General features: G+C 40.4%; 1 protein-coding gene across 1 annotated transcript; it reads right to left on the reverse strand.

Annotated features, from left to right (window-relative positions):
- Positions 1–9789: 9789 nt before the first annotated feature.
- On the reverse strand, positions 9790–105495 carry RASA3 (RAS p21 protein activator 3). The gene is made up of 23 exons (XM_054381381.1): positions 105404–105495; positions 94113–94216; positions 82279–82373; positions 69600–69676; positions 43557–43637; positions 40766–40838; positions 36249–36328; positions 31049–31153; positions 30388–30544; positions 29325–29473; positions 27294–27408; positions 26461–26535; positions 25860–25983; positions 24621–24727; positions 23923–24000; positions 22908–22985; positions 22375–22448; positions 18443–18549; positions 17399–17481; positions 13404–13615; positions 12557–12660; positions 10515–10698; positions 9790–9945 (listed from the first exon to the last, which is right to left on the reverse strand). Exons 1-23 carry the CDS (start codon positions 105478–105480, stop codon positions 9870–9872), a joined length of 2415 nt encoding a protein of 804 aa, XP_054237356.1. The 5' UTR covers positions 105481–105495; the 3' UTR covers positions 9790–9869.
- Between the last annotated feature and the right edge of the window lie 38684 nt (positions 105496–144179).

Raw genomic sequence — 144179 nt, forward strand, 5'->3', positions numbered from 1 at the left:
CTCAGTTGAGGTCCAAGCAGTTCCTGAAAACATGGCTGCCTGTTAGCATCTCTCCTTTTCTTTTCTGCTTTGTCCAGCCTGGGAGGCAGCCTACCTCCCTTGGGGACTAGATGCCAGGGAAGAGGCAGAGGTGGTTTGCCAGTAGCCAGTGCTAACGACCCTGCACTGCTGATTACCCCATCTGACCCCTGCAAAAGAAAGAGAACACACACAGCATGCTTATTCCATCCTAAGGAAGTACTTGAGAGTTGTTCTTGGTCAGACAGCTGAGGGGATCTGAAGAAGCCTTCACCTGACTGTATTTCACATGACTGATCAAATATTTTTTAGAAATCCTTTATCAGACCTGTTTTCAGACCACAAGTCTAAAGTGGATGGATGGTTGCTGTATCGAGGCCATAGGACCTGCAGCCTTGGGTTTTCTTCCCGGCCATCCAGAAATGAGCATGGGGCCACCTCGAGGTGTGCAGTTCCCAAGCCACAGGATCTTTGGGCTGCATCTGACACACCACAGGAATCGCGTGTGACACTGGAGAGTTAAACCTACAGTTGTTCCTAGTATGAGCTCAACAGTCAGGATGTACAGCCCACCCAGTCAAGCAGGTTTCCCTTCCCATGCTGGAAAAGAGGACAGCAAGGGCTGATCAGGGGGAGCAGAGAGTCTTAAAATAAGATCAGTATCACACCCATGCAATGCAACCACTATGGAGACACCACACAAGGCTTGAACCCATCTGTTCAGACTTACTGAGCCAGTTTGAGCTTGTTTGGGAGTGGGCACTTTGTTCTCACAGCTTTCATCAGGTGCTCATGCATCAGGTGCTCTCAGAGCAGCCCCAGCTTTGTCCCTGACCAAGGATGGCCCCACCCTGCCAGGGCAGGCAGAAGAAAAGAAAGGAAGTTGAAGCCTACGGTGAGCTCAGCGAGAACCCGCGGTACACTCACACCCAGCCTGGGTCAGTCGTCACTCACACCAGCTGAGCGTGCAAGGCACTGAGCCAGTGCTGGTGCTCATGGACTTCTGCTTGGGATCATGGCAAAACAGCACGCCGAGCGGGGCCGTGGGGTTGTGGGACGGATCCTGCGTGACAGCACCCCCATCTAGTGGCCTCAGCCGTCCCGGTGGCACCTGTGGCAGAAGGAAAAAAACCCTGTGAGGAGAACTAGGGCTTGCAAGAAATTCCCTGCTGCATGTACAGCAGGGGTGAAGAGTGCCAGCACACAACACAGCAGCCAGGCTTCTATCTCCATGAGTGGGGCTCATCTCGCCAGCCTTAGATATCTTTACTGCAAGTGATCATGCTAGGTTTGGTACGGCCCATGGAAGGAAACTGGATTTTTGGGGGGGTTGATTAATATTGTGCTAAGGTAGACATCTAAAATTGTGAGCCACACTGTAGAGGGACCTCTCCCTTTCCCCTGACTATTAGAGTGACCAACTGAAATGTGAGAATCTACATGGTGGACATCTACATTTGGAGAGACAGATTCCATGTGCTTTGTCTTGTGGTTGGTACTGAATTAATTTGGAAAACATATCTTGCCTTCCATGGGTATAAATAAGACATCAGAAATTGTCTAGTTCAGTAACACTCCAAGAGTGCTGTCACAGGTGTATATGAACATATTCAGCAGAACATCATTCCCTGTTGTGTGCAAAAGAAACCCTGCTTCTGATTAATGCACTTTCAAAGCCCCTGAGCTCTGGTTTTGAAGACTCAGCCCCTGTGTGCTATGTACAAATGCTCAGATGAATGATATTTTACAGACAAAGATGCTGGCATAGTTGCCTGTGGCATGGAAGTGCTTCTCCTGGCACCCCATTAGCTCCAAGCTGCACTGAGTTTATTTTATTTCCAAGGGAATTTAAAATAAAAACCCTCCACAAGAGAGTTCACCAGATTCCTTCCTCCTCCACTGCAATGTTGTATCACTGCTCAAGTGGCCTCCCTGGCAGAGTGAAGACAGTGACGCTGCTTCAGAGAGTATCAGGTGTGGCCAAAAGATATTTCTGATCTGAGAGGGAGATGGGCTGAGGTGAACCATAGAGGTTCCTTTCACATTAAGTCTTTTGGTGATTCTCCAACTAGTGGTGGCAACCAGGACTAGGGCAGTGGTGAGCAATGGGTCTAAGACATGGGAAGGGGCAACAGGCTGGGCCTGACACTTGGGAAAAGAGGAAGGTGCTGGGAAGCAGAAGCTGTCCATTTCTTTTTCTCCCCAGGCACTAGGTGGGGAGAAGAGATGGGACAGTTTCGGAAAGGCAGGGCCAACCTGGTACATTTAGAGGAAGACAGGAAGGATTGGCACAAGTAGTTGTGCCAGGGCAGTGCAACATTGCCTGCAGAGACTGGAGGGACTTTGAGCAGCCCAGTCCTGCAGCACCCACCTGCAGGAAGCCAGAGAAGTGCCTCACTCTTCTCCTTGCTGGCCCCAGGTAGGCAGGCAGCCACTTCAGCTGCAGGTGATGCATGCAGATGCAGCTGTGTGGTGGCTCACAGGGTTCTCACACAGGTGTTGCTCTGAGAAACACAACGGAAACCAGCAGCACTCCCTCACAGCAGGAAATGCTTAGGCAGGAGAAACGGACAGAGAAAAAAGAATACTGAACAGCTTGATTGAGGAAGCATTGTTCAGCTTCAGGAACCCGGTGGGTAAAACCAGCTCTAATTCTTCTGCTTGCGCCTGCCCAAGGCCTCTTGGCTCTTGCTTTGCATTGACTGTGTCAGGCCCCATACCTGACAAGCCACCTCAGAAGGCTTTGCCACCTGAGTGAATGCATCTCCCAGCTAGGCTCAAAATCTATTTGCTTCCAGCACTGTCCTACTTATGCCACCTGTGATATGACCTTCTAAACCCAGTACTGCCTGTGTATATACCCCCTCCCCCCCAAACACAGTCTTATTTAAGTAGCCCCCATACTAGTCTTCATCTTTTGTGTTGTCTACTTGTGCAGTGCCTGGTGGCTGCTGGTTACTCCGACTGTTCTGCTAACATGACAACCATGCAAAACCAGAGAGAAATTCAGCTCCAAGACCTGGCTCGTCCTGCTGGCAGAGTAGCGTGTTCTCTCAGGGATTTCCAAGGAGCTGGACCTGTGATAGTGGCTCCCTCCCCACCAGCCCTTTGCTGCATTAAATTCCCCTAGTGAAGACTGGCACAGGCTCAAAGGCAGGTTTCCTACTGGAGAGCTGGGCCTGAACCTTATTTGTCTGGAAAAATGTCATCCCTTTTCACTCCAGAGAAGTCTCGCTGGCATTTCTTTTGTGGGTGCCAGGAAGGGGAAACAGTAAGCAAAAGGCCCCCTTTCAGAGCCACTCAGCAGAGAGAGCCTTCTGAGAGAGCAATGATTCTCAGCAGAGGGTAGCTGGTGCCCAAGTTATTTTGCTGTCAGAAGGAGATTACCAATGCTTTCACTTTACTTGGAAGCTGTGAATGCAGAAGAGAGGGCATAAAGAAAAGTGTCAGGCATGGGCAGGTATCAGCCTTGGGCAGGTGAGTATCAGCCAGTCATGTTAAGAGGAGGCAAGCATGGAAATCCTTGCGGAGCCCTTCCTGGGCTGGAAGGGGCAAAGTGCCCTTGTGTTTGAATCCAAGTATTTGCGAGACCATTAGGTAGGTGGCTCAGGTTTCCCCCAAATCTTCTTCTAACAAATCCCAAATATTTCATTCAATTGCATCAGTGCTATTAATGGGATGCTGAACCACAGCCATGGTGGGAGAGCAGGAATTTTCTTCAAGGGGGCTTTACCACAAGAGAAAACATACCATAGGGTTGTCCTCACACCACCATGGCTCAGTGGGAGGTGAAGCATTTGCATCTCCAGACATCACAGATGAGCCTGTCTATTTTTAATGTTGCTTTTCTCAGCTGTGAGCCTCTCCATTTCTAGCACAGGCATAGGATGTCATGGCTGCCAGAGAATGGCTTCTGGAGAAGATGATAAGTAGGAATTATAGCTGAGCTGTAGCACAGAGAAACTTTCTAAAGAAAGCAAAACACAAGGTGTTTCAGGGTGGCCTTTTCTGTGCACAGTTTGTTTTCATCCCCGATAATTCATAACATTCACTTGGAATTTTATTGGAAGGATTCCTGTCAGCAGATTTCTCTACATCAACGTGATGACTACGTTTTTAGTTCTTCCCCCACCCCAACAGAAATTCATGGCTACACTTACTTACCCAAAGTGCCTTTCTTAACTAAATACATTTGTTTAGTCACACCTCTGGTACCTGATGGCAACCCCATGCATCACATGCACCTCTATCAAGACTGGCTTGTTCTCACCCAGGAGCCCACATCCAGGCAGTACATTTGTTGTGGCCTCAAGTGAGTAAGAAAAAACATGCTTCCTTTTGACAGCTTTGGTGCAGACCAAACTGCAACACTGCAGCTGCAACAGAGGTTAAAGATGTTGAGTGAATTTAAAGTTAATCAGACACCTTACAGGCCCCACAATTAACAGAGAAAATTTGCCCTCAACATAAACCACAACTGTCTGCATCTGGGCTCTCTAAGTGTGAATCTGGGCTAAGATTCAGCATAGCAACGTTTTCAAACTAGTAAAAAGCCAGTTTCCCTTTTTATCATTTAAACATCCTTTACATTCAGCCCAGGCTGCTGGGGAGCCTTTCATTCAATCAACATATCCACATTCACTTTGCTGGCAAACCTACTAATAGCAGGCAACTCTGTGGCTAAAGGTAATAGATCTGTGCAAAGATGATCAGCCCAAAGACTGAACTTTTCAGCTAAATCAGTGACTCAAATGAAGCAGAAAGGCATATGCATTTTGTTCAGGAGTTAGGAAGGCTGGTTTCAATCCTCAGGATGAATCTCCAGGGTTTTATTTTGGTTTAGGTTATTTTAGGAACCTAGAAAAATTATTTTCTCTGTGGTGGCTTTTTCAAGTTTTTCGTATGCAGCCCAGCCCCACAGAACCAGAATACAGCACTTCTGCCTTAAAATCTTGTCTTTTCCTGGTGCCTACTTGAGCTCTGGAATAATTTTCTGCTTATTTGCTGTTTAATGACAGTAGCTTACAGCCAGAAAGAAATGCCTTCTCCAGTCAGTCTGCTAGCTTTTGTCTCCAGCTGTAATGAATACAGAAGGTGCGTTGTGAGAAGATGCTGTCCTTTGTCTCCAGGAACCACCCAGCACCTGATCCAGCCTCCAGGACTATGACATAGTCATCCTGGCAGCATCCATGTCCTGGAGCTAGTAATGGGGACCATCAGGATTCACACATTGTCCTACTGTTCAGACTGGGTTCTCATGCATGTAACTGCCCTGGCAGGCACCAGAGACAAAGGGCCGAGGCTTGCTAGAAGCTGATGAAGCTCAGCTTGACCCCTTGCAAACATTAATTAACTGGTGCCTTGGGGCTCAGAAGTTCCAATCTTGCTTTTCTGTTGCTTGGAGAGACTGACCACAGTGCACCCTCACCAGTCTTCTCCCCACAATGGAGGGTGCTGATCTCCATGCAGCAAGGGGCCTGGCAGTCAGACTTTCTACCTGTAGCCTGGGACCTCATCTAAGGAGTCCTCACCCCTCTTTGGTGAGTGAAGGCATTTTGGGTACCCCTGGGGAGATTTCCCCTTTCTGAGCAAGTGCATGCTTTGGTTCATCTCTCTCTAGTTAGCGTAGCTGGTGGTGCAGCAGCATATTCCCAACTGACATCCGAACCTGGGATTCTATTGTGTCAGAAGAAGAGCAGGTTAATTGCAATAAATCCAGAGTTGCCAGGTGGCTGCGGCTGGCTGTTTTGTGAGCACTTCCATGACAGGGCAGTTCTTCATGAGCATGCTTACAAGTTCAAATCACTCCTTTGAAGCTGTGTGGAGAATTGCAGAGAAGGGATGGAGACAGGAATCAAATTAGCATTCAAGTGTCTCAGACAGCTGCATTGCACAGGCAGCAGCTTTAGCCCCTAAAATCAGCTTCTCACATTGACAGAAGTTCTGATTTCTAACAGCTTCTCAGATAGGACTCACTGACTACTATGAGCCTTGCATGAGTGTGGTAGGCCCTGGGTGCTCTTCGTATTAACTGTACCCATCCATGCCCATGGCACATTGTTCTTTTCCTTTTTTCCATTTGGTAATTTCTATATGGAAACATTTCCAGACAAGAACTACGTTCTTCAACCTTCTCATCAATACAGACTTCATTAAAATCTTACTGAAAGAAGAACCAAGAGCTACAGGTGCCAACACAGCTTTGAAATATCCCTGGCACATGCAACATCTGTCACTCCTGCAGTCCAACCAACTGCATCCCAGCACAGCTTCAGACACCACTGCCACAGCATGAGAAAGCCCCAAGTTATTCGTCGTCACTGCAGCAGTTGCTCTCCATCTCTACCACATGCACGTGGTTTCTAGGTGGGCAAGTAACAAGAATTCATCTGTCACCTAAAGTCCCTTCTATTGCCTTAAGAAACTAACAGAAATTTTGTCTCTGTGGGTGTGCAGTTCCACAGCCCAATCTCCCATTCTGAACTCTTTACTTCTGAAACACATGAAGCCATTTGGCTGGCCAAAGACACCACCTGCTTCAAACGGGAACGTACCCAGGCCAGGGTCATTTGGGTCCTGTTGCCAGGTCAGCTGTGCCTTAGTGCACTGGTTCAGCAAGGGAGATGGTGTGGCATCAGGAGTCTTGCATTTCAGGCTGGGAGACAGGAGAAAAGGAAGGAAAACTGACTTGACATGGACACGCATGCTTATAGTTATGCTATTTTAATATATTTTTAAAATGTTTTTTATTGTTGTTGTTCTGGGGTTGTTTTGTTTCCCCCCCCCAACTCCAGACAGAACAGCATCCTTTGTAAGTGTCCCTTTCAAGTCATCTGTCTTGTGGGCAGGATTTCCTGAGTATTTCTGAAGATAACATCAGAAACATATGCTGCAGCCAGACAGGAGATGGAGGCTAAGCAAGTACTGGAAGCGCAGTTTTAACACAACCCCCTCACCAGCCCTGTTAATTAAGTTATGCTCTAAGAAAAGCAGCTTTTAAAGATTTCCTATTGACTTAAGCCAAGACATGTTATCAGGAAAGCATGGTGATTGTACACTCTGAATGAGATTGAGTGTAAAAGAGACAGACCTGGGAGTAGTATTACAGTAATTTTGCATTTAACTCTGCTCATTTATTACAAATCCTGTATCAGTTTACTACCTCATCTTATTTAAAATCTTGCTTGTTTTTAAAATAAGGTTCTCAAATTCCTCAGCAAAAACACACACTTGTGTGATTGTGGTCAAGTTCACATCACCAGTATCTTGGTGAAGGTGTCTTTCACCATTGGTTTGGTTTTCTTTCCTCACTGTGGTCTACTTGTTAAATCACTACTGTCACTCTGCTAGAGTGTCCCTACAGACGATCTGCTCCAGAATTTTCTCAGCAATACAGGCCTGTGTTCTGGTGACAGAGACACATGGCACAGCAGTGGGATTTGCCTTGATCACAAACTAGAGTAGCACACATGAAATGAGCCAGTCAGCAGCTTTCTACTCCAAAAGGGCTGCTGCCCAGCCTTCCTGCATACTCTGCCTGACAGAACCAGTGAGTGCAGCTTGTCACACAACACCTCAGATCCAAAGCTTAATTCACATGAGTATCCAGAGAGGACTGGTAAGCTCCAGAAGACTGACTTATGAAACCTCATCATGCCCAAGGTTTTGACACAGAATAGGTCCTATTCAAAAAGGTAGTGGTTCCATAGGTTCATCAGCCAATATGCACGTGCTGTGCTCTCAACTCCTTTTCTTCTGTTCTTTCAACACAGTCTTATCCCTCCCTCCCTCTGAGGGGCAACAGGTGTGTAGTAACACAAGGAATCAGTTCAAGATGCTTATCTAGCTGAACGATAACTGCTTGCTTTGCTAGAATAGTTCATGGCTGTCTCAGGTGCCCACTCTGTTCTACTGCAGAGCCCTGCAGGTGCAATGCTTACCCAAGGAAAGGTGTGGGGATGGGAGAAGGAGCAATGAGGGCACTCAACACCCCCAAGAAATTTGCTTACATTCACAAGGATCTCCATCCATTGTCCAACTCTGAACAGCGGATGCTGTGCCAACAGGCAGCCTGGTAGCCACCATGAATCTAAACAGACCCCAAATGTGCACACAGTTTTCAGAAATAAAACATTTCTTTTAATTGGCAAGTAGAACACACATTACAGGTCATTAGTATTTTATAAACAATATTAAGTTACAAATACATGTTAAAAATTGCAGTTCATGGCAGCTAAAAGCTTGGAGTTCAAAATGCATCTCGGCAGTGCTTCATTACTTCCCTTTCCCCGGTCTGCTGGATGAAGATGAATAAAAGATCATTTATCATCTACTAGGTGGTCTACTCTATACTCGAAAAGAAAACCTCATTTCTAAGAGCATCACTTAACAGACAGAGGCATTCAAAGTACTTCACCCATCTTAAATCATGTCAGATGCAATGAGGACACAGTTAATCTGTAATACTTGAAGCAAAGATACAGAAATCTTCACATTAAACTGACAGTTCAATGCTTTCTGTTCCAATTCAGTTTAAAACCAAACACTAGCTTCTACCCCACAGAAGCTTGAAGTCCATCATGCAGGTTTCTGTTGCTATCAAAGCTAGGTGTTTCTAAATTGGACAAAGGAAAGTTAGGGTGTACAACTAAACAGCATACATAAATATGTATCTTACATTTAGCAGATCTTTATTCCCTTCCTCAACAACTTTTGTTGGTATTAGTGACACACACAGCATATTCCATTTTCACTACACTCAGAATATTAACAAGTTATCATTATGCATGTTAATATACTAAATCTCTTTTAACAAAGTCTCTTTAAAAAAGTATTTAAAAACACTTTTGGAAATGTAGAAATCTATTTTCCAGAAAAGCAAGTGGTACTAGAATAGCTTGGACTCCAGTGCTTAAGCATCCTTTCTGAGAAAACCCATCTTGATGGCTTTTGTGCCTGGGAACCAATGTTTCAGCTGCCAGACTTGAATTCTACTCATCCTTCTCGGTGATGTGGCACAAGGTCATCAAAATCAGCTTATCTTGCCTTTCAATTGGCAGACTTTCAAAGATTACCATGCGCTGGACTGCATAACAGACATGTAGCTTTGACATGGATTTGTTTCTTCTTACTTGTGAGAGTCAGTTTGATTATACCACCGAGGCTGCATCTTCAAAACCAAAGTCTGCTGAATGCGTCTGGAGAAACAACTTTGTATCTCAAAAACATCATGAGTACCATTCAGATCTGAATTACTATTAAAAACTGTGCACATGTAGCAAAACCTCTGCTGCTGTAAAAACAAAAGGCCTGCTCAGAATACAAGCTACAACGCAAGGGACTACACCAGAGCGTTTTTTCTCTGCTTTTCTAAATGCAGGCATTAGAAGTGTTACGAAGCTTTTCCTAAGAAAACACGCAGGGCTGTGGCATAATATACATTAATCAGGAACAAAAAACAGTAACAAACAACCATTCTAGAAAATGCTGCACAGTAGCAGCACGCTTGGTTTCTGAAACAGAAGGAATTGCATGGGAGTTGTCAAGATGAAGTCCACACACCTTGATCATTGAACTGATCACTAGATTGCAAGAAACCAAAGCAAATTTAAAAATACACATGACAACAACTGCCTAGAAGGCAGAGTTTTATCATCTGTGAATAACCAGATGAATAAAGTGCATAGCAACTATTACAAGTTTCTTGAAAAGAGAATACATTTAGCAAGTCTCAAAGTTTGTAAGCTTGACACTTATCCATACATTTTGCTACATGTGTGGCTTCCCTTTTGTTTTGCTATTTAGCTTCACTGATCGACTCTTCAGCACTGTCCTGTGAATTCCGTTGCACCTCATATGGAATGTGCCGAGATCTCTGACTGCTGCCTAATGTATGTCTGGAAGCTCTTGTCACCAATGGGATGCTCTCTAAAATAAAAGGTAAAAAAGGAAAAAGTATTATACATAGAGTTTCCTGTCAACACATCAAGATGTCAGATCTGAAAGTGAACAGATAAATCCTTTTCCCTATGGTTGATTTTTAAAGTTGTAACTGTAATGGTAGTACTTCATCTTGCTCCAACTGGAAGAACAGACTGATTGAACTGATCCTCTGCTTTGTAAGCCAGATGCAGAATACTCCTTTATTTATGAGGACACAAAATACAGTCATGTGGCTCTACCAGCCACTCTTCTCCATCTTTAAACCAGCACTCTAAAAGAAGCTAGCACATACATGCCGTCTTCTGGATGCACTCCATGAGCAGAGCTTCAAAATTGAAACAAACCAACCAACCAAATCACCCAAACAAAACAATGCCCCTCAACAAACAACCGCCCCCGCAAAGAAACAAAATCTCAAACCCCATCTAATTTATTTTTATGAATTAATCTGAATTTAAAAGAAAAAAAAAAACATTAATGAACGCCAGAACATAAGCAAGGGAAATACCATTTCCCAGGACTGCTACCCTGTTTGGACAACCCATTACACTTACTGGCTTCCATATTTTGTCTTCTTGAATTTATCTCTCTTATACTGAGCATGCTCCTGCTCTAAAGTTCCAACACCTTCAATAATCAGCTTTAGTGTTTTATATGTCTCCTTCGGGTCATCGATGATGAATGTGGAATATTCTTCCTCTTCAGGTCCATCATACACAGACTTGCTGCCACAGGCCTCTAGGAAAAAAAACATAAGTACAGGAATAGCTATTAGATAGGCAGGGGAAAAAAGGCAAGACATGTAGACTAAAAATACCTAGTCTGGGCTTCATATAGTTCCTTGGTTTGCTTATGCATGACCACCTCAGAACTGTTCCCTGTCCTTCTGCTGGGCTGTTGGTAAGCCCATGCCCATTCCCTCCCCCTCCTCATCTTGTAAGGAAAGGGCAGCAAGGCTGGCAGCTGCTCCTGGCTTGGTGCAAACTTGCCCTTTGCTGCACAGGCAATACTTTCATCTCAGTTACCACTAGCAGTACCTGTGCACACGCTTTGGGAACTCTGACAGACCTAACTGCCACTGTGCTGTAGGGTTGGCCTGCACAAAGTCAAGAATTCACTTGTCAGAAGGACAGGTTGCATCTCAAAGCAGCAGATGAACAGCAAGTACAGCACTGGACAACAGACTGACTTCAAAATAATTGCAGGTTGAAGTGGTCACCGAAAATGTTTTACTATGCTACCTCTAAAAGATTCACACAAGAAGCAAAAGCAGAACAGGCCACAATTATTTCCTGGCTGCCTGTTTAAGGATAGATCATAAGAAGGGGCAAGTCATACTCCCTCCTTAGGCTACCAGGCAGCCTTCCTGGCTAAGACATCAGGACACTGATTATTGATCACTTCAACAGTGAGGTTGTGGAGTCTCCTTTATTGGAGATATTCAAAACTTGCTTGGACCTGATCTTGTGCAACCTGCTCCAGGTGAACTTACTTTAAACAGTGGTGTTGGACTAGATGGTCTCCAGAGGTCCCTTCCAACACCTACCATTCTGTGATTGTAGTTGAGCATATTAGAAGAGGAAAGAGATTATTTTACTTTGTCTCTATTTTCCCCTAGCTTTACTGCTGCCTCATTCTGAGCTTTTGAGTTACCTTCCCCTTGCTGCACTGTGTCAGACCTGCATCCTTTTCCCCAACACTGCAACTTGATGCTGGCTCTGGCAGTGAGGATTCGGAACAGGGGAAAGCTGGGACTTGGCTCAGACAGCTCGGAAGTGGTGAGGATCTTAAGTTTGCAATTGCATGGCGGCCAAGAATGGATTAAAGTGCTTTCCAATCTGTGTGCTTGACACCATTGGCTTATCTCATATTATAAAATAAAGTCCTATTTAAAGACAAGTGCCACAGTGAAGGCTTCCCTGCCACTCCCTGTGCTAAATTGGGATTTCAAGTCTGGCACTGTGTACACCGGATACTTTTCTTGGCATGTCTACCAGTACTAACTTCCTCTGCTGTCTCTTCTTTAATCCTTCATGTCACATCTCTGCTCCTCTCAGCTCCTTAGTTTCCTAGCACAAACTTCAGTTTTCAACATTTTGTAGACAGCCACAGGTCATCTTTTGCTAATAATTCTGAAAAAGCCTTCCCAGAGAAACCATTTTTGTCCAGCCTGCTCTTGGGATCTGAATCAGGGAATGTGCACATGACTTCTGGTAATACAAAACCATGTTCCACTGAAACCTCAACTTTGCTGCAGCTTCTTTTCAGGATCAGTAAACTTCTGGTTTAGTGCACACTCTGATTTGTCAATTCAGAGCATCCAAGCAATGCACTGTGCTTATGCTATTTTAGGATGCTGTGCTCAAGACCGTATTTCGAACAACCATTTATTACACAAAGAACTTTGTACAGACTATGAGACTGCACAGTGCACTAAAAATAATTCACACAACTGCCTCAAGACATCACAAGGGGAAACAAGTTAAATATTGGCCACTGTATTCTAGGATGTGATTCACAAGGCTAGCCTAGCTAGAACATACAAATTTTTTTCATTGCTAAGTGTATTGGAGATGCAATGATCTTTCATCCTCACCTTGCATTTTCTCCAATTTTGGCATATACAAGTTGAAAAGAGAGTAGATGCGCTCAGTTTCTCTATCTCCATCTATATCCAGTTGTATATTTGCTGGAAGGCCTCTGTAAGGCATCAGGAAGAAAGGTAGAAGTTATATGCTAAACAGTATGTTGTGGCACAAAACACACTTAAGGATGACAGTAAAGTGAGTACTCATGAATGCCAACAGATACCGTGAAACAGAATTCAAAACTTCCTATTTTTTTCCAAATGAAAAGGTAGACAAGTTCAAACTTCTTTATGACTAGATTTATCCTGTATGCTTTCTTTCTGACTTGAGAGGACTGTCTAAGTATCCTGACATTCTGGTGAATTAGTCTGCTCTAACCAGATGGAGGAGCCAAAGCACTGAACTCCCAGCTGTCCAGGACTTGTACTCTGAGACGAACACTACAGGCTTTTAGACGAAAATTGTTTCCTATGAAGCAGACAGCACACCTCTTCATTTAACAGAGAGCAGGAGTGGTTCCCTCAGAAAAAGGTCAGCTTACAATTAGATCTAGAAGCAGATGATTGTTTCAGGACTTTACAAACAGGACATTGAAGTTACTAATGACAGATGATCAGAACCAAAGAACCTTATCCCACAGTCAACACCTATTAATGTCTTGAACTTTCAACACTTTGACAGAGATACGCAGATACTGACACTATCAGAAATAACAACAAAAAATGGCCTTCTTAAACACCACAGCATTTGTGCACTTGGCAGATCTTCTTGGTAATCACACACCTGCAAGCCATGCTGCAGAGATGCACATAACCCTGGCAATACCTAGACCAACAGCGTGTTACCAAGCCTTACCCTGTGCAGGGTGTGCAGCCAGGAGTATTATCTGCAGTAGCTTTACAGCAAAGCCAGTGGCCATTAAGATAGGCAGAGGGATGGTAAACCGTGAGGCGCTTCTTGTTGCATTGGCTGACTTTGGTAAGGATATCAATCCAGTCCTTGGCCTCCACACAGTTATTTGCTTGGATATACAGGACTCTTCTTTCAGGCTGGATCACCTGGAACATCTGCAAATAAGGAAATAAATCACAAAATGAACAACGAGAATGAGTCAGTGAACCTAAGACTGGGCCCTGACTGATGATTTATTAAAGAAAAAAACAGCAATTTAAAAGAATGCTCCAATAAATACATTTCAACATAAAACCGAGCAGCAAATCTGCCCTTAAAACAACAAGACCTTTCACCTGGTACAAGGAGTAAGATACTGTTCCTGTAGGGGATGATTTACAAACAATATCAACTTGCTGGTTGGCCCTCAACCAGATTTGTTGTCAGCCTCAGGGATGCAATTTTAGTAATGCTGCAGCTCCAAGTTTTGGAAGGCTGACAGAGAAACCTAAGGCAGGGTTGAAAGGAAATACTAAGTCAGCAGGGGGCAGAAAAAAGTGAGAGTAGACCCAGTCTTATCCATGGCTTTGCTTTAATATGCTTTTTAACACACCTTTTTAACACCTACTTCAGCATGATTCCTTCCTTTCAATAACTTCCATGTTTCTGCATCTAACTATAGCTGCTGTAAGCAAATCACAGCAATACAGTTTCTCTTTAATCATCAATGTTCAAACAATTACACATTAATTCTGCATTATGGCTTGGGTGCTGAAAACATAAATTAGAGCTTTCCTATTTGTTGAAAACAGCTTGCAACCTAAAGGTGGTACAATCACATTCATTCTCCTCTTGAAGGAGTTTCATATTGTTTGGTTATACTGATCACACACTGATGATAACTAAGCTCGAGTTTGTGATCTTAACTGAAAATTTTGGACAGGCAAAGGTCAACCGTCCTCATTTCCTCTAGCTTCTGCAAATACTTAATTTTAATGGGCTTTCTTCTCTCTCAGGTATTCCTAAATTATCCTTCCCCTCTCTACTTCTCAGTTTGATTATTCAAATCATTAGATGTTACACAGAATCAGAGAACTGTCAGGGTTGGAAGGGACCTCAAAGATCAGTCAGCTCCAACCCCCCTGGCCATGGGCAGGGACACCTCACACTAGATCAGGTTGCTCAGAGCCCCATCCAGCCTGGCCTTAAAAACTTCCAGGAATGGGGCTTCTACCACCTCCCTGGGCAACCTGCTCCAGTGTCTCACCACCCTCACGGTGAAGAACAATGTCCATATCATGTGCAATATTATTTTCCAAACAGCTGGTTTCTCTGTGATACTTTAAAGAGAAAAAACAAAAAGACACAAAAAGCCCCCCAAATGCCTCACACGAACTCCCCCCCCGCCCAACAAATAAAAAAAATGCCAAACAAACACAAAACACAAATCCCAACAAATCAAAAACCTCACCAAAACTGAAACTCACTTTTGCCTATTGCAAAGACCTGAAACACTGGCCTGATTTTTACACCTAGTTGGACAGGAAAACGTTGCAGACTGGCACCAGGGCCAATCTCCTCTTCTCCTGTGACATTTACATATACTAATTTGTGAATGAACAGGTTTTTTTAATTACAGTGCCTCTTCTAAGAGGAAAGAGAAAGCTCCAGCAGTCATTTCCCTTGATTTAGTATCATTACAGATGTCAGACAATAATTAGAAAGGTGAAGCACAACAGCAGTATAGGAGCTGCCAGTGCAATCAGTCCAGCACTGCCAAAATGCACACCGTAGAGAATCTTTCTTTTCAGGACAAGTGGAAATTTGAGTCTAGGGAATAGGGAAGGTAAAAACAAGCAAGGCAGAAGCATGCTGCTCAACCCTCAGTTAACACAGAGCTAAAGGGAAAAGAATTTTAATGTTCTGATGGGGTAAATGGAGCCTTCTGCATTACAACAAAGGAACAGATTTGAAGAGTATGGCTTTGTGTAAGGCGATACCAACCTAAGTGAACTAACATATGGTAACAGTTACTGAGAAGCCTATAACTAAGCCAAGAATTTCAAGTGGTTGCAAGACCTTTACACTACACCAAACCCACCAGTTGCTTCTCAAACAACACAGAAAACCTGAACACTACTTACAGCCACCCCCACAAACCCCCAGATTGTGCTTAAGTTAAGATGAAGGCTACTGGCCTCACTGACAGGCAGACATGCAGATTTATGAGGAGTGAGGAAGACACTTGGTGCACTTCAGAGTACAGATACATGGACAATATTTAGACAAAATGTGGACCTTTAATCACACTTAGCACCCATGATAGAATATCCACTGCAAATACATCTGCTGTGGTGCTCTGAGAGTTCTGTTCTGGATGCACTATATTTATGTATGGCAAGATAAATGATTCTGTATTAGCACAGGACAGTGATAATGGTATTTTCTACTGCTTATGGAAAGATTCTGAATATTACTTTCAGGATTGGACACAGTCACCTTCATTTCTTTGGGTAGTACTAAATTTAAGCAACCAAAATAGCACACAGTTTCTGATGTTAACAAAAAAAAAAATCCCTATAATAAATCTTCACAATTAAGAATTCTTTTAGATGCATTCTAGCCCAGTCAATTCAACTTAAGTTAAAAGACTGCTATCACTGAAGAGTTGACCAGTATTACAGATCAACTTCTCCCCACATACAGTGAGATCACATGGCTACTTCTAGTTCAGTCAAGTTATTTTGTAGGGTACAGTTGGCAACAGTCCATCACATTACAGATGCCTTCTGATAACTTGAGAATTGTTTTGCAGTTTGATTGCTTTTGCCTACATTATTAACATGAGTTATAAACACCAGAGCCAGCTACGGTACAATGAAGATGTGCCCTAGAAGCTGTCAGGTTGGTCAAACATGATTTCCACCTGGAAAAATCATGTTGACTGCTAATGGCCCTTTTATCCTTGATATGCCTTGAGATGGCACCAAGGATAAATTGTTCCATCACCTTCCCAGGGATGGAGGTGAGGCTGACCAGTCCAGGTCCTCCTTATTGCCCTTTTTGAGGGCTGGAGTGACATTTCCTTTCCTCCAGTCCTCAGGCAGCTCTGCTGTTGCCCACAACTTACCAAAGATGATCGAGAGTGGCCTAGCAATAACTTCCATCAGCTCCCTCAGAAGCCAAGCACTGTATTTCACTTTCATAATGTGCTGCCTGAGGAAAGTAGTACCTAGGGCAGTTTTGAACACCACTGTGCCTGGTGTTCACAAGCAGTATAAATAACAGGAGAGATTTAAATGCAGGAAAGCTAACTCATAAAGGACTCTACTCAGCTTTACAAACAGAAGAGTATGAAAAAGGTTTTCAACGTCACCTAAAACGATCATGTCTAAGAGCTGTTCTTATACAATGGATGGTTTATCTCACATACAGAAGTTGGCAGAAGTGTTCCATGCATGATCTGTGTTTTATTCCCTAGTGTGGCCATCAAAATGTTGTTTCAGAGCATGACTTAACTCAAATATATATATATATATATATATATATATATGCATGCACTTCCATTAGCCAATAAAGAAGCCTTGATAGCTATGAAAAAAGATGTGTTCTTTCCTAATTATAAGCAGCCAGTTCCTTCCCAACAGAGAGGTCCGACAGAAAGGGCAGGGACTTGATCATCTTACCTGTGTCTGACATTATGGAGCCCAGACAGCTGATCAGCAGTGGTCAGTACTGAGTGTGCTGCAGATCATGAAATCCAAAGACTGCTGACTGGGCTGTTAAGAATCTGAATGGGCTGTACTTTTGGAAACTCCTGCTACTATATACAGAACGAGCAGCTGCGGTTGTACATCTTTCAATAGAAACCCAATCCAGGTTACAGAAGGGAAAAAGGCGATTAGGCTGGTGGATGTAGACCAGCCTAACAAGTACATTAATGAAGATGACCTACTTACATTTTTCATTTTAAAAGATTCCTCCTCCAGCCGTTCCACTGCCAGAATGTTTTCAATTGGAATGCTGCACAGAGGGTGATCGCCTGCAGAATACACACAGAGAGATACTGAGCAGCTTATTCACAACTCAACTTTGCCCTCTGTCCTTATTCTAAGGGCGGCTCCAGTACTTTTGAAGATAATTTTGACTGCATAATAAAAAAAATCTTTCACTTGGCAGGGATTTACTAGCATGGTCCTTAAGCATTATCTTCAGCTCATTTCTGTTTGCAGCTGCACTATGCTGTGCTAGCAAACCTCTTAGAAACTGACTACTGCAGCAGGATGCACTGTATTTATTTCCTGAGAAGGTGTCAATGAAAGAAATCATTCCTGTCAGCTTAACTGAACTAGGTTGATGGTGATGATGTAAGATCTCAAAGCTGAGTGTGAAATGATGACTGGCATGCATGATCTGAACGTATTTCATTATCTTTTTCACTCCCTATGTATTTACATAATGGAAGAAAGTGGTATTTGTTGTATGCTACTGAACAGACAGGAAAAATTTGTGAAGAACAAAATCCTTGGTATTAAGCAACATTATGTGAACACATTTTTGCACATTTAGAACCTGCAAAACCTGCCTACTGCAGACAGTTGTGCCAATGCTACAGAATTTACGGGAACCAGCTTAGATGCATCTGAGAATGTTTACTTAATAAACCCCTAATCTGAATGTAAGGTATTTGCATCCTGAGTTTTGTTTCCTTTGACAATTTACTAGGTAACTGTGAAACCCAACGATGATGTTGATGACTGATATTAGACAAGTATTACCAAATATTCTGCTAATTTATAGGGTTACTCTGCTATCCAAGAAGTTTCTCTAACAGAAATTACATACATAATAAAAACAGGGCAAGAACATACAGGATGACAGACTTGCCTGAGCAGTGCCTTCTATAGTTACAGACCTGTATCTCAGACTTTTGTTCCTACACAACCCTTACATTAAATCTTTGCTTTAATGCATGAAAAACAGACTGTCGAGACCTTTGTTACCTTTGCTTTTCTGGTAGGTAAACTCATGGTTTGTCAGGCGAAACCATCTCTTCTTGAAGTTTTTCATACCAAATCGTTTTCTTCCTTGTGCTCTCTTGATCATGAACCTGGTAAACAGGACAACAGCTATTACAATACATCAGAGTTTGCGTATCTATGCATATAAATATATGCATGCATATAAAATATGCATTTATGTATATAGATACATACATATATGCATATATACACATACATACATGATGGTACTTGCAAAGCTTTAGGAGGGGACACACAGTGTTCTCTAATTACTGAGGCCTTGTCATGATAAGGAAAGAAAAGTTGCATTTGGATAGGTTTAGTGCATTTGTTAGTCAAGCTGTCCTCCTTCCAGATCTAGGTAAGAGGGGCAAGACATGTAACTTGACTTGTAGTCTACATAGGTGTTCTAGTTAGTTAGCTGAACTGCAGTTTGTGCCCTTTCCTCAGGTACCAGTCCAGCTAAATGGTTACCTACAACAGCAGTAAAAGGGCAGAACATGGTTAGTACTGCTCTGCTAAGCTTGACCTTCAATTTTTCTTTTTTAAACTGTGAGAAAGCCCAAAGGGTTTATAGTATGTTTAATAATTAAAAGGCAGGTGTAAGTCATCTGGGACTGTACCCTTACATGCTTTAGTCACTCCCAAGCTCTAGAAACAAAATCAGGATATCCACAGCTCCATTTGCCATTGCATATCGATGCTGCAGTTGAAAATGCATTTTCAGTAACATACAAAGCAATCTGACTGCTCAAAGCTAGAGCCCTTCATCCTCCTGTCTTGGCAGAGGAGGGGCATTCATTGAGTGAGTTGTCAGTTTCAATTAGTTTCAAACCTGAATTAGCTTACAAGAAAACGTGATGCATCCACCACCCTCCTAACCACTAAATCAATCCAAAAGCTTCAAGGTGACTTTAGAAAGCCTAGCGACTTCATACTGCTCAGCATCATTTTTGTGGAAAAAAATGTGTATGCATATGCAGTAGAGAGTTGGTAATAGCTACTCTACACATTACACCAGCTACTGTGTCAAATACAGAGAACTGTAGAATGGAGCGAGTAAAAACTACATACTACAGAGTAGTTTTTATCAAGTAGGAAGGCACTATACAGCACAAAGAGCACACAGAGAACAGTGAGTGCTTTGGTTGAATATTCTCAATCGCAGAGCTAAAATGCTTGGAACAGCTAACAGTGTTTCTCTCCTCTGGTATCTTCAGTCAGAAACAACTATATTGCATCTGACTCAACTGTGGATCTGTTTAAAGCTCAGAGAGAAACCCAAGTTCTTTCACTCTCCTAACTGTTTTGCAACCAGCTGGGCTGGTGCCTGCTATCCATTCCAAGCTGTGTGGCTGAAAGCTAACAAGGACTGTATACAGCAACAGATTTTTCTTAAAACCTCCTATAGTTACACACCTCTCACATTCTTAACATGGTCAGACGGTTACTGTCTCAGTCCTTAATCTTGGATTACTTGAGAAATACTGAATAGGACCATATGATTCAGGTCATCACCAGGCTCACTGGCAGTAGTCATCGTATTTTGAGGTTAAGGTAAATTTCAAAGGATGATATGATCATCAAGTTAGTTTCTCTTCCTTCTCATACCAGAATTTAAAAGGTGACTTAAAACTGTTAACTCCTACAGACCCTCCCTCTGAAAAATGCCACCTCCATACTGCAGAGCTAAGAGCATACTTCTAATTACGTTCTTCACAGATGACATAGCCAATAGAAGATTGTGCTTTTATTTCCCACAGATAGGTGACAAGCATTCAAAGCCACAGATGTTATAAAGGTCAACTTACAGGATTTCTTTGTTTCTAACATTCACAGAATGTGTGAAAAGTCAGAACAAATGGTCAGAAGCACAAAGCAAAAAAAAAAAAAAAAAAAAGTCTAAGTTGAACCCCATTTCAGTGATGGAAACCCTGCTGCTTCTCATGTTTACAGTAGACCTGAGTTTGGATCTGCCTTGGCCTTGCCTGGAAACATCATCATGCTCCTTTCTCCTACAAGAAGGCCAGAGCTAGTTCTCCTTTTAATCCTCTTCCTCTTGGAAAGAATCAGGCAGACAGCTGTTAAGCAGCGATGGCATAATGAATGCCAACAATCTCAAGTGCCAGTGACTAATCTTTGGTACTGTACCTTCATTCAAAAGCACTTTATGCAATAGGTTTCCATCTAGATACACTTAATAGGAGCAAAGAGATAAAAAACACCCAAACAAACATTGCAGACAGAAACCTGATGAACCAGCCAATCAATCTGGAGAAGAATCAAATCAAAGGCTGTGAAAATTCCCACCCACTCCCCAAGACAGAACATGGCAGTAATACAAAATGCCAGGAAAAACAGACAGCTGAAGGCCACCGCTCAACCTTGAGAACAATTTACATGAATGCTGCGTAAGAAGTGCCTAGAAAATGTAAAGCCATTTCTTAATTACTTCCAGAGAGCTCACTGGGAATATTGCATACACTGAATGTTAAGCAAATTTTAATACTTCTTGAAGCCTCTGCCCAAACATAAAAGTCCTTTATTCTCTATTTACATCATGTTTAAGGAAGGGAAATAATTAAGTAAGCAAGTAAATAAATAAGAGTTGGTCAATATCAAGAAACAGGTAACAAAATGTTCTCTGTTGGATTTACACAGGCGTTTCAGGATTGTTAAACAGTGTATTTCCTCCCCTAAGTTAAGTCAGACAAGTCTATTGCTGTGAAGGAAGGACATGCTGTCAGCCTTGCTTGGAAGCCTTCGCTACAGCAAAGCACCAACTGCCCCTACCATCTTACCTGCATGAACTATTACCATCAACTTTCTTTACTGTTAGTTTAAGAGTCCTTACAACAGCAGCCACAGGCCGAGCAAGAAAAGACAGAAAAAAATCAGACAGGAGCAAAAGAAAGACAGAGGCAGAAAAAAATAACGTTTCAGAATTACAGGGAAAATGTTACAAACAGTAAGTTGATTTTCAAAACCAAAAGAATGATACAGCTACAGAATTAAATTAGACAAGCTCGCTTCTAGGGGCAGATGCTTACTAGAGAAGTGAATTGAATTGCATAGGTTAACTGAAAGGGGTAGTCATGTTCTCACCAAAACCCTAATTTTTGCATGACTTGGAGCTACCATAAAAGCTTACTTTCAATCACTAGTTCAATTTATTAAGCTCTGACAGTAAGAATCTGGATTTTTTACTTTCTACCTCCCAGCTCAAAGAAGTTGTTTCCAAGTGCACTTCAATATCACAAGTCAGGTAAGTAACACAAAAAATGGCAACAACTGGTATCTAAAACTAATATGGCATATGGAACATGCTTCCAAACAAAGTAAAGCACTAAAACTGTTCAAGTACATCACAAATTCCCCTCCAAATGGGCATGACAATCATAGAATCATAGAAAAATTTGGGTTAGAAGGGACCTTAAATATCACCTAGTTCCAATAATAATGATTAGCATATGGATCTTACAAGGGCAGCAAAAGCAAATTCCATTCACAGGCTTTGCCCTCACCAAGATATTCAGTATGTGCCTTCACAATAGAATTTTAGAGCTTTTATTCACTGCAGTTCAGAGAAGAAAAAAAAAAAAAACAAACAAAGAAAGCAGCTTGATTTTAACATCATTCTGATTTAACTTATTTTGCCTTAGCTATGTTAATTAAGTCCCACAGGCTTCTTTTTCCTCCACTTATTTAAAAACATACTGAAATTAAGACGTTCAAACCAAATGAAAAGATGGCAAAATCAGTTATAGTAGCCAGAGAGCAGAAATAGCAACGCAAGAATTTTTCTATACTCTTTGCTGAATGCATGGATGCAATAGGGGGGAGGGGCGGAAAAAGATCACTGCCTTAGAATAGTAGCAAACACACAAGTGGTTTTGTTGCACATGCATGCTTACCCTTCTTTAAGCAATATAGGCTGCTCTATGCTCTTGTGATCCTTCCTTCCTGAGGACGAAATTAAATCTAGAAACTAAACGATGAACAACAAGTAGAGATAAAAATGGCAGGATTGCACTACCCAAACTAAAATCTTCAACATTTGTATGGCATAGAGCTGTACAAGAAAATATTATAAATGTAGTTAAACAGAACTTAATGGCAGAAGCTTGAGGAATTTGGGGGTGGGGGGGAGGTCCTGGGTTGTAAATTAAAAAATGGCACAAAAGATCTTAAGCAGAAAAACTGCAGACGAGCAACATTTCTTATGCTTTTCCTTTGTTATACGTATCTTTCACTTCCTTTTAGGTTAAACAATATTCATTACAGATCTGCAGCATCCTATAAAGCATGCACGTCATGCTCTCAACAGCAGTTTGTTAATCCAATCTAATCAAGTAGAAGTAGATCCAAAAAGATTCAACTGCTGACATGCACATAATTGGGTAGGTTTATTGAATATTAGCTCAGAACATCCACGTGCCTTACTTACATTTTTTACTGCATCTGCGTATTTCTGCTCATTGAAATAGTCATAAAAACTAGCCATGTAGGATTCCTTGAAATTGGCCTGAAATACAAAGCCAAAACCATAGTTATCATAATACAGTTTATTCAGAAAATACTATTGTTAACAGCAGTAGACCGTGAGGCAAGCCATCAGAGATAAGAGTGGGGCTTTTTTCTGGCCAGAGGTAAAATAAGCAAAGCACTGCTTTCATATTGTACAGCACACATTCAGTAGTACCACATTTTTATTTCAATAAGGTAGCAGAATGCATTTCAAATATTAATTTTCTACAGTTAATAACACAATCTTCAAAAGCATCAAACTTCTGCCTTGGCTTCTAATTTTGGAACTGAAAGATGCTGCCAAAAGACGTGGGAGAATGAATTCTACTGTCCTAAAGGATTCATAATCAAGGCACAGATTCATCTACAGTTGCCTCTGTGAATCCTAACTAGATCATCAGTGACCCCAAACAGTAGTGTGGTGCCTTAGGAACACAAGTTTTACTTGAATCAAATACCTAGGAGCATGGGTGTCTAGATTTAATTTCTCCACTGACTGGCAGAAAACCCAACTGGTATGGAAAGAAAAGCACAGCCCTCACCCTTACTGGGTGATTCTCCTCAGCTAAGCTTTAAAACACTGAAACAATCAGCCCTGTAGAGCTATTATCGTGTACCAGAGGCAAGTAGAGAACTTACAGGTTTTACTGATCACTATCTTCCATAAGGAAGGAATGAAGAGCCTTGGAATAGATTTCTAGGTTGATTACACAATTTTGCTTTACTGGAACTGAGTTCAGATTAAGACAGATTTAATTTTCCTGTGAGCATGAGAGGCTTTATAATCAAGGCAAACATAAACAGTTTTGTATAAGCCTAGCGCAACTCAAGCATTTTAAAGGCTTAATTACAATGAGTGATAAAATATTATTTAAAAAAAAAAAAAGAAAATCACTTTTCTAAATTAAGCCTTTAAATGAAAACAGCATACTTACAGACTTAGATTTTGATAGGCTGCCTAATGTTTGAATGGTTTTAGAGATAAGCGTCAAAGTTCGAGAAGTCTGAGGGTCCTAGGAAAGAGAACAATATTATATGGACTGGCTATTTAAAATATGGAATAGAAGGTAAACTACATTTCTTATTTCACTTTCAGACGAATAACATAAAATTAGAAAAGACCCAGTAAAACACCACAGCAAAAAAAGAGAAAAAGGGTTTGACTCAAGTTATTATGATTCATGGCTACCTTACTGCTCTTCAGAGACCAAAAGGCAATCACTTGCAAAATAAAAAAAGGAGATTTGTGTCTTTAAGACCGTCTAGATCCTCTCCACTCCCAGTAAGAACAGCTACTAAAATTCTTGGATGAACAGTTTAACATCCAAAACGTTTCTCATGTTGCTGACAATCAATCCAGTATTAATGTAATGCAACAAAAATGAAGCCAGTGATAATCTTTCCCACAGCATCTTAGACCACCTACCTTGTTTGTCTGTTCCTCCCATATCTCCCAAGTTCTCACATACATAGTCATTTAATATATGCTTCATATCCAAGACAGGTACAGCAGATCAAACTAATAAAGGTACTTCTTCTAAAGACTATTAAAGAACTGAAGAAATAATCTTTATAGACAGACTATGGTGACAGAACCACGTACATTGCCAGAAAAAAAAAATACAGTACTTACTGGATGGTGTGGTGTAAGCTGAAAAAGGTTTGGAGAAAGAATGGCAGGAGCAAAGAATCGCAGGAAGATAAAGCTGCTGACAGCTGTATACCTCACATCTAGGTCACCTATTAAAAAAAGACCTCTACTCAGCATTTCAATAATCCTTCCTTAAAACCTTCTGAAATGATCAGAATGCCTTCAGAAAGCTCTCTCAAGCAAGTGCTGGAAATGTACGTATTTGCAAGTTACAGGATTAATGGATGCTGGAGAATTCGGATCCAGAGATCAGCTAGCATAAACCAAAGAAACGTCAATGGCAGATCTTCAAAAGAAGCAAGTTCGTAACACAGGCTACAAGGAAAACACCATTCACTTTTCTGTCACACAGGGAATTTCATTCAAACATCTGCTATTCCCTTTATGCTACTAAAGCAGGATGAATAATTTCCACAGTTTATGAATTGTTCAGCACTGAGGCCAACTCTCAGTTATCTCAATATAGCCCTGAGGACAAGTGCTGCACAGACTCTTAATGTACCTATTCTGGTTGGTAGTTACAGAAAATATGGGTTTGTTTATTTATTTTTATATAAAGAGCATAACAGCAGAGTCAGTGGCTTTCTGCTTGAGCTTCTCTACTATGAAGTGACTGTTTAAACGCTGAACTCTTACTACTCTTTGAAACTCCCTTATCATAATCTGCTTCCCTTCATGGAAATACATAGGTTGGTTGTTTTGCACAATTCATTTTATATTGCCAGCTCCTTCCCACAGTCAAAGCAACAAGAAATTGGCTGAAAGAATTCTCCTGACAGCCAGAAAAATCTTTGTAGCGCATGGGCCCTGTAGGGCAGTGAGCTTGTAGTAACTCCTGTAATTTATAGGTTAGTCTTACTTACAGATTGACCTAAGACCAGAAAATATGCCAGCTGCATGGAGTCTGCAGAATGAGCCATTACAAAAACGTGAACATTTGAAAACTGAGCATACATTGCAAATATTGAAACCATAAATAATGCTCTTTTAAAATGCTTTTCTTTGAATGATGTTAAAAGCAAACTCTTACAATCATTAAAATCTGTGTTCTTTGTGTAAAACAATCAAGGGAGGGGAGAAAACATTAATACACACTCCAAATGGTATTTTGGATAAGCTATTGTTCAACCACAAAATCCATCAAGGATCATGCAGACTGCCTGCCTGTCTACACTTAGAAGTTACTAGTGATGTGAAATAAAACAGCATCTAGAAACTCACCTTGAAAACGTTTGGCAGCTGATTCTCTCAATGAAAAGAAAATATCACACATCACTGTAGGACAGCTTACACCAGATTTTGTAATTACAGTAAAAATTCGATCAACATATTGCCTCAGGTTTTCCTGAAAAATGCAATAACCATGACAGTAATTAGTATCACTTTATGCTGTGGAAAGTGGCACTATTCCTCGTTTTATGCATAACGGCATCATTAAAAGACTCTCACTTTCAGCATTATATACTTGCAAAATAAATCTCACGCTCTATGATACTTTCCCTGGTAAATGCACATATTCTGTTCCTATCAAAACCAAACAGGAAGTGATATGGCTGTATGGCACATGGTTAATTTTCATAGCACCATGTTCTATGCCACCAGCAGAGGCATGGGCTGGTAGCTTTGTCCTCAAGGGCAGGAGAGGAAGCGATTAACATTCTAAAGATATTGTATTCATGGCATAATGTAAACCCACTGTAAAATAATTGTAACAGTTTCCAGTGTTAAGCTTCCAAAATTATTTGCAATACCAAACATCTGAGGATCTCAGTTAAACTTGATAGTGTAAACAGAGATTAGATCTTCAAAATATCATGCATACCCTGTTATTTTCCAAGTTTTCACCATCTTTCAGTTTCACAGGATCGATTTCACAGGTTTTGTGGACTTGGCAGATCTAGGGAAAAAAAAATAAAGTGCACAATTAACATACCAGCTTAGTTTCAAATAGAAAAAGTTTTGTAAGAAGCATAATCTGTTAGTTTTTTGAGGTACAAAGCAAACACCAACTTTATAAATCGCATTTTTTCTCTTTCAAGGCATTGAAAGCAAATTGCATGTGATTTTTTTTTTAATATATATTCTTCAAAAGCTTAACATTTTCTGATGAAACATTAAAATAATAGTTGAAGAAATTGCCAAATCATTTAAAGGAAGTCTGTGGTTTCAAACTATTGCCCAATTACTGCACTAAAATACCCACATCCACCATTCTGGACTGGATAGATAATAAACCACTGTTATAATACATGCATCATACACTGTTATCTAAGAATAATTGTATTTCTTTATACCCACTGGATTAACTCTATTACTTACAGCTTCCCAGAAGCTCTCAGATGAAAATATTCTTTATTTGTCTAAGTTATTACTTTATTAATTTCTCAGAAAGAATATAAATGTTAGATTTGATAAACCAGAGTACTTTAGTTAAATAAATAGAAACTTTCTTCTTCCTTCAGAGCAATCCAACATTTCTGAATTGAGTGACTCAGCTGTGGCTAAACTAGAACACAGGATTTTAACACAGAAGCAGGCTCTTAAGCATTATTCCTACAAACTCATCTCCAGACAGGAAGGAATAAACAGTATCTGCTCTGTGAAGGCCTTTTACAAGTGACATTCTATCAAATAAACAGTCTAAACTGCTCTTACCTCATCTATAATTGGCTTCAGTGTAACTTGCAGATAATGCATCCCTGCCAGTTTCATTGTCTCATCAATGCACTTGGAAGTTAATGAGTTTCCTCTGAAAATGGTGTTTGGATCTCTGGAAGTGAACAATTTTCTGTAATTTAGTCTCTCTGTAATAAATTGCTAATACAGAGAAATAAAAAAAGTGGTGAAAGGTGATGGCAGGCTAGGTTCAAATGCACAGCAAAAGCTCCCTTTGACACCAGCCTGCCATTAAATGCAGACACATAGCATTTAGTGTACTTCCAAGTAACCGAGAAACAGTAATCATGGCAAGCCTGGAGGGATGACAGATTTTCTTCTTTGTATGAGCATACTGTGGTCACTGCACCATCCAAACACATGGCAACAGGCAGGCCCAAATCAAAGGGGTTTACAATGTAGATGAGGGAAAACCTCGTGCAAGAGAAGAACAGTGTAAACTTGAGTAGACTCACAAGAACACTGGACTTCACACATGACCTACTACTTTCTCCCACAAAAGAAGTACTATTTGTAAGATGGGAAGGAGATGAAAGCACCATTCCAGTGAGATAGCCATCTAAGTGACTTACAACACAATCCTAAGATAACACTATTAAGCACAGAGCAGATTCCAGTTCTGCCTTGAGAACTATGTGGACAGCTGATGCCATGCAGACTTGTTTTTCTGAAAAGCCACTTGCATAGAATTATTATTCTACTAGATGTATGACCAACTGCAATTCATTAAGCCTTGGCTAGCTGCACTGCGAGGTGTACTTTTTTTTAGTATTACTTGCATTTTGAGAATGCAAGTAATTTCATATTAATTTTGTACTTGCAATTCCTTGTGTAGTAATTTCTGTTACACAGGTATATAATCAATGCTCTCATCTACAACCCAACAACCCATAGGATCAAAGATCTGTGCCTACTGACAACAGACTTGGATATGAAGTTATTTCCTTGTTATTGCACATACACCAATGCATTTTCTCTTGTTTCTAGCTTAGCACAGTTGTACCCATTTACAACCAGTGACTAACAGGATGAATTCATTTGCTTGATACATTGTTTTGTTTCATATAAAAGTAAGCTCACTGTCTGTTCCCAATGCCAGAAAGCCCTGAGAACAAACCCTGTCTTTACTTCATTATCACAGGAACGTGTCTGACTAGCAGCAAATTTCCTCACACTGCAGCAACCAAGCTGATTCAGCCAACCTGCAGCAAGAATAAAACACACCTACCTAAAGGAAGGAAAACACTCTATCACCCAGACACACTGAAAAAAGCCAACCCACACAAAGACTTTAACAGCTTCCTCAGCACAAAATAAAGTCAGTATCTGTCATTCTTGAAATCCAATTGTCCCTTCTACTGTCAGTCAAGAGCATGACAACACAGGCATGAGGCTTGTGGCAACAAATGTTCTTTAGGACCTGCCTGGTGTGAATACTAGATCTTACACTACTAAAGTGTCAGCTGACCAGTAAGTCTAACAAGACTTATAAGAAGTGACCAGAAAAAAATGTTTTATTTTCTGCTATCCACTGCCAGATCCAATCCTATCTGGGTTCTTCAGCCCTCTAATTGGAAAGATTAGACACACAGATTGCCTTAAATATTCATGATTAGGAAGAAACTTTGTTTTGAACAAATTCTACACACACTTTTAATCAGCACTAGATGATTTATTAGCACCCTATAAAGCTGCAATGATTTCATATGAACAGCTGAAGGTACTGTAGAATTTCACAGTTATCATCAAATATAATTAAGACTGTGAAGATTGAAAATCCCTGGTTTCAGACTTTATAACAGTCTTGCAAGTAGATTTTGCAAAACATGACGAGAATTCCTCCTAAGATCAGGATAACCAGATCTCTGGAGCAGTGAATGCATTTACAAATGCATTCTGCCAGTCAACTGGGAGGAAATTACATGCAATTCTACAACCTCGGTAGAGGATCTTAACCTTAGCCTGTACAGAGTAGGTATGTTTGATAGTAATTTGGGTTTTGGTACTTACTGAGTTCTCTTCACTTCAGCATTTGCAATGGCACTTATGAAAGGCACAATTCTGCCATAGTGTAAGAAAAGCCTGACAAGAGGTATGGCTGCTTCTTGTTTTTCTCTGCAAACTTCACCCAAAATGTGTGCAGCTGATGCTGAAACAGGCTGAAGAGTGGAAAGAAAGAAAAACTTTCAGAGATCTTTCCAGAACAAGCACCCTTTCTTTATCCCTTAGCTCCTTTAGTGGTGAACCCCACACAACAGTTGCACCAGCCAGTCACCCAAACATGCCTGTACATACCATGGGTGGGCACTATGTTATTTTTTGTTGGCTCTAAGATCTGATCACAAGAGGGCAGCAATTTAAAAACCATTATAGTACAGTCTCTTTTTCCTCCCCCATTTTTAATAGGTGTCTTTTCACTGAATGTCACTGTTGCCTTGGAAGCAAGTAGAGAACTCTAACCCTTCTCCATTTCAAGTCAGTGTAGGTACAGAAGCTAGTTCACGTACTGAAAAAAGAAACGCACTGTTACAACTGCTAAAAGTATACATAATGGCATACATGGTCCAGCCTTCTGACATTTCAGGATTACGTCTTGGTTTGGGTTTGTTGGGGTTTGGGGTTTTTGTGTGGGTTCTGGGTTGGGTTTTGTTTGTTTGTTTTGGGGGTTTGCTGTTGTTTGTTTTTTTGGGTTTTGGGGGGGGGTTGGTTTTTTTTTGAAGGTGGGTTCTAGTTGTTGTTTTGGGCCTCTGTTTGTTGATCAGACTAAAGTTTACTTTGCATTTTCGCATCTAAAATTAGAAAACCACGGAGAATATGCTGCTGCTGAAACTATTGGTGTTCCTGGGTGTGCCTTCACCCACCATACTGCATGCAGATAAGAGATCTTCTCTGCAAAGACTGAAAACATGTATCAGAGGTATGCAGAGCTTAACAAGGCCATCAGGTCTAAAGAGGAAGAAGCAGAAGTCTCTGGTATTTACACAGAAAAGGTACCATCAAGAGAATGACAAATAGTCAGACACCCCCGTGAGGACAACCTGCAGGTAAACAACAAGCAGTGCAAGCAAATTACCTCAACATCTGCAGATTTTAGCAGGAGATCTCTAAGTGGACTGTAATAGTCTGAGGAAAAAACATGGTCCTCAGTGTAAACCACATTTAACCTTAAGGAACCGAGGTCATCAGGTTTCAATGATTTGTTACCATTGTCTCTGGGCTGCAGGAAATACCTGTTACACAAAAAATAAGACAAAAACTTTGTGCTGAAACACAAAATTATCCTAGGCTACACACAAACATTTATAAAAGGTACAAATCCACACAATACTTATACATGTATCAAATTCTTGAGAGATCTGAATCAGACTTCTTAATTAAGTTTGCCAGCCTATTTTGCACCAACTGCAACATGGAAAGTTCCGATCTTAAAGATTTATGTAGATATAACTAAAAACCCCCACACTAAAACTATGACATTGCTGATGAACTGCAGTAAATGACATCATAAAGCCAACATACGAAACTCCCACATACCATACAGAGTCAGACTGAGATCTCTAATCATGTTATCAAAACTTCTCGTTCTTACGTTTACTAAGATTACTTTGGCTTGCTTACAAAAAAAAGATACAAATTTAATCCATTTAAACTTTATCACATAACAGCAATTACTTTAAAGTCTCCATAGAAAACATATGTTTCAACTTATTCTCCAAAAGAAAAATGTCAAATACCATGCTTCATAAGAACTAGACTGGCGGAGAAATTTCAAAGGGAGTCTCAGTTCTCCTAGAAACTCGTCTCCAAACTTCAGGTTACTGGCATTCCAAAGATCAACTCTGTAATAAAAATAAGTAATTTTTAAAAGATTCATAATATATTAAAAAAAAATAGAAGAAAAAGGAAGATAAATCCCCCTCAAGCCTATGAGGCAGAAAGTCTCAAAACTGTACAACAATCTTTTCCAAACAGTAAAGAGACAATCATACCTTAGATTTCTGGAGTCTTTCAATTCACCTCCATGAAACATTAGTGAGAAAAAATAATCCAAACTACCCTTTTCACATCTGTACTGTTTCCACTATCCATACTGATCAAGACTCAGAGGGGACTGTTTGACTATCTCAGACAATGGAAAAATACAGGTAAAAATAGACACTAGAGGAAAAGAAGTGCAGAGACATTTAAGGACTCCATACTGTCAATCCTGGTCTAATTTGGGATTACTAGACCCTAAGCAGCATCTTTACAGAACTTGGTTTAATGTCTGCACAGTCATAGAATGGTCTGGGTTGGGAGGGTCCTCTGCAGGTCATCTAGTCCAACCCCCAGTAACCAGGGGCATCCTCAACTTGATCAGGTTGCCCAGAGCCCTGTCAAGCCTCACTTTGGGGCCCCAACCAACTCCCCAGGCAATCTGTTCCAGTGTTCCACCTACCCTCATGGTAAAGAGCCTGTTCCTAACATCCAGTCTAAATTTGCTCTTCTCTAGTTTGAAGCCATTGCCCCTTGCCCTGTCATCACAGGCCTTTGTAAACAGTCTCTCTCCATCCTTCTCATAGGCCCCTTTCAGGTACTGGAAGGCTGCTATTAGGTGTCCCCAGAGCCTTCTCTTCTCCACGCTGAACAATCCCAGCTCCCTCAGCCTGTCTTCATAGCAGAGATGCTCCAACCCCCAATCACTTTCATGGTGGTCCTCTGGACCCACTCCACCAGGTCCACGTCCTTCCTATATCAAGAGCTCCAGACTTGCACACAGGTAAGGTCTCACTAGAGCAGAGTAAAGTGGCAGAATCACCTCACTCAATCTGCTGGCCATACATCTTTTTGATGCAACCCAGGATAAGATTTGCCTTCTGGGCTGCAAGCACACACTGCCTGCTCATGTTCAGCTTCTTGTCCATCAGCACATCCAAGTCCTTTGCCACAGGGCTGCTTTCTATCAACTCATCCCCCAGTCTGTATTGATAGCAAGGATTGTTCCGGCCCAGGTGCAGAACCCTACACTTGCTCTTGTTGAGCCTCATGAGGTTCACCTGGGACCACCTCTCCAGCTTGTCCAGGTCCCTCTGGATGACATCCTGTCCCTCTGATGTATCAACAACACCACTCAGCTTGATGTCATCTGCAAACTTGCTGATGGTGCACTCGATCCCACTGTCTATATCATTGATGAAAATATTAAACAGCACAAGCACCAGTATGGACCCCTGAGGGACACCACTTGTCACTGCTCTCCATTTGGACTTCAAGCCACTGAGCATCACCCTCTGGATGCAACCATCCAGTCAGTTCCTAATCTACTGAACAGTCCACCCATCAAATCCATATCTCTCCAACTTGGCAAGTAGGATGTTGTGGGGGACCACATCAAAGGCCTTACAGTAGCCCAGATAGATCACATCCATAGGTCATCCCTTATCTACTGACATAGTCACTCTATCACAGAAAGCCACAAGGTTAGTCAGGCAGGATTTGCCCCCAGTAAAGCCATGCTGGCTGTCTTGAATCACTTCCCTGTCCTCCATGTGCCTTAGCATGGCATCTAGGAGGATCTGTTCCATGATATTCCCAGGCACGGCGGTGAGGCTGACAGGTCGGTAGATCCCAGGGTCCTCCTTTCTACCCTTTTTAAAAATGGGTGGGACATTTCCTTTCTTCCAGTCACCAGGGACTTCACCTGACTGCCAGTGCTCTAGCTTTAAGGAAGATTCACTGTGTTAAGCTTATAAATTTGTTGTACCTAAACTAGTTCTGTAGAGATACTCAAAACCTGAAGGCAGTTCTACTGCCTCATATAACCTGTGCATTTACTGAAGGCTACACAGTTTTTTGGTACACAGTCCCTCATGTTTGGGAAGTTCTGGTATGTATCTCTAGATGATACTACTTCCCCTTCATGTGCTTTTTAACATTAGGATGTAAAACAACTGCACTAAGATCCAAAGTAGAAGTACTGGTGTGTAACCTGGCATTTGCAGATAAATGCTGCAGTATCCAGCAAGGGCTTCAAACTCCAGGGCAATTGTTTCTGTACATATTTTAAAGTTTCCTTTGAGAGGCATTTTTATTTTAAAACAAGCACAGCTGAGAATTTTGCAGCTATGTTGCAATGTGCCTTAAACTTCAGGGGAAAACCAGATATATAAAGAAAGGCATAGCGTTCCAAATACTGAAGATTTGTAGAAGAGCAACTTTAATCTGGATAAAGTGCAAAGTCATCTAGTTATGGACATATTTACACAACTTTCCCAGTCTTAGGTGAGTCACAGTTGGCTTGTCAAGGAATGGCTAATGACAGTCCTGCTAAAGGTTTATCCTGCCTAACGCAATTGCAGAGGATGTCACTTTTAAATCCTCTGAGTCTTGTATCTCTCAACAGTATCTCATGCATCAAGTTTCATACACCAAACATACCATTGGCTCACACTGCATGCCTGCTGGGTAAAGTTCTTCAAACTCTGATATTTTGACAGTATTTCTGCAGGGCAAGAATCCCCAAAAGGAAAAAAAAAACCAAAACAAACCACCTTTGAAAGGTCAGTCTCCTCTCCCTTTTCTCCTTATCTGGCTGGTTAATACCTTGCCAACTAATTCAGACAGCTAAAAGCTGCTTCAGAAGGAGAGGAATCTTCTGAGAAGTTTATTTACTCATTGTCAAACTTAAAATTTATTTACATATTAACAGGCTACTAGTTTCTAGTTTGTCCAAATTTTCAAATTTTCCAATTAGACTTTTGAAACACAGGCAGCCAAAGGGTGTTCCCCCACAGCAAATTACAGATAAAAATCTGTGCAAATGATCTGTAGGAGAGGAACTAACGACTCAAGGTAGACCTCACGCTGCACAATAAGCAAAGCAAGCATGCAAATTCTGACATCATTTTGTGTGCTTGGAATACAAAGCATAAACAGCATTTTAAAAACCGTAATTCACAGATCTCTGAGTCTACAAGATTACTGCTTCCTGAGCTTTGTGAAAAACAATTATAACAAGTAGTATTCTGAAACTAGTCAGACCATAGTCATAGAAAGACAGAAACAGTAGAGGGGGAGGAGAAACAATGAATTCACCAGAACATCTGGTCTCTAAGTGTTGATATGCCCTGACTGCAATTTCCTACACCCACTCAAAAAGAAAAATTTTCATAGCTTTAGAGAGAAATCATGAGAGACTAAGTCTCCTCTTTACCCTGTGGAATGGTAATTTTTCTCAGGAGAAAAAAAAAGAAAACAAATCCCCAAACCCATAAATTGTATGATCTTGTCCAGAGGGCACAGGGGCAATCTAACTCTGACTAAACAGACCGGAGGAAGTGAGTGGGGGTGGAAGAGGAACCTGAGATGGAAACAAAAACACTCTTGTTCTGTAAGGACAAAACCTCTGAGCAAAGAGTTTGCCCAACCAAACTAACACTTAAATCTGCTTCTGCCTTTTTTTGTAAATGCTTAATCTTTTCCCAACTATTTTGCAAGCCTCTTCACAAAACAGTTATCTTTACCACACTGTAATATATTGGTTTTAAGGAATGAAATACTTCTTCTGAAGCTCAGCCCCACACACATTATTACTGCAGTCATTTGTCCAGAAAATATACCAACTAAACCAACTGTATAATTCCGTTTAGACCAATAGGTCAAAATAAGAATCAACTGAAATACTAAGCCGTGTGTAAACCAATGTCCAGGGTCCCCTTCCAGTCACAAAACTATTAGAGAATCTAGATTTTATGTAAAATCAATGCATGGTTGGGCATCTTAATTACAAAGACTAAACTGGGGCTCCCAAGGCACTGCTCAGTTGTCCATTTCATCACATACATCCCATGGGATATGGGACACATTACTTTACACCTGGCTACAGCATGCAAAACTTTGAAGAAATATGGTCTGGTACTAGGACTAAGCCATTTGCTGTGCTGCACCACTAATACCATCAAAGCAGCATGGCACTGAATGGTATTGTTCCCCATTGCAGGTCTCCCTTCCTTTCCTTACATCCAATTGTGCATCTGAAGGTACTAGGGAATGTTTTGGGAGGTAAGCAGTCACTGCCTCTCTTGTGGGAATACCTGTGGAAGAAGGTGCCACCATTCTCCCTCAACCTTTCCTTCTCTGAATCCTAGCATAAAGGAGAGGGTTATTTCTTACCACCTGACGCAGGTAAGTTTTCAGCTACACTACATCCAGGTTACCAGACAGCTTAAGTCTGTAAGTTTCAATGTATGTGACTGCATGATGCACATGATACCTTTAGGTTTAGCACCTGCTATTGTTTCTTCCCCACTCTTTCTATTCACCTGCCCCATAGACAGGTCTGATGGGCCTACGCAGGTTTTAAAATAGTACTAAGTCCATGGCAGCTGCTGGGGCTGTTTTGTTTTTGAAATCAGAGTACCTTCTTTCCTGTGCAATAGATTTTACATGTATAATACCCAGCCTTACAAGAAAGTCTGACAGGCAAAAAAGAAGAGAAATTGTCTCTGCCCCAGAGAAACACTGAGTCGTTACCTCCGAGGAAAAAGGGCCTTACATGGGTTGCAAAAATTAAAGTGATAAAAGAAAACACTCTTTAACAGAGAATGTCACAGAGCTTCTGGGCTCTCTTGGGAAACTGAAAGGGGAGAAAGGGAGGAAGGAAGGAAAGCAGAACTCAGACATAAAAGGCTGTGCTTAATGACAACCACACATTAGTATACACACACAGTGTATATAGGATACCAAGGAAAATAACAAGGATCTCTCCCATAGCAAAACATCAAACATACTCAGATGAGATCTACAGAACAACAGAGGTAAATGAACATACAAATACAGCAAAGATGACTCATCCTAGTTTATCAGCAGTAAACTTGTCACTTTAAAAACTGAGTCTGCTATGAAACTGCACAACTTTGACAGACAGCCTTATTAGTATAAAATGTTTTATATTACCTAATCTCCATTTTGTCAACTTCATCAACATCTTCAATATCAAAATGGGATTTCTTGTTGTAGCTACTGGGTCTCGTAACCTAATAAAAAGGAGGAAGCTTTAAGAACTTGATCTGATACAAAAGCATTCTGATGTTATTTGCACAAAGCTCTGGAAGATTGCAGCCTTTTTATAATTAGCAGTGACTTCAGTCACTGATTCTGAAAACATTCATGCATGTGAGTAAACATGTTGACTACACAGATTCCTGACTACACAAAAGTAGTGGTTACACAATCACATCTGAGGGTAACTAGATACTCCATACTTCCTTTACAGAGGCAACTTTAATATTACTAGTGTACTTTGAGTTTACATTGAGAAAAGAAAAAAAAAACATGGAAAGGAGTACTACTTTTATAATTCACCTGGGGAATGAAATTGGGTTTTGAATAAGCTGTACAACAGAGGCACTCAAGAGGAGGGAAAAAAAAACCCCAAACCCAGATTTAAAAACATTTTACAATGAATCCAATTAAAATCGGGAATGCTGCCTGTCCTGATATCCTGGAAGCCAGTACCATGCCCGTACAAAAAATACCAAGCAGATCCATTGTCCAAGAGGTGCTACCCTGTGTTATGCATATTAGAATATAGAAGCAGGTGCACAGTTCACCAACCATATTTGCAGACTGATAAAGAGCAAAGCATGAGCAGAAAACGGGGAAGACAGCTGTAAGCATGTAGAGCATTAGAAAAGTTTTTGCACAAACATTTCTTCAGATGTGTTTTCTAGTGTGATTTTAAAGAGACCTTGATGGTTGTATTTTTGTAGAGTGTTTCAGAAACTTGAGAAAAAAGCTACCCCACCCAGATGAAACCACAGCAGGAACTGATCAAACGTGTCTATGATACATGAGTTCAGCTCTTGGTTGCACATAGAAGCTGAACTTTATTGTAGGTTTAAATATGCTTGTGGCTTAATACTTCCCACTCAAAAACCGTTGGGTTTTTTTTTTTTTTTACTGTAAACTTGACTTCTTGGTTTTAATTGTACTTCAAATGCAGATGGTACAAACAAGGAAGTCAAAGATAGAGCTGCACAAGTGGAGAGGAATCTGTGTATGTATGAGGTAAGCATCACTTTTGAGGCAACACATAAAAACTAAAAGGTACTAGGTAGCACTGGAGACCAAATCCTCCAAGACTGATGGAAGCAAATGCACCTTTAAGCCCAAGAACAAGGAGGATTTAAATGCAGCCTACAACTTCAGCAGCTCAGCACAAATTTTCTCACCCTATCCTTGCAACTGTCTTCTCTGTGGCTTCAAGAAATTATCTTACATAACTGTAAATGACATTTTCTACTATTGTGAAGCTAATGGTGCAATTTTCAGTAAGAAAGCAAACTTAAATCTTTTATTACCTGTAACATGAGTTGTAAAAGAAAAAATAAAAATAAAAAAATTTATAGCATAGGTGCACCTTAGAGCATGTTAAATAAACACTTTTCTGGTAAGTTTTGTTGGAGTCAACCTGTATGTGGTCTCACTGTTCATCTGTATGACTACTCAGTGTGCAGATTAATATAGCTCAAGAATGGTATTCTGAAAAAGATAGCTGTATGAAGTTTGTCTGTTCCAAGGGTGGAACTGGAGATGAAGGAACTCCCAGTCCACAATGCTGAATTAGCTGCCTTGTACCATTATACAAAAAGAGGGGAACAAGTCTGCTGTGCTGGTCCCTTCTTTTAAGCAAAGCTGGCAAGCCATTTATCAGCTGATCTTTTTTGTTTACTGTTATTATTCAGCACATGCAGGTTTGCAAACAGGTCCCCATCATGACCTTCTTCAGTTTCTACAAGAGGGCCCTTTTGCTGTAGCTGCATATAGAACTCTGAGCCCTCAGACAGTGCTGCAGCTGAAGCAGTGGTGAAAATGGCTCCTAACCATCAGGTGCAAGTTTCGGTCATAGCACCCCTTAAACAAGCCCTTTGTTTCCCAAACCAATGGTAAGCTATTTGCCATATAGGAAACTTAATCTGTATGACTTTTTGGGTGTAGAAATGAAAGCACCTCTTCACTGCCTTTTACAGATCAGCTTCTTTGGAGGAATAGCCAATAACTGTGCTAGCAGACTGCAGGAAAGCTGATGAAGCTGTTTGGAAGCAGTAAGAGACACTAGTGTCAATGGTATGGACCTGTGCAGCTCCAAGGAATCAGAACACTCCATTAGCTTGCAACAGCCACAGGTCTGCCCACATCTCCATCACTGTGCTAGCAAACTGCAGGAAAGCTGATGAAGCTGTTTGGAAGCAGTGACACTGCTGTCAACAGCATGGATCTGTGCAGCTCCACAGGAATCAGAGCACTCTGGTAGCATGGGCCAGACACAGGTCTGCCAATGTCTCATTAGTGAATTTATTTCCCAGTCATAGCAGTTCTACTGAACCTTGTTCCTTGAAGACATTTAGCCTGATACGTGCTAACTACTCTCAAAATGCTATAAATCCATGATGGCTTTGTCTGCACTAAGGGTATGTTTATGTTTCAGAGTTCTGGCTGATTCAGACATTTCCCAAGCTCTGCTTTTACCCACACAGAAAATATTTTGCTCTGAGTTAGCAGAACAACTGGGGCATGAGCTTGACTTCAGGTTTTGCTTCTGCTGATACTTGCATGCAATCCAGCTCTCAGCATAAAGTCAAGCTAAGTAAGTCTCCAGCCCCCTCCACAACTCCAGCTTTAAGATGCTTTCTGTTTCTCTCCTTCCTCTCCCAGTATGGCATCATCTGCCAAGTTCAGTGTTTAATACCAAATATTCACTGATTCTGCAGCTCACAGAAGGCTGAGGAGTCAGAAAAGTTAGAAGTATTGTGGTTTACAGTCTGAATTCCTGGGTTACACTCTCATTGAAAAGCTCTCACTGACACATGGCTCCAGAACTACCTATGGTAAGTAACTAAGGTTAGTTTATTTACACATAACATCACTCCTCTGTCATTGTCAAGGGCCACACCTCTGGATAAAGTGACAGACTGAGACCCTGGACAGCCTAGAGTAAATGCACAAGCACCTCAGTGCAGTCTCAGTGCTCAGTACCATGGCATCTCTCCCTCACCAACCGTGCCCATTCTACACCTCCACACAGACTCATGAAGTCAAGCAAACAGGCACAAAGGCTCACTGCTAGTGGAAGTTAAGTCTGTAGGGAAGTTATATCCTAGGAAGAGACTTGTTGGGTTAGCAAAGGAAAAACTACCTTAGATAGCTTTCCTGGCCAATCCTCAGGTTGGGATGTACAAAAGTGCTCCTGCCAATAAAGAACTTGCTGTGTCTGTTCCTCAGTTCCAAATCCATTACATTAATAAGAGCACTTTTCTGCTGGTGTGACAGACCTTAGGTTAGGCAGTACAACTGTCAGCTTCTGGGCTTGTTTGGAGGAGGAAGACAGCAATAAGCCCCTCACTGGCACTGCCAAGAATGACATGTGCACTTCAGCTCTGCACACTGCAACCACGCTTGTATGGCTCCACTCCCTCTAGCTCTTCTTCCTGATGTGGCTGCCTGTGCCCCTAAACTGATTTAAGAAACCATATCCCTAGGTGCCATCCCTATGTCAGCAACAATTTCTAATGCAGATGTGACCTGAATGATGCAAGCTGTATGGGCAGAAAAGGCTTTTGAATTGTATACCAACTGCACTGCACTACTCTGGCTTTCCATCAGCTTCATCATACCAGATATGTTCTTGGGGTATCTACCAAAATAGAACAGTTAAGCACAGACAAAGACTAAGATGTCCAAGAGGAAAAGAAAATAGAAAGATACACATACTTTAGAAGACATTATGAAAAGTTTCAAGAGGCATCCAAATTATAAACACATGCACATATATATGTATGGACACACCACAATTACAGCTACTCCTGCCAGAATCAAAATGAGCACTTCTATGAAAGTTCCTTCATCTTAACTGGACTTCTTGAAAATGCTCCATATTAAATAAAGCTGTGGAGGTTTCACCCACTTGGAGGAAAGGCACTGGTATTGCAGTAGACTGGTAGACAGCCAGAACATCCAGTTCAAGTGCATTTTCCTCTACAGTTTTCAGTACTCCTAGGAGATAGCCTTCCTCCCACTGACTGGGAAAGACAGGGTGGAGCAGCTATTAAAATATAGGCTAAAGGAAAAAAAAAATCTAAAAAAAACCCCAAAACCCCAAACAAAAAACCCCAAACCTCCCATTTTTAACTATCCTTTTCCAAAACACTTCTGAGGTGAGTTGCAATGGAGTGTAAAGCCTGCTGCTCAGAAGTGCCCACCTTGAAGTTTTTCCTACAGAACACCTAAGCTGAATCATTCAATATACTGCTTCCTTGGCAGATGCTGGTCTGTTCCTGGGTACTTCTCTCCCTTGCACCATGCTTTCAAACAGTCTACAAAGAAGGCAGCTGGCACAACATGGAGCAGGATACTGTGCCAACCATCTACAGGATAGTATTTCAGCTTATCACCCATTCCTTTGAAATACCAACCTCAAAATAAAACACTTCATCAAAATGTGGATTGTTGGTCTTCTTTTTAACTTTAGTCTTTTTGGCTTCTGATCTGAATTAAGGAAAGAAAAAACAAAAATGGAGTAAGAAACAACATTAGCAGAAGCATGATCCTAGAACAGAGCCACTGAGGAACAGTCATCCACTTGATTTATCTGATAAAACTGGAATGCCAAGTGGCTCCAGCACAGCAAGGCATAAACACTCTCACACATTTAAGAGAGGGATTCATTCCATGCCTATTTCTCTGAAGTGTCAGCAATCACAGTTTGTTATCCTCTCTTAAACACAAGTCCTTGAACCCCAGTTCTGTCACTTGCTTGATCCAGTCAAATCTTACATCTGTACAAAGCAACTGGAAAAAACAGGGCTCTGAGTAGCAAAATTTGGGGGATGGTGTCAGTCTTGATGAAATTCAAAAATTCCTCATATTCTAAAAGTACAGGAGACAGGAAGGCTGACAGAGCTGTTGCTGTGTTTTATATTTCATAATCCTGGCCTCAGGAATCAAATAATGCTTTTCAATGACATTAAATAATCAAAAAACCCCAGAATTACTTCCTCAGTAAGAATAGTTTTATTGATACAATACCACTCTTTTCCCTGCAGCCCCAATAGCAATTAGTTAATGGTACTTTGTTGAATTATTATGAGCAGTGCTGAGCAGAAGTCTCTCAATTTCTACTGCTCCGTAGGAACAAGGCATGGCAGACCTCCTTCAAACCACTCATTGGGCAACAGGCCTGACAAAGCTCAGTACTGCCCATTCATTCTCTATGGGTAGTGCCACCTGCCTTTTAGAATACAGACATCTAACTGCTTTGCACTAAGCTAGAGCCAGCCAATGCATTTCTGACAGGCCAGCCAGCAGCTGTTTGATGATTTCCGAATGTTATGAAGATATGCTTGATTTGCTCTTGTTACATACAAGTGAAAAGCTCTGTGTTGTCCTGTGTCACCAATCTTCCCCTACAGCTCTGCAGGCACAGATAAAACAGACAGATGGAGAGGCGCATCTGGAAAACTGACCTACTAATCATTTCATCCCAGAATCTATCCCTCATTTCTCATGCAGCAAAGCAGCTTAGATAGCCAGTAACTGCTTATATTAACCACACAATTCTGTGTATTCTTTTACAGAGGTCACATAAAGCTGGGTCTAATTCCCAGTGTTGCTACAGGCTTCCTGTGTGACTGAAAGGGGCCAGTCCACACGATAGAATGTTTCTCCATCTCTAATACATGCATAGAGACAGGAAGGTTTGGTCCGGAAGTCTGATGGCTCAAAGTACAAATTGCACAATGAACAGCAGCACGTTTGTTGAACTGTAGCACAATAAAGCAGCTTTCCTACTTTAAAAGGAGAGACGCTGAAAAATCCAGAGAGGAGAATGATGTACAGATTAAGAATATCCCACTATTCCTAGGAGGAGCTGAGAGATAAGAGACACTAATCTCCTCCAGGACATCGGGCAGATTGCCTATCCCATCTCATCAGTCACACTTGCCAATCAACCTCTTTACCGATAAGCCCATCTGGGAGGGGAGTGGGAAGCAGGATGTAGAACGGGAGGCGATTAAGGCAAGCACAATTATTGGGCAATTACAAAGCAGTGGATGGGAACAAGCTGCATGCTGCTTGTTAGAGATAGGAAGCAAGTCTTCTCCCCCCACCAAAAGAACACATAGGAATAGGATGAGGCTATACTCCTTACTCTGATGAGAAATATGTTATCAGTTGTCATACATTATTTGGACTGGGGGACTGAGGGAAGCAGGCAAAGGTGTCCTTGAATGTCCAAACTTACAAGAGTTAGTCAAAAATCTCTTTACAGTTCCACTAACAGTCACCCATTACCATCTGAAACAAGTTTTAGTCTTAAAACAACAAAGTGTAAAACTCAAATACACAGCTCACCAAGGCATAACACACCTAGAGAGAGATGAAGAACACACACCAGTCTCAAAGATTCCTCTGCATGCAAGCTAAATATTTGTCAGGAATGCATGTTACTGATAGTATTTTCAGTAAATTGTTGTGAATCATTACAAATAACCCAAGCTACCGAATCTGATTCTTTATGTTCACAACACAGCTGTTTTTTTCTAACATGACACAGACATAAAAGATGATTTTAGATAAGCAAAAACAAAACAGTCATATCCAACAGCATGGGAATATTTTTTTTTATAATGGAACATGAAAAATTTAATCCCAAATTTAAACTGAGGAGTATTATGCAGAATCTCACTACTACAATCTCATTCCAAATGTTACCCATGCTATTCTGTCCACATATATCAAATTACAGGATTGGGTCACCTAGGGCTTCCAATTTACAAATTAATTCGCTACTTCTTGAAAGTGAAAATATTCACATACAAATGTGCATACTATGCAAGGCGTTGATGTATTCAGCTTTTTCTTCTGCCTCTGCTCAAAATTAGGTACGAAATTTGCTCATAAACTGGCCCCCAACTGTGAGGTGAAAAGATGCACAAATTAAGCCTAACCACAAATTACATACTCCAGGATATTCAAATGGTTCAAAGATTATTCAGACCTTTACATAAATCAAAGCTGAAACAAGCCTCAAATTACTTACTCTAGTATAACTCTCTAAGTTCATACATGCAATCACCAACACTTAACATATTCTTGTGGTGTCTAAATATTCCCTTCTGTCCATCTAGGAATGCAAATTTCTAACAGACAAAGGAAACAGAAATCATCCTTATAAAATGGAAGCCTTATAAGTGCAGTACTTGCCTGGAGGGTCCTGCTAAGGTAACGGTGGCATACGGATCACATTGTCCGTTCACAATAGGCAGCCCTTGGCACTCTAAAACTCTAGAAAATAAGAAAACGCAGACAAATCAATTAAATGGGAAAAGACTGGAGTGAAAATAAAAGCAGTGCATTTTTCATTTTGTTCCCTTTTCACAATACTGTACACAAGGGAATTGAACTGTCACTAAGCACAAGCCTTTAATTTATACCTAAACATGAAAACACATTTCGGTCTTAAATACTAACTTTAATGAGGTAAAAAATGCTGTTAAATTACAGCAACTTTAACTCAAAGGATTCATATTATTCAAGTACAACAACTTAAGGCTCATTAAATACAAGTCTGCTGTCAAGATGGGAGCTGTCAGCACTTCAAAATTTTGTGACAGCTTATTCACCAAGAAACATAACCAGAATTCCCTCTGTAACAAAAGACTCAAAAACCTACAAAGACAGACCCCAGCAGCAGTCAAGTAATTTATCAGACTCATATTCATGAAGGCCCCAGTGCTTCTGATAAGGTTATTCGTAAAGGTGAGTTAACTACAGACTAGGAGACATTATGACAGCCATGTTTCTCTATACAACTTTTAAATAGCAAAATTGAAGAAACACATTCAGCAGCTCTGCACTGAAGAAGTCAAAGAGACAGTGGAGGGACAAAATAGAACAAATTGGGTTTTGCTGAAAGCCACTGTGAGAAATCTGCACTTCCACACTCTTATTTCAACATTTCTTTATTATCCAACACAATCCCCAGAAACAGTGAAAAAAACCCCAACATTTCATGTTTCACAACTTAAAACCTACTGAGGAATGCAGCACCAATTGGCAACAAAGGCAGACAAGCCAGTTGCCAGGACTCTCCCTGCTGAAACAAGCTCTGCTTCCAACAGAAAGCCTGTTTGGCTGATGCATTTACACAATTACAGCTGGAAAATTTCAGTGAAGACAAACTCCTGATGCTATTTGAGCAGGTGAATAGTACTATACTTGCAGTGTCGATTATCTTGCACATTTCTAGGTGGTATATAAATCAGCAAAAATACTAAGATCCATTTTACTGCTTTGAGTGCCAGCAGCTTTGATACACACAGAAAACGAGCAAACAAAACCAAGGAAAAATTCAGTAACAGTTACATAATTTTATCCACACAGCAAGTAATTTGCTAAAATATGATGTGGACTTCAGATACAGCTTAACTACAGACCTACTATTTTTACTTTGCGTCAATACATGATTTTTTTTTTTTAATACCCAAGGAGGTACAATCTAGGTATGTTCACACACTACTAGAAGCAAACGAAGATTGAAGATCACACTAAGGGGACACACAGAGCCAGCTGAAGTGATACATTACATTCATAGCTGGATTCTCACACCTATGATCCAGCAGAATAAATGCTAGAAAATGTGCTTAATGCAGCCACCATTAATGCACTCACAAGCTCCTCATTTGCATAAACTCTATATGCATTTAGTTATTAACCTAGATGTAGGAAGAACTATGTGAAATTTAATCAGAGAAAGCATGTTCAGAGAGAGTATGGTTCCTGTTTTAACAAAAGCAGTCTTTTCAAGGATATTCACACAATGAAACGTGATCCCAGACACTATGATCTATACTGCAGAGCTTATAAACCACTACACAATAACATGGCAGATTAATCTGAATGAAGGGAAGTGTAAGTCACCAACACACAAAAATCTGCATACCCTAACTATACACTGTATACAATGATTGGATCTCTTCTGGTATTGCCAGACAGAAGAATTTTTAACATTTTCTGTTGACAGCTCTCTGTCATTATCATATCAGAAACGGTTAAAGACGACAAAGAGTATCATTAGGTGGTTGGAGAGAACACAGCAACATAAATGATTGGGCACTTGCATCTTAAATTGTGTGTGCTCTACAAAACGTATGAAGAATAGGACGACTTACAATGGTTTGTGGCTCTCCCAAGTTTTGTACTCTGCAGCTTGGAAAACAAGTTATCCATTCATTAATGGCTTACAAAATCATGAACGGCGTGAAGAACACTTCCTCACAAAACAAGAATTAAGCAGCACATAATGAAGTTACCAGACAGCAGGTTTAAAATAAACAAAAGTAAGTACTTTTCCCACACAATGTTTAATGAAATTGCAAAACTTACTGCCATGGGATGTTGTGGAGGCCAAAAGAATACATGGATTCAAACCAGGACTAGACAAACTCATGGATTGTAGGGTTGTAGAGAGCTATAAAATGGTCCAAAAACCTCCCCCAGCTGAGAAAAGTTCTAATTGCTGATTGAGAAGGGTGTAACATTAGAGCAATCATACCATATTTGAAATATTACTCACCAGCAAATATTACAAATGTTAATAGCTAGACTAGAGGGGCCTTTAACACAATAGGATAGGTTTTACGTACTTTGGAGGAAAAAAACCCCAGCAAAACCCACAACAGAATGCACAGATGTTCTCATACAGTCATGATGACTTATAAGTAAGACATTCCTTTGTGTGCAATTGGAATAAGAAAAGCAAAAACAACCTTGAAAGAAACAAAATGTGGGAAAACAGGAAACAGATGCTGATGTAAACAGTATCCTAAGCCTTTCAGGTAATTTAAAAGTAGCTATTGTTTAAGGATGTTGGAGAAAGCAGGCAAAAGACTGAAGACTTAGGATTTTGGGAAAGGAAGGCTATGTCTGGAGAGAACATCATTATGCTTCTTACATCCTACCAAGCATTCCAGAGAGAAACAATAAAATTCAACAAGGCACAGGTCTGGTCCACTCATATTAGTACACCCTCATTAGCTGCAGGAAACTAATCTTAGAGCTGCTGTAGTTAATGGCCATTTTCTTCTGTCATACGGAAGTTGCTAGGTAAATTAACATCCCTTCTCTCTCAAACTGGTACCAAAATACTGGCTTTAATTGGCAAGCAAGAGAGCTAGAACAAAAATGACAGCTACTGAGAGACATGATACAATGGAGCCTCAATTCTGCCACATGCGTATCACAGTATTAAGACTGAGTCTGTATCTGGATTAGATACAAGAACATACAAAAATAAATGCATAATAAAATCATAATTGGGGAGGGGACACACAGCACACTGGAAAGCAGTGAATAAAACCAGTAGAAATTAAATGCCTTTGCTCTAATAATCTGTAGAATTTATTTAACATATGTGTACTAGATACCAAAAAAAACCCCTTAGCAATCAAGATCATTCAAGAATAACAAGGCCCCAGAGGAAAAATGTCTGGTGGCTGCTAGAATTTTTCTGCCCAACTAGTAGTTTCTGATCACTAGTTGTCTCAAGCCCAGTGGAGGAAAATTGAGCCATCCCTTGGCTGGTCTGGGTTAAGGTTAGTGCTGGGTCATATAGGGAAACTCTTAATGCAGCTGCCTCGCTATATTTTGGTTGTGGTTTATAGAATGAACAGGTTTCGAGGAACAAGACATTTCAGTTTTCAATGTGGTTCATGACCAAACCTTCACAAGAGTAAATAAGCTACGGAAAATTGCCAGAGGGTAAAAGAAAACCTCAAGCCCAAACACAGCATGAACATGCCCTCTTGCCTTTAAATTACATGATTATAGAAGCTGAAAGGGAAATGGGGGAGAAGAGGTGTTTTTTTTAGCAGGGGAAGAAAATATTTTTTAACAAAGACTAAGCAGCTTGCCTCTGACAGTACAGGCATTCCCTCTGCCTCTAGAGCTGCAGGCTGTAATCTCCGAGACACCCCCTACACAATCATACTCAAAACCAGGCTTAATCCAGGCAAATAACATGAGAATGATTCAAGCTTGTGGGCGTTCCACACCCCTTCCTTGGAGTTACAAAAAATATTTAAAAAATTAAATGTTTTCTGACTAGTTCAGGATGCACATGTGTCATCAACATCCTCGTGCATCAAAATGGACAACCAACCCAAAAAGGAACACAGGGAAAAGAAACCAGAAGGGATCTAATTGTTCTTAAAATACGTATCCATATTCGCTGTTATTGCAGATTACATCACTTCCAGTGCACCTTGTCAGGCTCAGTTCTTCCCCCATTTTCAGCCTAAGACAGGGAACAGTCTATCGCTCCCATTCTCTTTTCTCAAGACCATGTTTTCACTGTGATTCCTTAAAAGAAAATAAATATATCTTTTTGTACATAATCTTTCTTTGCATCACTGTACATAATCCATGTATTTTAATTGCTTTCACATACATACTGGGTTCCTGGATTCAATTTTAACACTTGGCAAGTTTACTGACACAGCTTATTAATGTTTTATTTCCAGTGTTGTTCCACCACCTCATATGTGTATTTTTTGGCTGTATTCAGGCTCTTCTCTATGTCATTTCAAAGACAATAGACTTCCTCCCCACTGCTTACTCCAATCACCTAATTATCTCTTGAACACTCAGTACTTTGTGTGATAAGCCTGACCAGACAGAGGAAGATCATCTTAAAAGCAAACTTCGTGGCAGATTTGTCAGAACTGTCATCAAAACAATGTATTTTTGGTTTATATTAAGTACTTGTTTGGTAAGTGCTAGGGGGTGTGACTTACTTTAAATCTCTCAGAATCTTTTCTCACCACCCCCCACCATTTTTAATGCCATTGAGATAGGGTCATCTTGTAACATGTACTGTGCTGTCTTGTCTTCTAGGGGCAATGGAGTACCTCTGAATAGGTTCCTTTCATGAACAGGCTTCTCAGGAAACAAAATAATGCTATTAATCTTTAACTTCATAACAGAGTAGTCCAGTCTTTTTTTCTAATTTGACAGTAAAGTGGTGTTTCTCCTTTCTTTGCCACATTCAGTTCATTCTTAAATATCTTTTTCTTTCAGTGCAGCCTTGCATCACTATCTTGAGTTCCTTACTCATTCTCTGTGGTTTAAGAGAAACTTTGGGGTAATGCTGCATGATGGATTTCCATGTGCATCTTGGTCAACCTTGCATTTGTAGCTGGCACATGGCAGCTACTCTCAGACCACTGAACTGACTTGCTGTTTTCCACTGCAAGAAAGTTCCCAGACCTCCTTCTTACTCCCTTGATCTGCACATGGCTAATACCTTGACAAACCAGTCATATTCATCTGTTTTAGGGGGGGTTTGCATCAATATATGTGTGTCCAACACTAATAAGCAGAATGGCACTACATTTAGCTCAGAAATTCCTTGAATCATAAGGTTCTGGAGGCCAAGACAGTGTATCACCATATGACTACTCTCATAATTTTTTGTCTCCTACCAGACATACTCTGAGACAGTGTCTGACAAATGTTACTTTTGAACTACTGTTAGTGAACCTTCAGAAAAATCTTGCGTGTTCTCTTCACTTACTCAAAGTAAACTGCTGGATCTTCATTCAGAACTTAACATAAACATGACCCTTTTTTTTTTTTTTCCCCAAATAAGATGATCAAGTGGTCTGTTTCTTCTGGAAAAAGGTAAAACTTTTCTAAATTTACTCAGTCCTGGTTTCAGTTACACTCTGATTCCATCAATGAAAATACCAAGATATAATTTGTCGCAGTCTCCTCAAAATTTCTTTACCAATCCATACTCTGGCTCTGCCTTGCTCCTATCCCCAGGGAACAAGAAGACCAGGAGACTATATCCATGTACCAAGTCAAGCCTTCGTCCTACAGATAAACTTTTGAAGCTCAGGATCATGCCCACTCCCAGTAAGTGGACTCTAGTAAAAGATTTCAGAAGTACCTATTCCTTGACAAATGATCTACTTATATAAAACAAAATTTCCCATTATTCTTCTGACCTGCATGCTTTTTGTACTTGGAACAGAGCAGCTTCCTCTGAAAGTGGTTCTAACCTATTGGAAATTTCTCACAGTAATGTGGCCTGCTTCACCTTCATTTTTATGTCCCACTCAGATACAAAATGTTACAGCACTGTGTAGTGTCTGGTGCCCACAGACCACTTCTGGTAAGAACAGATTAGGGAAAGGAAAGGATGGATATTCAAGCAGATATAGTCATAATGAACAATATATGCTCTGGCTTTATCATCTCAATTTTTCAAAGTATTTCTCTAGTACCGTTTTTTCAATTTCTTCAGGAAACCTGAAATGAGAGTCTTTATCCAAACCTCAGGTCACTGCTCCTCTCTGATCCACCCTTCCATTTCTTTTACCTGTCCCCTCCCCCCCCCCCCCCCCCCCCCCGGAAAACCACTCTCCTTTAGGAACTCCAGCAGTATCCTGTCTTCTTTGGATGATATCCTCATCCTTTTTCTTTACTTTTTTTTTTTTTTTGGGGGGGGGGGGGGGGCATTGCAGGGTGGGAGTGAACAAGCATATTCTTCTTTATGAAAAGAAAACCCTTCCCATTCCCTTAAACTTCTGAGAATCACAGAATGTTAGGAGTTGTAAGGGACCTCCAAAGATCATCCAGTCCAAGCCCCTTGCCAGAGCAGGATCACCTAGAGTAGATCACACAGGAACGCATCCAGGTGGGTCTTGAGTATCTCCAGAGAAGGAGACTCTGCAATACCCCTGGGCAGCCTGTTCCAGTGTTCTTTCATCCCCACAGTAAAAAAATTTTTCCTCATGTTTCCATGGAACTTCCTATGCCTCAACTTCCACCCACTGCCCCTTGTCTTGTCACTGGGCATCAGTGAAAAGAGCCTAACTCCATCCTCTTGGCACTCACCCTTTACATATTTATAAACGTTAATGAGGGCACCCCTCAGTCTCCTTCTCTCCAAGCTAAAGATACCCAGCTCCCTCAGTCTCTCCTCATAATCATTTTTGTGGCTCTGCACTGGACTCTTTCAAGCAGTTCCTTGTCCCTCTTGAACTGAGAGCCCCAGAACTGGACACAATATTCCAGAAGCAGCCTCACCAGGGCAGAGTAGAGGAGAGAGAGAACCTCTCTCGACCTACTAAACCACACCCCTTCTAATACACCCCAGAATGGCATTGGCTTTCTTGGGCACAAGAGCACATTGCTGGCTCATGAAGATGAATGCTTAACTGAGGCTGCTTTCCTCCCCTTCAAATCACAATTCACTTTGCCACAAAAATCTGTGGCTTTAAAGGAAATCCTGCCCCATTCAAACAAATGGCACAACTTCACCTGGGTCAAGCATTTTGTTCACTGTTTATTCCCTTACAATAAAGGCTGTACAGTATCTGATGTGCTGGCTTTGAAAGATTTACATACACTCCAAGCCATTCCCATTTCAGCTTCTGAAAGCTGGGCAGAACTTACGTAGACCAGGGAAACAGGCTGTGCAGAATAGTATTTTGATTTTTCTCTTTATAATAGCCTCTGAAACTGAGAGATTATAGTAGCAACCCCACTCTTTCCTATTCCCAGTTAAATTCAGAATAGTTGCAGTCCAGCAAAGCATTTAAACATGTTCTTAAGCTTGTGTTGTCCTGAACGTGTGTCCTCCCTGAGGTGACCTACAACAGCTCTGGCCAGCCTGATCTAATGTGAGGTGTCCCTGCCCATGGCAGGGGGGGTCGGAACTAGATGATCCTTGTGGTCCCTTCCAACCCTGAGTGATTCTATGATTCTATGAGTTTTTGCAGCTTCATGCAGCACCCGAATTAGCTTTTTGTTCTTAACTGGAAAGCTCTGTATATGCAACATTTCTGTCACACATACACTTTTTGTTAACACAAGGGTGTTAAGGGTGATTTCCCTGAACCATAGCAGAGGAAAAGGAATTGACTGTTAATGTCTGAGCAACAGTTTCTCCCCCAGGTATTCAATGAAGAAATATAGCCAAATAGGAGGAAATATTCATAAAAAGGCAAGCAACACACACAGAAAGAAAATGCAAGGTAAGCACCACAACCTCTGCTTCCCTAGTCAAAACCAAATAACATTAAAGGTATTACAGTAAAACTACAGACAACACAAAAACCTGATTCATTAAATATAAGAAATACTGCCAATATACACACATCCCTAAAACCACTAACACTTCAAATAAACTGCAACATTTTCTCATGCCAGTAGACATCTAAACATTTCTTAATTTATTTAAAAATCGCATGGACTTTTTTCTGCTATTAATGTGGGAGCTGTCCTCCGTGATACAGCTCGCAACATCCAATTTGTTTCTTAACATCAACTCCAGAAAGATTTTTAAACCCACACGTTTTCAGAGTACCATCTGTACTCTGTACTAAATAAAGAGAAGAGACTAAAAAGTGGGTGTCAGCCATCATGTTCTCACAGGACAAGGAGTTAATCCATTAACAGTTAAGCCAGTTTATGAGTCAATTACAGAAGAGCTGCAATCTTCCTAAAAGGCCATTTCAGAGAAGTTTTTAGTTAGGTTAATATAAAAAAACTGCTTAAATTATCTTCTGTGACAGTGCCCTGAGGCCTTGAACAAAGACACAAGCTTGATGAAATTTTGAACTTACTGATTTAGTGACTATTACTGGCACTGACATCATCATTTCCTCCTGCCTTGGTCTCAGACTTGCAAACCTCTGGTATTAACAGAGAGCAATAGCTGAACAATGGGACAGTAAAGAGAAAGGGTAAGTAAAGAGAAGGAGTTATTATTTTGAGCACACACTGATTTTCAGAGGAGACAGGAAATCCAAACACAAGGTGTGACAAAGCAAAAAGCATGTAAAAATTGTGAGAGAATAGCAACACACACAAAAAAGGTAGAATCATAGAATGAGTCAGGGTTGGAAGGGACCACAAGGATCATCTCGTTCCAACCCCCCTGCCATGGGCAGGGACACCTCACACTAGATCAGGGTGACTAGAGCCTCATGCAGCCTGGCCTTAAACGCCTCCAGGGATGGGGCCTCAACCACCTCCCTGGGCAACCCAGGTAGAATCAGGAAAGAATAAATCTACTTAATGGCAGTAGTATATTGGTTCTTGTAGGGATAGTGAAGAAATTTGAATTTGTTGTAGTATGGCAGGAAATCCAGGAATGGGTCCAGACACCATACCAGCTACAGAAGTATTTGTGCTAAAGCATAATGGTGAGGAATGCCAGAGGAGTGAAGCACAAAACAACAATTACAACATGCAGTAAATAGTTAGAGCCTAGTCAACAGCTTTAGCTGAGATGACTGTTTCCATTCAATATTGCCGTAGGCCACAATGAGATACCATCTGTACAGACGGATAAGGAAGAAAGAAGACCAAAACGCAGCATGAGAGTCAGACACAGAAAGATTTCTATACAATGAAACCAGCCAGTGACAAAAATCTCCCATGTTTTTTCTTTGCTTGGAAATACAGGTTGGTCTCAAGAAGAGACACAGTGTGCTATACAGGATATTCAGGGTTTATGCACAGCAAACTGCAATGATCTCTGACTATCCAATCTCAAGGCCTGTCCAAATTTAACTTGCTCCCAGGAAGATGCTGCTGGCACACAGCACAATCCCTCCTTTCAGGCAGTGCCTGCATTTCATTGTATACACGGCTTGAGCACATCAGGGCACAGAACTACTGGAGACGGTCCGACAGAGTGCCATGACTGTGACCTAGGGGACTGGAGCATCTCTTGTACTGGGAGAGGCTGAGAGACCTGGGGCTCTTCAGCTTAGAAAAGAGAAGATTGAGAGGAGAATCTTATAACTGCATATAAATATCTAAAGGGGGGCAGTCATGAGGATGGGGTTTGGCTCTTTTCAATGGCAACAAGAGGCAGGACATGGGGCAATGGGTACAGACTAGAACACCAGAGGTTTCATTTAAACTTAAGAAGAAACTTCTTTAAAGTGAGGGTGACAGACTGGAACAGGCTGCCCAGGGAGGTTGTGGAGTCTCCTTCTCTGGAGATTTTCAAAACCCACTTGGAGATGGTCCTGTGCAACCTGACTGAAGCACAACTGTATTAGCAGGGGGGTCGGACTAGATGATCTCCAAAGGTCCTTTCCATTCTATGAGAAGCAAACAAAACAATCTGCATAAGCATGTCCTGGCTTTTCCCCTCTCCCAGCCAGTGGAGCCACAAATATGTACAACTACGACATGGATTGATAACCATATGACAAGAAGGAAGACAAAATGAAGATGCTAGCTTTACAATGACTGAATTAATCCCAAATACAGTGTGTGATACTTGGCAGGGCAAAAGTTACCAGGAAATCACCAAGAGGTCAGACAAAGAAAAAACTGAGTCTACTGGCAGGGATCTGGTTATGAAGTAAGCAAAAAGGTAAGAGACAAAGAGACTAACGCTAGAAGCTTTAAAGAACTTATGACAGAGAAGGAAATAAGGCACCCCAGGGGAATGTGCATGGGTACTCATCTATAATAAATGGAACATCAAAAGAGAAGCAGCATGTTCTTAGCTTACCTAGGGGGTTCCTACCTAGCTGGTGAGTAAGGTTTTCTCTGAAGTGCTGAGCATAGCCCAACTAAACAACTGTCCCAGGCTGGACATATATAGTAGTAATTTAACTACAAATTTGGACATGTTGGTGAGTGACCTGAACAGGTAACACATCTGTAACAACCAGGAGAGCGTGAAATACACCAGACTAGAGGAAAGCATCTAAATCTTATGTCATAACACACTTGAACTACAGGGCACAATAACCCAAAACTCTTAGGCCAAGAGTATCCATCAGTCAAGAATATGGCTCAAATCTCAATAACTTTTAGGTGACAAGAGGTACAGACAGCAAAGGAGGGCAAGTGAATGAGGTGGTTTAACAAGGGCTGGATTTCCATCCTGTTGGTGCCACAGCTAGCTTCTTCTCATTCCTACCCAGTTCGAGTATAATGATGATTTCTCTAAACTCCTCAGACTCTTTCATGTAGATTCTCGTAGCACATATTTAAACTAAATGTATTATACTAGCAAATACACCTTTCTAAATTAAAAACAAAACCAAAAAGAATAGATCAGTTAAAAAAATAAATTATTTATGCACCTAAGAAAGAACCAAAGGTGCTTTCAAACACTGCATGGAGGCTACAACCTTCTGCACTGGGCATGCCTTGGCACACCCAAGGGAGGTAGAAATGTTAATGCTTTAAAAACACAACTTGAAACAACTCACAACAACTTTGGGCTTAAATTTATGTGGATAATCAGACAATCTGGGATCATGATTAACAATACTTATTATTAAAGGGCAGAGATCTTCCTACATATGCAATATTTTCATCAAGGAATTTAAATTAAGCTGACTCATCACTACTACTGAAACCTGCTGGCAACTAAGTTGCCAACTGAGTTCCAAAGTAATGCTGATGCATTGGATTCATTTTGGTAAGAGAATTGGACTAAGGATATACAAATTGTCACAGTTACAAAAATGCTCTGCAACTGGAATTCAAGAAATAGTATTAATAACTTGATGCTTTCTAGATTTAAGTAACTAAATAGTCTTTAACATATTTAATTGTGATTACAGACAATGCAGTAAACCATCAGGGGAGTAAACCACACCAACCAAATAAAAAAATAAATCAAAATGCATCAGGTACTTAATGAAAATCAAGGCTTTTAATTCTCAAAAACTATGTTTTACTAAAAAACAAGTACAGAAATGTTCAATCCAAATCAGCATTCAGATAAACCATTCAGATACACCGATACACTGTGTACACATGTGAAAGGCATGAAGCAGAATTCTGGAGTCTTCTTTAGTTATCCAAACAGCAAGAGAGATATCAGATTGTTTACCTAATTTTTTTTTTTTTACAGTGATATCTCTGCAATACCCCAACTGCAAAGCACAGGACTCCTTAAGGCTCTCCACTATTTTTAAGGCGTTAGGAAAAGACTCGCCCGTAATGACCCTGCCTCATACTTTCTCCTCTATAAACACACACAAGTACTGTCTTAAAGGTAGTGTTCCAGAAAAAACAACATTGAATGATGGCCTCCTTCTAAGTCATCAACAGAGCGATACTCAGAAGGTGTCTGGAGAGGAAGGCATGGACTTCTAATGGAAGACAAAATGCCTTGGCCAATCGCATAGGATGAAGCACCAGGTGAGATTTCCGCACAATGAGAGCACATCAGAATGGCAAACCCGATACCCTGCCAGGAAAAAAGCATGACACACATTGCAAACAATTTCTGCTAGCACATTACCCCATTTTACTTTCTACCCTGAAAGATCAGTCATGTCCTAGACTCAGCTAAAACCTGTGATACCCAAAGGCGGCTCTGCTTCACCAAGCGGTGGCTAGACTATTGTTTGTACAGCATTAAGGTCCCTGGTGTTAATAAAACAGTGCTCTTTAAAAACTTTTTTAGTGTCTTGTGATTTTAGATCTTCTCAAGGGAAAACAAGATGCAAATTAGAGCATGGTCAGGTAGACATTCTGGAATAACTAGATGTAATTACTAGCCTGTATCCATTTGTTGCACAAACAGATCATACCTGCATTATGGGTATTTTGGGACTAAAAGGAATCATCAGTATCACGTAGTCTGGCCTTTTTTAAAGACAGTGATGAAAGATCTCACTTAATCAAGTTATGCAACAAGTTCATGATGTTTACTGCATACTCACAGCACCTTAGCAAAAGAAATCAACATTTAAACTCAAAGGACTCGCACAGACCATGATATTCTTACAGTGTTCTACAGGAAACCGTTCACTGATTAATTATCATGACTCAAAAGAAAAAAAAAAGGACAAAAAAGTCTTCTACTACTGTTTCTCCACTAGATTATCTTCCCATTAAATTCAGCTTCCAAACTCTGGGTACCACTGTGGTAAGAATAAGCAACCATACTGTCAGAAGGACGCTCCTCTGAGTATCCTGCATGCTGTATTTTCATCACTTTGAAGTTATTCCTGTGTAATTCAAAAGTTCACACATGAGAGATATTTACCATGTCTTCAACTCTTGTTGTAGCTTTTCTATGAACCCCTGAGTTTAACAGCATACTCAGCCTGGTCTCCTAAAGATATAGGCTCATGAGAAAATGCTTTGTCTACACTTGGCCATCAGTCTCCCACTGACGACTTTTTCAGAACCACAGAACCGTCAAAGGTGAAAGAGACCCTCAAGATCATCAAGTAAAGCTGCTCACCTAGAGCTTGCAATCCCACCACCAGTGCCAAGCCACTACCACTAAACCATGTCCAACGCACCACATCCACATGTCTTATAATACCTCCAGGGATGGTAACTTCACTTCCCTGGGCAGCCTGTTCCAATGTTTGATAACCCTTTCTGTGAAGAAATTTTACTTAATATCCAACCTGAACCTCCCCTTGGAACAACTTGAGGCCATTTCCTCTTGTCCTGTCACTTGTTGCACGTGAGAAGAGACTGACCCTCACTCTTCCCACAACCTCTTTCAGGACAGTTGTAGAGGGCAGGACAGTTGTAGAGGGCTTCCTCTTCTGAAGACTAAACAACCTAACTTCTCTCATCCATTCCTCAGAAGACTTGTTCGCCAGACCTTTCACCAGATTCGTTGCTCTTCTTTGGACATGCTACAGTACCTCAATGTCTTTCTTCTAGCCAGGGGCCCAAAACTGAACACACTACTTGAGGCTTGGCCTCACCACTGCTGAGTAGAGGGGGATAATCACATCCCTAGACCTGTCAGCCACACTACTCCTGATACAAGACAGGATTCTATTGGCCTCCTTGGTCACCTCAGCACAACTTATTCAGACAGCTCTCAACCAACACCCCCAGGTCCTTCTCTGCCAGGCAGCTCCCCAGCCACTCTTCCCGCAAGGCTTTTGAATTGGTTGGTGATTTCCATAAAAACTGCAAGAGCGGTAGTGATTTCAAAAGACACTCCAGTTCTATGAGTTTTGTTAAATCCAGTGGTTGTGTGGAGCGACAAAGACACCCCCAAATGTAGCCTGGGACTCAACAGCACACAATGAGAGTCAGCCATTGCACTGTGCCACCTTTTACCAACATATACAGACAAGCAGGGCAGGAAGCTGGACGGTAAGCCAGTGACTGTCAAACAACAAAAAGGCTAACAACATGTGCAGTCAGTACATCTGCAGCTACAGAAAGTCTAACTGAATTCTTGCTTCTGTTTGAAGCTGGTATGAAGTTATTACAAAGCCATCAGCTTGGAAGCAAGTCAACTGTAAAATGAGTTAAAATTAACTGCAGACACTACTGCCTCGAAAAGCACAGCCTTCTTGCCAATTTCTGTGCTTGTCAGAATGGTATCTTGCATTTTCTTCCAAAATATTTCCCTTTTCTCTTTTTGTTTGGGAGAACAAAATGATTAAAAGAAGGAAGTAGCAAATTACTCTGTACAGTGGGAAAGAAAAAGAATGGGACAGTGAAAATGACTGATCTCAAAGTACTATTAAAAATGTATATTAAAAGACTTCTAATCTTTCCCACTCAAGTGCTTTGTATATTACAAACACATAGCTAGCAACACCAATGAAATATTTCACAATCAGCTCTTACTGAGGACACAGAAAATGGCATCCAAGTAAAAGGTTTACACCAAGAAGCAGGGCAGAACACTATAGATGTGAGGTGATTTTAGCACTGTGCACTATGGAAAGAACTTGGGACACAGTACATAACCAGTTGCACTCCCTGTACAATAATGTACCCAAGTAACATGGACATGATCTCTACTTCATGCAGATGAGTGGGAAAGGAACTCTTTCTCATTATTGCCACATAGCCTGTCAAACTTCTTGCAATAACTTCCTCTGAACAAATAGTGCTGTGAACAGCAAAGGACACTTCCTATGCATTGTGCACCATGCCTTTATTCTCCTCATATCTGCAAAAAAAAAAAAACCCAAAACAAAAACAGCAACAAAAAACCCTAACACCTACCTTCCACACCTGGGGCACCCTGCAGCTTCCTTTTTACCCTCTGGCTTCCTCTGTTCCTATCATACCTTGATGTCTCAAGTTCCCCGTTGTGCTACCTAAATATCACCCTGGCAAGTGCTGCTTTTGGAGTAACAGATAAAGAATTTGCAGAGAAGAGTGATTTTTAAGTTGTGTCCCATCATATTGCTCCTTCAGAAGCTCCATCAGCATTGGTTTTGGCTGGTGCCTGTCACAGAAGCAGTAGGAATTTCCACAGCCATTCAGAACGAAACATCATATAAGCGTACCTTTGTTATGCTAAATACCATTTACTTCAAAGAGCCTTTTGATACAGGTCACACTGCAAGACAGCTAACCAATTTTTGCTAAGGCCCTACCTCAAACATAATTGAAGTGCTCCTGCCAAACACCATTAAAGGACATCAGTGACATAGAAACTTCAGATGTTGGGGGTACTGTCAGCATATCCAACGTGCTGACAATTCACAGCCATAAAATTGTCTTGGTCGGAAAAGACCTCTAAGGATCAGAGAGTCCTACAGTCAACAAAACATCTCCATGGCCACTAAAATATGTCACCAAGTTTTTGAACACCTACAGGGATGGTGACTCCATCACTTCCCCGGGCAGTCTCTGCCAATGCCTGACCACCCTTTCTGTGAAGAAATTTTTCCTAATATCCAACCTAAACCTCCCCAGGTGCAACTTGAGGTAGTTTCCTCTTGTCCTAACACTTGATACTAGGAAGAAGAGACCAACTGCTACCTCACCACAACCTTATTTCAAGTAGTTGTAGAGAGCAATTAGGTCTTCCCTCAGTCTTCTCCAGGCTAAACACTCCCAGTTCCCTCAGCTGCTCCTCATAGGACTTGGCTCTCCACACCCTTCACCAGCTCATACTCCAGCACCTCTATGTCCTTCTAGTGAGGGGCCCAAAGCCAAACACAGTACTTGATATGCAGCCTCACGAGTGCTGAGTACAGGGGCACGATCACATCCCTAACTCTTGCTGGCTACACTATTCCTGATACAGATCAGGATGCTCTTCGCCTTCTTGGACACCTGAGCATACTGCTGGCTCTTGTTCAGCTGGCTCTCAACCTGCACCAACAGGTCCTTTTCTCTACTGGGCAGCTTTCCAGCCACTCTGCCCCAAGCCAGTAGCATTGCATGGGATTGTTGTTACCCAAGTGCAGGACCTTAACACTTGGCCTTGTTCAGCCTCATACAACTGACCTCAGCCCATTGATCCAGCCTGTCCAGATCCCTTTGCAAAGCCTTTCTACCTTTGAGCAGATGAACACTCCCACCTAATTTGGTGTCATCTGCAAACTTACTGAGTGTGCACTCAATCTCCTCATCCAGATCACTGATAAAGATGTTAAACAAGACTGGCCCCAAAACCAAGTCCTGGGGAACACCACTTGTGACTGGCCGCCCACTGGATTTAACTCCATTCACCACCACTCTTTGGGCCTGGCCATCCAGCCAGTTTTTAATCCAGTGAAGCATCGACCCATCCAAGCCATAAGCAGCCAGTTTCTCCAGGAGGATGCTGTGGGAGACAGTGCCAGAGGCTTTATTGAAGTCCAGATAAACATCCACAGCCTTTCCTCATCCATTAAGCTGGTCACCTTCCTGTGGAAGGAGATCAGATTCATCAAGTAGGGCCTGCCCTTCATGAACCTATGCTGACTGGGCCAGATCATATGGTTGCTCTGCATGTACAGCACTCAAGATGATCTACCTGCTCCATGACCTTCCCTGGCACCAAGGTGAGACTGACAGTCTGTAGTTTCCTGGGTCCTCCTTCTGGCCCTTCTTGTAGGTGGGTGTCACATTTGCCAATCTCCAGTCGGATGGCACCTTTCCAGTTAGCCAGGACTGTTGGTGAATGATGGAAAGTGGCTTGGTGAACACTTCTGCCAGGTCTCTCAGTGCCCTTGGGCACATGCCATCCAGCCCCATAGACTTCTGTATGTCTAAGTGGTGCAGCAGGTCACTAACCATTTCCTCTTGGATTACAGGTGCTTCATTCTGCTTCCCATCCCTACCTTCCAGCTCAAAGGGCTGAGTATCCAGTGAACAACTGGTCTTACTACTAAAGACTGAAACAAAGAAGATAGAGTACCTCAGACAACTTTTCATCCTTTACCACTATATTCCCTCCTGCATCCAACAAAGGACAGAGATTCTCCATACTCCTCCTTTTGTTGCTAATTTATTTGTAAAAGGATTTCCTGTTCTCTTCAACATCTGAAGCCAAATTAATTACCAGTTGTGCTTTGGCCCTTCTAATTTTCTCCCTCCATAGCCTTGAATCAACTTTATAGTTCTCCCAAGTGGCCTGCACTTCCTTCCAATGACCAGAGACTCTCCTATTCTCTTTAAGCTGCAACCAAATATCTCTATTCAGTCTGGCTAGCCTTCTCTCCCACCATGGGGATGGCCTGGGACCGCACCTTTAAGAATTCCCTCCTTGGCCCTTCAGGACTGCCCTCCAAAGGACTCTGTCCATCAGTCCCTGAAACAGGCCAATATCTGCCCACCAGAAGTTCAAGGCACCAGTTCTGCTGACCCCACTCTTCTCTAACAACTGACAACTCTATCATTTCATGATCACTATGCCCCAGACAGTCCCCAGCTGTTACATCACCCACGAGTCCAGCAGGGTGCCTTCTCTAGTTGGCTCCATCACAAGCTGTGTCAGGAAGTTATCCTCCACATACTCTAGGAACCTCCTGGACTGCTCCCTCTCTGCTGTGTCATATTTCCAGCAGACATCAGGGATGTTGAAATCCCCCACAAAAACAAGGGCTAGTGATCTTGAGGCTTCTATCCTCACCATCATTAACCTCAATACAGTCAAAGCACTGACACACAGGACCATGCCACCACCTCTCCTTCCTTGTCTTTCCCTTGTGAAGAGGACTATCCATACATCTTTTACAAATACAGTGAGGAATGCTCTCTAATGCCCGAAACCACCTTAACACAGTGACTTGGACCACATTTCAAAATTAAAAGTAATTTATTAAAAGGATTTCTGCTTGAATAATTTGCCTCCATTTATAATCCAAGGCTATATTTACTTTGTGTAAAAGAGGAAATACACTCATGGTATTTAAACAGTGGCACTTACTGTTGAAGCAGGCTGATTTAGAAGAGTTACATTCCAGTCCTGAATTCCAAATTCAGTTTTATACATATTCCAGAGACTCACATGACGACGATTCAGTCTCAAAATGGTGAGCACTTTAAAACATGTTCTGCTGCAGGCTGACAACTGCCAAAGGGTCTAATCAAAGAAGCTGCTCTTAATTAGGATTAGAGATAAGATCATACCTGTTTGTGAACTGAGCAAACAGACTTTCATGAACAGGGAAGAAATGTTGAATACAGAACAAATGAAGAGTGAAACTGAGATTTCGTTTAGTGGGAAACCTGACAACAGGAAGAGATGGTATTTATATATATTGGGAGGTTTGATGGAGAATGAGCAATTTAAACCTGATTTAGGCTACAAAACAGGACAAGTTTTGGTGGGGATAGAGAAGCAAGGCAGAGAGAACCACTTAGATGGCAGGCAGTGTAATCTCAAAGCTACCTGAGCTAGGAGGAAAGGAAAAAAAAATTGATGTTTTCTGCTAAAGCCTTGGACAGAGATATTTCCCTTCTTTCTCACTTTTCCACCCTATTCCTCAAAACCCACAGTATTGCAGCACTACATGATAAAAATACCAGATACTATGTGATTTAATCTCTGAACAATTTTTCCCCACCAGTTTGTTGTGAAACACATACAAGATTAAAAACATTACCAAGATGCAATCCTGCAGGAAAAGGCACAGCTTGTTGCAGAGTATGCTCCTCAGAGAGAAGATCATGACACATTTTAATAGATGCATGAGTTTATTGAACACAAAGCCTTGAAGCCTCTTTATACTCTCATTAACGTTCCCTGCCAGCAGCAATCACAAGTTGAAAGTTTTCAGACTACTGTGAGGTGACATGATTGATGCATACATTAAACTGCCCTGGTTGCAGTTTATTTATTTATTTTCCTGCTTAACTGATGCAGTTCATATTTCAGGCAGGAAAATAAGCTTCACTTGACCCTGAAGTGAGTTAAAGGATGTCTCTGCAATGGAGTAGGAACTTCTTGATCATAAACATATGTTCTCAGCCTGTAAGCAGCAAACCAAAGAGGCAGAATAGCTCAGGGATGTATTTTAAATGTAGTCAAAGAGGGCTGAGAGCTGCAACAGCACAAGAAGAGCACCTACTACCAGGTCTAACCTCAGACTACTTCCAGACTCAATAAGAGGTACAGCCTTGTACCAGACCAACATACCACAAAGAGCTCAAGACTGAGCACTGCTGCCTCACATAGTAACATCAGCAGCAGCACACTGCCCTGGTTCCTCTTGACTTTTTTGCAGGGCACCACCTCTAAACTGGAAAAGGAAACCAGCATGGCAGGTCATGCATGTCTCACAAAGAACAAACCCTCCCCTACAACACTGACAAGTAACCAGAGTCCACCCATGCTACCACCTTCTATCAAAGAAAACTGGAGTACATTAAGATTAAAGAAATTGCATCAAGCTAATGGGCCCCAAGCATTATCTCCATTAAAAAGGAGTTTATTAAAAAAAAACACAAAAAAAATCACAACATGGCACAGAAAAGCATTATTTAAAACTTTGCTGGCTATCCTTCCTGCACTCCTGCTTTCTATTCTTATCAGCATCAGAGAAAGAGCCATGATAGAAAGCCAACAAAATTTGGTCTTTGGCATCATAGATACAACACAGTTGTGCATTTCCAAGTTTTCTCTTGAATCATTCCCTTTAGACAGTTTCTTTACCTATTCCTGGGATCTGATGAAGATAGTTATCTACAGGCAAGTAAACTAGCTCCAATATAGACAAGAAAAGCAGGAAACAAGCTAGTTAGTAAAGGAAAATTCTCAGACGGATCAAAGATGATGCCTGTATGTTTTAATTTTATATAGAAGCATTTAAATAGATTCTATGATTCAAGGACTAGCTGGACTCCTGTGTTTTGTCAAGGTGACTCCAAACACAATCATAGGTGACAACAGCAAACCTTCACCAGATAAGATGGAATCGTGTTTCCTTCTTACTCTTAGATTAGGATGCAGGTTGCTGATCCACAAGCAGGAATGGCCATTACCTCAGCCCTTCCAACTAGACTTGATACATGTGGCTTTGTCCCTCAGGAGCTGTGACCAGCAGAACAGACGCTGACCCTCTAAAATTTTCCAAATGGAGCATCATTTACCTTAACCATAGAAACATCACACTGTGTAAGATAATTTTAAACAGTTACATAATTTAGACTGATTTAGGGCAATGGTGCTGTGAACAACGTGCTGCCCACACCACTTCCCATCAAAGCTCATAGACACAAAATTCAATATTATCATGTGAGCAATATGAAAGGAAGGCCAGATGCTGTGCACTGCATGCTCTGTGCTCTATATTCACATGGCAAAGAAGGATGGGAAACCATCAGAGTCGCAGCATTCCAACCTTCCTGGAGAGACCTTCTGCTTTAATCACACTTGGCAAATGACACCTTCTTTCTTACGGTTCTCTTCTTCAGAAGGCCTTTTTTAAATGGCTCTTAAGAACATTTTAAAGGCCTTAAATCTACAACGGCTCTTGAATGCCCACAGCTCAGTCACCATTCTCTTAATGACTCCTGAAGTGTTTATCTTAGGGATGTCATATCTACTTATTGTTTCCTTTGCTGCTTGCTCTTGCAAACAGCACATTTAACTTTGTTCCACATGGTCAGAATACATCTTGCATATCTCTCAAAAGAGCTGCACAGCATTTAATTCATAAATTAACATAGAGCAGCCAGGTCCTCCACACCAGAGCTAGAAATGCTCTCTTTATCAAGTAAAATTTCCACATTAACAATGTATTTGTAGACTCACAAATCACTTACTGGAAAACTGTGTTACTACATATGGAAGTGGCTACTAAATCACGTATGTCGTTGTTTAGCTACATAGATTTACTGGGGGGAAGGACAGGAGGAATAAGAGGAGGGAGAAGATGGGGAGAGCTCTCCAAACAGATGTTTCCAAGCTTTTTTAAACCTAAGAGACAAGACATAAGACAACACTTAAAGGAGCAGCTGGGGACACTGAATAAATACAGACATTTAAATGTGAATAATTACATACACATGCTGGGAATTCTCAAAGGAAGATTAGGGATCCAGGCTTCCAGCTCATGCTGACTTTCAAGAGGAGTTCAGTGGCCTGTTCCTTCAGGCATGTTAGAAGTCAGATGTCATCTTGCTAAATACAGAACACTGCTTCTAAATGTTGCCTCTGATAGCTTAACCTCAGCGAAGCCTACAGATTTCTACAAAGATATGTGCAGGAGTCCTGCTCTTTATTTAATAAACATGAATGCATGTATCTGCTGATCTCAACTTATGTTGCTCAGTATGTTAATAGGAAGTTGTCTGGACCAGCCCATAGGCCTTAAAGCCACTGGGGAACCACCTTTATGCACTATTGTGTGTCAGCACAAAGGGATGGGCATGAGCATAAGCAGCAGTAAAAGCATGGGAAAGTCTTGCCCACTTCTTTCCATGGCCTTAGTAACTTAAAATATTCATAAAGTTATGGAAGGATTTCTGGCAGGTGACAAACCACTCCACAAACAAGAGATGGCCTTCACTTTACAGCCTTTGGAAGGTGACGCCAGATGTTGGTATTCACAAGCAGCAACTGACTGTGCAGAGGGCCAGGAAGCTGTGGCTGTAGAGAGCATAGAGGAAGACAATATAAGGTTATTTATGAGTGAAGGACAGAGAGGGGAGAAGCCAGGAACAACTGAATAGGATGTTCTTTTTCCCATTATTGAAGACTCACTACATGGCACAACAGGAGTTAGTACAAATGCAGTTATATAAAAATACCAGGCTGCAAAGTCCACACATGCTGTCTTTTACAGGACAAGCACCTGCACAGAGGTCTGTGCTTAGCAGGCTGTAGGTCCGCTCTGTGTGACATGGACATGCAACACATCAAGAGCCTGCATCTCTTGAGGACATGGGACACTTATGAAGCCCTCGTTGACAACTGTGTCCAAGACAGTCACTAGGACTATCAGGTTTCACAGCAGTTCCACAAAGGAAGCCCACAAGTAGCAAAGTGTTCCCAGAAGGAATGTACGAAACAAAGCTGCGGTACTTACAGAGCGTGACAACAGCTGTGGGGGGACACGAGAAGTCTGAGTGTGGTGCCTGCATCTGTACTGTCGATGTAAGTTTTAAGTCCCTTAATGCTTCTCCTTATAATCTCTTTTGCATAGATTCAGTTGAAGAGATTGCTGTAGCAGCTGGCAGAGGCTAAGGCCTCTGAAGGGTTCCTAGTGGTTTAGGGCTAAATGAAATTCTTGAACACTTTCTAAAGAAAAGCCATTAGGTAACAGTTTTTAAACTGATATTTTGCTACCTCTACAGGGCTAAGGAAGCTCACATGCCTTTTGCATTTAAAAATAATCTACTACTTAATGGTCAAGCACTCAGCACTTCACAATTTTAATTTGCCCTTCCATTCAGATTAATTTTCCCACCCACCCATCCAGCTGACTGTTCACAGGACACTTCACTGGACTGCAGGCTGGCAAAGCAAGGCCCCAGCTGCTTTCAAGGCTTTCTGGAATGCAGAGGCAGAAGGCACCCATGTGCATAGGCTCATAGGGCACACTGGGGAAGACCCAAGGGCAAGTCTGTAAGAAAACTGATCTCTATTTTCTGGATAGGTAAAGAAGTTTCCTAATTAGGCCTAGTCTTCATTCAGCCTGCACACGTGCCTTTGAAAACAAGCACTATTCTAGGGCTTTAAAAAAGCATGTGTCTGTTAGATACTTTTAAACAGCTGCCCACTGGAAGCAGGTTTTGTTCTCCTGAATTGTTTAACCAGTTATGCCTATGAGGCCATTTGTAGGGTAGTACTTATTTTGCAGCTAAGAGATACATGAAAAACAAACAAATAAGCAAAACACACCGAAAGAAATTAAGAAAGAAAAAACACCCCCCCAAAAAAAAAAAACCCACATGCCACAAACAAACCAAAACCACAAACTAAACAACACACAAAAAAGCCCCAACAAATTTGGAACATTTAGTTTAAACTTTCGGGGGGGGGGGGGGGGAAGGAAGGGGTAAGTCAAAGAAGCTCATAAGACAAGAATTAAGATTTATTAGAACAGTTTGGCTTTAAGATAAAGTGATTGTAGGTTCTTGCTCATGGTTTTACAGCCTCATCTTACTTACTCAAGAAAACCAATTACCTTCACAAATCTTATTTAGAGACTGTACTCCCATACTATACTCAGTTTCTGTTTTTCACTCATGAACTGCCTGTAACTAAGATTGTGTCTCCCCAACTTTTGCTGCTCTTTCCATGATCAAATTCTAGATGACTGAACTAGACATTCAGAGGTCACTTCCAACCCCTGCAATTCTGTGATTCCATGAAATTCGGGCTACACAGACACTTAGTTGAGCATTGCTTCATTACTGTGCTCCTTTTTACATCCCGAAACAGGAGAACAAAACTATCTATGAACAAACCTGATTGAGACTTCAGATCATGTGGAAAAACGTTAAGAGCTGCAGTTTGCTGTATGCTTTCCTATAGTAAATAGCATTGCAAGACAACACTACACTAAATGCTGAAGGCTTCCCCCTGCCCCCAACACAATCATTCCTTTCTTTGCAATTATCTTTCTCTTTCTTACTAACACATTGTCAGGAAAACAAGAAACACAGGAACTGCATATTGTGGAAATATTTTTATTTCCCTGATTCTCTTTTCTAAACTGATAAGCACTACTCTCGTTACCACTCAAATAAATAGATGTGGAAACGAGCCAGGGCCAAACAGAGTGCCCCGGTCAGCGACAGAACAGAAGACAACAATGGGAAAAGATGGCGTCAGCAGACAAAAGCTTGCTGGGGCTTTGATTTTCAAGTTAATTTTTCATTTTATAAGAACACAAGAGCTGGTTTTAAACCCAGATAGACTCTGAACATTGTAATTCAGTGGTTAAAGCCTCAGGATTTTTCTGTGCACTTCAGCTAGTGCATTGTATTTACTGAACAATACCTCGGAAATCACAGCTACAGAATGCTTCACAAGCCAGCCTAAGTATTTTCTCTGTATGGTAGAAAGTGAATGAATCAGCCTTCAAATCAAGGCCACAGGGGCAAAGATCTGAATAAAGATTAAAACCCTGTCTAATCAAATGTATAGAAAGGTAGAAAAACATACTGCTTGCTGCCATACTGTTAAAGTTGCCACTGCCTTATTTCTTTTCATGAAGCAAGAAACTGCATGTGTCACGTGTTAAGAAGGACTGTTTCAGACACCTATTGCTAGCATTTCAGGAATTTCACTGAAAAATCCATTGGTACTACAAAGTTACAAGGTCTTATTTAACTGAAGACAAAAACCTCTAAAAGAAAGGTGGCTGTGGTATGGCATAATCCCTCAGGATAAAACAAAGCAAGGCAAATGCTTCTGAAAGTCCTTCAGTGTAGCACCTAATCATTTAAAACAAACCACGCAGAGTAGAAGGATGTTCTAATTGATCTATTGCTTGCGGAGTCTCACACATCAGTCTTAACCCACAATTAGAGTTCAAAAGATACAGACAGAGGCCTTTGTGTCTGTGTCACACCACTAAGAAGTGCACTGCACACTTACAGAAAGCCCAAAGCATTTAAAAAAAATAAATAAAAATCTTCTACTCAGCACAATGGTGCTTCCTTTCCTTCTCTAAGCAGAGTACCCTCCAGGTCTGTTCTGGCAGTCCAAGCTTAATTATAAGCCTGTTGTCCTGTGTGTCCCACACGCATATGCCCCTCATAGAGCAAAGATACTATGGGGTTGAAAGAAGGAACTGTCTTTTTTCCCCTCCTCTCCTGCAATGCCCTCGAACCCACAACAATGAAAATAACACAGAAAGAAAAGATACCAGTCTAGGACTTGGCAGATGCAGGTTTGAATCCTGGTTTCTCAGACTGCATGTGATCATCCCCACTTAGTCTCACTCAAATTGCACAATGGAAAATTACACAAGAGTCCTCAGGTAGTAGTTAAAGGAAGGCTGGATACTCCAAATAGTGCACAGCTATACTGACATAGCAACTTTTGTTCCCAAAGAGTACAGCTGTGCTCCCAAGGCATCGTGTCCTGGTTAAGAAGTTCACTGGAGCTCACAGCCTTCACAGCAACTTGTACCAGACCATCCCATTATTCACCCTGCTCACCCCAGCAAAAAGAAAGATCTCAAATGTACCTACTCATAGAGCTTTGGCAGGACCTGGATGGCTACAGGGTATATGCACAGGCACTGAAGACCACATAACCCAGTACATCCTCCTATCAACATGTGCCTAGAAGGATGGACTGCAACCACATGGCTCACCTGTATTTGTTAACAGTTTAACAAAATCTTAGCACAGGCAGTAACAAAATGATGTCAAATACCAAAAGAAGGGCTGGTCAGAACTTAACAGACCAATTGTCAAATAGGTGTTAAGTGCACCAACACTTCAATTTTGACAGCTATTCTGTCAGCTGTGGCAGATAATATAAAATAGATTCCTGACAGAAACCAACCAGCTCTGCCTCTAGTTCTAAAGTGGCCACCCGAAAGGCTTTGGTAAAGTCAGAGAGCAATGGCCTTCCAAACTCCTCAAAGGAAGGTGAAATCTTGACTCCCATCTGAGTCCTGTGGCTCCCAGTTTTAATTCACTTAAGTGGAATTACATGGGTGATTCTGAGACTGCTTTAATAATTGATGGCAGACTGTGGTTTGTTAAGTCAGCTCTAGCACTGTCACCACTCAAGTTATGCTACAAATTTGCTTAGCTGGTAAGGTCCTTAATGCAAATCAGAAGGACATTAATATTATCCTTTGATGTCATCTTTATTATTTATGCCATGACTAAATTCAATAACTACTTTATTAACATTCAAGACTATCAGGAAGAAAAACATGCAGATTATGTGGAGAGGATGAAATTGGAGAAATTCTGACATCCTATCAATTCATAAGGGTATCACTGATTAAGAACATTAAATATCCAATCAGTGTTTTGGTTCATCCAACTATTTTTAAATGAAGATGTGCACACCACCCGTAAGGAGCATTTCTTATGACTCTGCAGTTACATTTTACATCCTACCGTGTTGCAAGCTTATGGCAGACGACACCAGTGTCTGTTATGACTTCGCTCAGCCTCAGCTCAAGGTGGACCTTCCCCTGAAACACACCAAAAACACCACAGGAAAAATTAGTTTTATGCATAGCCAGCCATACCACTGCCATTTAAAACAAAGCAAGTCAGCTAACGCAAGTAATTCCAGGAGTTCACAGATTAATGGCTGTATTAGTGAAGGTATTGGAGAATCCAGATTTGTAGCCATTTCACTAAATTCCAGTGCATGACTTCCACCATTATCATATCCCTGTATGTTTTACTAATTAAGGGATATGGAGGGTCCGTGATCTGACAAAATATTGTTAGAGCTTTATTGATACTTAGCATTTTAAATATTAAGCAAAGATCTGCAACACAATCATTTAAAAGATATCACAACAGTGGGTTATAAATGAATACTTTACAGATCTTAAATGTTAGAAAAATAAAAAAATATTGAATCATACAAACTGTGAGGCAAGTATCAGTAAAATTACACTGGGCAACTGAAAAAAAAAAAAGTTTTACCTGTGTTGCCAGTACTCCTAACATCTACTGCTACTCAGTTCTTCAACTCCTGTACTGTTACATTAACTTTATTATTACATGGGCCAACATGTTATGCTCAGATATGCTAAGAAAATAAAGACAATCATAAATACAAACTGTATCCTTTTTATTAACTCTATTATACTTCAAAACACAAGTATTGACACAGTAGCAAAAATTCAGCAGCACTGCCAGAGCGTATATATAACAAAATGTATCTTGCATTTATTACTAACCCATTCTGACATGCCAGCACTGATCATTCTTTTCTGCAAGTCATCCTGGACAAAACTGAATATTTCACCTTCATAACCACCTCTTTATCACCTTTTTACCAAAGCACTCTAGAATCCATGCTGCTAGTTAGTCAGAGCTCTAATGCAACTCAGATCTATAACAACCCATACACAAGTCTGTCACCACCCCTTTCATGAGATATTCCAGATTTGATCTTTCCTTTTTTTGCACACAACCAGAACTCTTGCCAATGAATTCACTGTCTCTTCTGACTGGTTACAGCAACCTCCTGCTCTAGGAGGGTATCTTGTGTGACAGTGTAGTGTGAAGATCAAATCTTGGCCTCAAGTTGTACCTATCTTACTAACATGATATTCCTCTACAGCAGAATTTTCCAGACAAAAGCTGGTGAGAGTAGTTCAGTGCCATAACAACTAAGTAGCATGGACATAGAGAAGTTCAGTTCAAGCCCATTCCCTGGTCCTCTTACATTTACCAAGTATAACCAAATATTGAAGTCAGTGCCCGATTACTTGTCCTGAAGAAGCGTATGTGAGATTCAGTTTCCTACTGCAATAGTCATTCTCTTCTTTTCCTTGTATATCCCTTTCCCAGTGCATTCTTTGCACTATCTTGAATGCACACTTCATGCTTTCACTCCTCGAGCTTCTGTCACCTACTTATACCTTGAGTATTTTGACTCAATAGCAGTTTTTCCTGTCAGAGGGCTGGAACACAGGCCTTTCAAGTACATGGGGCAAATTATACTGGTTGTCCAGAAAACAATAAATGAGATCTCTCCAAGCTGTATAAAAGCCCACACTGCAGAAACACAGCAGCAACAGCTCACCGGCATTCTGAAGAGGGACCCAAGCATATGGCAGTTTATAAAGATGGATCCCTGCCAGGTGTGTTTTCCATCATTTGAAATTAATAATAAAAAAAAAAAGCACTTGGGTGTCAGACTTCTGGTTCTTCATGTCTGCTTCAGCAAGACATGAATCCTTCTCCATGTTGTCAGTGTACACAAATGTTTGTAATTTCCTTCTAAACCAAAGTCTTTCCTCATGGATAAGAGAAAGATTTCTCTGCACAAATGCATAAAGCCTCTTCTAGATCCATCTCTTTAAGACTCAGTACCATCACAGCACCCATCACACCCATGCATGAGGGCTAAACACAACCAGCTGAGAAATCCAGTTAAACAGGAGTTTTCTGGCTTTAGTTTTACTACGTTGTCCCTTACTCTTCACTGCTCTCTCCTTCACTGATGACATTTTATCACAGTACGTAAACCACAAGTCTCTGAAGAACAAGTTTATGTTATGAACCTGTAAAAAACACTGTTGTCATCTTTGCTGATATCCTGCATATTACCTCTACCAGAGAAATCAACACTAACACAAGTTTTGAAGAAATTAAGAGATGGGAATAGAGATTTAGGAACTCTAGAGAAAATATCCCTTTGTAACAACATACCTAGAAGGTAAGATAATGTTTTTATTGAAATACTTCTGCTGACTTTAAACAAAGGTGAGACTGACCTCTCTCAGGAAAGATAGAATGCTCCAGTACACTTAGGTGAGCCTGAATGCAAACTTGCTTTCAGTGCCAATTTGCTCAGTCTCACACAGACTATGAGAGAGGCTCCCTATTTTAAGCCATCGCCACTTCACACATGTTCCCAGTACAAAATATAGTGCTGCTGCCTTAGGGCTGAGAGAAATTTTTTCTTGTAGCTTTCATTTTTCTCTTCTGAAGTCCTTGAAAATGGTCAGCTGCTCAAAACCAACTCAGTGCTTCAGGCAGCAAAAGACTGGGACCAGCAGCCCTAAAAACTATTCCCAAAACACCTCCTTGCTTATAGTTGAAAAGTCAAATACATAAAAATATTAAAATAAGGCTAGAGTAACATACTTGTGGGTTTAATTCACAGAAAATGCAACTCCTACATAATGAGAATGCTTCTTCCCAATTCAATTACACCATTAGGCAGGACATAAAGATTCATCTGAAAAAATTTACTCCTGAAAAATGCTATTAGTTGGTTTACAAAATACCAGATAATGTATTTTTCAAAAGGAAGATAAGAAAACTATGCAGTCACCATAAAATCTAACCAGCAGAAGGTTAGCTGATCACCTGTACTGGATTAAATGTATCACAGAAATAGAAGTTGCCAATAGTTTTATTTACTGAGAATTTCATAGAGTTATAGAATGGTTTGGGTTGGAGGGGACCTTAAAGATCATCTAGTTCCAATCCCCCTGCCACGGGCAGGGACACAGAATTGACCAATGCTCAGTAAACAATGAGGCAACAAAGGAATTCTTACTTTTAATATGAAAAGAACTACTGTGATAACGAGAGTCTCAAATTGTACTAGGTGTGCACAGTTATTGACAGCATTTGCATGCAGGAAAGATTAGATAATGTGGCAGAATAAAAACGATGTTGTCTGCATTTTATAGATGACACAGTAATTTGGTCCTGCCCAGACAGAATCCCAGCTGCAAAGCCAGAGACTGAGTTTAGGATCAGTCCCAGGCCTGTATCTTAGCTAAAAAGATTTTTTTCCTTCAGCACAGAGTAAAAAACCCAAACCAAAATAAACAAAAAAGAAAGAAACAAACAAACCCCAAAACAACAAGCTGGAGATTTGACAGTTCTGAAGTAGAACACATTAATTACTAAAAACACTTCCATAAAAACACCCTACAGGATATTCCTAGAAGCAGCTATGCTCATTAGCACACCCTTCACATTTGGAAGGCTAGGACTTTTTCAAGGAACAAGCTGAAGGAGCGCCAACTCAACTGCTGAACGCTTCCTTTTTCATGAACTCCAGTTGATATGGATGGGGGGGGTCATAGGTCATATGTCCTTCCTAATCACATATAACATCACATAATAGGGCCAACCTGCTTCCATTTTTCAATTCTTGATTAAAGAAGTCACCAGTAGACTGAATTTTTTGTAGGGAAGTAGACAGGATTCAAAAGGAAATTGGCAACAAAGCTTTTAGAGGACCTTAGTGAGGAAAACCAAATAAATTATACTATACTTGTTAAATATCCCCTATACCAAAAAAAAAAAAAAAAAAAAAAATCGAGTTCCAGTCTTGTTAGGATTCTCATAACACCAACAGGTACTGAGGGAGAACTACACCCACAGTTATCTGAAAAACAAAACTCAAATTGATCTTAAGCTTGCAAGGAAAAAGAAAAAGTAGATTTAAAGTCCTGTTTTTATACATACAGGAAAATCCTGTCTCCAAACACCTCATTTCTCCTTGGAATGCAGCTGTGATTTACTATGGATTCAAACACCAGAAAACAGTTGTGAAGCAAGTATATGCATGCTACCTACCTCTACCATGTTTCCAAAAAGTTGCAAATTTGTGGTTGAATTTAAACACAGTATGTTGAAGGAAAAATGAAAACACATGACCGAAAATTATCAGGAAGTTATTCTTATGACAAAATTCTGCCATCCTCACATGAAGCCCTTTTAGCATCTTGAACAAGTGGTGGGCCTCAGAGGCAGTGTTTGCAAGGTTAGCAGGCATCACTGGAAGCCATTCCTGAGTGCAGCTACATGCATTCATTTTGGCCTGGAATTTGACACATACCACGTGATCCAGCAACTGTAGATTCACACACAACATCTAACTCAAAACAGATGTGATGAGGAAGATTTATGAGGAAACAGATAAACACTAGGAAATTGTACTCTCTATCTGAGCCACTAGTAAATGCACAAAAGACTGACAGTCTAAGATCAAAAAACAGGAACCAAATCTACCCAAACCTCTTAAATTGTGTGTTTAAGGAAATATCAACCAGATCTCCATCCTTTTGTTACTGTGAAACAGTTTCTAGGAATCTTTCACTTTTAAAAAACAAAGGAAAATAACAAGTCTTCACTCTCTATTTTAAACAAAACCCCAAAATTATACAATCAACTTCCTTAAACATTAAGCATCAAGTCAATTACATTCATACACAGGGCTCACAGCACTGTCATTCTCTCTTTTACAAAAGAACAATGGCTGATATCATAAAGACTCCTTAAACCAGTTTGTCAACTATTAAGCCAGCTGGACAAGAGGTTTGTGATCACCTACCATTATACTTCTCACTAGCCTCCCACATTTTGCTAGGGACTTTGTCCTCCAATGTGAGAGTGCATCTGCATGGGGAACCCCAATCTTATAAGCTCCTCAGCTCAACTCTACTCATAGCTTAGGAGTGTGGAAAGAGGGACCGGGATCCACCTTTGGCTCTTTACTCTTCCTTCTGTTGGCACAGAGTGACTGCAGGCAGTCTCACCACAACACCTGGAGATGGAGGAAGAAAGGGATGTAACAGGGCCGGATGCTGTACTAGACTAGGCTAAGCAGGTGACATGAATCACAGCTCTCGACTAATGCCAGCACCTCACTGATCTGGAATCTCAAATTCAGGATTGTCGTACTCTCAGCATGTTGATTCACTTTCCCTTACTACAAGTTGTCTGGTGAAAGAGGCGTTGAAAGAACTCAGCTCTGCACACAGACCATTCCAAACTATGGGATAATCAGTGCTGTTGCTTACTCTGTCATTCTAAGTTTTATTTCAGGATACAGCAAATGTTAGTAGACACATCCTGTCTACTTTGAAACTGTCAGGAAACTTTGAGATGCCCATTTCTGTCACTGGTAAAGCTTTTATTAAAAGGTAAGTAACAAAACCAATCCAAACTCTATGGGCCCACTAAACGCTGTCATGAGGGAGCTGAAAAGACTAATGGTGCAGCTACTAGTTTAGGTAGATCCAGCCCTGCGGTATTATCAGCAGCCCCATGTAAGGTCACAGCCTAACAGCAGGTTTGAAAGCAGGAGGAAGAGTTTGTCTGCTGCATACATTTGCTGCTGTAACAGCTGCTCCTTCCATTAGCAGAGGACAGCAGGCAGCTGGGAAAGGTCTAAGGATCACACTCCAGACTGCGGCCTGCCTGCTCAACAACACGCAGGGATCTGGAACAAAATCCCATCTATCACTGAGGAAAGTGCACCAGCTCTAGTGAAACACTGCATGGATTCACAAATGCTAGGCACAGCAGAACTGATGCTTGCTTCATCTCCGTATGTGCGAGCATGTCAGAATTGCTCAGTAACTGGCAAACATCTTCAAATGACACAATGGTAGCCTTCCTGTTTCTTTAAAGGAAGAATACCATCATATGGTCAAAATTCTTGCAATTAGTCATGTTTTCCTCTCAAATACTTTGATACAACACAATAGGTAAGCCACTGGGCTTTCATTTGCCCAGATGAACTGTTTTCTGTGGATACAGAACCCAGATGTTAGGTTTTTTTTTTTAACTAATGTAAACTCATTTTTCAGCAGTAGGTGCTCCTTACCACATTTCATGCTACAGCTTAGCTTTTTAAAGCTAACAGACCAAAACCAGATAGACTGTCTTACTCCTTTGAGCTGTTAGGACTGAATACTGTGCACTTACATTCACACAGGGAAGAGGAACTCTTGCCACAAAGCAGGATCTGGTCACTAACATTATTTACATTGGAGCATGATTCAGTTCTCTGAAATAATTTTGTTGGTAGGCATGTAGCCTTAAGAATCTTCCCACCCTTTCCAAAACAACTAGAAGAGAGAAACCTAAGCCACTGTTCATAAAATAGAGGGCAACACCCATTCATTTCCTGTGTGTGGTATAAAGCTGATACCAAACCTGGAAGCAGCTTCTTTTTACAATTTGCATATAACCATGCTTACAGTAGGTTATCCAAAACACACAGCGACTCATCTTGATGCCAGAAGCACTTAAATACCTACACAAAGATAGTTAATGTCAGTGTTGGACAGTAGGTATGCAATGCTCTTAACTGTTCAATAGACTAGATAAATGTCAGTCACTGGAGTGTAACAGCCCTATATGGTTGCTCCTAAAGGCAATTTTCTCAACCTAGTTTATCTTCAAACCTGTGTTCTTAAGAAAAGTAACAATTAGCATCAGAGCCATTTCCATAGAACACGATTTGCTCTACATATACAAAAAAGCATTAACTTACACAAGCACAGGAAGCAGGCAAGTACAGGAGAGACTGTGACAACTTCCACAGTATTAACGATAGCAGGGCAAAAGAAAACAGAGTAACACACTTCCAGCTTCCTCTTTTGACCTGGCATAAACTTCTCTGTCACACAGAACTGAATGGAGAAGAGCTAATTCAAAAGCTTGTGGTGAAACCTTGGCCCGGATGAACTCATGGCAGAACTCCCACCCTGGGAAGGCCAGGATTTCATTCATGAAGCCTGACACTTGGGATACAGATTCTGCATTCAATGGGAAGGTGCTGACAATGGAAGAGATGGGGCTTTGAGCAGCGCAGTGCCCTTGATAGATTATTCTAGCTAAGATACACACAGTGCAGCACTTCCGAGTCAATAGTGATTTCCAGCACAACTGAAGTATTTTAGGTGTATCCTCCCAACATAACTGTATGCAATGCTTTCCACTAAAGTATAGTCCACACTTAACACTCATATCTGTCCATACTCAAGAACAGGCATGTTTAATCAACAATGGTCAAACACCTGTGTAGACAAAATGCTAATATGGTGGGAGGAGGAGGAAGGGCTTTGGGTGTCTGAAGAAAGTACTTCTTAACATCAATAAATCTTTTGCATCAACTCTGAGTACATAAGGTTAAAATGTGAGAATTTGCTTCCTCGATGTTGGTTATCTGCCCTTTACATGCCTTTTTTTTTTTTTTCGTTGATAAGTTGATAGCAAATGTTTCAGACACATCAAAGTTCTTACGAGGAGGAAGGGGAAATGAGCAGTTTTCAACTTTTTTATGTCAGTTGTTTCTTGGGGTTTTTTTTTTGTTCCCCCAACAATGAGTTTCACATAAGACCTTGAGCATGACTGGCTCTGCAAAAGCAGTCTGTCATGCAATACTGAGGTCTTGGCCATAGGAGAACAGGACCATTTCACATTTGTTGGTGATGTGGAGGAAGGAAGTCAAAGCATACTTGAAAAGGGGAACTTTAAAAAAGCAAAGGCCTGTACAGAAAAACATGTCAGAATGATCTAGCTTTCCTTGCGTTTCTCCCCCACTTTGGCATATACAGGCTAGATGGTTTGGTGTATGCTGGTGTATTTTGCTATTAATCAGAATGTCTCTGGATCTTTAACCAACTTCATTGATTGCATGCATGAAGGATATTAAGGTTCCAAAGCTCAAACTTCTCAAAACAGACTTAAACTTGCAGGGCTGAAGTTACTGAGGAAAAAAAAAATGAAAGTGAAAACTACTCCAAACCAGGACAGGTCTTTTAAAGATCCCCTGTGCACTTGGACTTAAATTCTGCTGAGAACACATGGCCCATTGAGAGCATCTGCCATCTACTGCCCCAGGCAAATATCTGAATCAGTTACTGTTGGGTAAACTTCTGCCTGTGAAAGAAAGGCAAACATTCATGGATCAAGAGAGACGTACACACAATAGCATGGCAAGTTTTTTGCTTCCAGTCCTCAGAAGGCATGAAAGCAGGTCCTGAAAGACAAATGACTAATATGAAAGGGGTGTAAGTTCCATGCAAAGCATACAACATTTCACGCAAACCAACTTCGAACAGCTCAGAAAGTTCTCTCTTCTGTGGCTAGTCACTCCACTCCAGCTGAGGCTGCCTGATTGCCAATATTTTATTTTGATGCAGAAGTTAGGCGATTTCCAGTAATGCCTCAATTCCTGCTTTTACTTCCCACTGAAATCTTTGAGCACTTGTCCTGTCAGACTCTGAGTATTTAGCTCCTCCCACTGAGGAGTAGGCAGGCTCATTCAGAACACAGCAACTCAGAATTCCTTCAACTAAATCTGCACCAACACACCTGGTTATAGCTTCATACTTTCAGAACAAGTTTCCCAATTGGAAAGTTAAGTCATGAATTGTGCATTGAACAGCTGCTGTTAAGTTTCATTCCACACTTTGTATAATAAATCTTCCTGAGAGCATTTACCATGTTTTACTCTATTTAAAACAGAAACATTCTGAAAACGTGTCATTTCTTATTTGTATACCAAACACAGACACAGTTTTGCTGGAGTTTAATAATTTGTTCCCCAGAGAAGAGCTTTAACTTACCCACTTAGAGCACAACAGTTTAATCATCCAGGTTACAGCTAAAGAGCATTCAGAGTACGCATTGATAGGACTACGGCAGACTACGCAACGCGTTATTTTCAAACCACACGAGCGAGATCAGCCAGTGCGATGTGGGGGGCATTGGTTTACCAACAGAGTAAGAGCCTGTTGACCCTAGGGGAATATTACAGTCCATTCCTAAATGACACAGGGCTGTGTTTTGATGTCTACTGTTACTACCCACCCAGATAAAGGGAAATTTAGGGGCACCTGATTATACTGATTACCTCAATAAGCTAGTTCGCTAGATCAAATGATGAACCAAAGCTACAAAGGGCATATGAGTGGCTAATGCTCAATTTGCATCTGTGGCCTGAGCACATGCACAATGCCTATAGTCCTTCATGTGGGACTGTGCACCACACTGAACAGCATTAGTGGTGGTGAGATGACAGGCCTCTCAGCAGCTCTTCACCTAGATGGACAATGCCCCAATTTCACAAAGAACAATAATGTCAGTCTCTGGTACATCTTCCTGTCAAGCAATAAAGGGATGTGGCATTAAAGCATCTGACAATAATGCTTGTACCTGTGCAGGCTGACAACTAACATAGTTCTGCTGTCAGTAACACCCTAGCATGCAATAAAGTTCAATAAAGTCATAACCTTGCTTTGTGCTCCTGTTAATACAAAACATCTTTTATAAGACAGGAAGAATTAGCAGTGTTGGAAAACCATGAAATTCAATGCAGAGCCTCAAGCCAAACAACTTAGCAACTATGTCTGAGAGTTATACATCATTGTCAGTTATATTTTTTTACAATATATGGCACTATTTATTTAGTACAGCATCAGGACATTTAAGAGTTACAGCTTCTGAATGAAGAAGCAAAAACAGCACAAAAATATTAAGAAATCAAATCACATGTCATTAACACTATAATTTAATTTCTTTGCTTTACTATTTTGCACTCACAAAAGAGAAATCTTCACATCACATACTATTCTCTCACAAAACAGTGTTGCCATTTGAAAATTTGTACCATTTCTGGAACTCAAGCAAATGAGGCCCAAACCTTATCCAGGACAAAATTTTAAGTGCTACTCATTAAACTTCAGATAGCTCAAAATACCTTGCATCCCAAATGCTATTATCCATAACTTCAAATCCATTCTTTTCTGAAAAATGAGACCGAAGGTGTCCCAGAACTGGGCATCTGAAAACCACAGCACCCACTAATATCAGATCAGATCACTAATATTTCAATAACCCATTGATTTTAAGCTGGTTTTCAATTTGACAGTTTAACAGTGCTGCTTGGTCTGCTTAAAACCTTAAAATTAGAGGGAAAAAAAAAATGGAGTAGCATTTGTTAACTACTTACCGTTAACAGAAATATTGTTTTTTCTCTTTTAAATGAAAAAGTGTTTAGAAAAAAGATACAACTGAGACAACACACATACCAAAAAAACAATTATAAACACAAAATTACTCCCTTTACTTCGTTTCATTACATCTTCAGTTATGTAAGAATTAGTACAAATCATTTACAAATTTGCTTCCACTATTTTGGAAAACAAAGCCCTCTTGCAGAATCCTTAGCATAAAGGCCTCAGAACACCTAAGTAAAGGCATAAATCAGTGCTGTTCATATTTACACTAGTTGTAATAAATGCTTATCATGGAGCCCAGAAACAGCTTTTAACAGTTGGGCTCTTGTAAAGATACAAACAGCGGAAGTGATAAACTGTACAAACAATTACAAGAGAACATACTTTCCAGCAAATACTGTACTACTTGTCCCTCCAAAAGCTTAGAGCTGCGTGCAAGCTTCTCTGTTGTGAGTTCACACCTTACTTTACCAGTGCTGTCCTAGAAAGCACCCTGGTTTAAAAAGCTTCCATAAGCTCACTCTTAAGTATTTTAACAAAATAAACATTGCAGAAGCTTATCTAAATACTGGCCTTCTTCAAATGATAAATTACAAAGGGAAAATGTTCATAACCTACAGGAAATAAACACTAAATCTATTGTTTAAGCCATTGTCATAAGAGGCTTTGGGCTAAGAAGAAAAGGACACCAGGGTAACCAGACTAGACTGCAAATTTAAACTGTTAAAAGCCTTCCATCACAACTGGCCTTGAAATGTAGCACTAAGAGGATCAATATTTTACAAGAGAACTCTACAGACCAAATGGGCTGCCATGAGCCTTTCTTCGCATCACGTTCAAATGAATGCATTACTTGTTTCTCCAAATAGATAGAAAACCTAACTTTGAATGCATGTTCACTTATGCTTCATTACACACAACCACACATGTTGGAATGAGTGTGCATTGCAAGTATAATTTTCTGACCTAGTATATGCAGACTGAAAAGCCAAATCATTTATGTCCAACCCTACCACACAGCATTTATTTGAGATGGTTGCACAGGTCTGACATTCATATCTGTGCCCCCTCCTAAGCAAATACAAATGGTTCAAAAGTGGCCTGTAATATACAGAAGGGAAAAAAAAACAAAAGGATAAAGAAAAGTAACTGATTTATATTGACTTGATATCCTGCAGCACCGTTTTGATTTCTTGTTTTGTTACAATGACTGTTTTCTAATACTGCAATAAAATAGAATCTACTTCAAGAGGCAAAAGAGGAGCGTCTCACTGTGTACCAAAAATCTGCAAAGTACCAAACACTAAATGGAGCTGAAGTGATGCAATTATCACCATTGCTACAGTTTGCAGCAGGCCTTAGAAATCTGGCAAGAAGTGTTTTTCTCATCTGACATGTGTATGTTGCTGTTCCTGTGACAACTTGCTTAGATAATTATTTAAAATAGTACCTGCAGACACTATTTTCAAGCTGGCTCTGCTCCCTGAGGAATCAACAGTTGTTTATAGCTTTTGAAGTTACTCAGTCCTTGAGATAACAACACTCCTCCTTGTACCAGTGACAGTTCATATAATTTTAATTATTTCTATAGGCAGAATCCTGCCCCTATTGATTTATGCACAGTTGTAATTTACCCTAAACACACAAGTTGCACAAGATCGCTGAAACCTAAACCACATGTGGTAGTGTTGGGCTGTTCCTTTAAAATTTTCCACAGATCTTGAACAGAAAGTGGTAGAATGTAAATAAATCACTATTGAATGTAAAAAAGGAAAATAATGATAAGTTCTAAACAATCCCATTGGACAGATATCTACCATAAGAATTAGTTTGGTAAACAATCTTTCTCTCTTGGCTTCCTCGCTCTGGGAGACACTAACTTACTTCTGCTTGACCTCGGCTGTGTTCTTTGTTTTGGCTGACTATCCTAACAAAATAACTCTCTGCTCTTTTCTCTTGTCCCTTTGCGTCCGGGGGGGTAAGGAGCGGGGCAGGGAGTGGGAAGATATTAGCAGCTCCCCTGTTTTTTGGCCAGGGGGGTTCCTGTGCTGTTTATTAATTGTAAATATCTGTAAATATTGTAAATACTGTATATTTTGTACATATTCATTGCATTTCATTGTATATTGTAGTTTTGCTTGTAAATACAGCTTCATTTGCTTCCAACTGGGCTGCTCTGGCAATTTAATGTTGGGGGGAATTCTCAACCCACCACACCAGTGAGCAATGCTGCCTTTTTGTAGGGAAGCAATGCATCTGTCCTGGAGGCTTGGAACCCGTAAAGCTGCCATGGCCCTGTTACAAATAGTCTTTTGCCAAGGTAATCTCACCTGTACTTCTGAATCAGCATCAACATGCTGGAGTTGAAACCAGGTGTCTCTGTTGTGATACTTCTGCAGATCTTCTTTCTGTATAGCTACCTTTCCTGGAAATGAAACAAATCAGAAGCGCAGATTAAGGCAAGCTATAACTCTCCCACAGTACATTTCCATCAAAACCAAGTTTTAAAACAGTAACTTAAGGAGCATCCTATTCAAGACAGGCTTCAAGGCAAGGAAAAATTTCTTCAGGGCATAGAACTTTACAGAACACATAATTCTGATGAGCAGTTTTTTCCACTTCATATTGTGAAAGACTTTGAAATTCCTAAGATCATACTTACCTAACAGACTGAATCACTGAGCTCTGTGGATAAGCCTGTGAGTGTACTTATAGTAAAAATGTATTTGCTACTTCTTTGACATGACAATTGGGATAACAAGCTAAAAAATTACCAGAGATTTTTTTGAGGCAGATGTCTATAATAATCCCAAAAGAGAGTCCCATATATGGGGTTATTACTAACTATGGGGTTATTTTAGTATGAGGCTTTTCACGATATAGTTTTGTAGGTAAAGGGCAGCAACTGGAGATATCAAGTCACAGCAGATTCCCAGATCTGCTTTTTCAGGATTTGTTGATCTATCTACCTCACTCAAATCTTGCAGAGTTTGTATTCTGCAACCCAGAGCCACCCAAGTATCACCCCTGACTGTACAGAGGAAGACGTAAACAAAAACAAAACAAAACAAGCACCCACCACACTGGACAACCAAACAATGTTGGGTTTTTTCCTTACCTATTCCTTACCCTCTTATCCCTACCAAATTAGGTGGCTTTGGTAGCTATTGCAACAGCAGCCAGTTCCATGCTGTGAACTACTCTGCATGCATGCTAAGGGCAAATATATATGTAAGGGTGAAACTTCTACCTTTTGCAGTCTCTCTGGCAATATGTAAAGCACGCTCTCTGGGGCAAGTCTCTGTAAGACTGTTTCTTTGTATAAACAAAGCAGAGCATGCCTGGGGAGCATGTGATCCTCAGAAAGTAACTTTGGACTGGGTGGTTCCCCAGGCACTGAGCAAAAGAACATGTTCAGAATGACAGAATCCAGGACAGCCAGAGACATTCAGGAGGCTTGAGAAAGCTGAGTTTTTCACAATGTGGTTTGGTAGCAGACGTTTTCCACTAAAGTTGCAACCACTGCTTTGGTACAGAAACGGACTTTAACCAAATCCTCCTAGATAAAAATACATTGATGGACAGAGTCTTAGTGGGAGATAGGTTTTGAAGGCTTCCCAAACCCATGCACTTTGGCCAGAGTTCAGTACCCCAAAAAATGTTAAAAGAACACATTTACCAAAATAAGGCAAGGAAAAATATCTTCAACCAAACCAAAACAAATGAAAAACCCCAACCAATCCACACCATAGAGGACTAGGAGAATAGCAAACACAAAGCATTTTCCCTTCTGAAAACTATAAGCTTACAAAAGTCGCAGCACTAAATTATTATAACCCCATGTTCTCTCAAATTTTGCCAGTTTCCATTAGCTGTTATTGGATGGCTCCACCCAGCCCTCCTGTTTGCTGGGCTGCTCCATGTATCCCACCGCAGCTGCTGCTGCATTCCTCTGTCACCCTCAGACTGCCTCTGGTGACAGTTTCCACAGAGCTTCTGACCCATTACTCTCAAGTCTTGCTCATTCTGTCTCAGTACTCTCCTCTCCCTGATTGTCTTTATAGAGATTACCAGATCCATGTCCTGGCAAACACTAACCTAGAAATTAATAAGTCATATTCATTACCAGGCTTGTTACTGGATATACAGAGCAAGCAACTTGAAACTTCTTAGAAATGCAATAATTGGATTACACAAACCCACAAAACGTTATGGCAGAAAGTAAATAAGCCATCTGAACTGTGCTGAACAGAGGACACCTGAGTATCTTTCTAATGATGACTGTGTGTTTTCAAAGGCTTATACTTTTACCATTTAACCACAGAAGTTTCTGGGCAACCTAATTTCTCAAAATATTTTGAGAAAAGAATGCGTTTAAATGCATGACCTTCCCATAATTGCTTTGGACTTCACTTAAATTGTTTACTTTCACTGCTTGCTATCCTCACTATACCCTTTAACCTCTTGCAGAAATCCTCCACCCAACTGCAGTGTAGCGTGCACTTCCCAAACTCTATTGGCTGCAATCAGACTCATTCACAATCATCTCCCAGGCAGGGAATGTCCTTGCAGAAAACTTGAGGACAATTTCATCAGCATCTGCACCTTCATGTAGCATAAATGGTGGTGTTATCACCCATTCAGCAGAGTGTTCCACTGCCATCAAGGATGGCAAGGTAACTCAGGTAGGACTGACCGTATGGTGAGCACACAGTGTTTGGAGGCAATGGTACATGCCTCCAGCTCCAAGAGGGTTAACATGATGGTACAATTGTTTTGATGAGGAAACTGTTTGAACAGCAGTGTTTGCTCTGCACACAAACAAGTAGTGAGTGAAACTTATTGACTGGGATGGCTAGAATCCAGGGTTTTTAACTGCATACCAATGATCCACAAAGGAGAAAAAAAAAAAAAAAAAAAGTGGGGACTGGGGGGAAGGATGAAAAAAGGACCTTGTCTTTGACTAATTGAAACATATAGAAAAGGTATATTACCGATAGGGCATGTTGATCTGCCCTGTTAAGCAATTCTGTGTACAGGAATGCCCTGCACAATTTTTGTTTATAACTTCGCTTGCACAAGCCGTGTCCATATAGAATCAACAAGGTTGGAAGAGACCTCCAAGATCATCCAGTCCAACCTATGCTCACTCAACACACATTCCTGCTTCTCATGAGGCCTGCATAAGTCATCCGGCAGCTTGTAACCACAGTCAGGCCCTGCCCTCTTCTATACAGTCACTGCTCTGCCACCAGCTGACTTATGTCTGACCTGGATCAAATAACTTCTAGCACCAACACAACTAGGTTAAATCTAGGCAAATAATCCCAAGCTGTTGGCCCTTGTCATTTGACCCACCACTACAGGATAAGGGCCTACAATTCTCCTTAAAGATGAACCTGACAGAAGAGACCAGAAAGGTTTACCACAAGTCATTTACAGGACGCTTTCCTCTCTGTGTTTCTTCCAGCACACCCCTGAGCTCAAGCCCATTGTCTTCAGCTCTTTCTCAAGGCCTGGCTGGCTGTCAAGCAGCAAGAGATTCTAAAACTTGCACCTGAGGCAGCCAGCCACTCCTGCTGGTTTCCTTAGAGCTGTCCCAGGCTGCAGTCTGGGTCTGTTTAAGCTTTTATATCCTGTAGGAGGAGGCAGGCAACAGCAAATCAGGCTGAACGGTATAATTTCAAAACTTCATTAATGACATTTTTAGAAGTTACATTCTCAGCAGCAAGATCAGCAACAATGAGGTAAAAGCATTCTTCTCATCTGAACAAATTTCTTTCCAAAGTCTAACATTCATCAGATTTCAAGATGGAGGAGGGGAGGGGAAACCCCCCCACTAATGCAATTTTTTACCCATATGGCAACAATTTCCAGTCCAGCAATGTCGCTCCAGTTTAGACTGAGCAGATCATTCCTGGCACATTGAAGTCCTAAGCCCTGCGTTCACAACAACAATGTGAGATGCCACACCTGATCCTTTCCTTCTGTGAATCTCCTAACAGGTAGGGGGGGGAAATAGTAAAACAAAAACATCTATGAACAACCTATTATTTTAAACATGTGGCCAGCTCATGGATGAATGAAGGGCCTGCATGGTTCTAAGGGTGCAAATTCCACTTTATGATCCCTGGTGCAAAGTGATCTAAGAGCCTCCTACTTTCCCCACCCATGCACTCCTAACCTTGTGGCTAGCTGTTCTCAAACTTGAAGAAATTAATCCAAACTAAAAACCACTGAACAATAAAAATAAACATGAGAAGAGAAGGGAAGAAGAAATATAAGTTTCAAGGGTTATGTGTGGGTGTTGTTGGCATTTTAACATAGATAATTTCAACTGACCTGCTTTATGGCTTCCCCACTCAAAAGGCACATTAACACTACTAGAAGATAGCAAAAGGTCAAAAATTTGGGCAGAGAGACTGAAATATGCAATAGGGATGAGCAGGGACTTTTGGCCACACCACTCAAGAAAGCATGGAAGCACCACACCCTCAATCCCCATCCCTTACTGGAGTTTCAAAAGCTCTTCCCAGGCAAGTCAATGTAGTCCATTAGCTATTCCTGGACGTGCCTGGGCTTGTTAATTCAGAGTCTAACATTTCCATATGAACACTAACAGAACTAATAATTTGGTTCAGACATTCTCCATCTAGTCACAACTGCCTTCTGCCTGGCTTACCTGATGGTGACAAAAGGATTAAGCACAAGTTTGAGTATTACATCTCACCCTTTAATACTCATTTGGCAGTTTGCACTGTTTACCTGAATGGTGGGATATGTGAATATTTCTATCAGATACTAGAAGATATATTCCTTTACCAAAACAAGCAAACAAAAAACCAACCCAAAAAACCAACCAATCAACCAACAAATTCAGGACAGCAACAGGATTATAAATTTAAAAGGGCACCAAGTTTTACCTGGAAAATGATCCCAGGCTGCTGGGGTTGGAAGGGACCTCTGGAGATGGAGTCCAACCCCTCTGCCAGAGCAGGACAATATAACCTAGTGCAGGTCACACAGGAATGCACCCAGATGGGTCTTGAAACTCTCCAGAGGAGACTCTGCAACCTCTCTGGGGAACCTGTTCCAGTGCTCTGTGACCCTTACAGTAAAGAAGTTCCTCCAACAGTTATTTCACAGAACTCTAAAAACAGAGCATTTCAGGAGCCCTTTTGTGTCCTTTTTAATTTATCTTTATATTGGAATACTTGCACAGTGAAAACCACAGAACTTTGATTTTTGCTGCCAAGTGAGCTGAAGCAATAATGTAATATTTTTAACAATCTCCGATACTGACCGCAGTATAGTTAATTTATACCAAAGGGTTAGGTCTAAGTCACAAGGCCCCAGACACCTAATTAATTCAGTCTTCTCTCAGCTCTCAGACTACTTTGTCTCCCATGTGCTGTAGTATTAGGCAGTAAGAGGACCTAGAAGCTAGTTCAGAAGTTGCTTCATGCTAATATGTAAGTGCACAGACACAGTATATCAATGGATTCATAGAACCATAGAATTGTCAGGGTTGGAAGGGACCTCAAAGATCATCCAGTTCCATCCCCGCTGCCATGGGCAGGACACCAGGTTGCTCAGAGCCACATCCAGCCTGGAGCCACATCCAGGAATGGAGCCTTCCACCACCTCCCTGGGCAACCTGTTCCAGTGTCTCACCATCCTCATGGTGAAGGATCCGACCTAAATCTACCTACTTCTAGTTTTGCTCCATTCCCCCCTAGCTCTATCATTACCTGACACCCTAAAAAGTCCCTCACCAGCTTTCTTGTAGGCCCCCTTAAGACACCAGAAGGCCACAATAAGTTCTCTTTAGAGCCTTCTCTTCTCCAGACTGAACAACCCCAACTCTCTCAGTCTGTCTCCATTGATACGAAGGTGCACAAAGACAGCTGGAAAGACCAGGACAAATCAAAATAATTTTTTATCAACATTTTAGGCTGCAAAAGTCTTATGAACCTAACTACCTTGAAACCTCCAACCAAGAAGCACCGCTGCTGTTCCAGACTACCTGAAATTTTATAATTATCCCTATGAAGGGTTATTTGCCATCAAGTAAAAGCACAGAAATTTTGCAAGACAGAAATAGCGAGATGCCTGCCTTGTTCACGAAGAGCACAAATTCACTCAAATCCTCCCATAACACAGGAAAAGATTGAAACAAGCCATTTCCCCACTTGAGGATTAGAAAGATAAGGATAAGAATTAGGGGCAACATAAGGCTTCAGAGCCTTAGAAGCAGCAGAATAGCTCCCTCCTGACTCCTGCGCAATGCACCATGAAGCACAAGCACTATGAGACCATCTGTTACCATGGGTAAGAATTAATGGTGATAATGACAGAACACTTCCATCACAGCATTGGTGTATCCCATACAGAGTATTGATGCGTACTGTATTCAGGAACCCAGCTTTGTCTGTTTGTTTAATAACTATTCCAAATGCAGTAGGAATACCCCTCATGAAACCTATTTTTCCCCCTTTGTGGGATTTATATTAGATGAGGCAGAGAAAAAGTATGCTGTGGATAGGACATGGCCTCTGTTTTAAAAAGAAGTGAGCTTCAGCATTGCATGGACTATCCTCTATCAGAGGATTTTGCTGGCCACAACCCTAGACATCTCACCTAGCTCACATTACAATTTCTACTTCCTCTCAAAAAAACCAAAACAGCCCAAAACCAACAAGAACTAGAACAAAAATAAAACCCTACCCAACCACACCTCTGATACCAATTCTCTGACAGCTGTTCTCTGGGCCCTTAAAAAAATACATGCATTTGAGAAAGGTGGCATAGCCTGTGGCTGGTTGCAATGGGAGAGCAGTCCTAAAGTCACTGTTGTCTGCCTTACAGTAGGCACCCAGACCTAAGCATGCTGCCTGCACTGAACAACCATCTCCTTCGTTCCCTCCATTACTAGCCCCTTCCAGGTCCTGCCACCAGAAGCCACTGCTACTACATCATCTTCACAATCCTAGTCTTTGTTTAGTTCAAGTGAGGCATAAATCAGAGAGAGACTTCTTAACATCTGCTAGTGCTGAGATAAATCACATATTGCAGAAAATACAGAAAGTCCATCTCAAACTATAGGAGTCAGAGGTAGGTTAGGAGGATGGATCAGAGGTGATATTCCAAATACAGGTAGTATTAACACTGTCATTTGGTAAGGAGAAGAGATGCATAAAAGGACAATCAAGGTTCTAGCACAATATGCTCAGTAGTTTTGTTTATAACATGTATGCTAGCAGAAGGAAAAAGGAAAAATATGCAATTTTGAAAGTCCAATTTTTGTTTTCCTGATTTTGTGACCATCTGTTGCGCTAAAAACATTTTAAGTGCATCCAAACAATTTATTCTATGCAGAAGGTATTTATTTTAGGCTTTCTATGCAACTTTAGAGAATCTTCTCAGAATAATTCTCATCTATAACTTCTCCGGACTTGTCACTGTGAGACAGAATCATCCGTTTCCTTTATTTCATTAGTAGCTCTATTTATACCACACTAAGTAGCTGTTATTCCCATGTCATCCAACAGCACATTACGGAAACAGTAAACCAAGTCGTGACTGCTGCCTAAGCCATGGTTGGGGTGGAGGAAGCAGAGGAACACACTTTTCTATAAAATACTGGTCTCTGCTTCACACTGCATTGGATGATTTTTCTTCCACTTAGCCAGCAAGAAGCATATTTAGCAGGAATAACCCTTTCTCAATTTTTCTTTTAAACCAATAAAATAATCAAAAGGTGGTGCTTCAGCTACATTTAGCAACAGCTACCTAATAGCAACAGATGGTTTGCTTGTATGTTTGGCAATAAATGGTGGCAACTCTACAAACACACCTCCTCAGCTTTGGAAGTAGTTATTAACAAAGGCACAGTCACCTCAAGAATGCAAGCCTCAAACCATTTTCAGTTCCATGGGGTTTTCATTATGTGAGAGTGTCCATGAGATTTCATTTCATCTACTTTAGTGCAGAGCAGCTAAATTTAACTACCTCTGAAGGCAAATTTGTTTCTTGCCTTACTTTACTTAAACTTATCTAATATTGAGCAGGAAGATAGCTACAACATGCCAGGATACAATGGCCATGAGAGTTTCAATTTGTTGTAGAACACAGCTAATAACCTCTGCAAAGGTGATTTACAGCAGTTAAATTACAGTAAACGTAACTAACAGAACCACTCCATCTTCTCCCCAATGGTTTTCTCCTCCTTCACTGAAAAGCTTAGGCATTTCACACCTGTGCTTCATTCAGTACCATTTCATCCCCATCACACAGCAACCACGATTCCCCCTCATTCAGGAGTACCTCAAACTTAAAGGAAATTTCTTACTCCCCAAGTGCAGTATGGAGACTAAGATTTGACACAGTGAATTCACTTTCTCCCTCAGAACTTCAGAGGGAGATGCATTTTGTGTAAAAACAAATTTAGTACTGAGGCAAAAAGAGAAACAAAACAACAATTTTTATTTTAGTAGAGGATAAATAATTGTGTACTTGTCACCGAAAGAGCATGAAATATTAACTATTCTCTCAGCACAGTGTTAAATGACTTGGTGTGGCACACTTCCTGTTTTTTCAACTGATACATATGTTTAAGGTCACGGGCTGGTCACAGCCTGGCAGCCTATACACCAGCTCAGAGCATATCACAGAGATGGTTTTCTTCACTCTCTAGCTCAATTATTGAAGGGAGAGAAGACACTTTTGTCCTGCTGTATTGGCACAGCAGCCTCATGCAACATTTCTACAAAGCTGAAAATCAAGTATCACAACATAATCATTAAAGAACATATTTGCCTTATTTAGCAGCAGTACTACCTTAACGCTCCTACTGCATCCAGCCAGAGGTATCTTTTCTCCCATTACTGCTGAAGGGGTACCTATTGACAGTTTTTCAAGTTCATCCCATCTGCTCAGTGTTTTTCTCATTGTAACAACTAGATGGAAATAGATATCCTATATATTATACACACATACACCTTCTATCAAATTGGCCTACTACTCCTATTCGACCATTTGAAAACAAACAAATCTAACTTGAAATGGAATTTACCTTTTCAGTCTTACATTTTCTACTCAAAGTATGTGAACATGTTACAAAAAATCAATCTATAAACTCTAGCCATTAAGACATACAGTATCAACTAAACAACAACCTAAAGCTAGTTTACTTCCATAGTAACTATGCTGCAAATTTGCTACATTTTATCTAAAAGATAAATAATATTTCAGATTTACTGAGCTACTCATTTTCTTCATTGTATTTGCAATTCAACCAGCATTCAAGATTCCTCCAAGACACAGTTGTTAAGAAGTTGTATCTATTAGCTAATGAAATCCTAGATGACTTAGCAAATTATGATTAGGAAAACAAATGTAAGAAACAAACATGCAGACTCAAAGATATCTTTATCTGCACAATACTCCCATCCTGTATGCCAAAATACTACAGCATGTTCCAAAACGTATCTGCTACACATGTGTTTCAGTTTCTGAATTTGTTTGGGTCTCCTCGGAAGTTTTTGTCAAGAGGTTTCAGGGGGTTCTTGTTTTTCATTTTCTTGCCCCCACTCCTTCCGCTTTTGGTGGCTTGAGCAGTCTCATCTGTCACACAATGAGTTGCATTTCGGATGATAAAGAAATGACCATCACGAACTTGTACTTCATATTGGACTAAATAAAAGCTTGCCTACCCTGAGCTCCAGCCACCTTGAAAACCAGTATTACAACACCATGAGAAAGTTCTGACAACACTAAACAGAGATTCAAAAGGAACTCTGCTAGCCAACCATCTTTAAAAAAATAGCTACTTGCCAAATAGTACATGTGTGTCAAAATGGTGACAATGTTCTCGCTCTAGAAACTCCCTTAAAACCAGCCAAAAAACTGCAAACAGATGTCTTAAACACATCATACAGGAAAACAGGCAAATTCACAACCTTGCTAACATCTGGAATTAAAATTACTCTCCCTGAATGGAAGGCACAACCCCTTAACTCCTTTCTCTGAGGAAGTTCATTGCTGCATGAGCATAGGTAACCACGGAAGTATCTCATGATGACATAATATGACAAGAGATCTCTATAACACCATAAAAGGGCCCATATCTGCAGAATTCAGCAGTTCAGCAAGAGCAAACTTATTCTAGCACTACTCTGACCATTATGGTCCCTTTTCCAGTAGGGATGTCTTCCAAATCTCCCTTGCTCAAACCTCTTCAAGAAAAGGACCAAGCTGAAGATACGTACAGAGCAGGTATTTCTTCTAATAATTACAGACTTCATTCCGATTAAAGAGCTCCCTTTCTCAAGAAAACTCCACTGCTCAGCTTTGCTGCTGCTCACTGCTCTTCACCAGGAGCTACTGAAAATAACCACATACAGTTACTCCAAAGCACTGTTCTCTTCCCAGAATGTTTTCCTATTACAAGCAGAACTTAGAGTTAGTATCAAAGTGACACTAATTCTGGATGTTTTTCTTCTCTCCATTGCTCTTTATCATATTTCCACATCTTTGAAATCAAAACATATTTGTGATGAGGGGGGAGGAAACTCAAACTGCAGCAGCTAATATGCACTGTAAAATTTCAGCGTAGCCAGGTAACACTGGAGTTTTGACTTTCAGTGCTACATCAGTATAGCAACACACCAGTCTGCCTACCTATGGATTCTGCAACCCATACAAAAGTCAGCATTGCCTTTTCCTGAAGTAGTGCAAAACAGATACATGACCAATCATTCCAGCATCCAAAGAAAAGTCTCTCTACATTTTCTTCAAGCCCTTCTTTTCACAAACTGCTCTCAGTAAGACAAGATTGCTCTAGCTGCTCCTGAAGAACTCCCCTTCAATGTCAGAGCTTGATTATTAAAACAGGAACTTAGGAAACACAGAGAAAAGGAAACAATTTAAACTTCTCCATTTGCAATATCATGGATCTGGCTTGTATTAAATGTCCAGAGACTGTTGTTTCAAGACAGGGACCAAAGCCCTGAGCCAAAAAAAAAAAAAAAAAATTCTAGTCCATGGTCTGTTCGTGGGTCACTGCAGCTGTGGAAAAGTGGTGAAATACAGGAGATCAGATGAAGCAATTTCGACAATGAAAAACTGACCATTTGAAAGAATGGAGGTATTACTCTCATGTTACAGGAGGGAGAGAAAGGTCAGAGATACCAAAAAGCTTTCCAAAAACCAGAAACTGACCTCCTCCTCCTCCCCAGAATGCTAGATTGCTTGGTGCTGTATACACAATCTCAGTTAGGGACATACAGAGAATGACAACTCCAATTCCTAGCTCATATGTAAACTATTAAACAATAATTAAAAAGCTAGTGACTGCATGATAAACCAGCATAATGTAAAGATACACTTACTACAAGCTCTGTCAAGACATACACACCTCATTGACAGCTACAGTCATGTTATACTGGAATTAGAAATAGTCACACATTATTTCTTTCAAAGGTTAAGGGATAAAAAAACAGAATAATATCCAAACATTTACAGTGACTTGAATTGGAAACTGTTCCCTCAGTGACAACTAGGCTTTTACAAGATTTTTATCCCTGAGGACATAAATGAAGTGTCATGCAATCTGCTGCAGGTGAAATGCATACCAAATACTATCTGGAAAAGCAGAGGTTTTGGCCATGTCAAACAGGCACTGGAAGTCTTAGAGAGTTATTTTGTAGGCAATAGCTTGCCCTGATACTTTCTATAAATCTCTGTCATCATCGTACTGTGGGTACTTATAACCAGTAGCTATCACTCCGCATTAAGGTAGTAGTAGTTTAACAATACTGCATACAGTAGCCCTGGAAAACTGGAAGACACAGACCTTGCATTCAGAAAAAGCAATGCAGTAATAAATGATGTTGCTAGCATTAAACAATGCTTTATTGCCTGGTTAATTTAAACTGTAACCTGCATTTGCTATCATAATAGACAGCATTTATCCCCCAGGGCTTTTTTATAATATGTAATACTTAGGGTGTTTCTGACAAAGAAAAAGGACAATACTGAGTAGCATTTACCACTGTCATTGTCAGTCTTATCAAGATACCAACCCGTAAGACTACATACAATCTAACAGTTAAAATCCAAGAGAAGTAAGCTGTAAAGAAAATAGTAATTTATGAACACATACCTATGATGGAATCCCTTCGAAAAACATCTCTGTCAAAAATGTAAAATGACAGATGGCGAAAAGTCCGAGGAATTTCACAGTAAAAGTCTTCTCCATAGAAGGGGCTGGGTAAACAAACAAACAAAACATACATGAAAAAAAGAAGTCAGCATATGTATCCTTGGAGGAGCCAGTATATTTATACTTCACACCCAGAACATCACTGTAGACTATGATGGTCTGTCTTTACCCCACTGAACAGCACCTTTAAACGCTGTTCCATCTTTGAGTCTTTCTAAATATCTTAAATGCCCACAGAACAAGATTTCTTAATGTGCCAAAGAGAACAGATACTTCTTTTTATCTGGAAAACAGATGTCCCAAAACAAAGCAGGCAGAGACCACATTGTGGAGGCTCCTATTGCCACACTATGCTTAAACCCAACCATTATGACAGAGATCACAAAAGCATACACATGAACAGGACAAGCAAGATACAGCATGGTTTATGGTGTACATATATTTATTTTAAAAGAATTTAGTTTATTTACAATAAAATGCCCATATCCATTGCCTGTTTTCTTATCTGCTAAATTTCTTACTTAAAGTCAGATTCAGTCAACTGATGGCAGCTAAGCCTTGGAGCTGGCACAATGCTCATTACCTCATAGTACTGCTTATCTTTCTATTTTTGCTTACTGGAATTGTATAGAGTAAGTTCTTCTACAGTAAGATGAGATTTAGAAAAATAAAATAAAATACTATCTCAGCATGAAAAGCTCTTTAGAGACTCAAGAGTCTTTCTTTAGATCTTACCAATTTAAATGGAAAAAAAAAGTTCTCAGACACCTGATAGCAATCCTTTTAGTTTTTCTCTATCCAATAATATGTGGTTAAGGATTTAGTCCTAAGAACTACAAGCATATATCAACATTACTTATTCACTGACAGGTCTACCATTTTAAACAGACTTTTCACTCCAAGTCATTCATGCTTCAGTAGATCTAAATGATTATATGCAACTTGAATCATACAGAAATACAGCAAACACTTCAGATGTAGCCTTAAATAAATCTAATTCCAACAGGCTGAAAGCCAGCAGGTTTTTATCTTCCTCTTTTAAACATAAACCTCCTTACCATCTTGGCTAAGCACAAAAATGGGACATAACTGTGCTGTAGCTTTAATCATTATTATAGGCTTTTGATATTAGGAAGTCAGGTAATAGTAAGCTATTAATATTTCATTGCATTAACTTTAAATTTTTCAGCATTTTTTCAAGAGAGGCCACTTCATTGACTTCTTTAAAGATATTTTACATCACTTCTATTTCTGCCTACCATAAAAAAACCCACTCCCCTAGAATTGCCGTATTCCCTCAAGAGCTAGCTGACAAGTCTCAAACACACAGGCACTGCAAATTAGCTAACCACTCTTGTGTTTGAAGGGAATATGCCACATTAATTTCATGAAGTCCAGAGACATCATTCAATATTCAGTAAGAACATTAAGTCACTAGTACACAAGCCCTGTGGAAGAACACATACTGGATAAACAATGAAGCCCAAGGCGTAACCACAAGTTAAACTTTCATCACTGAAACAGCTTCCCATTCCTTGAAATAAATTAATCCACCCATAAATCATGGCAATCAACAAAAGCCCCACTCAGTCATGCCTGCTGCAAAGACAGGGGAGAAAATCTACCTGCTGGAAATGGCATCTGGCTTGACTATTGGTCCCAGCTGCCTCCTCCAATTCAGAAATCTCTATTATGTCCTCTACCTATTCTGCTCCAAGAGGTTCCATTTGGAATCAAGAATTTAGCAGCCACAACTGCAGGCATAAAATACATGAATTCTTTGGTAGGTGCAGCTTCTACTAAACTGGGAAATAATCTGATTATTCTAGCAGCCATGCTTCTGCTGGCAGTCCCAAGGGCCTCATTCTGTGCACTTCACTTACTGCAAGTTTTCACGCACAGGCTTAACCCAAGGGGGCTACACAAATGCATAAACATTGCCCAAATATCTAGGGTATTATACATGTAAAACATTTGCATTGTTCTGAGCCCCAATACTCTGTTCAGCCATAAAATTGTCCTTTCTGCTGGATGAATATGACAGATGAGCTTACTAGTGACCTCAGAATGAAATGATACTTAATGAACTGTAGATTATATACCAAATAAATCCTCTACCACAAATATAAGGGAAGTGTCAGTATACTGGAAGTCTAAAGTCCATGTCAATGCAAGTGAGGCTTAACACTGAGCATACTTTAATTCAACTCAGCTGATGCCAGGGAAGGAGCGGGGAAAAGACAGCTGGGGCCTTTGGCAAGTCCCTTGCTAATGTTTGTCACTGGTGGTGATCAGGTGCAGAAGACAACTATTACCACACCACAGCATATCAAACACAAGATTCAGAAAAGAGGAGTCGACAACAGGAAGTGTCTAGTCCAATGCATGGTATCACAAAGAGCCAGACTAACAGAAGAAATGCTATGAAGGCTAAATTACTAGCAATGCAGGGACTGCATCTGGTTAGTACTTTCAGGCATAAGGCTTACTAGCCTGAGCAGAGCCTGATGGCTGGTACTCTTCATAGGATACATTATTTGTGGCCTCTGCCAACAGAAGAGAAGCTTTGTTCTGGTCTTGGCTTCTGCCCCTGAGTTCTGGTATCTCCTGCAGATTCACTGCCTCTTAGCTCTTGGGTAACACCCCTGAGGTGCACTGAGTTCTAAATTAATATAATCAAGCGGATTTCCAACACAAGTGCACTCACTCTCCACTGGGTAATTAGCAAAGTTTTAATTGTAAGGATACACATCAAGATTCATCTAATATCTCCCTCCTCCAATCTTGTGTAGCTCTACAGAAACAGTATCTTCTGAAAGAATCAAAAGTAAACACATAAAGCTTCCAGCTTCCACTTAAAGGCCTGCTTCTCCTCCATGTATCTCTTCAGAACAGTACTTGCTTTGTCTCCTGCCCAGACCTGAAGAGCAAGAGGTCGCAGCAGTCAAATCCCATGATTTATTTCCCAAGCTAACTTATCTTGAGTGTGAGCCCTAAGGCTCCAGAATGGTTTTTCCAGAAGAACAGCTACATCTCTCCATGCCCCCTCTCTTCCAAAAGCTAGATTTAGTCTAATGGGGCTTCAATTAGTACTTTTATTTTGACATAGCAATTAATAAAAAGCAGCAAGCATCTGCCCACACAGCCCTCAGGAGTCTGACAAGATCCTCCAAAACAAATACTAGAACTCATCTGGCTGAAAACTCAGGAATCTTTCAGAACTAAGTGAATTTAGATTCAAATATTAGGTTTTGAGTTAAGCTTTCCTTGTATATTAACCAACCCCAAACTCAAGAGAAATTTTAGTCACTCAAAGAAGAGGAGAAATAATGAGGCCCTCCTTCCCAGCCTTGCAGCATAGGCTACACATCAGTGTGGTCACAACAAAAGAGCACGGACATGACCAGCATTGTCATTATTTCAGTTTCTTCAGGACTTCAAACAAGTGTCAGAATTTAATTGCTGAGAGTAGGATCTTGCAAGGACGGAAACAGTGAACCTCTGCTGTAAACACAATTCAACTCCTTCCAAGCTGAATATAAACACATTTTCAAACCCAGCTTCTTTAATAAAGACTAACAAGTTTAGGACAGTTTTACTAATTTCTTTTTAATTTTTGTCACAGTGATGAGAAGAACAGCAGTGCAGGCATCAACTACTCTTTAGTTGTGCAATGGGCCTTGTTCCCAAGTCACTGTATCTCGTTTTCCTGATGGGATTAGAAACTACAGAGAAAGACCTGTACCAATTTTTAAATCCTTGCTCCAAATTTTAAGGCAGACAAGGGCCTGACTCTATAGCCTTCTACTCCACATACCTTCACCTTCACATCCCTTTCTTATCTCTTTTCCAGTACACCTTGCAATGCTCTCAATTTCTCCTCAGGACATCTTTCCTAGGATGCTTCCACAACTCCCATGAAAGAAGACAAACACAAAAAAAAAGAGTCACACTAAAGCATAACAAATAGCACAATGGATCTGAATCTTCAGGCATACTCTACCATCACCACAAAACTTCTTGTTTTGAATGCTGACAGGAGCAGGAAATCCAGGAAATCAAAGCCAGAAATTCCCTCTAGGTATTGTTTCACTCACATTCAGCTGTCCAACTTAAAAGCCCTTCCCATTTCAAGGTATCTACTTTTGAATATCTTCTAGAGTGTGTTTTGGCAATGGATATTTTCAGGAACAAAAGAGGGAAGAAGAGAAAGAAATTACTATGTAGATCGAGTGGAATGAAAGCAAATAAGGAAGAAAATCCTTATTTCAAATATGATGAATGGGAACTTCTTTCCCCTGAAAAGGTTCAAAATTTTTTTCACTCTTACATGTTTTACTAAACTCCAGAGGCAGATTTGCAACTTTAATTCCATAATTTCAAATATCTACTTAAATTGTCACAAATATTTAGAGAGAAAGAGACTTCATGAAACAAATCTCAGTGTAGAACCATTTATTTTGTTTCAGGCTGTGCTGCAAAGCCTCATGCTTGTTTCTCAATACTTGGGATTCGCCAAAGCAGTTTTGTTTTTGTTTTGGCACCAGTACCTCAGTGGATGAAGTGAAAGAGTTGCTTGATGAATAATAATGAAACCCCTGAAACCAAAATTCTTTGTGTGTGGATTATTTTTTTTCCCAAACTGCTTTTGTGATTGCAAGTAAGGACTATTAACATGCCACAGACAACTCCACATCCTCTGACTGTCTTAAACCTTTAGAAATACTAGATTCATCCTGCTGCAGGAACTGAAGAACAGAGTTCACATCACCATGTGAGTGGAAAGCAAAAAAAAAAAAATTAAAAATCAGTCTGTACAAAGGAGTACACTTGCTTGTTTCTACTACTCAGCTTTTTCTACTACTTGGGTAATCTGATTTATACTATACTTTGCAATTTACATAAAGGGAGTGGGGTAGAGAAGGTTTATTCAAAGCACATGCAGCAAGCACTTTAGTCGCCTGCTAGACAGGCAAGCAAGACAGGCTCTGTAAGATCCAAAGTTGGCAGATGTCATGGCAGCTTCCTTACAGAATTTATTAAAAATATCTAGTATTACATTTGAAGGACAGATTTGGCAGAGGACATGCAGCAGGAAGTACATGACACAGAAAGCAACATCTAAATCCGTACATAGCACTTGTGCCCACTGTTAGAGCGCAGGCTGCAGTCTTCCATACATTCACTGAGCCCAAGAAAATTACTCCTCATGTTATTGAGCGGAGACACCCAGATGGACAGCACTGTGTTACAGCCCAAACCACCCCTACTACTCAGAGAAAAGGCAAGCAATGTGCATTTTCTCAGTCCTGTGCTCAGAGGAGAGACAGACACGAGCTATAGTTATCAACCTCACTTGACAGTTGCTGGTTTGGCTCAATGAGGCTTACAGGGATTATGATAACTTTAAGCAGCAGCCATTTGGCCCCTACTCACCTCCCAAAATATTCTGTAAGATGACACACACAAACAACAGAAGTCACATTACAGCTGCCTTTTTTTTTTTCCCAAATCACTCAAAGGAGCCTACAACACCACAATTGTTACTCACATGGTGGCTTTTTGTATGGATAAACACTTTCATTCATAAACCCTGCCTTGGGTCTCAAGGCTCACTTCATTCTCCTCCTTCCATTAAGTCTTGCTTCCCTTCCCAGCACCCTGCTCTGCTGTATTACTTCCCTATGCAACCATGCAGTTCTCACCCTCAGTAGTATGCATGACCAGGCTGGAGTTGTACCATACCCATCTTATCCCTTTTCCCTCAAAGGCTGGAGGTGTTTTAGAATTGCAATCTATTGATATTAGGAATTCAAGCCACAGTTGGATGTAGTTAAGTGCAGAAGATGGGAAGCCCTGGGGCAGACAACACATTGAGAACTGTTCTGAGAGCTTACAGAGAAGATGCAGAACATGCTAGAGCATACAGCTCAAGGCTAAGACTAATTTAAGGTCTATTGGCTGAGAAAGGCTAAGATTAATTTAAGGTCTATAGGCTGGGGAAAGCTATTTCAAAGAGGTGAGCTGGCAACATCAGAACATGTAAGCAGCTAATGGAACTAACTCAGATATAACAGCTAATTTTGGCAATGTTCCAATTAAGAGAAACAACCTCATGATTCAAATTTGAGAAGTGGCCTGCATCCAAGATGTTATCAGAACATGAGAGAAGTTTAACTATACAGCCATGAACTCCAAACACAGGAAAATAAAGGGTTTAAACAACCCTAGAACTAAAAAGTAACAACATTATATATAGCAGTAGAATTACTTAAAAGAAAGTTCTGAGGTCTACTGCTTGAATTTGTTGCCTGATTTAACACTAAAATAAAGACACAGCAATTTCTTGTTGAAGAGAACACAGCCTCCACTATGAATTTACAGCACATTTCACTATATACTCACAAGCACACTACAGACTTGCAATTCTCACTGTCACCTTCATTAGAGTCCAGCAAAAAAAATAAAAAACTGGGGTTGGGGAAAGTACCTCTGGTTTCATCTGCTGTTTCATTCAGGCTTCGATCACTATGTTTAGCATGTGAAAAATTCTCAGTGAAATAGTGGAGAACTAAATAATCACAGACTCAGGACACTTGGCTCATCTCTCTAAAGCACACACTGTCAACCACTGGCTTCTTAACATACATCAGTTTTTGCCTTTATTCATATCCTTGAAACAAATTTAGAGATGGTACATTCCTTCCATTCTTCACCTATGATTTGAGAAGCTGCCTCGATTTCCTGTTGCAGCTGACACTGCCCTTTAAGTGAATGGAAACATTCGATGCAAACAGCAAAGCCAAAAGTCGGTCTTTACACCAACAAGCCAAGAGAGTTTGTTCTCAGGGAAGATCTGTAGCTAGGAACAAGTCCTGAATGGTAGAGCCTGAAGTTTGAAGGTACTCAAAGGGGAAGCTAAGTAGTTGGTTCAGCAAAGGAAATAAATAAGCAAAACTTTTGTCAGGCTGCCTACTTATAGCTCAGAACTAAAGAAGTTGTAGATCTGTGCGTTCAAAAAATGAATACTTTTTAAAAAATAAAATAAGAGGGTGATTCTCACATGTTCCTTAGGAAATACAATGCACAAGCCCCTTCACATACATCTCAGCTAGGTTATACGGAAAGGATAGAATTCTACTCAGTGCCTTTGTGGGTGATAGCAACATAAATATTGAACAAGAAGTACAAAACACAGAAGAGTATTAAAGCCTAGCTATAACTGACCTCTCCCTCATATCTTATGACTTGCATGTGATCTTCTTAGAATTTACTAAAAGCTTGTGCCAAGGAGTTTATGAAAACAGTGTTGCTTGAAGCATTCAAGATTCTCTTTCTGGGAACCTGGAGATCTTGCTCTAACCAACACACATTCCCTGTGCTTGTTCAAAGATCCCCAGAGAAATCAGATGACTCTGAACTGCCTCATATAAACAATATTTCTGCATTGCTCTGTGGTTTCTTAGAAAGGCCTGCCCATGTTGCAACGTTGCCTTGTTTCAGTCAGACATCACCGAGTTATCCTCAAGAGCAGCCCTCAATCTTCCAGCACATGGCAGCAGTGCTGCCATCCAGTTTAACAGACGCCAAGAGGGGCTGGATGGCAAGAACAATTTAAGCTCCTGATTGTAATTTACAAGTCCAACCTGACTGCTGAATGGAGGAGTTAAAGTTCACCTTGTTAGCTACACTCAGTTTTTGAGATGCCTTTTATCTAAGTTTGTGTCAGGCTCAGAGAGATTCTCCTCAGAGCACTGGTAAGGGCACCAGCCTGGGCAATGGGATGTGCTGGTTCAGTTCTTAAGAGTTCTGAATGATTCATGCTTTGTTGACTTACAAGGTTACTGCTCTCAGCCATCTTCTCATGCCTCTGCTGCAGCCTAATAAAATAAGAATTTGTTACAGAAGATTAGGACAGAGCTCCAGGAGGCAACTTCTTACACTGTCCCAATATAAAAACACAGAGCCAGTCTGAAGGCTCTGCCACAGATATCCCAAGCAAGCCGGAACTGGACATCCATCCAAGTCCCTCTGGTAAGGGGAGATAACTGCTTCCTTTCTCCCGTTTGCCAGTTCTATTTAAGCTTTACATCAGGAGAAAGCCTGGCAAGGCAATATATACACTTCTGCAGTGCTTAGTAGAAGCTTAATGAAGCTCAATTGAGTAAAAAAACAAACAAACAAACAAAAAATAACCAAACCCAAAACCCAAGCAAGCACTCTTTCAATTCCCTCTTTCAAGTACACAAGACCATGTGTCAGCCTGACTTCAATTATAAGCCTTTTCATGCAGATTAAAAAAAAAAAAAAAAGAGTTATTTTATGCAGATATTCTAGAAAGAATAGGCTTCTCCAGCCAAATCTGAGTGGAGTCAGTAGTAGTAGGGCTGCACATGAAATATCTTTCAATCCAGACATTCACACAAAGCATCTTCTTCTTCATAGATGACATGAAAATCATTTTTTGAGCTTACTGGAAGATAGGAGAACAACCAGTATGAGTGTCAACACAGGCAGTTCTTAAAGCTTGCTTTAGGCTGTGTCACTCACTTCAGTGCCAGCCAAACAGATTGCCAGGATTCAAACATTTTAGTCATCCATTGGCCCAGCTTCACGTCCATGGTCTCATCCAGCATCACATATTGCAGCAGTGATACCTCAGGAAAAGGGACCAAACATATACTTCACTATTACAGAAGCATCACACATGAAAGCAGGTGTTTCTTAGTTGCACAAAAATTACATGTGCCTTAGGGCACTTAAGACTCGCCTGCCCAATAATTCAGTTACTCAATGGGTTAAATCAATTTACAAAACAAGCATAAAAGAATGTAACAGTATGGCTGGCTCCTCAGCTATGTCCTCATCTGAGAGTCTTACAAAAACACAATAGGCAACTACAGTATGGTCTGAAACAATCTGAAAAACATCTTTCTCTGGAAGCTTATGCACTTGTTTTAATAGATGTAAACACAGTCATAGAACATTAAGTAGTTGTTTGAGTGTGCCTCACTAAAGAGCAACTTCTATTCACAGATTGGGGCAACATCCCAGTTTTATCATTCTAATGTTTGGCATTTTTTTTTCCTGCTTTTCTTTCATGCAACAGAAAAAAAAGGACAGAGAAACACTATGTGAACAAATGCAAAATTATGTTGATAACAGTGTCTATATAAGTGGATATTCAGGGATGGTGAAGAAGTAATTTTTTTTTAATAGGATTTGCAAATAGAGGCTCACAGAAGGTGGCAGACTACCACTGAAGACAGGAATTCTCTGCAAGAAGAAACAAAGACTGAGAAGAACATATTTAGTCAACCCTTAGATCAAAGAGAACAGGACTGTAAAAGAGATTCTAAGAGATTATCTGGTCCACCACTCTTCCAAAGCAGGAAGAACCCCATATTTTCGTGAAGACTGCTTATATAGAACCCATTAAATGCCCTTAGGCAATAAATACGAAAAACAAAACAAAACCAAGACACAAACCACAAACGAAGAAAATAACCACACAATAAAAAAACAAAACAAAACAAAACCCCCACAAAACCCAGCAATCTAATCTAGTGCTTCAGAATCTTCAACAAAAGGAAGATTTTTCATCACAATAACCTTAAACAGCAACAGGGAAGGAAGAAGTTTAGGTTAAGTCCCTTATTACTTCCAATACCTGCAACTGGACATATAAAGCAATTCCCTCCCTCTTCGGTTTTAAAGAGATTGTTTGTAGGGTTTTTTGTTTGTTTGTTTGTTTCCTGCTTGTTTGTGGGTGTTTTTGGTTGGTTGATCGTTTTGGTTTTTTAATATTTACACAGTTGTATCTATTCCCACCTCTCTTCTCCAGGCTAAAACACTTCCAATCTTTTAACCTTTCCTCATCAGTCATGTTTTCCAGAATTGTCATCATTTTGATGCTCTCCCTGAAGTCACCTAAGCTAATGAAAAGAACTTAGCTCCACAGGAAGCCAGAAGCCTTTCAGTTATGCACAGCCTCAGTGAACCTCATCATCTTTATAATGGTATCTACAGATACATGGAATTTTTCCCACTGAAGGAATACACTTGTTGTGTACTCCTACTACTAAGAGTGTATTTTCTCAATAGAAAAATGCTTGGATTATTTCAAGGAAACCACATCAACTATTCTCATACCCCCACTCCCTACCTTTCACTTCCCTGCAAAGCACTAATGATCATTCAGCAAAAAAAATCCACTGTGCAACTTCTAGAAACGTGACCAGAAGGGCTACAGTTGGTTGATCCAAGAATGATTTTAAATGAGTTGCAAAGTCACTGTTAGAGAAACAGCTGGTTTAGGCACACTGCATGTCAGTTATTGTGGGAAAAACACAAACAACCCCGCCTCAAAAGAAACCCCACAACAAACCAAACCAAAACAAGCATACCAATGAGTCTTAGCTTTTTATTCACCTTTTCTTTTTCTATATATAGTACACTACAAACAGGAAAGTGTTAGCATCACCATCATTCAAAAACAACTCTAATTGTGTGTAGCCAAACTAAACGCCTCAAGAAACTGAAGTCTCTAATTGCCATTACAAAACTCTCACTCTTTTCTCACTTTGTATCTCAAGAGTTATAAACTTGACTGTTCCTTGCTACTACTTTGCCCCCAACTCCAAAAAAAGCCTTACTTGTCAGAGTATACATATGCCCAGCCTTGCTCTTTTTCCTTTTTTTTTAATATTTGGGGATTTCCAGGATTTATATTTGTGGATTTGCCTCATACTTCTCATTCTGTTTCACTCTACATTTGTTATCACAACTGCACAGGAAGCGTCCAAGATAATCAAACAGGCATCTTATGTTTGAATCTCTCCTTTCAGTTGCAGCCTCACAACAGGGAAAGAAAAAAAATTCCAGTGCAAAATTCTAAGCATAGACAGATGCAAAATGGTGTGCAGTGCTCCCTTCTAAGCTGAGATCTAAAAGGCGTAGAGAAGTTCAAAATAAATATTGCAGAAAGAAAGGAGCAATGGCTGTACATTCAGAAAACAGTCAATATATCTTACCTTGGTGAAGACATTTTTCCATATATACAGATAAGAATCATGACATCAATAGATCTACCACTAGTGTTCTTAAAACTGGTAGAAGGATCATACTCAGCCTTCCTCATCCCTCCCAAAAACTATTTTTGGAGCATTAAACAAACACAGTAATCAGAAAATGAGAAGAGTTAACAGAATGTGTATACATGTATTTGTTACCATAATGACTTCTCCACTATTTTGGTCCTGAAAACCTCCTCCTGGTCCAGGTTTACTGTACAGTAGCAATCCCTCATCTTGTTTGGCCCTGGATACGTAGGTAGATTCTTGGCTTCACCTAAAGATAAAGATAAAAGCCCAGAAGGATTACATTTTAAAATGTTATCTATAAATTAGTCATCTGACAACTAATGCAGTGTCAGCAACATGGCTAACATGAAGCATTACGTTGTATTTTTCTTCCCAAACATGAAGTCTCTATTAAACTTAGCAGCAGTATTCTGTTTCTAAGGCAGCAGAGTTCTGACAGTCACTGAGTTTAGTGCTCAGCTGTGGCCAGCAACAACTCAACAGTTTGTTGCTGGCCATTTTATTTGCAGGTACTTGAGTACAAGCTGCTTCCTTCCAAATATGTATTTAGCTTTTGTTCTGCCCCACAGTAAGACAGCATGCTAATAAAGCTTTCCGATACAGCCCACTGATTTCACCCTAAAGCCATTACCAGAACACAGTAAATGTGGACTGAACCCCCAGCTTCACCACTCCACAGATGAGGAGATGGAAAACAGTCACTTCAGTTACAGCCAACAGCCTTACTCCACAAGCCGGACTACAAAGCACTTTGATGAGGTAATTAGCACTTATGAGGCTGCCTAAGGACCTGCACAAAGGCACTATACATATCATGAATATTCTTCATAATTAAACTGTGACAAGAAACATATATGTATTCCATATTAAAAAAAACAAAAACAAAAAAAACAAACCAAAAAGGGAGAGAGAGAAGAAAAAGAGAGAGACATAGGATCAAGGAACTAAGCGTAACCAAGTAACTACAAAACATAAGAGTACAAAACAAGAATAAAACCACTAACAACCAAAGCTGAGTGCTAAATTTCCTTTGCAGACTGGTAACATCAAAACCTTGAGACAGTAATCTGGGTATTGCTCCTCGTAGCTTTGCTAAAGCACCTTAGCGCCATGTGGATGCATGATTTAATTCTAAAGACAAAAACAAGAACTGTGAAAGAGTGTAAGTCTTACAATGCATGAGGTCTTATTTACCTTCGCTCTTCCAGTACTCTGAGATTATTAGAACATACCATGGGAACTAGATCATCCTCTCCTGGTAAAAACGTTAGGAGTAAAAATAAAAATGCACAGACCAAGGGAAGACAGGTTTGTTTGCCAGTAGAGAAAGGAACTCTAAATGACAGTAACAAATATAACTTTTTATCGGGTGTTTGCAGCTCAGCTGAAGTGCATTTTACTAGACGCTTGATTTCCCAGTCTCTGGCTCCCAAATAGCTTTATATTATTAGAAGAATCACCTCACTTCTTTAAACCCTGCCTTCACTAAGACAAACTTTTTCCTTTCTGCAGATCTGTTCAACAGCACTCAGATGCATGTGCATGAAAATGCTGAAGAACCACAGGTAAGAAAAGTTAAGCCAACCTGCATCTTCTGCTTTAAATGAAAAGTACAAAGTGACACACAGAACTCCGTCCGTGTCTTCTTGTCTGTTTCTGGCAAACAGTTTGCACAGTTTTGCTAACAGACTCATGACATGCCACTGGAAATGCCATACATCCACTCTTCTCACAAACAACCCCTATATGGCTATCATACAGGTGTGTTTTCTAAAGCTAACCATAGAACATTTGAAGAGGCAGTGAAAAGGGACATGATAAACAGTTTCAGACAGTAACGTCTTACTTAAGGGTTTTCCTAAATAAGTTTGCTCTCTCAAGTCAGCTGATGCAACTTGATAGCATTCTTCCCACTTCCTTCAGAGTTGTGAGACACTGTATACATTTAAAAAAAAAAAAAAAAGCCGTCTCTGCTGTAACTCAAAGGTGTGACTGGAACATCTGTTGGCACCCCCAATGTGGCTTTAAACCAAATTGAAATGTTAGTAATAGTTTAACTGTGGCAGCTCTAGCCAAAAATATACTGAGGATTACTGATGGATTGCTCAGCCTGCAGTGAAGTCTATCCTGCCATAGTAAACCTTCAACTTTTACTCATTAGTCTACTTTCAGCCAAGTTACAAACCAAATGTAGTAGCCTCACATTGACTGAGGTCTCTCTCTCCTCTCCACAGATCCTTCTCTTATCTATTCTCACATGAAAGTCACATGAAAGCAGCCTCTTTTCTGGATGACCGGGTAAAGTTTTCCAGAGGGAGCAAGTGTGTATGTCAACAGGAAGAGTTTCAATAGCAGAACGATAAGTCTTCCTCTGGGGCTGGCACAGTATTCTCACGGTTCTACCAAGGGAACAGGAGAAAAAAAATTTCAAGCTCAAGGTTAAACCAAAGAACAATATGGAGTTTCCCTGTTTCTGCACTATTCTACTTCAGCATGAATGCACACACACACAAAACCAATTCCAGACTTGGTGGATCTTGATTTCCAGTTTTCTGACATGCACAATATCCACTTAAGAGCTTACAGTTAATACTTGGTCATGTCAGAATGCTCCATAAGAACGGTAGTCGCAAAAAACATTTCTCCTCTTTATTAAAAGCCTTACAGTAGAAAAGCCCACAATGCTGAAACCTAAATGCAATGTAAAAGACAACACCATTCAGCATCATTAGAACAATTACTACCTGCACAGTCTGTACAGCAAATTAAAGCTCACAACCATCAAAAATACTAGAAAGTGGGGCAGAAGGATGATAGAGGGAGAAGATTTTACAGTAATTGCTTTCTTCAAATGGGTAAAAGGTCCTGAAAAACCTCTGAGACTAGAACAAGAAACTAATTGACCAACGCAATACATTAATCATGCCACTGACTTAAGTAGCATACAAAAAAAACCCACCACAAAACCCAACCAAAAACCCCAAACAGCTTCTTCCCAATGCTAGAAAGAGCCAATGGATGTTTAGGTTCCTCCATCACTGAGCAGCTGAGAACAGAAAAATCTGTCAAGCTTTCAAGCATAGCTAAAGACTCAGCTCTCTAGCAAGACATTTTAGGTCAACAAGTGTGCTCTGTTAGAGCTTCAGTCACTCTTTAGATTCCTCCAAGACAAAAATGTCCCCTCTGTGGCACTGTTTTACTATCTACAATGCAGCTGAACAATTTGCTCACTGTTTTTGTGGATCTGCTACTACTGAAATGAAAAAAATATAAAGCCCAGAATACTTGATACAGTCATGGACCACTTCCATATTCTCAACAATCAGAGATGATGAGATGATTTAATCTGGGAAAGAATTTTACCATTCACTGCCTCTTCTATGCATATCAAAAAGGTATCTTCATCAAAGAGGCAGCTCTGTTTTTTTCCCTCCCCTTCATATTTGTAAAGTACCTGTTTGCTGGAGAATTTGGAGAAGCTTTGCAGACAAAAGGTCAATACGCTCACCTTTAAAAACTTCAGTTTTTCACTTCCAGTAAGAAGAAACAGAATGTTTCTTAAGATGCCTAAGACCCTGACAATTCAAGATATACGAGCACTTTATTTTGGAGCATAATGCTCTCATTTGGAGTCACAGTAGCAAAATAATCAGTTTGAGTCTGCAATAGTTTTTCTCTCTATCCCTCCACTTGTAATACATGAGTCTTAATTTAGCTGTGTGATGCACTCGATTTAGCACTAAGTATTTAAACATAGCAAAGCTGATGTCTGCCATGGAAAAGTTGTTATTAGGTATTTTGGACAATTCTTAAAAACCAGACTATACAATTCTCAGTAGCTTACTGGCTTGCTATCTTCTCCCCACTGGGTTACTAAGTTAAAAAATGGACTGCCATGGCACAGATAGCTTAACTTCAGATAGGCACATGGAAAGCAACTAGCTGGAAAGAGGAAGGACAAACTCAAAACCATATTCTTCTTCCTTGTTCCTTCCAATTTTACACACTCCTGTCCTGCTAAGACATTGGTAACAAAAGAGAAGCATTAAAAAAGGTCTCTCCTGCCTACACAGCAAAGAGCAGGACTGCTTAGACGCTTGGGAGAAGAACTTTAAAGATGTTCCCAGGAATACACGAACGTATGTACAGGCATACATTTCCTTAAGGTTTTTCCATCTTAAATTTTTTTTGAAACATGTAGCATTTTTAATTGAATTTTGATATTGCAATTATGTCATCTTTGCTTTTGATATACTTTCCTAGGCGCAACTTTCTGAAAAGCAGGGAATGCACAACAGCCAGACATTACTTCTACTTTATGGAACATAATTTGTTGCTCCTGTGTTTCTAATAGGTCACCAGCACATATGGATATAAGTTTGAATACAGGAAGTTCCACCTCAACATGAGGAGACACTTCTTTACCGTGAGGGTGACTGAGCATTGAAGCAGGCTGCCCAGAGAGGTTGTGGAGTCTCCTCTGGAGACTTTCAAAACCAACCTGGACATGTTTCTCTGTGGCCTACTCTAGGTGATCCTGCTTTGGCAGGGCAGTTGGACCTAATGATCTGTGGAGCTCCCTTCCAAACCCTAACATTCTGTTGATTTCTGCCAACTTGTGTGCATTAAGGAAAACATTTGTCATGTGTCAACAAATTTAGCTTGCTGCCTTCTATCAGCAACATACTTGATTTCATCAAGACAGCATGGAGAATCATTTCCCAAACTACTTCAGAGAGCAAATAAGTGAACAAAACCCTACCTCCAAGAAATACACCAAATAAAAGCTCCTGAGCTTTCAATGCTGCAGTGTTTTGACTTCAGGGCACATGCTGAAAGACTTAAGTACAGAAACAAAATACCTAAAGTCTGAAAAGGGCAAAATATCCAGACCAACAACAATCCACTATTTTCCTGCCACATTCAGGAAAATACTCTTCAAAGAAGCTCATAGGCAAGCACAGCAAGAACAAAAACAGAGCAGTAATGTATGTCAAGAATGAAAAGCTTCTCCTGTTCTCCTTTAAGCTCTCTATACCAATACAGATGCTGGAATCTGAAAAGAAATATCTCAAGCATTCCTTTCAAGTTTTCTTTCTTCTGAAAAAGCATTACTCCTTTAACATTCATAAATCAATGAAAAACAGAAAAAGGAAAATGTGTGTACATCCACAGTTCTGACTCTCTACCGTAACTAATGCTTAAAAAGCTCCTCATGCACAAAACCCAACATAGACATAAAATACCAAGAAGTCAGTAAGTTTATAAAGTAATTTCAATTAAAACAGAAATAATACCAGTCATTGTCAATTAAAACATGTAGAAAAACCGAGAAGCACATTAATCTTTGTCCCTATACATGAATTTAAACTGAAAGGAAACAGTTGCAATTATGTTGCATGCTGAGGAAACTCATTCTGAAAGGTGTGCTTTTTGAGGATGAGGGGAAGATGAAGGCTATGACAGGAATACCTCAAGAGGGATACATTAGTATCAAAATGGTATAGACAGAATATTTCTATTCACATCAGAAACCAACGTTACCAAATAGCCAGTGTGATAATTATGTGAAATTAAGACGATTGAAGTCAGAATGCACAGTTACATTTATATGTTATTCCCATATGCAGTTCATACTGTGAGAACCTCTCAGAAAGTTTCAATTTATTTTGGCCTTTCTAAATAGGAAAAAGCAATAGTTTTTTTTTAAAGGTGGCATTCCAAGAACCAGTGTGCCACTATGGAGCTACCTAAATAAATCAATATTCTTCTGTGGTTTTGTAGTAACCTAAAAACAACAAATATTTTTTAAGCAATATATGCCAAGTGTCAAAAGCATTCTCTCCTCTCCTCCTATGTATATAGGTCACATTGCCTGAAAAAAAAGAAAAACATATGAAAATCACAAATATCTAATAAAGAAAATGGATATATTTAAAAAAAGGTAAAAATAAGAGTGATTTCTTTTAAAACAGATGTGGCTAGAAACACTACTTGTCCAACAATCTCTCTTTGCTTTATCCATAGGTATTTATGTGTGCAAACACACACTTTGCTCTCACGAAGAGACAGATCGCATTAGATTTCTAAACCAGGTCAAAAATAGCCATCTGTGAACAGATTTTTGTGATCTGGAAAATGACATTTTTAGATGACCCATTCTTAATCTAAGCCCTTGCCTGCCAGCCTCTTTCCACGTGAAATGGTCATCACATTAGAAGACTCAGGGAAAGCACCTCCTCAACAAAACAATACTGGGCCCTAGCTATAACCCCGGTCAACTCAACACCACAGCTAGCACAGCTTAAGCAAGTAACCTTTCCTTTACCAAGGAAATGAAACACACTAATTACAACTTTTTAGACAAGAGCGCCAAGTGGATACCCTCTTGGCTTCGGGGGAATAAGCAGCAACTACCCAAGTCCTTTGGAACTAAACTGAAGACCATCATCAGACGATATTCTGTGTCAAAAACTACTTATACCTACCCAGACCTAGTACTTCTAGTGGTGTTTTACTATCTTCACAGCCTCATGACAGGAACATTTAGCATATGTTAAAAATCCCTTCTGTACAATCCCCTTCATCAGTGCACGTGGTGTCACACTATTATACTACCTTTCCTCTAACAATAGTAAATTTATTCTAAACAGTACAGAACCTTCCTATAGATCTTCTTCTGATCCAAAAACTGTTCTGAGACTGCACATAACAGGCCTTTATATGAGCTGTAACAATAGCCAAGTCTAACTAGCTAGAGCCCCCCAAGGACAAACCTATCATTCAGAATAGCTAGTGGCCAAATTCCCTCTTTTCTGTACACATGCAGCCATACGTCCCAACTCTTTTGCAGCCCTAAAGGTCCAATAAGCCATCCAAATACCTTGCCTTTATTGTTCTGGGCATAACAGAAGTAGTTGAGGATTCATTTCACTGGAGAAAAATGAGAAGCTGCAGACTGACAGTCTTACTTTTCCTGTAAGAGGCAACCAACACCAAGGAGGCTCAAAAGATCTTGTAATGATCTGAAGTACTTAAAGTGATCACAGCACAAGGGCTGTTAATCAAATCCCAGGGCTGAGGGGAAAGAGGTCTGTGCAGTAACTTCCATGAGAGCTGCTTACAAAATGAAGATTTTAGCTTGTGCAAGAAATGAAACAATTCTCTTCAAGTCATTAATGCAACTGGTCGTATGCTACTTGCCAATATTGCGGTCTGACAGCTGGAGTCAGGTTTCTCTAAAGATTCCCTTAGGATGCAAACCTAATCCCACAAAATAAAATGTACAGCCCAGCTGCTTTTTAACAAGACTGAACTACTTTCTGTAAAAGCATACTTTAAAGAGAACATTTTAAAGTAGCATACTACTAGGAAAAAAAAAAAAACAAACAAAACAACAAACATGTTCTCAAGGAGTTTTCATTCAAATTCAGTTTTCCTGTGGCACTCTGGGATTTAGCATTCCAAGTTTCTTTAATGTGACTTTCCTGTATTTCTGCAGAAAAACTGATGAATTAACCAAATTGTCTGTGTTGACACAAAGTTAGATTCAGCTCCCCACATACTATTTTTCAATCCATCTTGCATTTTGATGAAACTTTGCATCAAGACACATCTTATTCAACTTCCCAGATGCAATTGCTAAAGGCTCTTGAGGTTTTTTTTGTTGTGTTTGGTTGTTGTTGTGGGGTTGTTTTGGCGGTGGTGATGTGCTTTTGTTGTTGTTGTTGTGGGGTTAAATCAGCTCCCTAAAGTTATGAAAGACTTCTTAGTAAAGTTTAAGTCATGGAACATGTTGCAGAAGGACATGAGGGAAAGTATTCAGGCTGCAGGAGGGGCAGAGGAGCCGAGAGGAAGCAACTTTAAACAGGCTGTTCCACCATGGAGCTGCACCAGGCAGAGAGTGAGTAATTTCAGCTATTTTTAGAAGAATAGTATGAGACAGGAAATACAAGCAAATGATTTACAGTATCAAACAAAATCCAACAACAATCCAACCATTCCATTTTGAGAGTTTTTATACTTTAAGGTCAATTTAAGACAGTTACTCTAGAATAAAGAGCCTAGTCTGCTAAAGAACAAAAAAGTAATATTCTCAAAAATGTGAGCATAAGCAAAAGGCTCCTGTGGGGGGAAAAAAAAAAAAGGTATCCATTTTTACCTCCCTTCCTCTACATTATTCACATACAAAACTTAAAACCAGGTGACCAAAAGAAAATCCAAAAAGACAGTTTTTGTCTATTACATCCTATTAAAAAAAAAAAAAAAAAAGTAGTTCTAAAAAGCTATAACCATGTGAAAAAAAAACCCACCAGCAATGGAAAAGAAATTATGTCCTCTCTTCCAGGACATGAATCACTTCTATGATAGTAAGTGACACAAAAAACTTCTACAGCAACATGAAAAACACAAATCTGCCAAAGGCTGAGTTTTGCTTAGATTAAAAATTAGTCACAAAAGGAGTGATTGCTACAAAGTAAAAGCTTCACTGGTAATGTTGAAACCATAACTGTTTCTTCTAATGATTCTGTTTTCCACAATTGTTCTTGCTAAAGCAAGAGTAAATAATTCTAAAAGAATTATTTATTACAAAAGTCTTCACTAACCAGAGTTTCACAGGATCAAGTTTAGATCAAGTTCAGTTTTGCCTTTTGGCTCCACAGTGTTCAAAATCAAAATAGAATCTAGCTATCGAGAAACAGGGTGACTCAGAGCACAGCAGTTCAAGGCAATCTTGAAAACCACCTAAAATTTAGTAATTAACCAAGCAAAAAATGTCTTCAGAACACCCTTCCTATTTTAAAATTAAGCATCATGAAGGGACAGAAAAAGGTTTGGAAATCTCCAAAACTTGCTTTACTTCAGCCTTTCTTAAAAGAGTACAAACAGGTATTTCTATAGAAGACAAAGTTCCTTTTCATCACTTAAAGATCCAAACTCAGAAACATTTTCCTCCAAACTTGAAGTAATTAGTAGCTTCCCTTAAACCCAATAACAAGCAAGAACACTACTCAACATGGTCTTGACATTCCATTAATTCACGTATTTCTCATGTGTTCCTTCATACACAAAGAGCATTTTATGTACTAAAGGACAATGTAATAGGAAATCCTTTATTCTAAGAAAAACGTGACCATAACCAGTCCTCAGCTATGTGCTTAGAGATGGGTTTTTAATGAAAACATTCATTTAAGGAAAACCTTAACTTTCTAGTTGCAGTTTTAGGCTGTTGAAAAATGTTATGGTACAAAAACAACTCTGTACCGAACAGAATGCTCAGATTAAGACATAATCCACATCACCCATGGTATGTTCTGCTTTAGTTACTGAATCTTCATTTACAAAGCATATTTTTTCTCCAGTAGAGTGAAACAAAAACAAATTTCACTTGGTTATTCCTAATATTGGTGCTTTATATGATTTATAGGTGATTTTTCTATGCTCACAGACTTTAAAACCACTTTTTCACAAAGAAACATTTATTTCACTATATTGCACAGAAGCAGGCTGACAACGCAGAAGTTTTTACACTGAAGCTACTAATTTCTGGTTGCTAGCTTTCAGTCCTGTTAATCAAACAAAACAATAGCACCTCTGCTTATGACATTTTAAGAACTGTTTGTACTCCACCATCACAGGCTGAGTTGAATCTGCTGCAGATATTCAATACCATGCTGCCATCATGCCAGATACAAAATGAAAATGCTGGCTGGAGCAAAGTATCATGGGGCTTGAAGTTCAGATTGTAACATGAGAGGCTTCCTGTTTTGGTTGCAGCTTTCAGTTTCCAGTTTTGGGGTGTTGGTCATTTCTGCTGGGTGGGCTGAGGGAGTGGGGTAGGTCACTGGCTTCTGCTGTTGCATTTTGCTGCACTTTTCTGTAAATAGGCTAAAGTAATTGCACATCTTATAATCTCATTAAACTCATTATCTTAACCTAGGGTTTTTTGTGTTACTTTTCTTCCCATCTGGGGGGCATGGAGGAGGCTTGTGAGAGCAGGCTGTGTTAACCCAGAACATTGACTAACCAAGTGATCACTTATCAGTTTGCAGTTCTGTGCAGTTAAATTCTTAACACTGTAAATGAGCAAGGATACGCTTGCTCACTTGTTCTTACTTGCCCTGAAGTCTCAGGGTCAGGTCCCCACCTCACAATATACCAGTTGATTCAGTTCAGCTAAAGCTTTAACCCAAGACACTTGTATCTGCTCCAGAGGTAACTGTCAAAATACTGCCAGAGGAAGCCAATGCAGTAGGAGCCAACAAACTTCAAAGACACACAGGTCTGTTTTATTTCAGTATTTGTTCTTACAAAAATGGAAACAAGTTTCAAAAATAAATTTTGTTTCTAGGTAGTCACTCAGAGGCTGAGCATTTTTCAAAAAGTGCCAATGATTTTTGGAAGCTGGGCATTCCCCAGGAACTGCTCCTCCACACCCACAAAGTTCATCCAAAGTTGACTTTTTAATATGTCTGTTTCAACACCACATGCATCTGTCTCAGAATGAAAGGAAAATTAACAATCTGAACTAATACTAAAGAGTTTTGAGTGTCTGGTATCTGTAAGAATTAGCTGAAGATTAGAGGCAGAACAAGATGACCACAAAAAGCCTCCAAAATAACCCTTTACCGTTTGAACTTTCTAATAATCTTGTTTTCTACTCTACTGATCTGCACCTTTGCCTACTCCATGAGCATTTTCCTATCAAAATGCTGTTAACAACTTACAAGATGGAAAATAATGTGGTTCAAAAGAGACAGAATCAAAGTTTAATGTGGAACATAAATTAATCTTTCTTTCTACTCAGGCTTTAATCTATGAACTACGACAGTGTTTAGAACCACTTATTTCATCAACTCCCAGTCTTCCACTCTGTCATAACCCTGACTTGCTCTCAATGCACGTACTCCCAGGGACAGTCACATGGTTTAACATTCTGCACAATTCAGGTGCCTGTATTAGCATAACTGGTTTTCTAAATCGTAATTTGAATGAGTTCCTCTCGCTGTTCATCAACTAGATAGGGAGTCTAGAGAGCTAACATCAGTATCCTGGTTAAGTGTTTGCAACCACACAGTAGATACTTTCCCCTCTCTTCCTACACCTGATCTGGACACCTCCCATTTTCTGCAGGGCTAGCCTTTCAGACTGCCATTTCCCACAACGAACCATGACCCCTAAAATAGTACCAAGATAAAGAACTTCAAGAGCCTTTGTAACAACACATCGCACAACAGAGACAGGCAACTGCCACTGTCCTAATGTTGTTTGAAGCCATCAAACATTTCAGGGACAGATAATTCCGCAAGGAGAGTTTCTGCCCTAAATACTTCAAGTCTGATTCAAGTATCATGACAACAGGCCATCTGTGTCAATAACTTATTATTACTATTTTTTTAAAATTTATTTCAAAGTTAAAGCTACTACCACAAATGCAGTGTAGGTTTTGTTCTCAACAGCGTAACAAAAGAAGCCCAAGTTGAAGCTAGATGTACTTCTGCACATTCACCTGCCTTATAGACAGTTTCTTGCTAGTACCAAGAGTCTTGAATTTAATATGCTAATTTCAGTGGGACGCAAATAATGTATCAGGCACCATAACTGTAAAACATTTTTCAATATAATGATGCTGCTGAACTCAAACAGCAAGGCAGGCCAGAAGCATGTAACTGGTAAGCAAGGCATTAACCTCTGGTGCGATTTATTTTTTTAAACAAGATTTCAAACAGTGACTAATCTGACTGCCCTGAGAGAAGGAACATCACATGAATCTTGGCCCAAGGAACAAACCCAACCAACACAGAATGACTCATTGTTCAGGCAATGTGATGAAAACAAAATGCTAGATTGTCCAACCTTCAGTAACTACAGGAAGTGAAAAAACATTTACTTCTTCACTCCTTAGCACTGAATATAAGATAACACTGGCACAACAATGCACAGAAAGCAAGAAGCTGAGCATAGTCACTTATAAATAAGCAGTGATCAAAACCACAGAAGTCAGTGTAGCTGTGTGCACCTAAAATACATCTCTGGTATAAGCAGCTGAGGTTTTGAAGATACATGTAAGCCAAAAACACAATACTGCCCTGTAATTCTGTAAATGCTCATATGATTAAAATCCGTATTTACAGGGAAATGTTTAACCTTCCATGAAATGCAATCCAGATGTTGTGGGGGTTTTATGCAAAGTATAAAGCAGGGTATTAAAAATGGAAAGTGACCTACTTTCTTTTACTAATTAATGCAAAGTGTTAGAATAATGAAACTCAATCAATGATAGCTTTCTTTTATTCTTCTAGTTTCAGTTCACAAGTTAGTCATATCATATCAGCTGCAGGAAAGGGAGTTAACAAGACACACTGCCTGTGAAGTATTCTGGCACTTTTAAGTATTTTGCATAACTACTGTAAGTGACAAAGCAGAATTCATTTGCCTATGCAGAAATGAGGCAACTCATGAAAGACAACTAGCAACTGTTCTGAAGTACAGTCACAAAGTTTTATTTTTACAAGCATGTTCAGTTCCACAAATCTGTCTAACAGCACAAACCTGCTCTCACTTTGCTTCAGCAGCAGAAACCCAACTGCAGCAACATTCTTTCTTCGAATGCTTAAGCCTACAGAAACATTCATACATAAGGGAAGATTGAGCTTTAAAAAATAAGGAGCAGGTGAAACATATTTGACAGGATGGAAGTATAAAGGCACAGCGTTTCCAAACATAACGCAATACAAACTATATCTAGAAATGTGATGTTAATCTTAATTAAGGTGTCTTATACTGAAATTTTTTTCAAATCCAGCCAAGGTCCAAGATTTACAGTCTTAGGGCCAACACAGCTAGTTAGTGACAATGGTTTGCTTTAATGACACACAGCAGAGCAAGCAATGTAATCGAGCTTATTCCTCAGCCTAACAACCCATAAGGACAACACACCCAAGTTTAAATTCACAGCTTTAAAACCACAGTTGTGCTGTACCTATTGAGTCACCACAAATCCAAAATACACAATAACCTGGTCAACCCTGTCCTCAGCAGTTTACAGAGCACATCAACCAGGCAGTGATAACTTACATCAACTTAGAACTCAGTTTTCAGAACCCAACAGAAGTGATATTATATATATATCATGTTTTTCTTGTAGATACAGCATGTCCTAGTGTTATCATAAATTTAAAAATAAAAAGCAAAAGGACCTTTTACATTTATTCTGAGAGTCAAGTGAAGCTATGGTATCACATTCAGCAAGTATCACTAATTATCCACAGGACATGCTATACCTGTGGAATATCTGCCTGTCTTTAAATAATCTCTTGAAACCCCTGTGCAATTTCATGTCTTAAAAAAAGAAAGGCAGACTGGAGCTGGGGAACGCTTCTGGTAATTACAGGCAAAATGAAGTTGATTTCTGGATTATATCACACTCACTGACTGTAAGAAGTTCCTCACTGACATTTACAATAAGCAGCTGCAAAACTTAAATCATGTAAATAGACACACTTATCCAAAGACCGTTTGTTGGATAAAAAGATGCCCATTTTTACCTTTTAAGGTAGAACACGTTACATACAGTAGATGCACAAAAATCCAAGTCCATGCAGTAAGTCATTCTTAATGCTGGGGTATAGAGATGAATAGAGTACGCACCTGGCTATCAAAAAAGACCAATGCTCTTTACAAAGGTCACCCAAGAATGGAAAGCCATTCAGCTTTAATTAACTCCTTACTGATCCCATTCTGAAATGGTTCATTTGTTTGTACAAAGCAACAACACACAGCAGAGCTTTTCTGTGCAAGAAATTTGTATTTCCATAAGAGAAGTTAGCTCTTTTGGTCAAAGATACGGATTCCATCCTAGTTCTGCTGCAGACTCCATCTGTGACTGGGCATAGTTAGTCAGACAGCTAACTTCTGTAGTTGAACTACCTCCTTCTCCAGCACTCCAAAACACAACTTCAGATCCCTCAGCTGAAAGAGCACACTGGAGTATTGCATTACAGTATTTGCATGAGATGCTGCAGAAACTGAAAATAAGGGTTAGCTATGAAGAGGCCAGCAAAGCCAATCCAGCCTGAACAGTATGCCTTACACCAAAGGACTGTCTTGAACAGCAACTAAAGATCAATATCCTCTTGGTCTAGTCAGCCCCTTACCTACTTATTTGACAGGACAAGTAGGAGGAATTTAACACAAACCACAATTTATCAACACAGAGCAGAAGACAAAGCATCTGGACCTTCTAAGAAAAGGTAAGATAGACAAACAGCTCCCAGTAATGATGACAGGAAACATCTCATTGTTAACAGTGTGTACTTGCAGCAGTGTTGTCACACAGAGAGTTACTTAAAAAAAAAAAAGAAAAAAAAAAGAAAAAAGCTCCCAAAGCCATTGTTTTGGAAAGAACACCAATTCAGGCATGAAAACACTGTTTTCAACTACTAACACTGTTGCAAAAGCAACCTGGCAAAAGAATGCTTTACAGCAAAAATTATTTTGGTAGGAAAGACTTCATGGGAAGCTGCATGAGGTATACTGCACTACAATAAAAGGCCAGAGGAACTCCAAGTGATACACAGAACAATACAGACAGAAGCCCAAGAACAGTTTCTACGAAGGCATAAATTCAGCTCTATATTCTCTATCACCATGACATTCCAAATAACCACACCATAAACACCACTGTCTTGTCAGCTATAGAGTTTACGAGAGCTACCATTCAAGAAGATGCACTATTTGTGAATATGAATATAAGTCTTCAGCACAGAAAAGCATCTGTTCTGACTTCTGCACATCTGTTGAAATACTTTACTAGTGGGGGCCTTCTACGAAAAAAACCCCAAACCTACTGGCTTGTTATCTTCATCTCTAATTCTTCTGAAACTGAAGTACTTCCATTGTACGTTCAGAAGTGAAGCAGTGGATACACCTACAGGTGGGAAAACAAATTCAAGTTTGCTATTCAACCAAAGAAACTACACACAAAGATAAGCAAAATTATCAGTCTTCTGAAGAAGTATCTGCATAGGTGACAATATTCTGGGTCCTGAGACTTTTCATAGTAATTTATCAGATCTTCTCTCTTTTGAAAGCCAGATATAAGGCAGAGAGGCCTGGGGTAGTCTGAAGAAGAGAAGAGTGAGAGGAGATCTTATTAATATTTATAAATATCTGAAGGGTGGGTGTCAAGAAGGGGCCAGTCTCATTTCAGTAGTGGCCCATGATAGGATGAGGGGCAACAGACACAAAATGGAATACAGGAGGTTCCATCTGAACATGAGGAAAAGCTTCTTTACTCTAAGGGTGACAGAGCATTGGAACAGGCTGCCCAGAGAGATTGTGGAGCCTTCTTTTCTAGAGACTTTCAAGACCCATCTGGAGGCATTCCTATGTGACCTGCCCCAGAGGACCTTGCTTTGGCAGGGGGGTTGGACTCAATCTCTGGAGGTCCCTTCCAACCCCTACCATTCTACGACTCTATAACAGAACAGGTTTCTCTAATAATAATGTTCTCAGCACATATAGGCTACTCCTCCAGAGCAAGAGAGTAAACACTATTAAATTGCATAAAACTGGTAGGAAATCTCAAAGACAAGTATTACAGCTAATTTTTAATATTAACTGAATTTCAAGGTAGCATCTCCTACTTTCTTGAATTCCAAGACATTTGGTTTACTCCAAATATTGGGGGGGGGTGGGGGGGTGGGGGAAAGGATTCTTAAGCAGAGGGCAGTTACTTCCTCACCTGTAGCTTCACAGCCACCTGAAGCTACCACAAGCCAGCTGACTGCTCATTGCCTGTCTTCCCTCAAATGGTGGCAACCACACATCTGTTTTGCAGCACAGATGACATCAAGCCAGAATGGACCTTGTGCAGCCATTACCTTCAGAACAGTAGAGGTTTCCTATCAGGCTCACACCACAGACATTTGCCTTGTTACAAGAGGTGGGACAGCAATGAAAGTAAACGTGGCAGAGGTTGTGCAACTGCATGGTATTAGACCTGCATTTCAAATGGGTTTATGGGATGTATACTGATTTGTGCTATTCTTACTAACTAGTGTTGCTCTATAATGCCATCATGTAAAGACTCACCCAAAAGCAGCCAGGACCTCTGACAAAAAACCACTGTACTTACAAGAAGATCCAATTCAGTCACTCTGTCTTCAACTCTGCGCTCCCTCACCACAACTTAATGCTCTCTGCCTGTTAGTCTCCCTCACTCACATTACTGCTGAGCCCTCTTACTTCAAGTAACTATTTATCCAGCAGAGTTTTACAGACTTAAAGTATTTACTTTTGATTTAGAAAGAAAGCAGGGAAGAAAGATCTATGTAAAGTACTGAATCTTGTCTACTCTGCATCACTTAAGTGCAAATAATTTTGTTTTAGCTCGTTTTTCTAAAGCATTGACAGTTAACATTTATCCTTGTCTTTCATTCAACTGAATCACCACTATAACTGAAGCAGTGGTGATTATGTTGTACGTAATCTGCTTCATGAGGTCCCACATTCCTTACCAAAAGTCTAAAATACAGTCAAGAAACTCACAAGGTAATCATCCTCTGGCGATGTCAAGCACATCCATACCCTCACAGTCAGCAACATTAATCTTTATCTAAGAAAAATTTTCCCCAAAACGTTATTTTCTTTCAGTTTCTTGGTGCAGGTGTTGCATTTAATTCTGTACAACTGAACAGGCTGTGTCACTGGCTCTTCATCTCCATTGCTTTCTCTGAGGTCAAATACAGCTAGCTATTGCCTCGGCTTTCATCAGCAAACTGAGGTTTGGCATGGTGGGACCGTGAACTCGTTCTACATTACATCACCAGGTTCAGTAACTCCCCAGCTGCCTGCAAACCACTGCATCCAGAGAACAGCAGCAGTGGAGCACAGCCCCTTTACAAGACAACAGTTACAGCAAGTGAAGTGTGCCTCATTAACGCAGACAGATGTCTTTAGCTCAAATCCAGCTACAGGAGGCCAACCAGAATCCCTGCATTTCCAAACATTATCACTGCAGTTCCTACCATAAACCCCCATTTCCCTTCATAACCAACACATTTATTCAGTCTGACACAGAAGCAAGCTGAAGGTAAGCAGACCTATTAGACTTTATTAAAAATACTGTCTTGAGATTATTCACAACAGCTGTTTCCTCTTCAAGCTAGAGGAAAACAGATGGCAACATAACAAGAGCTAGATAATTTTAAAAAATTAACTCTAAACCATGACACTTGTACAGGATGTCTTCCACTCATGCATCTCCAAATGGGATGGTAAAAAAAAATATGCCAAATGTTGTTTTGCTAATGAAATATATAACAGCATGATAGCATAATTAACATTAAAAACAAGGGCAGAACAAAAAATACATCAAATCACATAGGAAAAACTGCAAGTTGCATATAACCCTAGATCACAAAGCTGTTGCTGTAGATTCCCGACAAAACCACAGAGAACATTGTTTATCTCTTCTCTCTAACACCTATAAAACCTGATAGCACCAAGATAATACACTTACAGGTGTGGAGAATAGGGGTGTACTCTTTTTAATATTCCTTAGGAACTTCAATTAAAAGTCACAAAGGTTAAAAAAAAATAACAAGAAAAGTATTTGAAGTTACACTAATTATCCCTGTGAGCATTGAGAGGATCTTATTTGTGTTGCGTTCTGGACACATTCCATACACTTAAAAGTAGAATTTAAGGAAATATAAATACATCACTATAACACTTTAAACACAGGTTGAGGGAGATCATGTATTATTGAGCTGCCCCATGCTGGAATTGTTTACAGGTTTCCAAGAATTCCTACCAAAACAGCAGTATTTTTAGACAGGCAGCAATGAATACTCAATTGGTTGTTCCTTTGACAGGAACAATATAGAGAAGGCAAAAAAATTTTGGACAGAAATGAAAGCTATGTTTCTGACCACCCACTTTACAGAAACATCAAATTTTGGGCAAGTAAAGAATTCTGACATGCTTTGATCTGAAATGCAGTATGTAGTAGACTCCTGAACTACCAGCCCAGATCTACTAATGTCTATTATACTCACATTTAGGAGTGAAGAAAACAGTGTTACACTTCACCATTTTTCTGGGCAAACTCTTTTCTGGAAGTAGCATACACTGAGGAACTTAGAACATGCATCTTTTCTTCCAGGAAGAATAATTTATATATTTTAAACCAACAGAGTAGTCTTTGCCAAACCAAATATCTTCTCAAACCCCACTGAAGATCAATAGAGAAATATTCCTCCTACTCCACTAACACGACAGGTACCAGTCTCCATCACCTACTCTATCAACATTTCTAAATAACTAGAAATTAAATAACCAAGGCTGTCAGACACCAGCTTTACAGTGACAGTGTATCTAGACATCCCCCTCAAAAAAAACAAACCCAAAACACACCACAAAAAAAAAAAAACACACCACCATGAAACAACCATCATACAGAGAAGTTGTGCCAGATGACGAACACAGAGATGGCCCTAAAGTTATCTCTGGATAAACTCAACTATATCATGACAGCATAACCCAAGCTATGCTCCTTCTGATTCTCCCACCTATAATGTTCAATTGTAGACATCTGCAGGCAATATGCTTCAAAATTGCAGAGCTTGTGGTCAGTAAAGTATGTATACTGAAATATAGTTCTCCATCATAATATATAACAAATATATAGAGAGAGCACATGTAATAATAAAATATACTAAACATAACATTACCTGTATAATATATTGCAATAATGATGTAATTATAATACTTCATATATGTTACTTTGTATACTTGTATGTTAAATAGAAATGCATGAAAACCCTACACAACTATCGAGCAGGTTTTAAACCCTGAAGCTCTATTCAGCTGACATTTTAAAATAAAACATCCATTTCATTTCTGACTACTTATTCTGCTGGTGACAGACTTTTCTATGAAGTCAGAGAACAGACGGGTTTTTCTTCTACAAGTATATTCAAATATCATATAGCACTAATCTTTACATTATAAATACATCTGAAGTGTCTGGAATACTAAAATTGCTTGTATTAAAAACCTAAGCAGTGAACATAATTACAGAAAAAAAAAATCCTTCTATGCCATTTTGTCTTTCTGACCTCCATTGTAAGGGTAAATCAGATTTTGCAACTTGACTGTCACATTATTCAGCATGTTTATGATCTCAAGCAAGACAGTGAAGTCTCAGATATGCTCATGTACTTTCTAGCTAGGACTGCATGAATTAACTTCCTCTATTTATGGAAAGTGGGTATTAAATTAACCCTTGTCTTGGCATTTATTATCTACAAGCTTCATTCTCAAGTTCATGGGATATCCTCTGTCCAACAGTCTGCCACTCCAGCTAAGTTGTGTAACTCCTGCTGGAATGGCTATCCAAAGCCAACACGTCCAAATAGTAGCAAAAAAAAAAAAAAGACCACAAATTGTGAACCATAAAACTCAAGTAAGAAGTGTTGAGATTGCCATTCCTCATCATCAGACCCATGCCCAAACCTGTTTAAATGGTACTTCTTCCATTAATTTCCTCCCTCTTGTAAAGGCAAAGTAGATGTGAACACAGATATCAAAATTTTGCCTTGTAGATTACAAGCTGTATTTCTGATCTTAAGCACAATGTCTTGCTTTCCTCAGGAATCAGTGAAAATAAATACTGTCAGTCAAGCTTACATTCAAAATGAAAGAGTTGGGGGAACATGTACAATTGATAATTGCAAAATAATCACCTAAAATGCCAAGGAATCCAATTACATCACTGAGCTTTAACCACAACCAGTGTACTTGCAGAAATGAGAAGGACACTTAATTAAGAGCAGCCCCTTCCTCCCCCAACAGATCTCCATTAAAAATGCTTTATAACAATCACCTCTATCATGTGGGTTATCTAAAATAAAGTTCTCTCACTTGTTAACATTAAGAAGTGAGAATTTTCAACAGCTCACACCCAGCCGAAGATGCCTACTGAATATCCAGTACAGCTCTGTGGTCTTCCCAGCAGGAAAAAGGCCACTTAACTAGATAAGCATGTCCTTTCAACTTCTCTCCACTTCCACCTCCTTGCTGTACCCTTCAGCTCAAAGGAGTGCCTAATCTAACCTAGACAGTACCAGAATCAACACTTAAGAGTTCATTTAAAACCCCAGCACTAACAGTAAAGAAGAGCTATAAAGGAATGTCCAGTAACACCTTCTTGGTTTAGGAAAATACTCTACCAATTTCATCACATGACAGTTGTGAAAACCTTTCCTCTCTCCACACCTCACAACTGCTACCTCCTTACATCTTTACTTAACTTGATTCCTCGGCATCTCCCTGCTTTTATACAAGCAAGATACCCTTAAACACACAAGAATGCTTGCTGTCCTCCAACAAGGAATTTTACTAAAGTCACAGTGCAGACCCTATGTGCATCTTAAATGAAGATGAAAATCTGAGCAATTTGATTACACAGAACAAGCCTCAGATATATTCCATGGTATTCTGCAATGTTTTATGAAGTCAATCTTCCATTATATGAATTCAGACTACAATTCAAAATATTTTGCATGAGTAATCATTCACCTTTCTGAAAAAATAATTAACACTGATAACTTCTAGCTATTCTATGCAGAGAGAATTAAAGAGGAAGATTGAGGCACCACATGCCCATCTATAAATCATTGGTCATTACCCTCCATTCTGTGGTAAAAGCACATTGCAAGTACTGCTGTTATGAGACACCACTGTCTTTCAAAGCAGCAGGAAACTCAAATGCAAACAGAACTCTTTCATCTCAAGTCGAGGTCCACAGGGAGAAGCACTGGTTGAGCTCAAAGCTGAATTTTACACAACCCTTCTGTCTGTTGCAAAAACTTTCAATACTGTTCCCACAGAAATAGAACAGAGAAGTCAAAAAAATCCTTTTGGGGAAGGGGGGGAAGAAAAGAAACAGGAAGGGAACATTACACTAATAGTTCTCTTCTGCTAATCAACAGAATAGTGCTGACATGATGTAACAGCAGGCTTGCCACAGCCTGGTAAGAACACGCACCAGAAACTTCACAAAAATCAGACAATGTTGTTTTTAAAACACGGGGGGAAATTTAAATGGAAAAAAAAAAAAGAATAAATCACTTGATGATGCCATAGAATGAGAGCAAGATATTAGTCGAAATACATGAATGGGCAAAACACTGCTGTAAAAGATTAAAGAGGCTTCAAGAGAATTTACTTTCTTTCCATCCCAACGTTTCAATTAGCAATCATTGTCACATACTGCAGCTAGAGCTACCTAATACCTACTGCCTCCCTAACATTTCCTATCCACAAAACCTGTGGAAATACCTTCCAATGTAAGTCAGTGACTTCAAGAATCACAGCAGGCGGCTGGCTCCCCCAGCACACAGGACACATTTTATTGCTACAGTTAGTGTTACAAAACAGCCTTATTTTCTGTTGTTGCATCTGCACTTCCTCTTTTCACCCTTTAGAATTCTGACCATGGCTCAGAAACTGCAGATTTTGAGATAAAGGCTAGCCCAAACAAGATCTTACCAAAATATCACTGGTGCCAGGGCTCTGAGCACAGTCTCTCCCCAGCCCCTCAGGGGTCTGAATGCCTTGGGACTCAAGGCCAGCTGTGACACAGTGCAGCTGTGTAAGCTCAGATCAGGCTGCTGGGAAGACAGCTGTGCGAGAAAACACTGGAGGAAGCCTTATTGGGCACCTTTCTTCACTTCAAAGCTGCGTTCCAGCTCAGACACTCGCCCTTGGACCTTTCCAGAGCTATTCAGCAGGTTTGTCCACGCCTGGTCATTTGCCTTGCTGATCCTGACCCTGAATTGTCAACTTAATTTCTGGGACCTACCTATCACTACAGACTTGTTTGGTGATTACAAGGCACTTATTTCACAGACCTGCTCTATTCTTGTTTGGCTACCACAAGACTCCCCACTTTATTGGTAAGATCACTGCCCTGCCTGCTTTGCTGCCACACTCAGTTTGCAGCTTGCCTTTCTTCACCAAGTGATGCACTTTGTGTTCCATGACAAGTGGGGTAGGATGGCCTCATGGCTTAACAGAGATACATTAAATTATTCTTTTGTCCATTCAATTCTGATTTAAGTTAGCAAAACACCATCCTACACCAGCAGTGCACTGGAAGCTCTGTTACTAAGGTCACAAGGATCATTAGAATATTTAAGCAATCCAGAAAAGGCTGCACTTCAAGGCCAAGCAGAAGGTTGTATTTGAAACCAGCAGCTTTTCAGAAAAGTAAGGAGCAAAATGCAAAATGCAATTTATTATTAAGGCTACAGCAGACTTTACATTGTTTAGACTTCAAGCAACCAGAACATGCACAAAGCAGTGCCCTACAGCAGGACCGGGACCTTTATGCAGAACTGCAATGATAAAAATTCCATTACTGCTAGCTTACAGAAAGGCAAAAAGTGATGTTAAATCCCACAGAACAGGAAGAGTATGAACAAGCTCTGCTTAGGAGGGGTAGGGGAGAAGTGGTACACAGGAAGAGGAAAAGGGAAAGCAGCAATTTAATACCAATTTCTTAATACCTCCTTAATAATAGTTCTCTCCTTAGTTTCCATTTTCCAGACCCAAACAGTCACTAAAATTGTTTTGTCCTAAACTCTTTTCAGTTCTCTCAGGCGTTTCAGATAAAACAGATAGCAAAAGTTTGTCCTGCAATGTCCAGATGTCAAAATGAAGTACTAAGCAGCCCTTGGCTTTACATAGGGACTTAAACAATTAAAATGAAGTCCTGAAAAATCTCAGAATAGCAATCGGCATCTTTTCTGATCCTTGTGAGAGCTATCTGCTCTAGTACTGCATTTCATTTCCCCAGTACTTGATATGCTAGGCAGGACTTTCACAACAAGAGCCCTACCGTGTCTAGGAGGACACAGAAAGCATTTGACTCAAAGTGAAGACTTGACAAGAACAGGACCTTGGAAGGAAGGAAACAAGACTTGGCTAAGCAGAGAAACAAAATCCTACTTGTACTCTCCTGTCCCTCCCACTAGCAGGTCTCTCTCACCACCCCAGGCATTACTTAACCAAAGACAACTAGTTAATTCCACCTGTACATACAGTTGGGAGAGCTGCCTGAGAGGCACCTGCCCTGTAAGTGTCAGCAGGAAGAACATCATGAATTAAGTAAACAGGAGGAAAGAAGACTGCACAGCAGAACAGCAGTGCCCAATGTGGTACTGGGATCTGAGACACTTGCTGTGTGTACAAAACTGCCTTCCAGAAAAATCTAGAGAGAAGACTCAAATCACTACTATGACTGTTAGATACCATTTTCCTACTCTGTCCCCCACTTAAAGAAATTCAGCTGTGCCTCAGAAAAGGCTGAAAGATTCACCTTATGGCATGGAACACAGTGAAAGAGCTAATCAAAGTGCTAGAGCAGGTTTTGAACTGTACATATATGCAGGAAGCCACCTATACCACTACAGGAACAGAATAACTGCTCATTACACAGTGTATCACCTACCCCACAGACTGCAAGCTAAACACTGTTCTTGTGCAAGTAAGCAGATATTCCCCTAGCAGCGAGAATTTTGTGCCCACAAGGGGAGCAGATCAAGATTACAAGGGACAACCCTCACGACGGTAACCCTCAGTTTTCAACTGCTTGGCTCTGGAAGTTCACCCGTGCTTGGCAGACGCAGAAACAGACAATGCAAGCCTTCCAGCTGCCGGGACCGTGAAGGAAGATGTGTGTCTGATACTACAACGTCACAGTGAGACAAGCATCCAAGGCAGTGACATGCCTTTCAGTCACTTCCTAAATCAGGCTGTTCTTCAAATAATTACTGTAAAAGCTCATTAAGGTTAATTAGGCAATTAATGAACTGAAAAAAAATTATGCTGGAGGAGGATGTAAAATGAACTAAGTGGGCCAGGGCAAACTTACCATCTAGGGTCTTGAAATTCTGGGGCTGAACCATCCAATCTGGATTATCACAAGGGTACAAACCAATAGCAACATAATTACACTATCTACAGCTAAACTGATTGCTATGATTGCGAAGCCTGGGCATAAATAAAGACCTTTTTCAGGCATTGCACAGAAGACTTACAGCAGCATCCTCTTGAGTTATTTTTCATTTACAAAAACCTCAACCTCCTTTCCTCTCTCCCCTAAAAGCTCTCAGTCACAGCCCTACAGCCTCTCAATCACAGCCAAGTACTCCTCAAAAAAAATACTTAAGCATACACTTGATAAGCTATTTTGCTCCAGGAATTTTACTTGAATGTATGTTAAAAAAATAAATCCTGATTAAAATAAAGCAAAGCCATTGCCTCAAAATGATGTTTTGAAGCTTTATATTGTCATCACTTTCATCGTAAAATGGCCTATTTTAGTGTTAATCTCATGTTCTCCAAAGAAAGCTATCATTCAACAAATAAAAAGCGCTGCAAAGCTACAGCTCATCCACTTTTTCCCTGCCATGCCCAGCCTCAAAAATCTAACTCAGGGAAAAATTATTCAGCAGGTAAGACACCAAAAAAAAAAAAAAAAAAAAAAAGGCATGTGCATCCATGTTCAAAACAATTAAAAAAAAGAAACAGGAAATAACAAATAAATATATATGACACCTGCACTAGATCAAAATACTTTGGTGCGCTTTGCTTCTGTGTAAACCCAACCTGCCCCAAGTCAAATAACCCCAATTCTATCTTCTGCAGCCTGATACACTAGAAGATGTGTACCCTGAAAAACATATCAGCATTTTGATCATGACACCAAAGACTACCAAATGCAACAAAAGCACGAATAGCACCACCAACACTGCCTCCTCTAAAAGCACAAAGGAAACCAAATTCCCATCTTTAAAGCACAGATACAAGGTCCTGGCTTATAACAAACTCCATGCTTTGAACAGAGTGCGTGTGTAAATTCCTGTCACTGTCTCACGTGCTGGAGTTACGGAAAGAAACAAGGGAGTGGATCTAGCCCCATACCAGTGCATGCACCACGCAAGTCACCTCAAAGGACTGAGTTTTCCAGACCACATTCTGAAGCACCTAGTTAACCCACACAGTACAAGAGGAGTTTTGGTATTTATGCAGCCTGGCACTAATTCATACATGAAAGTTCTTATTGGATTCTAAGTCCTTCTTGGATAAGATATTAATGCACGACCCTGTTTCGTTCTGCCACTGTGCATGGTCTGTTACACACAGTATTTGCTCCTACATGGTTCCCAATGCAGTGTGCATGGTACCTTACCTTACAAGCATTTGGTATTTCTGGTTGCAACCAGAAAAAACAAACACAAACAAACAAAGAGTAATGAAAGAGCTACCATACAAAGACATGGAGTTGAACATGATACAATTATACCCAAGTAATATTTCACGGGATTAGAGGAAAAATATACTTTCAATTACAGAAGTTCACTTCGCACAAGAAAGTAAAGCCCATATGCAAGAGCATGAAGTTAAGTTACCCACAGGACTAGGTTACCAATTCCCATGATCAGAAGCAGGGCATCAGCATAACAAAAATTTTGAGATGTTATCAGGAAACTCTCATACAACATTTCCCACTACACTATTACAGAGATTGGTTATATTTTGTACTGGAGATGATTTTAACAGTCGTTTCTTTACTTGCAAACCTCACAACTTTCTGGAACACTGTCACTGAAGCAGGTGTCAAAACACAGTAATTATCAGTCTGTTATAGCTTCCCTTTTGCTGAAGTTACTTCACTCTATTGCAACATCCCAAATTCCCCCAGGCATTTTTTATTCCCTGTCAAAAACTTGTGCTTCACCACTGAAACAGACTGCTGGGAGTACTGGTCTGAATAAAAATTAGCTTTCTTTTTAACTCTCTCTTTCAGGCAATTTTGCTTAGTAGGTCTGGGGGAAAAAAGAAAAAAAAAAAAAAAAAAAAAAAAGCCATGGGAGAGTAGGGAGGGAATAAGTATAACACTTACTGTTCTGAAATCTAGTTCTTTGCAACCCTCAAATAAAACACAAATTCCCTGATGTCCACTGCAGGGATCACCCCAAAGAGTACAGAGATTAGCTCTATACTATATATATTTCTATACATATGAGAGGGAACAGGCACAAACAGTTCCTCTAGCTTTAGTCAGGGGTGAAATTCCTGACCACTGATTACAACCTCCCTCCTCTCTGAAGCACTAACAGCCTAAGCCTAGCATAAATGTGGTTCTTTGGGTATCTTAACAACTTGACATCTGTATGTTATGTAAGATCAAAGTCCTGGGCATCAAATACCTACACTACAAAACACATCAGAAAATATTTGCAAAAATAGCTGATGGGTCCCTTCTACTTATCTATTGAGGAATACTTAAGTTAGAACTTAACCATTACATTCATGGAGGCAAAATTCAACTCCCAATCTCAAGAGTGATCTAGTTTACAGTTAATCTCCTAGTACTGCTGGGAAACACGATCTGAAGGAACAGACTTGGTCGAGGCCATTGAGAATTTGCACAGATTAAGACAAGGACCTTACTGACAGTCAACACAGGGCACAAAACTTACAGGAGCACAGCTCCCTCTCCTCTCTGATTTGAGCTGAGTAAGGGCAAGTGTTTAGGACCTTTACTGCTTCCTTAGAGCACAATACAGCCTTACTAGAACAGACATCACCTGCAGAGAAAAGCAACTTGTTTTATCCAGTTTTCAGCCATGCTGAGCAGTATTCTTACTTTTATAAAACTGCAGAGGATCCAAGAACTTAAAAAAAGACAACACAAAAAAACCCAAACACAACAGCCAAACCCAAACACCACCCAGACAAAAGAAGATAAGCAATGAGACCCAGCACATGTGAAAATCTGTTCAGTAGAGAAGTGACAAGTCTCACAGTGATAGCATTCTTTACTTCTCTCCACTAAACTACATTAAAAGAGGCAGGTAAAAATATAAATACTTCCCTAATATTAAGTTCACCATGAAAGTGAGTGCTGGAATTTCAAAAATGGAAGGGAAAACACCTAATGCATTTATAAAGAGAAGAAACAATGCCTACAATGCAAGCATCATCTTAATAGAAGGTGCTTTGTGAAGAAACTTTTGAACATGTATTGTACCACTATAGGCGTTTCATTTCTGCAGACAGCACCTAGAGAGCAAAACTACAATCTCAGAAACAGCACTCGACAGTTGGCAAATGACAACAGAAGAGCCAAGCACTGGACTACAAGGAACCTCCATGTGTTCTGGAAGACTTGGGCCAGTCACTGAGATATCCAAGTATAAATAAAAGCCCTTTTTTTTCCCCCAGATGTTTGTTCTTAGAACAAAAAACAGTCTTGCAAAAAAAAAATATGGCCAATTCCACTAGACCACCTCATTCCCTCTCTATTTTAGTGACTATTAGGGATCTGCAATCCCAAGCAGTAAATCCAACTTAAACACTGCTGGTTTATAGAGGATGGGTTGTTTGCTTTCAACACGCACAACTCTCACATTGTATCATACTGTCAGAGCTCAAATTTCTAAGGTTGGGTTCACATGTTCTGTAGCAGTCTCCAGCTTTTCAAACAAGGATCTAAAATCAACTGTAGGATGTCACACCCTGTGTCTCTTGCAAACTGGATCTAATTTTCCATTACAAACTGGTGATTGTTCCTGGGCAGGGGGAGGAGGGGGAGAGAGGGTGACTAAGAAAGGCAGCTTTTATACTATCTACCAGATTTTTCTGCTCTTTCTACCACCCTCCTTCCTACAATTCTACAATCTGAATAACTGCCAGAAAAATCAACAAAACCATTTTTCATTGAAATATCACAAACAAAACATCTGAGAAGTTTCATGATACAGGTCAATTACACTGTTAAACACAAGGACCGTATAACCACCTTCAAAAACTCACTAAATGCCTTAAAACATACATCTTAGGAGAAGATAGCATGAGAAACAGCTTTCAGAATGCGGCACTGTAGTACTGAATGGAACAGGAAATGAGAAACAAAGAAAGGAATTTCATAGATTCCAGATGTACTCTAACACCAGCTGGGAAATACAAGCAAGAATCAACTAAAGCCTTGTAAAAGGCTACCACTAACTGCTTTCCTCTGGAGTTCTTGAGCAAAAGTAAGTAGCAGTAGACAATTTGTAAATAGAAATATTTTTAGAAGAAATTTGAAACAGCAGTGAAAATAAACTTCTTCCCATCTCTCCCAGCCATCAGCACATCTGTTTTCTGGAGCTGCTTTTTTAAAATGTAAGAACTCTGTATAAGCAGCCATAACAGAAGCTCAGCTGTAAATAAAGTTGACAGTTTTTCAATACTTGGAATGTTAAAGCTGAATGAAACTTGAAAGGAATGAAAATCAAAACCAGTAAAGTTGAGCTATACACTACATGCTTTCTATGTAACACACTGAATGGGATTTAAATTTGCAAATTACTAAAAGCAACATCAGTCACTAAAAAAAGACTTTGTTCCTACAGCTATAAATTAAAAAATTAACCACTCTAGGTTACAAAACCTGGGCACAGAACAAACATCCTTCTGCTCACTGTATAGCCCAATGTCTCCAATGTTTTACGTTCCTTTTCTCAGGCCTTTCAACACAAACTTCTTTTAAATGGATTTTGAAATCTGAGTAGCAAGTACAGTGACAAACAAGTATATTTCATCCTAAGGTCACTGTAAAAGGTGAAAAGAGTTAATCATGCAGCCTGTGGAACACAGACCTGCGTGAACAGAAAATTCTCCCTCCTCCCAGTTTTGCAGAAGTTAAGAGTTCTTCCCAGTTTCAAGGCTTTCCATGAATTTGGTGCACATGGCAGAATTGAAATGCTTCATCTAATGTCTGTCCACCCACTACCAGCTTATAAAAAAGTAAATAAATTAGTAATTATGCAAATTAAACATTGTATCAAATATTTGTTCAAACCTACCAGCCATTCATAAAGAAGTGAAACACCGTCCCTCTTCCCATCACACCACGCTAATCCATTTTGGTTAATGGTGATGCAGTCACACAGTTACACAGCTCATCAGGTAGGAAACAGTAAGATTCAGCTGCCAGGCTAATGAAGGTATCTTTATTTTGTCTCACTGCTCCCTCAGAGGTACTAACAAGCAAAGCCAGAGTCACTAGTAAAGTTGAAAAAAGATAAGATTTCTGAAGTCTGGAATGAAAACCAAAGAGCAGAACTCTTAGTCAATCTCAGAAGTTAGGTTAAGTCAGACCAGGCTGTAAGTCTTCAATATTTCTGTTCTTTCCTCAACAGACATCAAAAATATACTACATATTTTTCCCTTTCAGATGGAAAAGGGTTGAAAAAAACTCAAATACCTTAAAGATTCAGTGGGGAAGTTGAAGTGTTTGACACACAGCAACAACCCATCAAAAATTTAGAGAAGCAAAAATAGGAAAAAAAAATTCCAGTTCTTCATAATTTTGAAGCATCACATTTCATTCTACAAAACTTTCACCCAGAAAGTCTTCTATAGGAGGAAAACAACATGTGAAGCTTCAGGGAAGTTGCCTTCCCTTGGCAGAGGTTAGGAGAGGAAGTAAGTTAGATTTGTTGTGTTTTATTCCAAAACAGAGCTCTCAGTTGGATCCTAAATTCAGTTACCAGTCCACTATGATGAAGGAACCAAACAGGTACTGCTAAAGAACAGATATGTCATAAGTTTTAATAAACACTGCAAAAAATCAGAAGGTAAGAGAGAGAGAGATACTCAGAACATGCAAGTCTATGATCAGCCTTTCAGTTTAATAAAATGCAACAAGATACTAACCCACAGCATACCTCAAGCTTCTCCTTGATTTAACCAGAAGATGGATTATCCTCTGGTACTAGAAGGTTTTAAAACATGTTAGATAACAACATTAAAATATACTAGTACATGTATTAAGCACTGATATGTACCTCAGGTAAATCGCTCTCCAGATGCATTAACAGTCCATTGGAACACATTCATGTTAATTTTTGATCTACATATTTAGCTGGACATTGGTTGGTCTGAAACTGTCTGATACTTACATCTTTTACAGTATTCAGCAAAGACTAGATTCCCGTGTCTTTATTCTAAGTTTCTTGCTCTCACACAGCAACTTCAAGATTTATTTTCCAAACACAACAGTTTGCAGAGGGTTTTGTCAAAAGTGAATTGTCACAACTTGAGATGTATATATACTCCTAAACGACCCCAAGTAGATTTTGCCTCATTCTTTTCCCAGCCCCCTCCAACTGAAAAACTGCCACATGAGCTACTGAAAAATTTAATTCCATTCTTGCAGAAGTGTTAACTACCGGCTTGAACATAATTCTTCACTCGTTACACTCCTGTAACAGAGATCAGTCATTCCATCAGTCAGACACAGAGAAAGAACAGAAAGAATACCTGAAGGTCCATTTGCAGTCTGCAGTGTCTACCTGCTCTGAGAATTTTAATGTGATGTATACTACCAAATGTATTTTACAAGGTGTAAAAAAACCTGTATTTTCTAATCTCACTGTAGGCAACACCCTTGAGAGTTTGCATGAGAAAGCCTTCCTTAAATAGGAGCATCAGTGCAATAAAGGGCTTTGTATGATACCAGTGTTTGACAGCATAGCTGTAGTAGAAACCTTGATGCGATGCAAAGCAGGAGGGAGGTCTGTTTAAGCATAAGCATGATGATAAACATTAAGTGTCTCAATTTTACAAGTGTCTAATGGAGAAGCAATGAAGGTTTTGTATTAATCAGTTAATATCACTGAAACATCTAAAATTTCATAAGCAGCTAAGGCTCCTGGACCAAGTATGAGATGCAAGCAATTCTCAAGGGCAAGGTGAGAAATACAGACACATCAGATTGTCAGATTACCCTCTTCGTGGTCTCACTGGAGTTTTGACATCTGTTCTCCCAAGTATATAACCAAGCCACTCTGTATCAGAGGCTAACAAATACAGTATCATCAAGAAAACATGTACTAGGGAAGGAGAGTGACTGAGAAATGTAGAAAGATTCAAGCAGCATCTTGATGCTGCCAGTAATCAGAGAATGAAAGCAGGGGATGTACCTGCCACCCTCTCCATCTGATTTCCCACAGATGCACACTCCCAGTCTAGCTCCTGATACTTGTCCAGAGACTTACATGCACATACTCAGGTCACTAAAACAGAAGAAAATAAAACCTGACATGAAAAGGAAGTTGCAGTCTTTGGGCCTGCTTTGCAAACTGAACTGAATGGACTTTTGTTAGTGGAGGTATGTCAGTCAACAACTGGTGTGTTTGGGGGGTGAAGAATGTTTCATAATTGAGGGCAGGATGAGTAGGGAAGGAGAAAAGCAAGTAACAACAGCAAGCAAGCTACTTATTTGGGTTAACATATCATGATGCCTTGGACTGCAACTATGAGAAGAGAATCACAAAGCAACCTGTGAAACATGAAGAACAGCATTGGGCAGAACAGAGACTCAAGAACACAGGAAGAGAAGCTAATACTGAGATCTGCCTAAATCCAGTAACTTCAGAAATAGGAATTGTTGTTTGTTTTTTTTAAATTAACCAAGATTAAAAAGGAAAAAAGGAAAAAGTCACACAAAATCCACCAACAACCAGTCTGAAGAGCAATTCAGTGCAGTGAAAAGTTTTCAAAAGCATTTTTGGGAAAACTGCAAAGCCAAGACATCCAGCACTTACATAACATACTCATGTAAGAGCATTTGGTACTTTGACCAGAAGATAATCACCTCAATGAGAAGACAAGAAAACACTATTGGTTCTCATGAAAGAGATTAAAGAACACTTTTTTTTCAAATGTACTAATTCTGAAAGAGGACAAAAGAGCTAGAAAGTCTGCTTCCTGACATCAGAGGCTCTGAGCAGATCTGGTTAATGGTTTCACTCCTGTGAATTTACCTCTGTGTCACATTGACTTCTACTCACACAGGTGAGTTAATTACTACTTAAAAGAAAAAGGTATGGATAACTCAATGCCAGGCTGGAAGCTCCAAACACAAGCATCTTTTCCCATCTTCAGAACAAAGCTCACTGAAGCATTTTTCACTGCTACCTTCCTTTCCTTCTCTCACTTACAGAATCTATGCTTTGGTCTCCATTTTAACTTCAGCCACAGCTGCTCCTGACAGCACACGAGCAGCCACAGCACTCCTCCTCTAGAAATAGCACTGGCCCCAGATCCTTTCCATCCAGTACACTGAACACAAGTCAGTCACAACACAGCAAATACCAAATTTAGCAGAGTTTCAGATATTGAACCAGCAGTGAAAAATCTGCATAATCTATTCTGCACCCTCCATAGCCTGTCAGACTCAAGCCTTAAATATCATTGCAGTCAACCAATAACATAAATTGCCACCTTATCTGTGCAACATCAGTTTAACCTGTACTTGTTAACTTCTTAATGTGCAGAAATGATCTTGAGAAGCCTTGAATGTATTCAGGGTGAAATGCAAATAACTTTTCTATCTTTCTTTACATGTTGGTCCTCCAGCTTTGAAACACTAGGGAAAAAAGTTATCTTAATAAGAAACATTCTACATTTCCTAAATAATACTTCTTTGATCTATATAGAGGTACTTGCAAAAAATTCTCTCTTTCTAAAAATATCTATTCAACAACCTTATGCCCATTTTAAATGGGGATAAATCCTTTTACAGTATTATGCAGGAAGCATATTTAGTTGTACTTACTTCTACAAGTGACCACTTAAGACAGGGAACTAAATCCCAAGAGATAACATTAAAAGGGACATCTTCTCAAGGCAAAATGGGATTTCCCTGATCGACCTTAGGATTATTAGACTTAAGGGAGGCCTTAAGTTTGTCTGAGGCAAGATAGGTCCTCTTTAACCTTACAGAAATGCAGACAGGCATCTCTCAAACAGTTATTCCATACAAAGTTTAATAGTGGAAGGGCAATAAATATGTTCTCTTGGCCATCAACCTGCCTAAATGCTAACATACAAACACTTAAGCACATATTCTGCCTAACTTTACCCAAGACTCTCAGTTTCCCAAAGACAAGTTGAATTGCTTTTTTAATGTCTTAAGCTACATAGCTCTGTATGAATTAGTAAAGAAGGCACAGCAAAATTAAAGAGTCAGAGCGACAGCACAGTCTATAGACCAACAATGCTCACCTAGTCAACTGGTCCCTCACAATGTAAATAAGATTTAAGTTCTCAGAAAACGGTGGGTTTACTCTTTGAACAGGGCAAGCTGTGTGTGGAACGCCAGCCCATATCAGGTAGAAGTCAACATACCCAAAATTTCACAGCTTCATGCTTCTGATCCCAGCACTAAGAAGAGATGATGCTATCATTAAGCCCCACCTTTTAGACTATGACTTCAATACTTGTAACCACAGAAGTTCCATCCCTGCCCTTTTCTAAAGATAAGTGCTTTAGAAGTTTATGAATACCTTAAACTGCAACAAGCCCTCAGTGTACAAATAGACCATTACAATCTCTGAAGTCAATGAAGCCATGACCAAAGGTTCCTTCTTGTTGTATCATGGCCTCTGGTAGCATCCTGATGTACAGTATCTGCCTGTTATTACCCCAAAACAATGGGACAGTTTAATCTCTTCTACCACTTTAAAAATACAATTTTAGAGTAGAGCCTAATAGTCCTAGATACAAGAGTACTAGGCTTCAAGACACAAAATTTCTCCGCTAACCAGTATACAGCCTTCCATAGGAGAAGTGCTGAATGCGAACTTTCATTTTTTCAACTGAAAGTTCAATAGTTGATGCCATTTAAGGAGAGAAAAAGTGGCAAATAGGCATAGTATATTTATGCAATATTAATAACAGTATAAGTCATGTTGTCAAGCAGGAGGACTCTCTTTGTACTTTTACCAGCCAATCATCAGCCATAGAACCTTATGTCGTTTCCTTTCAGGTTTTGAAACACTGACTCATGGAAATATCAGCACTGCACACTTCCTCAAAGTGGCAATCTTATAGGAAGTGTTTGTTTAGTCTTGCATGACACATTGGTTTGTTTATGTCCAAGGGATTCCTGTAAAAATAATTCTCAATTAAAGAAAAAAAAAGACAAGAGGACAACAGTTTCACTCATGGGAAGCTAGAATAAGTCAATTTCAAATAGACTTTTGAACAGTGCAATCATTAGCACATGTACTACTTTATTCTTCTTTACTGTATGTTAATTCCTTGCAACACACATAAGCGGAAGTAGCCAGGCATTGAGTCCTTTCAATTCAACAAACCACAAAAGAAACCAGAAAATGGACAAGAGGTAGCACAGTAACAATTCCTCTGAATATTGCTACCTACAATGACTGAGTTTGCATCATTGCTCCACAACTTCATTATCTCAATGAGACATTTTTTGCAAGTGGTACATAATTGACAATTGAATGAGGGAAACATGGGTTCGCATTTTCAACAGATGAAACAGATGATTCAAGCCAAACCTAAACACAATTAGAAAAAACACTACTCAGAATGGAAAAGCATTTTAAGAGATCTGGAATGTAATTACCCATCTAGCTAAATATGGCTAATTCTATGCAACCCATAAGTCTCAAAAAGAACAAGTTACACCAGATGTAGAAAATGTTTTCATTTACCTGCAGCTTCATGGAAATACTGGGCAAGACCCAGTCATAGCGAGGCATTACATTTAGGGCATTCAAATATATCTACACTACAGATATTTTGCACAGCCTGAAGCCTCCAAACTGCATCAGCCTCTCTATTAAGAAAGGCTTGCCACCACAGGTGCTTGCACTGGTTCTCCAAAGCATCAGTCCTACATTTCTTCATATTTATACCACCAAGACATTCTTGTGCATCAGTGCCCCCATTCATGATTTGCCAGCAAAGGTGCTACAAAGAATGACATGTCTTATCAGATCAAGGACAGAATATTTGAAAGTCAGAGATCAGTCAGAGCTTGGCCACGAAACAAGCTCCCAAAGAACAGATCGCTTGTAGAGCATGATAAGACAAAGCAAATCAAAACAGGAAATTACTTATCCTACTGTCTTCAAATAATTTATAACACATCAAAAGATTCAAAGCCTTCTGCTACTTAAGGGAGAAACCTACAAGATACTAGCGAACAGGAACTGCTAAGAGACAAATTTGCTCTTGGGAATAGCTGACCAAAGTAGTGTTCCTCCAATATTCAGTTCCTCTTGCTGGATACCCTCAACACAATTTCTTCAAGATTAGGCTTTACAAGGCCTCTTGGATTGGAAATACTCCCTCAACCCATCACAACAATCCTGCCACTTCTGTTTTTCTGACAGATTTCATAGTCAGCTACAAAGCAGGTTCTAACTTTCAAAAACTAATCCCAGAAATTCGTGCTTCTGCCAGGAAAACTGATGACGATACTTCCAGGTACTTTCTAGTGAGCAGCAGGGAAGAGATCGCTGTCACAGGTACCTGTGATCGCCCTCTGCCGTACCACAGCTGCCAGCCTCGGCGCAGCGCAGGCATCATTTCTGCAGTTCCGTCAGTAAAGACCTTCTGTTAGTAAAGCAGAAGAGAAGCACCGGTGTTCCAACGATTGCACACAGTTTTTTCTACTCCCTTATCCACGCTAAAAAGACAACATGAAGCCTCACTGCAATACTGCACATTAGTCAAACACTGCACTGATGAGGACTCTGATAACTGAATTCAGCAGTCATATTAACTTTAGTCCATGATTTAATGAGATTAATTTCGAGACTTTTTGCTGTTATTATTTTCCATCTTCTCTACCACTTAAAGACATTCCCAGACTCCAGTGATATCAATCATTTAGGTATGAAAATATCACTGTTTTCTTCTCAAAAGGAATAAAAAATGAAGAAAAAACACCGCCACACAAGAGTCATCATCCTACCATGTGAGATATGTTCTTACTCCTTTCACTAAATATCATCCAATAGGATGCAACAGCATCACTGGCACAGTGTCCAAATTTCTCTCTTTTCTATTTTCTGGATGTACAAAAAGAACACAGAATTGACACAGTTTTTATTTTGTGCCATAACATTTTACTTCTAAAAAGCTGCTATCACTGAACTACATGCAAAAGATTGATAAAGAAACAATCTTAGCAACAGTCTAATAGTGGCCAGGATAGTGCTAATACCACTATCCAATAACGAGATTATCTGTGCAAACTTTCAGCGTTACCCAACATGACAACTGGTGGCTGCAAATTTGCTTTTACATGCACGGATATGCAAGAGGACATTTTTCAGCAGTGCTAATAGGAAGTTACAAGCCCAACTCTCTTAGCACCCACCACTGCGAGTCCAGCGCTAAACTTTCCTACTTCCCTTCAAGCTGCCAAGCCACCATGTCCCATCGAACGAGGCAAACCGCTCTCTCCGCATGCGGGCTTGATTCTGACTGATGAAACGAGGGATTTCCCTAGCAGCCCGCCCAGTCAGAACTCTACCAGGGAGAGTTTAATCCGCACGCTGACATCTGTCGCTTACTTTCTAATAATATGGTTTGGAACTCGATCAACAGCATGAAGAAGAGTGAATCTCGAAACGCAACTAGTAGGAAGCCGGGGAGCAGCAGCTTCAGCCTGTCGCGCTCACTGAGGCAAGGGGCTGAGGCACCGGCTCCTTGTTACAGCCGCTTTTTGGCGGGTTTCGCACCAGCTTTGCCAGTGACACACAATACTGAGATTCGGTGACCGCCTTCAAACTTTTAGCGGGTAGCTTAGCAACAAAACAAAAAAAATTAAAAATAAATAAAAAATACCGCGAAATCTGCTTAATATCCTGCGCCGCCCGGACACCCGCCGGCGCCGCTAGCCAGCCGGACGCACGCCGCGCTGCTGACCTGTCACTGCGGCCACCCGGCCGCCCCTCAGGGCGCCGCTCCCCAGCGGCCTCGCATCGCCGGCCTAAGCCGCGGGTTCTGCCCGCCCCCAGCCGCGACCCCCTGCCACCGCCCCCCAGCCGTTCCCTCGGCAGGACACGAAGCGCAGGGGAGCGCGAAGGAGCAGTCAACACCGGGTGCCTCATCACACCGGTGCTCCCTAGAGCAGGACGCCTCACCGGGAGCTCTCGGCTCCCTGCCAGCCGCCCCCACCTCGAGCCCTCACCGATTTTGATCCTGACGCTCTGGAAGACCCGCAGCCCCTCTTCCTCCACCGCCATAGTGGTGGTGGTTGCACCGCCGCCGCGCCTGGCACTCAGCAGTACTCGAGCCTCGCGGCCGCAGGGTCCACAGAGGAAGAGGCGGCAGGAGGCAAGGAAAGTACCGCGCCGCGGAGGGAAGAAGGAACAAGGGCTACTGCACAGCTCCGACCGCGCTAGCGAAGCAGAGGGAGCAACCAAGCGGAGCACAACCCAGGGCCCCCCTCTCCCCCTTCACGCTGGCAGCTCCCGCCTCCGCCCCTGCTCCGCATTCTCATTGGCCAGCGGGGCAGCCGGCCGCGGCGCTCATTGGACCACTGCCTTCCAGTACTGGGAGGGGGAGCGAAATGCCTGGGCACCAGGGCGGGGGTGGGGGTGTGCTGCGGTGCTTTGCAACAGCTGGAGCGCGGCGCGCCGGCCTGCTGCCCGCCGGCACAGATGCGGAGCGCGCGCGCCGCGCTTCGGCCGCGGCCGCTCCCGCACCAGCACCCGTCCCCGTCCCGCCGTCGCGGGAGGCTCTGTTCTTCCTGGCCCCGGCAGTTCCCCCGCCCCGCCGGGAGTCCCGAGGGGGCAGGGGGAGGAGGGGGAAGGCTGACTAACTCTATGGCCCGTCTCCAGCGCCGTCCCGGACCAACCGTCGGAGAGCAGCCGCTGGCCCTGATCGCGGAGCCTGCGCGTCATTGAGAAAGAGAGGGAAGGGTCTTCAAGTCCTCTGTCCCACAGAGCCATAAAGAAAGGGCACTTGTAATGTCCCCACGTTGCACCCTATTCGTTAGTGGGGAAAAGAAATCCCATGTAAAATAATCAAACCCGTTTGGGCATTGGGAGCAGACCAGTCTGTCTCTGGCTCCATTTGATCAGCAACAAAGCTTGCTCTACCTGATTGCACGGGAGGAGCAGGGAATTCAGATCTCAGACATGCATGATTACACATTAACAGCGAGAAGAAACAGGACCTGTGTCAGTACTTGGTGCCAAACTTTGGGTCTTGTAATGTCAGTAACTGAAATACTCCTTCCCTAAAGGTCTGGCAAAAAGCGGAGCACAAAGTTCAGTAGAGGTCTACAGATTACATTGTTTCAACAAGTAACAAAACAAAAACAAACAAAAAATTACCATTAGTACAGGCAATTACAACCCCCTCCTGAAGAGGCTTAGGACATCCTTATGAAGAGGAGCCCGGGGAACATACACTCCCATACATCCAAAAAGCCCTTCCTCAAACCTGAAGCAAGAAGAAAGAAAGGAAGGAAGAAAATTTTAAAACCCCTGCACTGTCAAATGCTTCCCACTCTATGTCTAATTTCAGAAGTGAAAGGCAAACGGACTAAAGACAACATCTACTATATTAAAAAGCTGATGCTGAACCAAACTACAGAAGGACAGCAAGAAATCAGAAGGCAAATCCTAAGTTAGCTACATATAGTATGAAATACATAGATAAGAAGTTGTCCAGGTAAGCTAGAATACAGTTGCTTGAATCGTGGCATGTACAATACATAACAAATTCCCCTTATTTAAAAATAAATAAAATTTTAGAGAGAAGTAATAAAATATGTAAGAGCAAATGGAAACTTCAGAAGGAGCTAGAGTGGCAGTGGAAGTCAGCTTGTGGGAAGGCCTGGGACACCTTGGATTTCCAGTACATGTATGGGTCTAACTGGAGAAATTTGGCAAGCTCACAAATGAAAAAAAGAAAGCAATGAGTTATCTTAAGGAGCTTCCTGACTTGCTGTGTTCTCCTCCACATACCCAACTGACATACATAATTTGATAAAAACACTTTT

The sequence above is a fragment of the Indicator indicator genome, chromosome 1 (genome assembly GCF_027791375.1).
Source record: "Indicator indicator isolate 239-I01 chromosome 1, UM_Iind_1.1, whole genome shotgun sequence".
In the NCBI taxonomy this organism is placed as follows: Eukaryota; Metazoa; Chordata; class Aves; order Piciformes; family Indicatoridae; genus Indicator; species Indicator indicator.

Excerpts from the sequence above, each read along its gene's own strand:
- RASA3 (XM_054381381.1), bottom strand. The coding sequence starts at position 105,480 with ATGAGGGATTGCTACTGTACAGTAAACCTGGACCAGGAGGAGGTTTTC. Across the intron at positions 29,474-30,387 it reads TAAAATCTGCAGATGTTGAG|CCTGTTTCAGCATCAGCTGC; the intron begins GTAATTTGCTTG and ends TCCACTCTTCAG. Across the intron at positions 13,616-17,398 it reads AATCTTTTAAAATGAAAAAT|ATGTTCCAGGTGATCCAGCC; the intron begins GTAAGTAGGTCA and ends CCTTATTTGCAG.